This window comes from Numenius arquata, chromosome W (assembly GCF_964106895.1).
Source record: "Numenius arquata chromosome W, bNumArq3.hap1.1, whole genome shotgun sequence".
Taxonomy (NCBI): domain Eukaryota; kingdom Metazoa; phylum Chordata; class Aves; order Charadriiformes; family Scolopacidae; genus Numenius; species Numenius arquata.
The window spans coordinates 31,619,686-31,763,864 of record NC_133615.1 but is presented as its reverse complement, the minus strand read 5'-3'; the positions used below and the strand labels follow the sequence as shown (position 1 = coordinate 31,763,864).

The 144,179-nt window shown below is 43.6% G+C and overlaps 1 protein-coding gene across 1 annotated transcript; it reads left to right on the top strand.

Moving 5' to 3' along the window:
* The first annotated feature begins 27,620 nt into the window (after positions 1–27,620).
* On the top strand, positions 27,621–126,695 carry LOC141476589 (syncytin-2-like). Its single transcript, XM_074165354.1, is given in 2 exon segments — positions 27,621–27,717; positions 125,821–126,695. Coding segments are annotated over 2 exon segments (972 nt in total).
* Positions 126,696–144,179: the final 17,484 nt, after the last annotated feature.

Here is a 144,179-nt window from a genome sequence, read left to right as displayed (position 1 = left end):
TTGGCAGGATCCTGTGCTTGCCTTGGGGCTTGCTTGCCTTACTGTATATTAGAGTCTTCTTCTCATTAGTGGCTGCTTTTTGCTTTTGCTTCTTACTGTGCCTGGGCTGGCAGATGGCCAGGCTGTTGTTTTCTGTGCTGTTGTACTGGACAGGCTGGAACTCCAGTGTGAACTCAAGTCAAAACAACTCTGCAGACACTAAGTTCAGTGAAGAAAGAGGGGGAGGAGGTGCTTTAGGCGCTGGAGCAGAGATTCCCCTGCAGCCCATGATGAAGACCACGGTGAGGCAGGCTGTCCCCCTGCAGCCCATGGAGGTTAACAGTGGATGCCCGAAGGAATGGCTGCACCCTGTGGAAGGCACTCATGCTGGAGCAGTTCATGAAGAACTGCAGCCCATGGGAAGGACTCACGTTGGAGAAGTTCATGGAGAACTGTCTCCTGTGGGTGGGATCCCACACTGGAACAGGGGAAGAGTGTGAGGAGTCCTCCCCCTGAGGAGGAAGGAGCAGCAGAAACGACATGTGATGAAGTGACCACAACCCCCATTCCCCATCTCCCTGCGCCACTCGGGGTGGTGATGGGGAGGTAGAGAAATAGGGAGTAAAGTTAAAGCCAGGATTTGTGTTGCATGTTATGGGAATTATAGCAGGAACCCTTTGTTGCTAGCCAGGCTAGGAGCAAGGGGAGGAGTTCATTGCAATGTTAAACCATATAGCCTGGCCCAAAGGGACCAGGGGTGGAGATCGTAATTAATATATCTTTAAATTTTTGTAACCCATTATTTGAGTTACATGTTTTAAGAATTACTGTAGCAGGAACCACCTGAACCAATGGAGGACAAGCCTTACAAGAAGCAGTGCAAGTGCAGCAGTGACCCGACTTGAGCTGGCTTTGGTGCCAAATAACTTCATGCAACACACCACCTCTCCTGTCCTGAGTGACCACCTTAACAGATGGAGCCCAAAGTCATGGACTAAATGAACTCAACTGACATTTTGTGGACATTTGTGGACATTTATGGACATTTACAGACTATTTACAGACATTTCACAGGGGTGGTCCATGGACTAAGGGAATGATATCTGTGTATTATATCAAAGGACTGGAAGGGGGAGGGGTGGTTAATGAGGATGTATTGGATAGTGTGGGACCTGAGCATGACGTAAATGGTGTGGAATAAGGGGTGGAGAATGTGTTGGTTTTGGCTGAGATGGGGTTGACTTTCTTACTAGCAGCTGGTATAGTGCTGTGTTTTGGATTTGGGATGAGAATGGTGTTGATAGCACACTCGTCATTTTGGTTTTTGCTAGACAGTCAAGGCCTTTTCTGCTCCTCACACCGCCATGCTCATGAATAGGCGGTGAGTGCACAAAAAGTTGGGAGGAGACACAGCTGGGACAGCTGACCCCAACTGACCAAAGGGATATTCTGTGCCATATGACAACATATGACAACTATGATGACATCTTATTTTGTTCCTGGAGTGGCTTCCTTTCACAGAATCACAGAATCTTCTTGGTTGGAAGGGACCTTTGAGATCATCGAGTCCAACCAACAAAAAAAAAAAACCCCAAAAAAACCCCCCAAAAAAACCAACACCAAACACCAAAACCAAACCAAAACAAACACCCACAACCACACACCACACCCACCCACAATCTCGGGCACTAGAGCATGCCCTGAAGTGCCATGTCTACACGTTTCTTAAATACCTCCAGGGATGGCGACTCCACCACCTCCCTGGGCAGGCTGTTCCAGTGCCTGACCACTCTCTCACTAAAGTAATTCTTCCTAATATCTAATCTAAACCTCCCCTGCCACAACTTCAGACCATTTCCTCTGGTCCTGTCATTATTCCCTTGGGAGAAGAGGCCAACACCCACCTCTCTACAACCTCCTTTCAGGTAGTTGTAGAGGGCAATGAGGTCTCCCCTCAGCCTCCTCTTCTCCAAACTAAACATGCCCAGTTCCCTCAGCCTCTCCTCATATGACTTGTTCTCTAGACCCCTCACCATCTTGGTGGCTCTCCTCTGGACACGCTCCAGCAGCTCAATGTCCTTCCTGTAGTGAGGGGCCCAGAAATGAACACAGCACTCGAGGTGAGGCCTCACCAGGGCCGAGTACAGAGGCACGATCACTTCCCTGGTCCTGCTGGCCATGCTATTCCTGATACAGGCCAGGATGCCGTTGGCCTTCTTGGCCACCTGGGCACACTGCTGGCTCATGTTAAGCTGGCTGTCCACCAACACCCCCAGGTCCTTTTCTGCTGGGCAGCTTTCCAGCCACTCTTCCCCGAGCCTGTAGCGTTGCCTGGGGTTGTTGTGACCGAAATGCAGGACCCGGCACTTGGCCTTGTTGAACCTCATCCCATTGGCCTTGGCCCATTGATACAACCTGTCCAGATCCCTCTGTAGAGCCTTCTGACCCTCAAGCAGATCAACACTCCCACCTAGCTTGGTGTCATCTGAAAACTTCCTGAGGGTGCACTCAATCCCTTTATCTAGATCATCAATAAAGATATTAAACAAGACTGGCCCCAAAACTGAGCCCTGAGGGACACCACTGGTGACTGGCTGCCAACTGGATTTCACCCCATTAATCGCAACTCTCTGGGCATGGCCATCCAGCCAGTTTTTTACCCAGTGAAGAGTACACTTGTCTATGCCATGATTCGCCAGCTTCTCCAGGAGAATGCTGTGGGGGATGGTGTCAAAGGCCTTACCAAAGTCCAGGTAGACAACATCCACAGCCTTCCCCGCATCGAGAAGGCGGGTCACATGGTCATAGAAAGAGATCAAGTTGGTTAAGCAGGACCTCCCTTTCATAAACCCATGCTGGCTGGCCCTGATCCCTCGGCTGCCCTGCACTTGCCTTGAGAGCTCACTCAAGATGATCCTCTCCATGATCTTTCTCGGTACCGAGGTCAGACTGACAGGCCTATAGTTTCCCGGATCCTCCTTCCGGCCCTTCTTGTAGATGGGCGTCACGTTGGCCACCCTCCAGTCATCTGGTACCTCTCCTGTTGACCAGGATTGTTGATAGATAATGGAGAGAGGCTTGGTGAGCTCTCCCTCCAGCTCTCTGAGTACCCTTGGGTGAATCCCATCCAGCCCCATGGAGTTATGCGTGTCCAGGTGCATAAGCAGATCATTAACTACTTCCGCCTGGATTACGGGGGGGTTGTTCTGCTCTCCATCCTTATCTTCCAGCCCAGGAGGCTGAACACCCTGGGGGTAGCTGGTCCGACTATTGAAGTCAGAGGCAAAGAAGGCATTAAGTATCTCAGCCTTCTCCTCGTCCTTGGTCGCAATGTTTCCCCCCGCATCCAGTAAGGGATGGAGATTCTCCCTGACTCTCTTTTTGTTGATGTATTTATAAAAACTTTTTTTGTTGTCCCTTGTATTAATGGCCAGGTTGAGTTCCAGCTGGGCTTTTGCCTTCCTAATTCTTTCTCTGTATAACCTAACAAGATCTCTGTACTCCTCCTGAGTTGCTTGTCCCTTCTTCCAAAGGTGGTAAAACCTCCTTTTTTCCCTAAGTCCCATCAAAAGCTCTTTGTTCAACCAGGCCGGCCATTTTCCCCGCCCTTTAATTTTGCACCTCATGGGGACAGCCTGCTCCTGGGCCTTTAGGATTTCCTTCTTGAAGAGAGTCCAGCCTTCCTGGACCCCTTTGCCCTGCAGGATTATCTCCCAAGGGACCTTCCCAACCAGAGTTCTGAACAGGCTAAAGTCCGCCCTCCAGAAGTCCAAGGTGGAGGTTTTGCTAACTCCCTTCCTTACCTCACTAAGAACTGAAAACTTGACCATTTCATGATCGCTAAGACCAAGACAGCCTCCGACCTCCACATCTCCCACTAGTCCTTTGTTTGTGAAAAGTAGGTCTAGCGAGGCACCTCCCCTGGTAGGCTCTCCTACCAGTTGTGTCAGGAAGCTATCTTCCATACACTCAAGGAACCTCCTAGACTGCCTGCTCTCTGCTGTGTTATATTTCCAGCAGATATCTGGTAGGTTGAAGTCCCCAACCAGAACAAGGGCTGGTGATTGAGAGACTTCAGCTAGCCTCTTATAGAATACTTCATCTGCCAGCTCATCCTGGTTGGGTGGTCTATAGCAGACTCCCAACACAAAATCACCCTTGTTAGCCTTCCCCTTCATCCTTACCCATAAACACTCAACTTCATCGTCACTGGAATCTAGTTCTATACAGTCAAAACACTCCCGAATGTACAGAGCCACACCCCCGCCTCTCCTTCCTTGCCTATTCCTTCTGAAGAGCTTATAGCCACTCATCACAGTATTCCAGTCGTGACAGTCATCCCACCACGTTTCTGTGATGGTGACTACATCATAGCTGTCCTGCTGCACCATGGCTTCCAGCTCATCCTGTTTGTTGCCCATGCTACATGCACTTGAGCTGGGCTCCCGATTTCATCCCCATCCTTGGCCCTTTACCCCCAGGCTCATTACCGGTGGGCCTGGTTTTATCCCCTTCCCCCTCCACTTCTAGTTTAAAGCTCTGTCCATGAGCTTTGTTAACTCCTGGCCTAGTACCCTTTTCCCCTTTTGGGATAGGGTTTTCCCATTGTTCGCAAGCAGAAATTTCTAAACGTCTATCCCTTTTCTCAAATGAAATGACAGAGTGAGAGTCCTCACTAATCCAGCATCCTTCAAGCCTTGGTGTGCTTCCCTTGGGTTTAATCCTGACAGGCCCAGTTAGCTCCCATTCCCCCCCTCATATCTAGTTTAAAGCCCTACCAATGAGCCCTGCTAACTCCTGCCCCAAAATTCTTTTCCCCCTCTGGGACAGGTGCATCCCACCTGCCACCAGCAGGCCAGGTGTCTCGTATAGCTGCCTATGCTCAAAAAACCCAAAACCCTGCCGATAACACCAGTCCTGGAGCCACGAGTTGACCTGTTGCCTCTTCCTATTAATTTCCTCATTCATAGTTGCCACTGAAGGGATAGAGGAGAACACAATTTGCGTTCCTGATCCCTTAAGCAGCTGTCCCAAGGCTTTAAAATCTCTTTTAATTGATTTTGGCCTCCTTCTACCCGCTTCCTCAGGTATCTCTAAGGAAAGATGGAATTCGAGGTATACAGATCAGTTGCTTTCAGGAAATAATTGTTACCACTGACTAGATATATTAGCTGCTGTCATATTTAAAGGGATTATTCATCCCATCAGAAATAGTTGGGAACCAAAGAAACAGTTTTTATTTCTCCCAGGCCTTAGGCTATTAAGCATTTCGCAAGAATACATTTAGGAATCCACTGCTAAGGAATAAGATAGTGGATATAAATGGACTGACATTGTACTGGTAAGGTTAATTTGCAAAAGAGAAAGATGTATTCTAGTGGAGGTGTCCCTGCCCATGGCAGGGGGGGTTGGAACTCGATGATCTTTAAGGTCCCTTCCAACCCGAACCATTCTGTGATTCTATGATATGATTCTATGATTTGGGGTTAAAATAGAATACAGCAGTTGGAAAATCCCTACTGGTCTTTCTTGTGTCATTCTGAGAAAATAATTTAATTTGCTTTGTCCTAGGTCACTGTAAATTTACAGTAATGCTAATATATCTGCATGTTGTAATATGAGTGCAATTATGAATGAAATATTTGGTCCTGGCCTATTTTGAAGCTCTTCTGTCAAATACAGAACATGCACCAGGTAGCTGCAGGGATAATGCAGTCACCAGTGCTCCAATTGTACGTCTGATAACCCAGATGAGGGAGGACCCACCTGTGTGCTGCACTGGAGGTGGAAAGGGAGCCTGCCTCTAGGGAGGGGAGGAACATACTGTCCCTCAACAGCATATGATTATTTCTGTCACATCCTAACAATTCTGGTGGCACATGATGAAAGAGGGCACAAAAGGCTTCTGCCTCGTGACTGTTTCCCTCCATTATTTGCCAACTGTGGGGCAGAAGGAAAGGGGAGAAATACAGGTATCTGTGTAGGTGAGGGTACAAGCCAAATAAGTGGAGGCATGGAGTAACTTCCCTTGCTGGTCCTGAAATCAAGATAGATGGTGGCTGTGCAAGCAGCTGTGCCTCTGCTTTTGATACTTCTACCCCTAAACACATCAGTGCTAGTGCCAGTTTTTATCTGTCCCAAGCCTGCTGTTTGATCCCCACAGCTCTTTTTCCTCTTCAGGTGGGATACTTATTCCAGGATTGCACAGGAATGCAAGTATTTAGTAAGTATTTAGTAAGTATTAAGTAATTTATTTATTTAATAAGTATTAAGTAAGTTAGTATTTTTATATTTCAAGGAAACCTTGCAAAGTAGCTATTCAGTTTGTTCTTATCACTGGTTCAAGCTTCGGGGGATGTAGAATGACAGACTCTGAGTACCTACTAAGTCATCCGCAGAGGTGTAACAGTGAAGCTTCTGACATAATTCACCCATTTTATGGGTAGGTCAGCAATTAAAAAAATGCAAGAAACTTGGTCAATGAACAGACCTTACAGGTGCAATACACAGCCTGGCATGACAATTAAAATTAACATGTCAGCACGACCTAGCCACCTATATATTTCATTAAGTAGAACTTGTAAAGGGCCTTGTGGAAGCACCATCTGCTGATTTCCAATAAAACTGTAAATGCCATGGAAACTTTCTGCTGTTTGTTCTGTGTTGAAATGGGCTCAGTGCTAAATGCTAAACTCAAGGCGCTTCCAGCTTGGATCCAGATTTGAATCAGAATGAGTTGTTTATGTTGCTCTGTAGTTTATAGAGTGCTTTTCTTTCCTATGCAAGTTAGTGGAGGAAAACTACTAGAACCTGAACTTCTCTGTGCTTTCCAGACCATGTGACATATCTTCTACAGGATTGTTCCTGGTACTTTTAATAATGACTCTTCATGATATTTATAAACATCCCAGGAGATTCCACTTCCTGATTACTTACATGATAATTATACAAAAACAAACCACCTAGGTCTAGTTCAGGGCCAAGATGCAGTATGCCAGCTGGATACACTAGAGTCAAAAACAATGACTCATTTACAGACCTGTTCTCTGCAGTCATTTATAAACAAAAAAAACCCCCATTGTTAAGGAAATAGTGGTTGAATGGATTTTCATAATAATTTCTAGGTAGAATGACATGGAATACATTAAACCCAGAAAACATAAAGGGGATGTGTTATGTTACTATACTGAATCACATGAGAAGAACCAGGGCATCCTACTGCATTATCAAATTTCTTTTTATATGTGGACAACTATCCTTCACCTTACAGGATTTAGTCTGAAGAGCTCAAGAGCAGGACATACGTTGTGCTTCAGAGTTAATGAGAATACTGTAAATAATGGTGAGAGTTGCCTCATAATGCTGCAGAATAATTTTACAGAGAAGGTAAAGCATGACTGTCTTCCTTAGACTAGTTGTATAAATAAAGTTTTCTACTCACATGAGTAGAGTGAGAAATATTTGAACCATCATACATATCAAATTTCTTTACATATTATTAACAATCTATAAAGTTGGATAAAAAAATGTAACTTGTTAATGCCAAATGTCATGTGGAACAGGAAGAGAATGAACAGAGTCTTTCCTATATGGTTTGTTAAGACCTTTTTCAATAAACTTTAAGTGGCCCATGGCCATAGGTGCAGATTATAAATTAGCTTGGAGGCAGGTGTTTCTGTGGCTACAAGGGAACTAGTGCCAACATGTATTCACAGACTGTATCCACAATATTCACACTGAAAGTATGTGCCAGTGCTTGCTGGAACAAATTTCCTATCTGCTGAAACTAAAGCTGGAACCATAAATACTACAGCTGGAAGATTATTTCTCATCTCTGCCACCAGTGAGATTCCCATCTCAGATGTTTTTCTTGTAATAGTTCTGTTTCAAAATATAAAAAACATAAAATATAGCTCTTTTTTCTCTCTTTTATTTGTTCCTCTCTCACACACACACAAAGATAAAGGGTAAAAGAAAGGAAATAAATTTCAGTTCTTTATCTGCAACACAGAAATGACCATACTGAGTGGGCTGGTGCCTCAGTGCAGCAGACTATCATCTCTGACAGAGATCAACTCCTCCAGAAGAAAAGGTCCAAGAAACCCCAGGATAGACAAATATGGAATAATGTGACCACAGGGAAGATTCTTCATTGTGGTAATAAGTTAGTTGTCAGCTCTATGTCTGAAATGTGTATCTATGTTCTCACTCTTAAAAAAAGGGAATCTGTCTGCCTCATATAACTGCAGCAGTTTTGACCTGTCACAGAGTCTAAGCCTTTCGAATCCCGCTAAATTCTTTGCCTGGGTTTTTATCTTGTAGCGATGAGTTTAACACTTAAGTAAAACAGGTCTTTTCATCACTACTAAAAATAACTCCAATTTTGATGGAAATGTGAATTAGAAACATATAATTTGGGACCACAGCCATTTAGATTCTTATCTCTGATCATTTCCAGTATTGAATTCTACAGAAAGGAGTGTGGAGAAATATATGATGTATAGCACAAAATGTTTGGAGTATTAGTTGAAAACATTTGGAGCTCCATGCCTTGGTGCTGCTTTTTTGTCACAGTGAGCTGCACAGGGTGACTGTGTGCCAAGGGAGGGTGACAGCAATGGAGGGAGGGAGCAGGGGAACTTCAGCCCCTCTTTCTGCACCAGCAGTCCCTTGCAGTGTCCCAAGTGCTCCAGTGGTGAGTAAAAAAGGTCCTTTTCAAAGACAAGTGTGCTGTCCTCCTTGCCAGCTTGTGTTCATGTCAGGGCTGTATCTGAAGGTGGCAGGAGGCTGGGCTGCAGCAGGGTTGAGTGACACACCTGTGGGAGGGCAGCTTGCTCCTGGATCTGTTGCCCTCCTGGGTGAGCAGAGGATGCTTCCCAAAGGTGCATAAGCCACTGAAATGATGCACTTGCAGCTATGTTATAGGAGTGTTTCCTTTTTAATATTCAAAATGGGTTGCCTTTTAAATTTAATTGTCTCCTTGTTGTTTTATGAGGACAAAGAGTAAATAAGATTATACATGTTTGTTATGGGATTGCCTAGTGACCATCTGTGGGCCTCATCGTGGTAGCCATGGTTCAAATTTAGAGTAATAGACAATTCCTAATTCTAATATCTTAACATCTAAATAGACCAGACAGATGAAGGATAAGAAAAGTGGCAAAAAAAATGCAAGAAAAATAGGAGCATTCAATTTATATCCTTCATACTATTTTATGGTACATGCTTGCACTGTGACTGCTGGTTTTATTTATTTCCAAGCTAAATAGTCCTAACATTTTAAGACTATGGAATCCTTCTCATGGCTGTAACATGCTTATAAGCTGTCTCCAGTCACTTTCTATTTCTGTTAAATCCTTGCTTAGGTGGAGTAATCAGAACAGAACATCATATTCAATATGAGTGCATACCACTGATTTGCATAACGACATTCAGATATTTTCAGTATTATTCCTTATTACATGCTGACCAAGGCAGTTGGAACAGATGTTTCCCCTGAGCTGTACACAATGACATCTAGCTGTTTTTCTTGAGTGTATAAGAAGTGCAGAGGTGGTTCAAATTATGCTTGCCATTGTACATTGCTTCCTGAATTAATGTAGTAATATCATTTATTATCTGCTCATGCTCTGAAAAAAAAAAAAGAAAAAAGAAAAAAGAAAAAAAGGCATGCTTTTCACAGTGGGCTATGTAAATGGGGATGGTGAAAGGTGACCTTTTTGATGAATATATTATTAAAACATTAAAACTTTGCTGAATTTTTGGACATGGAGAAGTTTCCAATAGCTAGGAATGGCTGTAGCAAGCCAAGACTTGGGAGGTTGTGTAATTACTACATGCTCCTCATCTTTCATAACACAGGCTTATCTACAGGCTACAATTCTGCATGAGCCGAACGCTTAGACTTGGTAACTGACTGCTGCTTCCCTTTCTTTTTTCTGGAGCTCTACCTGAAGAATAGTCAGCCACACTTTCTGTGGTGACTGCTAAGGGCAACTTTCTTCTGACCCTTTTTAAACAGACACTTCAGGTAGTTTTAAATATAAATAATTTAATAGACTCTAGCCAGTAATCCCTAAGGCTAATGCAACCATAACATCTTGTTTGTAAAATAACAACCAAGTCAAATGTATTCAGTCCTGAGGCTTTTGCCATGACATACACATATGATTTAACAACTTCTCTCCCCAGAATGGTGCATAACAAAACAACAGCTAACATGTAGTTGTGGAATACTTGTATCTGCAGAAATCTAGAATACAGTTTCCCAAGTAGTATAGCACATATAATTTTTGTTGTCACAATATTTGTGCTTTTAATTTTTTTGAGAGTCATTTTGTGTCAAAAGGATTTATCAAGAAAATTAATATTGTTGTGTTTGTGTCTTATGCCTTATTGTCAAGCAACAGAATCACATGTATACTACTTCACCTGCACATACTCTTTATTTTATTTTTTGAGGCATGAAAAGGAACAATTCTGCAGTATCCCATGTTGAGATGTATGGAGCTGACTTCAAGGCAAAGCAGACCTGTATGAAATGTGAAAGTTTGAGGGCTTTGTGAACTTTTATAGAGGATCAGAAGAAAGCAGTTTGGCACAGGTGTTTCTGTAATTGTGATACACTGGAAAAATTCAGCAAGTTCAAGGTCACTTATGCTGTGGCTACAGCTGTTCTAACTCATACTTCTGCATGGACAATGTGGTGTTTTAGTGTTAGCACACTTGGTTGTGTAATATAAAACAAGTAGGAAAGGAAATATTAGTCAGACCAAGGTGGTGCTCTTTCTTTTTTTGTTGTTTTATGAGTTTTTAACTGTCCTGGTTCCGGTGGGGATAGGGTTAATTTTCACAAGGAGCTGGGACAGGACACAGCCTGTAGGCTGACCCAAACTAGCCAAAGGGGTATTCGATACCATGTGACGCCATGCTCAGTATATAACTGGGGGAGCTGGTTGGGGGAGGGGTGAGGCGTAGGAATTTCTGCTTGGGAGCGGGCTGGGGTCTTTCCGGGTTCCGGTTGGTGAGCGGTGGTATATTAATCGTGTTTTGTATGTTCCTTTACCAGTAGTATTGTTGTTGTTTTCCCTCTTTCTCTTGCTGCTTTGTTAAATTGTCTTTATCTCAACCTACGAGTTTTGTCTTTTTCTTCCGATTCTCCCTCCGTCCCGCCGCTGGGAGGGGAGGGAGTGAGCGAAAGACCGCGTGGTTCTTTGTTGCTGGCTGGGGTTAAACCGCGACATTATCCCTTCTCATAGAAACGCTACTGGCAAAAGCTGTGTCATTACAAAGTTACTGGGGTGGAGAATGGCCAGATATCTCCTAACACCTCCGCTTCTCCCTACTGTTCATCTTCATGTGCCGCTTGGTTTTCCTGAGCTAGGAAGTATGAAGCGCAAATGCAGTATAAGTTATTTTGCTCCTTGCCTTGCGGTTTGCTCCTATGCATTTAAAAGAAAAGGGTGCTTGAACCCCAAGGCGATTGGGTTGCACAGGACTCGTTTCAAATCTAGCAGGGTTGTACTTTGTCCATCTGATGATCTGAATTAATTTCAACACAGGCACTGGCATTATCATCGCTGCTGTTACCTACCCTTTCTATATAGGGCAACAGATTTATTTGATACAGAGAATGAGGATATCCTTGCCCACAGGAGAATCCAGTCTGTGCTAGAAAGGCATTTATGCAGTATACGCTCTGAGATTGCAGTCTGCTGTTGCTGGTATGGGTGCTGGCTCAGGAAGACCTGTCTGAGTGTATAGTCTGATCCTCTACCTAGCTGACTTCTCTGGATGATAGTGAGGCTACTCTGCAGTATATAAATGAGACTCTGCATCTGTAGCCACATAGGCATTTCCACAGCAGTTGAAGAGAAACTTAACAGTGAGTGGTAGACTTTATATCTAGTAGGTCTACAAACAGTGAAGCTACTGAAATACACTTTCTCACAAGTGTCTAATAAGATACAGACTCATGCCACAGCCTTTTCAGGGACACTGATAGGAGCTATTTTCTCATTCTGGCTATCTGTTTTCATAAAAAAAACTTGTAAACTTAGCTCTTAGAAACTTAACATGTCAGGAGTGACTCCCCTCTGTCGTACTAGTTAATTGAACTGAGTAATGGCTTCAAAAGCTCTGAAGTATGGCCAGAATCAGTGAGAGAAATACATAGATGCTTAAGCATGTGCACGCACACACACATACATATGTGTGTGTATACACAGATTGCTCACCATAATTAGGCTAATAAGCTTAATTTTGCTAGAAAAAGTGGCTCAATATAAAAAGAGGAAGTTTCACTAACTTTGTTTCTCTAACAGGGGAAATTCTGTATCACAAACAAAAATGAGTCCTTAGCTTGAGTTAGATCTGATTCCTCCAATGCTTCTGGTTCTTTTTTCATTAATCTTGATGTGTCTGTAATAATTTGTGTCATTTGTTGTCTTATTCACAGTGGTTTAAGCGAGCAGTGAATCACCCAACAGAATGTCCCTTGGTAAGGGATCCTGCTGTAACCGTCAGAGGTGAAGCGTACTGTGTGTCTCATACCATTCCTAGAAGGGTATGTTTTTGGACAGTTTTAATATAAAATCCACTGATGTTTTGGAGGCCAAGCCTTTTGCAGGAACTTCAGTGGAGTTATGCCAATTTATGCCAGACACCAAGCAAACAAAGAGCTTTAGCTTACTGATTCTAACATTCACTCATTTATAATTTTCCTTATATCTAGAGTGACACTTTGACAGACTTCATACAATGGTTGGAATTAATGTCACCTAAGTCTTATTATAAAAGTTAGATGTTTCGTGTGCGCTACTTGTGTAGCCTCCTGAGGGAGAGAAAGAGGTAGTCATTTTAGTGACAATTTTGGGATGGAAGAAATTGCCCTTTGGAGGTACCTTTGTAGGCAGTCTAGACTAGTAACTCAAATAGATTCATTTCATTAGCAAACCAAATGCAATGTATATTTTCTAGAGCCTCTGCAGACACACATGGACTATATTGAAAAGATCTTACCCAGAGATTGCCATGTGGCTTGAAGCTTCTTACTACTTAGGAAGTATTTACCTATTATCATATGCTTGGAGATTTTATTCCTTTTCAAAGATTTTCAAGTTGATGATGGAAGAATGCCTATTGTTGGCATTGGTTTCACTAGGAAAAGCTTCATGGCGCTAACATGTTCTGCTTCTCATGTATCTACATGGTAATCTGAGTGATTACCCTTCACAAGATATTCATGCTATCCAAATGTTTCTAGAGTTCTATCACGTTATGGGTATGAATGACTGCATATTATTTTTCCCAAAGAACAGTTCTGAAGTGGGGAAACTTTGAGAAACTGTTCTTTGTTACAGTATTGTCTCTCCTTTAAATAATGTTTCTCATTAGATGGCTCTATCAGTCTTCTTATAGAAGGGTGATAATATCACAACACACAGAAGGTAACATCTATCTTCCACTTCTGTCTCATGATTCATACCATTTGTATTTGTAGTTTCAGTGTAATTAGAGGTTGACAGATATACATTTGGACTTTTTAGAAAAAGATGAGTTTATTTAAATAGGACAGAATGATATTGTGTTTATTTAATAAGCATTTCTTTTATCAAACCTCCTGTATTTTCTCTTAAAGGATCATATGGGTAATCAGGTAAAATTGTAAAACCACTTACATACACATACAGTAACTTAACAAAAGTTACCAATAATAGCATATCACTTATTACCAGTCTGCTGTGTTTTTTACAGGCTTAATCTTAGTGCTGATGATAAATTGAACTTTTCCATTTTTACTACTGCACTAATAAAGGGGGAGAGTTAAAGACCAGCCATTCTGTATGGGTTGAATATTCTACCCTTTCCTGGACTGGAAATATGTTATTTTCTATTCTTATTCCTTTAGCAGACATGCATATAAAAAGGCTGCCTCTTAGTTTCTGGACATCTGTTCATTTGACTGTACTGTACTGTTGTCCTACAGCTGTCTTTGGGGCATTATGCTAAAGTAAAATCAGTCCTGCAAAAACAACTTACTCCATTTGCTTCTTTCCTCATCTCTTGTATCTATCTTCTAGACTTATTGGATTATTTAAGTTCATTCAAAGTTGAACTTCATTGTCAGATATTTTTGGGGCACCTGGTATATTTTAAATCCAGGTGAATATGGCAAATTAACTTCACTGGACTAAATAAAATGCTATGTAGCACTTTGCCTACAATGATCTTTTCCTAAAAAAATTAAGTTCAATTTCTGATTTTTTTTTTTTATTTATATGAAATATAATTTATATGAAAGTTAACTGCTTTTTAAGCAGGTTCGTGATGACTTAGAGATCTATGTTGTAGGATTCCAATCTCATGAACAGTTACAGTAATACTAAGATATTTGCCCATGGGCCTTTAAAAAGAGATGCAGATGTGGCTGACCTTCCTATCTCCTCTTGTGCAATCTGACATACCAGGAATATCCTGGAAGAATCAATGAAGTGAATAGTAGTAAAGCCAGAGAGCAGAAATCTGACCTCTGAGATAAGCATGCTATGAATGCTTTGATAGAATGACAGGGAGGCAAACAGAGCTCAGATATAAAGAGTTTCATGTAAGGAAGGCTGCAGGCAAAACTGAAAAGAGAATCCAGAGAGGGAAATTAGGAAGAAATGTTGTCAGCATTGACACTGAAGTAGGAGAGAAGGAGATGACCTATACCTGCGGGGAATGGATAGGATTCAAAGTCCCAATGCTGTGTGTAAGATGTTCAAATTAGGCTGTGAACTGTGAGTTGAGTATATGATAGAGCCTGGATATTTGGAGTCATAGCAATTACAGCAGTGGTAGATGTTGTCAGGTGTTTTGTCAATGGTGTATAAGCAAACAGGATAAAATGAAGACCGGAATGAGCTGATACTGCTATCCATAGGCTTTTATAGTGAGGAAAGAATTTATTTTGGGGGGGGCACATCATTGACAAAACATCAAGACATTCAAATAACAAGAGGAGTTGAAGATGTTATAGTTCAAAAAGCCAGATGATGGGAGGGCAAGTGACACATATTATGAATGTTTTATTGAGCCATCAAAGAGCAAAGGTGAAGAGAGATCCAGAAGGAATAAGGCACTGCTGAAGATGATGTTTCTAAAAGAATGATGAAGAGGAAAATTACTATGGTTCTTTGCCCTTATAACAGAACACACTGAAGTAAAGGCTTATGGTGTGAATTGGGGCCTGAGGAGGAACACTATCTATGCAAATTTCCTTCCATGCATGAGTTTACCTTGCTCCCAAGCTGCTATACTCAGAGGCCCAGATTCATCCTGCCTAAACATGGGTAGGAAGTTGTGACAATGCCAAACTGAGGTTTCCAAGTTGGAGATCCCATCACCTTTTGTTCTCTTTTCAGTGAAATTAAATGAGAGATTACTGTTAATGACAATGGATTAGGGTCAAGGTCTCAGTTCTGCATGGAGGGGGCATGGGCAACATTTGGGATCATGCATCTACCTGCTATACTTTATTTAAGGAAGATCTGGATGTTTAAATGTATCTCGTAGTGTAGTTCCACTATAATAGAGTTACTGATATGCTTTACTGTCTCAGATTTTGCATCTATAATTATTTGGAAATGACCAAAAGGCAGTTTGTCACTTCACAAGTTTATCAAGGCTGGAAAATAATTTAAATTAAAATCAGCAGAAAAGGGGAGGGGAAGAAAATATGGAGAAATATTTCACAAAGGGGTAAGAAACCAACTACCAGCTGTGTGTCATGAAAAAAGAAAAAAATCTGTCTATAGTGAATTACTAGGGTCCTGCATTATTGTTGAAAGCAAGGAAAAATAACTCGGTATTATACAACACATTTTTTACATGTTTAATTAGATTTTGTAGAAATGGAAAAATAACTTGTTTTTATGGAACTACTATCAGTCTGTAACTCAAAACCTCTTTCAATATTTAAAGGTTTTATTATAAACCATTCATACTGGACTAAATAAAAGAATATGTACAAAATGGAAATAATCCAGATAAAATGTTTTGTTTTACAAGACTCAAACAGCTTCCATTTTACTAACATATCTGTGTAAATGTAGGTAGGAAATGCTTGTAATGTAAATATGTATGGTCATTTTTTTACATTATTGAATGGCTTGTATGCCAGCAGTATGTGAAGCACGTTAATACCTGTCTGACTGACTGTGGTGTTGATTTCTTTGTAGAGTCATCAGAGAGTTGCAGAAAGCCATCATTTGAAAGCCATCGAGGATTCCTTTGTCATCAAGCCAGTTGGATCACATCTGGACTGCTTGTCATTAGCTCACTGTAATTGCCTATGCTTGTGACAACACAATAAACAATGTTTTCTGAGGTTTGGCTGATGGTGTAGCATTCTCTGTTAATCCAGTGGAGGATTGTGAGTGCTGAACTGATAAGCAAATAAAGATTCATGTTGAGGAGAACATCAACAGTTAAGGACACACTAGGCACAATTTTGCAAAACTTAGAAACATTTTTCTTTAGAATATCTCAAATCACAGGGAAAAATCTTTTTTTTTTTTTAATTAGACTAATTCACCCCACATTGAATGTTACCTTATACTGAAAGTAGTTCCACTGAAACAAGTGATGCTATTTGTAGGGCCAAATGCAAATGCTGTAGAGCTGATTGGTGGGAACTGTGCAAACACCTATATGGTATAAGGCCTTTGAATCAGCTCTTACTGCTCTTGTGGGTGACACAATTGTATCCAAATCCACAGCAAGAATGTGGATTCATGTTGAAACCTGTGCCTGGAGTCCTGAGTAATGTTTCAAGAAGAGGACTCCCTTCTCCTGAGCGCAAACAGTATTTTTGTATTTTAAGTCACATATCTGACTTTCTGCCAGAGGGTCGGACTTGGTGAACCTACCAAATGAATACCTAGAATAAACATTTTTTTTTTTTTTTACTTAGAAGTACAGCTATTGTATACTTCTCATTGATTCCCTGGGCACATGCAAGGCCCAACAGTGCTGTCCCAAAATATAATTTTCTTGTCAGTTTGGATTGTCTTGATTATCCTTAGATCCCTACACTGGATACTAAGATTAACTTCACAAAAAATGAAGTCTAAAGCTGAGGCATTGTTCTGAGATTGTAGGAATCTATGATTCTCCATACTGCAAAACATCACATCATATGAGGAACTCCAGATGAAAAAACCCAATGTTGTTAGGTAGGAGAGACCAAAGGAAGTGTTTGAGAAAGAAAAAAAGATGCTTAAAACATTCCACAGGAACAACCTTCTGACTGCAGCCTTGACTGACTCTGGAGTCTCAGATAGTGATCACTGGCAGAAAAGCTCTCCACCAAACGTGCCCCAGTCCAGGAGGACCGCTGTAGTCTACGCAGGTTGCATACACCAGGAATGAGAGGGTCATTCAAACCAGGTCAAGGACTGTGACAAATGTGTTTTAGTCATGCTAAATAGGTCTCAGATCTTGCTATGTCCAGATATTAGTACTGTCTTCCATTTTTCTTCTTTTTCCCCAAAACCCAAATGCATCAATTGTTAAACAATCTTCTGTGTAGTTAAAGGTGAGGAAAGGATAGATTCTTCATTTATCTAATAAATCTGATTAGAACAATGTGGGTAGAAATAACAGGCAAACTGGAAGGACATAGTTTACATTTTACTTAACAAAGTTGTTAAAATCAGTTTGGAGGCAGAACTTAAAGACCTATACAGGAAAATTTTCTACTATTTAACTTACATTTGCAACATCTTTTGATATCTTCAGGAACAAAAACTATTATGAATAAAGTGTAAAGCATTATATGTTATTACTGTATTTGAAATACACCAGTTGTTTAGGGACATTAGTTTAGGAACACCTTTTGTCTTGCAATTTCAAGTAGAAGATATGATTTTGTTGAACATTTAACTGCTTTATTTTCAGAAGTTTATATTTTCTCTTGTCTATGTTTTCAGTGAGGGAGGGCAGGAAGTCAGAAATGATTCATACCATTTTGGGATGTGCTGCTTTCTCTGGTGATGTTTACGTTTGATTACAAAGCTGGGTCCACTTGTTAGCAAGAACATCACAGAGGATGTATTCAACTCCATCCTCTTATTAATCACTTCTTAGTTCTTGTAAATAATCTACACAAGTAAATCCTTAATACATCATTGGCACTCAAAGCTGAACTGCCAGTTATTCATTAGAGAAATGCAGCCCAGAACTTTTTGTATGTATTTTCTCATCACTGTGGCTCTTTTCTTTCCATTCTATTTAATTTGTCTAAGGCAACTGTTTTGAATTTTAGAGCCTTGAATCCAAATATTTATTTTTTGCAGTTACTTAAAAATATATTTCCACCCCTAAAAGAGGGGTTTGTTCAGAGAAGGAGGCTTTTAAAAATCGGGAAACATATATAAAAAGAAATCTATGAAACAATGTTTGTCTGGGCTCCCATTGATATTTTTACTGCAATTTTTAGAAACTGTTGGTATTTTAATGAGGGCTTTTTTCCATCCCAAACCATGGCAATCTGCTTTTTCAGCTGGATTTTGCAGAGAAGATATAAATCCTACATTTAAGACATGACAGTTTGTTGCCATGGAATTAACTATGCTATAACAAACACACTGTTATGATTACATGACAACTTCAAATCAGAGGAAAAAATACATTCCAAGTGCGAAAACATGTCTTCAAGTCAATAAAATATAAATGGGATAAATCACTCTTTTTAGGTGCAGAGCACCAGCTTGATGCTACACAGACACAGGATAAGCCTTTTTTTACTTCACAGAACTCCCAAAACCTGTTGTAGACAGAGGTATGACAGAGGAGGCTTGCACTACGCCTGGTAGGAATAGACTTCAATCAGCTAAGAAACTGATAGTTATTGCAGTTGTGTTGGAGGAAGCAGTTGACAAAAAAAAGACAAAAAGAGATGGGAGAGCTACTGGAAATAGAGATACTCCATGCACTTAAGAAAGAAAAGCTAACAAACAAGAGAGGGAGTTTGTATATAAAAAGGTGGTGTGGTTCGGGCCGGACTGGCCACTGAATGAATGGCAGATGCTCTCTTAAACCTCTCTCCCGAAGGGAGAGAAAAATAAGAGACTTTTGGATTGAAAAATAAACTAAACTAATAAAATATTCATAACAAAAAAAAAGAGATAATAGTATTAATGAGAAAACAATGAAATATATATATAATTGAGATGACTGATAAATGCTCTCCTCCATCTCTGTCTCCAAAGAGAAGAGGGAGAGAGATAAAGAGATGAGGTTAGAAGGATCTAAACTACTTTAACAAAAATATTAATAAAATAATAAAAAGAAAATAATGAAAGAGATACAATATATACAAAACCGTATCAAGCTCCCAGGGTGATGATCACATCACCGGCAGGCACTGGGGAAGTCCCAGACTGGACTCAGCAACAGATGGGAACTGGATTCTGGCTCTGGGTTCTGGAATGCATGGATCGTGATCAAAGGCAGACGAACAGACAGGGTCCTCCTTGGAATCCAGCCACTGAAGAAAGGAGACTGACCACTTTGAACCCTCAGCTTTTATACTGAGCATGATACAGATGGGATGACCCTGTTGGTCAGTTTTGGGTCGCCTGTCCTGTCCGCTCCTCCCCGCAGGTGCAACCCCTCTAAGCTCTTCTACTTCTGACCCTCTAATGGGGCATATAACAAAATTGGCTGACCTTGGTTGTTATAGCAATAAGTATAAGCAAGAGCCTCTCTGCATACCATTCCTCAGCATAAACTATAAACATCAGGCCTTATCACTCTGGAAGCAGACACTGTCTGAAGAATATGCTCTTCAGAGAGTTCAGAGGCTTAGCTGAAAAAGAAAAATAATAAAAAGAAAACATATTCCTTTAGTACATCACAGGGACCTTATGTCTATTGGGATCTGGCAACACCCATCTTGCCACTTAATTCCCAAGAACTGATCCTGATACCAATATAAAATATACAAGGGTTATACTCAGCCAATTATATCAGCAGGAAGCTGTGCACTACCTGTAGTGGACAGCAAATGTCGGACACTGCGAGCACTATGGTTTCAGGAGGAAGAGAAGGCCTCAGGAGTCTGGCATTGGGGCAAGAAGTTCACAGGATCGCAGCCATCATAGAAGAGAACTTCACAGCAAACTTTCTAACATATATTGAATGTGACATTCATGGTATGAAATAATCCTGTTGGCCGGCTTGGGTCAAGTGCCCGGGTCTTGCTCTTCTGCATCCCTGCACCTGGCTAGCTCGAAAACAGTGAGACCTTGAAACTCGCATACCATAGCTGGCTATAAAGTAAATATTTTCATGAATTCAGACACTAGAGTCTTCTAAAAGTGCAGTTTTCCCAAGCATTAGAAGAAACTCTACTGAAAAATATAATTACTGAAAGAGAAATTAGTCCTGTGTCTCTCAAACCAGGACACACTTCCAACCCTCCAACATGGCACACAACAAAGTTAGCTGACCTTGGTTGTTACAGCAATAAGTCTAAGCAAGAGCCTCTCTGCATACCATTCCTTGCTATTCACTATAAACAATCAGGTCTTATCTCTGTTAGAAGTGGACAGTGTCTGACAAATATGCTATTAATTTCAGAGAGTTCAGTTAGTTAGAAGAGGCTTAGCTGAAAAGTAAAATTACTGAACAGAAAGTTGGTTCTTTTATCTCAAACCAGGACATTGCACCCCTTATTCCATACCATTTGTGTCATGCTCAGATCACTACTTCTTTTTTTTTATCTTCAAACATACATATACACACATATATATACATATCACTAATACATGATTTATCTTTATACACAAAAATTCATTAAGTCCATTTAGTTCGTAATTGCAGGATTTCATCTATTATAGCAGACTCTCAGGGCAGGATAGATGGTATGAAATTCGCTGTGGTTTGTGCCCATGGATAGCATGTCCACCTCAAAGGGTTTGCTGGATGACACCTGATGAAGCTGGCTCTGCTTTCATCACTGCTATATTAGCCTGAAAAGCACTTGTTGAACGCTGTTAGTATTATTTAACGATTAACATCATAGAGCTCAGAACTGAGTGTTTTCACCCAGGGTTAGATTTCCTTGAGGTACATATTGAATTTCTCCATTCTTCAGCATCACCCACCAAGTACATCCAGGTCCTTGAGCAAAAACAGTCCCACAAACGGGTTTGCCTTTGCCTGAAGTAGGAAAAAACAGCTTGCCCCAACATATTCCTTTAGTACATCACAGGGACCTTATCCCCTTCTACAGTATGTAAAAGGTCTGACTGAGCAGGGCCAGTTCAATTGACGGATCCCCTGGTGTTAACTAACCAGGTAGCTTGTGCTAAATGCTTGTCCCAATTTTTAAAGGTTCCACCCCTCATTGCTTTCAGGGTAGTTTTCAATAGTCCATTATATCACTCAGTCCATTATATCACGTACAGCTAGTGCATGATAAGGGATATGATATACCCACTCAATACCATGGTCTTTTGTCCATTTACTTATAAGACTGTTTTAAAAATGAGTCACACTGTCCGACTCAATTCTTTCTGGAGTGCCATGTCGCCACAAGACTTGCTTTTCAAGGCCCAGGTTGGTATTCCGGTCAGTGGCATGGGGTACGGCATAGGTTTCCAACCATCTGGTGCTTCCTTCCATCATTGTAAGCACACAGCGGCGGGTTTGAGGGAGTGTGATATAGTCAATTTGCCAGGCCTCCCTATACTTATATTTTAACCATCGTCCCCCATACCACAACGGTTTCAACTGTTTACCTTGTTTGATTTTGGCACATTTCACAATCGTGGATAACCTGTGCAATAGTGTCCATAGTTAAATACACCCCTTGGTCACAGGCCCATCTTCATGTTGCATCCCTTCCTTGATGACCTGAAGTGTCATGGGCCCAACAAGCTAAAAATAGTTCACCATTCTGTTACCAGTCCAAATCTGTCTGGAAAATCTTGGCAGCCTGCTCCACTTGCTGATTGTTTTGATGTTCATCAGTGGCACGACTCACGGGTACATGGGCATCTACATGACGTACTTTCACGACTAGTTTCTCTAGCCGGTCAGCAATATCTTGCCATATGTCAGCAGCCCAAATGGGTTTACCTCTGCGCTGCCAGTTGCTCTGCTTCCATTGCTTTAACCACCCACACAGAGCATTTGCCACCATCCATGAGTCAGTATAGAGTATTGGCCACTTTTCTCATTCAGCAATGTCCAAAACCAGCTGCATGGCTTTTACCTCTGCAAATTGACTGGATTCACCACCTCCTTCAGCAGCTTCTGTGACTCGTCGTGTAGGACTCCACACAGCAGCTTTCCACTTTCAATGCTTTCCTACTACACAAGTTCCATCAGTGAACAGAGCACACTGTTTCTCGTTATCTGAGAGTTCATTATATGGTGGGGCTTCCTCAGCACGAGTCACCACCTCCTCTGGTGGCATTGTGAAGTCTCTGCCATCGGGCCAGTTTGTGATCACTTCTACGATTCCTGGACAATTCGGGTTTCCTATTTGAGCCTGCTGCGTGATTAAGGCAACCCATTTACTCCAGGTAGCACGGTGGCATGATGAGTAGAATGAACTTTACTCTTGAAGATCCAGCCCGATACTGGTAATCAGGGTGCCAGGAGGAGTTGTGCTTCAGTACCAATTACCTCTGAAGCAGCTCTAACTCCTTCATATGCTGCCAAGATTTCTTTCTCAGTCGGAGTATAGTTGGCCTCGGAGCCTTTGTGTCCTCGACTCCATAATCCTAGTGGTCGACCTTGAGAAAGTACCTCCCCTGGTGCTTTCTGCCAGAGGCTCCAGGTAGGGCCATTTTCCCCAGCTGCGGTGTAGAGCACATTTCTAATGTCCTGTCCTGTTCGGTCTGGTCCAAGGGCTACTGCACGCACAATCTCTTGTTTAATTTGCTCAAAGGCCTGTTGTTGCTCAGGGTCCCACGTAAACTCATTTTTCTTTCGAGTCACTTCATAGAGAGGTCTCACAATCTGACTATAACCTGGAATATGCATTCTCCAGAAACTCACAACACCTAGAAAGGCTCGCGTTTCGTTTTTGTTAGTAGGTGGGGACATAGATGTTATTTTGTTAATCATGTCTATTGGGATCTGGCAACACCCATCTTGCCACTTAATTCCCAAGAACTGGATCTCTTGTGCAGGTCCCTTGACCTTACCCCTTTTTACAGCAAAACCTGCTTTCAGAAGAATCTTGATTATTTTCTTACCTTGCTTGAAAACTTCTTCTGCTGTGTTACCCCACACAATGATGTCATCAATGTATTGCAGGTGTTTTGGAGCTCCACCCTTCTCCAGTGCAGTCTGGATCAGTCCATGGCAAATAGCAGGGCTGTGTTTCCACCCCTGGGGCAGTCGATTCCAGGTGTACTGGACACCCCTCCAGGTGAAAGCAAACTATAGCCTGCACTCTGCTGCTAAAGGAATAGAGAAAAATGCATTAGCAATGTCAGTTGTAGCATAGCGTTTGGCTGCCTTTGACTCCAGTTCATACTGCAGTTCTGGCATGTCTGGCACAGCAGCACTCAGTGGGGGTGTGACTTCATTCAGGCCACGATAGTCTACTGTTAATGTCCAGTCTCCGTCAGACTTTCACACTGGCCACTTAGGACTGTTAAAGGGTGAGCGAGTCTTGCTGATCACTCCTTGGGTCTCCAGCCGACGAATCAGGTTCTGATGGGAATCAGGGAGTCTCGGTTGGTATGATACTGCTGTCGATGTACTGTGGCAGTAGCAACTGGCACCTGCTGTCCTTTAACCTTCAGCAATCCCACAACAGAAGGGTCATCTGAAAGGCCAGGTAAGGTAGACAGCTGAGTAATGTCCTCGGTCTCTACATGCCCACCGATACCCCTTCGGATCTTTGAAATACCCTCTCTTGAGATAGTCTATGCCAAGGATGCACGGAGCATCTGGGCCAGTCACAATGGGGTGCTTCTCCCATTTATTCCCAGTTAGTCTTACTTATGCCTCCAATATAGTCAGTTCTTGAAACCCACACATCACTCCAGTAATACTGATGGATTCTGTCCCTTTATGATTCGATGGCATACCAGGCTATCTAATCCACACAGTCCAATAAACTCGTTTGTCCCTCTCTCCTCCTGGCTGGAGGCAGGGACCCTCTAATTTTGAGTACAGTACCCACTATTAACAGATGGGTCACACGGCTTATGTGGCTATCAAAAAATTGATTCAGTTGACTTATGTGACTATCAACAAATGGTTTCGTATTCAGACTGTAGAACCATTCACTGTAGACTGGAGTGACCATCCTCCTGGAAAAAGTCTTTCTCCTCTTTGTTTTGTCTTGCAACTCGCATACTCGTGCCTGTAGGATCGAGCTTTAGCAGGGGAGTTGGACTAGATGATCTCTAGAGGTCCCTTCCAACTCTGACAATTCCGTGATTCCGTGAGGTAGGTTGTCCATCCCACTTTCTCATGTCCTCCCCGTATTTGCGGAGAATGGACCACAGGGCACTTTGTGGCATGTTCTGTTTCTCTTGAGCTGGTGTCGTAGGAGGACATCTTCTCCTAATGGCTGCAATGCAGGTCCATTCAGGGGAAGAGTGGGATTCTTCCTCCATCCCGGACAGTTTTTCAAACAATTTATCAGACAGTTTATAATTTTTCTTAGCCATTTTCTCAGTCATTTTTTTCATTTTGCTCAGCTATTGTCTTGGTCATTTTCTCAATCATTTTCTCGCTTTTCTCAGTCATTTTCTTGGTTTTCTCAGCCAGTTTTTCCATAGCTGCCACAGTGAGGGGGAACAAGAGAGACTGTCTTCATACTGTCATACTTTCTTAGTCACTTTATTCACAGTTGGTGTCTCACCATTAGATTCTCCCCAGAACATTTTTGAAAATGTGTGGGAATACATTGGTGGTGCACTCTGTGCAAACTTCCGCAACATAGGACATTGGCATGGCATTTCATCAGGGTCTATAGTCGCTTCCTAGTCACTATAAATCACCTCTTACACAGCCAATTCCTGCAGGTACTTAATACCTTTCTCCATGGTGGTCCATTTGCCTGGATGGTTTTCGATATCATCGTTAAAGGGATACCTGTGCCTTACGGCTGACAAAAGCCACCTCCAGAGACCGAGAGTTTGTGGCTTTCTCCCAAGTGCCTTGTCAATACCTCCGTCTCTGGCCAGGTTTCCCGACTGCCTGGCTTCTTTACTGTCTAAGTCTGTGGTATCGGCCCCATTGTCCCAGCATTGGAGCAACCAGTTAATAAGTGTCTCACCTTCACAATGGCTGAAGTCCTTTCTCATATTCCGCAAGTCCTTCATAGATGAGGACTGAACGATTACCTCTGTGTTTGATTCCTCTGCCTGCGCTGATGCTGCCCGAGAAGGACTCTCTCACTGATCTGCTTGAGAAGGATCCTTTCCTGGATCTACTTTAGAAGGACCCTTTCCTTTGTCTGCTTTAGAAAGACCCTCTCCCAGATCTTCATCAGAAGAATTTTCTCTCATGCTGTCTGGCTTGAGCCGGTCTTCGTTGTAAGGGGCAGGAGAATGATCTGACCTCCTTTTCTGTTTCCTGGCCACAGGGGCAACTTGTGCCAGTACTGATGGAGTTGGAGTAGCAGTGGTACTCAGTACTCGTTGAAGCAGCTGGAGTAGTGATGGTGCTTGTTGTCAGGCTGGAGTGGCTTGTGCTGGTACAGGCGAGGGAGGGCCTTGTGATACGTAGAATCATAGAATTGTCTAGGTTGGAAGGGACCTTTAAGATCATCTAGTCCAACCATCAACCTAACTCTGATAAAAAAAAAACATCACTAAACCATGTCACTAAGCGCTATGTCAACCCATCTTTTAAATACCTCCAGGGGTGGTGCCTCAACCACTTCCCTGGGCAGCCCATTCCAATGCTTAATAACCCTCTCAGTGTAGAAATTTTTCCTAATATCCAATCTGAACCTCCCCTGGCGCAACTTGAGGCCATTTCCTCTTGTCCTACTGCCTGTGACTTGGGAGAAGAGACCGACCCCCGCCTCGCTACAACCTCCTTTCAGGTAGTTGTAGAGAGCGATAAGGTCTCCCCTCAGCCTCCTTTTCTCTAGGCTAAACAACCCCAGCTCCCTCAGCCGCTCCTCATAAGACTTATTCTCCAGACCCCTCACCAGCTTCGTTGCCCTTCTCTGGAACCGCTCCAGCACCTCAATGTTCTTCTTGTAGTGAGGGGCCCAGAACTGGACGCAGTACTCAAGGTGGGGCCTCACCAGTGCCGAGTACAGGGGGATGATCACCTCCTGAATCCCACTCACCACGCTGTTCCTGATACAGGCCGGGATGCTGTTGGCCTCCTCGGCCACCTGGGCACACTGCTGGCTCATATTCAGCCACTTGTCAATTAGAACCCCCAGGTCTTTTTCTGCTGGGCAGCTCTCCAGACACTCTTCCCCAAGCCTGTAGCGCTGCATGGGATGGTTGTGACCCAAGTGCAGGACCCGGCACTTGGCCTTGTTGAACCTCATCCCATTGGCCTTGGCCCATCGATCCAGCCTCTCCAGAACCTTCTGCAAAGCCTTTCTACCCTCAGGCAGGTCGACACTCCCACCTACCTTGGAGTCGCCTGCAAACTTCCTGAGGGTGCACTCGATCCCCTCGTCCAGATCACTGATAAAGATGTTAAAGAGAAACGGCCCCAATACCGAGCCCTGGGGGACACCACTCGTGACCAGCTGCCAACTGGATTTAACTCCATTCACCACCACTCTCTGGGCCCAGCCCTCCAGCCAGTTTTTAACCCAGCGGAGAGTACTCCCATCCAAGCCATGGGCAGCCAGTTTCTCCAGGAGGATACTGTGGGAGACTGTATCAAAGGCCTTGCTAAAGTCCAGGTAAACAACATCCACAGCCTTTCCCTCATCCACCAAGCAGGTCACTTTGTCATAGAAAGAGATCAGGTTTGTCAAGCAGGACCTGCCTTTCATGAACCCGTGCTGGCTGGGCCTGATCGCCTGGGTGTCCTTCATGCGCCGCATAATGGCGCTCAGGTGAGGGAGGGGCTGGTGCCGGTGCAGGTGACAAAGTAACTTTTACCACAGGCTGCTAAGTGGCTGGTACTGGTATGGGCAGTGGCATGGCCCGTGCCAGTGCAGGTCAGGGGATGGCTGGTGCCGGTGACCATGGCAGAGTGGCTTTTACCGCAGGCTGCTGAGTGGCTTTGGCCGGTGCGGGTGGGGGTGTGGCCTGTGCAGTACAGGTCGGGGGGGTGGCTGGTGCCGTAACGGGCGGCAGAGCGGCTTGTGCCTGTACGGACAGGGGAGTGGCTTTTGCCGGTATAGGCTGTGGAGTGGTCTGTGGGATTTGAGTAGCAGCCGCACATGTCACACAATACCCACTCCTGCACCGATGTTTAACAAAAAAACACCCCTGCAACATATTCAGGAAAACCAACAACAAAATCATGATTTTATGAAAGTAACATTCCTTTTCAAAACAGCCAAAAAGGTTTCCATCCCCTAGCTCTGATGGTGTCACTTTGGCATAAGCATTAAAGGGCGAAGTAAACCTTCCCCATGTGAAACTGAAAGTGTAAAAGTAGCAGCGGTACTCGTTGTTGGAGTAGCTGGAGTAGTGATGGAGCTCGTTGTTGAGGCTGGAATAGTGGCAGTGGTCATTGTCAGAGTTGAAGTAGTGGCGGTGTTCATTGTCAAAGCTGGAGTGGCTCGAGCCGGTACAGGTGGCAGAGTTGCTCAGGGGATTTGAGTAGCAGCAGTGCATGTCTTACAACATCTACTCCTGCACCAATATTTAATAAGAAACCACCCCTGCAACACATGCAGGAGAATTGACAATAAAGTCACAGTTTTATAGTAACAAACATTTCCGAAATCCAAAAAGCATCCATCCCCTACCTCTGGTGGTGTCAATTTGGCATAAGCATAAAAGGGCAAAGTAAACTTTCCCAAGGTAAAACTGAAAGTGTAATTAGTAATAGAATCTATTACGTGATGCCCGAGATATGCAGGTAAAGTCATTATCCAGTTTATCATATTATAGACCTGCATCAAAACCACAGCCGAATAGCATGTTTAAACCACCGCAAACAAACACACAGAGTAAATAAGTTACACAACACATTTGGCAGGTTAAGCAGCATTGCATCAACTAACTTTAAACGAAGCCATATAAAGGCACGATATAACATTTCGCTTAAGAACATGATGTGAGCTGTCTGTTTTACTTTTCAACCCCTCAAGACTCTCGTAGAAAAAAATCCAATACTATCTCAACTGAGCAAGCTGGAATTTGAACTATTTAGACAATCTGTCAGAGCCCCGGTCCTGCCCACGTTGGGCACCAATAAATGTGTCGTGGTTTGGGCTGGAATGGCCACTGAATGAATGACAGATGCTCTCTTTAACCTCTCTCCCCTTCAGAGAAGGGAGAGAAGAATGAGAGAGAGAGAGACCTCTGGAATGAAAAAGAAACTAAACTACTTCAATGAAATATTAATAATAAAAAAGAAAAGTTAGGTGTCTTCTAACTAACTGCACTTTCTGAAATTATCGGCATATTCTTCAGAAAGTAGTCCACTTCCAGAGCGATAAGACCTAATGTTTATAGTTAATACCAAGGGATCGTACGCAGAGAGGCTCTTGCTTATACTTCTTGCTATACCGAGGTCAGCTAACTTTGTTATTTGCCCCGTTAGAGGGTCGGAAGCGGAAAAGCATAGAGGGGTCACACCTGTGGGGAGGAGCGGACAGGACAGGTGGCCCAAAACTGAGCAACGGGGTATTCCATCCCATCTGCATCACGCTCAGTATAAAAGCTGAGGGATCAAAGGGTCAGCTCTTTTTCTTCAATGGCCGGTGTCCGAGGAGGACTCTGTCTGTTTGTCTGCCTTTGATCATGATCCATGTGTTCCTGACTCCAGATCTGGAATCCAGTTCCCATCCATCGCTGAGTTCAGTCTGGGAATTTCCTAGTGCCTGCCGGTGACGTGATCATCATCCTGGGAGCTTGATACTGGTTTTGTACATATTGTATATATTTCATTATTTTCTTTTTTGATATTATATTTTCCTTTTATTATTTTATTCTTAATATTTCATTAAAGTAGTTTAGTTTTATTTTAAACTCATAAGTCTCTTTCTCTCTCATCCTTCTCTCCCTGAAGGGAGATGCTCTCCATTCTCTGAAGGGAAGAGAAGCAAAAGAGAGCATGTGTCATTCCTTTTAGTGGCCAGCCCAGCCCAAACCATGACAACCCTGGCTCGAAAACCCTAGGGGTTCACCTCAAGTTTCTCCAGGTGCTTTCTGCCAGAGGCTCCAGGTGGGGCCGTTATCCCTGGCTGAGGTGTAAAGCTCGTTTTTCGCATCTTGTCCTGTCCCGACCGGCCCAAGGCTATTGCACGAACTATCTCCCGTTTAATTTGTTCTTGCTGTTGCTCAGGGCCCCATTCAAAGTCCTTCTTCTTCCGGGTCACTTGACAGAAAGGGCTTACGATCAGACTATAACCTAGAATATGCATTCTCCAAAACCCCACGAATCCTAAGAAGGCTTGTGTTTATTTATTTTTTTTTTAATTGATGGAGACAGCTGTTATTTTATTGATCACATCCATTGGGACACTTTGGAGGTAACAGAGAAAGTCTGGGTGAAGGACGACTTCCCCTTGGTTGAGGAAGATCAAGTTAGAGAACAGTTAAGCAAACTGGATATCCGCAAGTCCATGGGTCCTGATGGGATGCACCCATGAGTGCTGAGGGAGCTGGCAGAAGTTATTGCTGGGCCACTCTCCATCATCTTTGAAAGGTCATGGAGAACAGGCGAGGTGCCCGAGGACTGGAGGAAGGCCAATGTCACTCCAGTCTTCAAAAAGGGCAGGAAGGAAGACCCAGGAAACTACAGGCCGGTCAGCCTCACTTCCATCCCTGGAAAGATGATGGAACGGCTCATTCTGGGAGTCATCTCAAAGCATATGGAGGAAAAGAAAGCTGTCAGAAGTAGTCAACTTGTATTCACCAAGGGGAAATCACGTCTGACTAACCTGATAGCCTTCTACGATGGCATGACTGGATGGATAGATGAGGGGAGGGTGGTGGATGTTGTCTACCTTGACTTCAGCAGGGCTTTTGACACAGTCTCCCACAGCATCCTCATAGGTAAGCTTAGGAAGTATGGGTTAGATGAATGGACAGTGAGGTGGACTGAAAACTGGCTGAAAGACAGAGCTCAGAGGGTCGTGATTAGGGGCACAGAATCTAGTTGGAGGTCCGTAACAAGTGGTGTTCCCCAGGGGTCAGTACTGGGTCCAGTCCTCTTCAATATATTCATCAATGACCTGGATGAAGGGATAGAGTGTACCCTCAGCAAGTTTGCTGATGACACAAAACTGGGAGGGGTGGCTGACACACCAGAAGGCTGTGCTGCCATACAGCGAGACATGACAGGCTAGAGAGTTCGGCGGAGAGGAACCTGATGAACTTCAACAAGGGCAAGCGTAGGGTCCTGCACCTAGGGAGGAATAACCCCATTCACCAGTACAGATTAGGGGCTGACCTGCTGGAAAGCAGCTCTGCAGAGAGGGACCTGGGAGTCCTGGTGGACAACAGGATGACCATGAGCCAGCAATGTGCCCTTGTGGCCAAGATGGCCAATGGTCTCCTGGGGTGCATTAAGAAGAGGGTGGCCAGCAGGTGGAGGAAGGTCATCCTCCCCCTCTCCTCTGCCCTGGTGAGGCCACATCTGTCGTACTGTGTCCATTTCTGGGCCTCCTAGTTCAAGAAGGACAGGGAACTACTGGAGAGAATCCAGCAGAGGGCTACAAAGATGATCGAGGGATTGTAGCACCTCTTTTATGAGAAAAGTCTGAGAGACCTGGTTCTTTTTAGTCTGGAGAAGAGAAGACTGAAAGGGGACCTCATCAATGCTTATAAATATCTAAAGGGTGGCTGTCAAGAGGATGGGGCCAGACTCTCTTCAGTGGTGCCTGGTGACAGAACAAGGGGCAATGGACGCAAGGTGGTATACAAGAAGTTCCATCTCAACATGAGGGGGAACTTTTTTACTTTGAGGGTGGCAGAGCACTGGAACGGGCTGCCCAGAGAGGTGGTGGAGCCTCCTTCTCTGGAGATATTCAAAACCCACCTGGATGCGTTCCTGTCCAGCCTGCTCTGGGCGAACCTGCTTTGGCAGGGGGGTGTGACTAGATGATCTCCAGAGGCCCCTTCCAACCCCTACGATTCTGTGATTGTGTGATTTTAACAAGAAAATCCCAACTGCACAACTTGATTTGGTGGGATGATTTAAAACATAATTTCTAGCTAAGTTACATCTGGAGGTGTCAGGGTCTTTGGATATTCATAGTCTGATCTATCCTTTCTTTGTACTGTTGTATGATACTCGGGTCATTTCATGGTAACTGTCTGGTTTTCATGTTAATTTAAAAAATTTTGGGGTAAAATTTTGATATTTCTTGTATTTAGCATCTAAAGCATCCCTGTTGGTCATAGAGTATTCAACATGAGTAATGGCAAAAGAATCAGCCCTGAGCATTGTAAACTGTAATATGATATAGACCTAATTAATGGAACTCTAGAGATATATGGACGCAATATTAGATGCCATTGGGGAGGAAAAAAAGCCAATTTATTTAAGAGAGAGTACGAAGTATGAAAGATTGTAAACTTTCAGTGTATCCCACTTAAGCAGCTCATGCTAAAGATCTTATCTGTAGAAAGAGAAGTAAATAAAATGTCCAAAATTCTAAAAGAATTTAAGAATAATTCACCCTAAAATTAACTAAAAACTTTACCCCAAAGTAAGTAGTGTTATTTGTGCAGTGTTTACCAAGATAGTATCTGCATCTCTGATGTGGTTGGAAATGCAATTAATTAATAGCAATATATAAATTACTTAAATGTTATTTTCATATACATAAGAAGGTAGCATTCAAAATGGAACATAGATAAACTCTGCCGATGTTACAGACAATAGAACAATCTATGAGGTTTTCCATCACTGCTGAGGTGCATAAATCTACTAAGCTTCTCCCTGACTGGCCTGCAAGTTTCCCAGGTGCCTAACTTCAGTTGTCCACATCTGATCACAGATATACTAAGGACATAAGGGCCCATGTCTTGCTCTCACTCCACTGCTCTATAGGCTCCAGTGGGGAGGCTGCCTAGGTTTTTCCGAAGTAACTGAAGTCCAATAATTTGTGATGGCCTTGGGGTTGATTACAAAAAGTATCTTCATAAGGTGTCCTCTTGCTTAGGAAGTTGTTCTCATGCTCTCCTGATCCTGACAAGATGTGAACCATTTGAATATATAGAAATTTGGGTGCAATGCTCTTTTGTCAAAATTGAAAATGAAGATATGGGGTGTCGTGGTTTGGCCTCAGATGGCAACAAAGAACCACGCGGCAGCCGCTCTCTCGGACTGCCCCCCCCCCCCCCCCCAACATCTGTGAGGGGAGAATGGGAAGAAAAAGGCAAAACTCGTGGGTTGAGACAAAGGCAGTTTAACAGAACAGCAAAGGGAACAAGAAAACAACAACAATAACACTGACAGAGGAATATACAACCACGATTACAACCGGACCGGGATGACCCAGCCTGCTCCCCCGTGGTGACTTCCTCTCCCTCCCCTTCCCCTGCCAGCTCCCAGCTACCCTCTGGGCATGGCTCACATGGGATGGAATACCTGTGTCCCTGCTAGATCCCGGGGAGAATTAACCCTATCCCCACCAGACCTAGGACATCATCCACCCCTTATTCCATACCATCTATGCCATGCTCAGATCTTACAGTTTTCAATGAAATGCTATCAGTTTTCCCTGATATATATATATATATGTACATATATATAACCATACAGATATAATGTCCTTAGTCTATGGGCCATTACTCTAAAATGTCCATTGAGTTCATTTAATCCATGACTTTGGGCTCCATCTGTTAGAACAGTCTCTCAGGGCAGGCAAGATGGTGTGTGTGGGGCTGGACTGTCGCATGCTGTATTTTCGGGGCTTGCAGCTGATGTATCCGGTGCAGCTCATGTCCACGGTCCATGGGTTGAAGATGTCGATCTCGATGAAGTTGCTGGGCGCCAGCTGCTGAGGTCAGTTCTGATCCCTTCACTGCTGCACTTTACTCGGTTTTTCATCAGAATCCATCTGTCATTAGTTTGGGTGATTCTTACTATAGTACAACCAATAGCAGTTACAGAAATGAGGATGTACAGTGGCAGGGTCATTTAGCAATTAACATCATACAGTTTCATTCACTGGCTATTCTCACCCAAAATCAGGTCTCCATGATTGAACACATTGAACTTCCCCATCCTTCTGCATCACCCACCTAGTGCAGCCAGGTCCTTGAGCAAAAGCAATCCCATGGATGGGTTTGCCTTTGCCTGAGGCAGGACTAACCCAGACTGTCTTCCCTAACATATTCTTCATGTGCACTACGGGGACTTTATCTCCCTCCACAGTACATGGAGGTCTTAATTGGGCGGGGCCAGCTCGGTTGGTAGATCCCCTGGTGTTAACTAGCCAGGTAGCCTTTGCTAAATGTGTATCCCAATTTTTTAAAGTCCCACCACCCATTGCTCTCAGTGCAGTTTTTAACAGTCCATTGTACCGTTCTATCTTCCCAGAGGCTGGTGCATGATAAGGGATGTGATAGACCCATTCAATACCATGCTCTTTGGCCCAGGTGTCAATGAGGCTGTTTCGGAAATGAGTCCCGTTGTCCGACTCAATTCTCTCTGGGGTGCCATGTCGCCACAGGACTTGCTTTTCAAGGCCCAGGATGGTGTTCCGGGCGGTGGCATGGGGCACAGGGTATGTTTCCAGCCATCCAGTGGTTGCTTCCACCATTGTGAGCACATGGCGCTTGCCTTGACGGGTTTGTGGGAGTGTAATATAATCGATCTGCCAGGCCTCCCCATATTTGTATTTCAGCCATCGTCCTCCATACCAAAGAGGCTTTAATCGCTTGGCTTGCTTGATTGCAGCACACGTCTTACATTCGTGGATGATCTGTGCAACAGTGTCCATGGTCAAATCCACCCCTCGATCACGAGCCCATCTATATGTGGTGTCTCTTCCTTGATGGCCTGAGGAGTCATGGGCCCATCGAGCTATGAATAATTCACCCTTATGTTGCCAGTCCAGATCCACCTGAGCCCCTTCAATCTCAGCAGCCCGATCCACCTGCTGGTTGTTCTGATGTTCCTCAGTGGCCCGGCTCTTGGGTACATGGGCATCTACATGACGTACTTTCACAACCAGATTCTCTACCCGGGCAGCAATATCTTGCCACAATTCAGCAGCCCAGATGGGTTTACCTCTGCGCTGCCAGTTGCTCTGCTTCCACTGTTGTAACCACCCCCACAGAGCATTTGCCACCATCCATGAATTGATACAGAGATAAAGTACTAGCCATTTTTCTTGCTCAGCAATGTCTAAAGCCAGCTGAATTGCTTTCACCTCCGCAAACTGGCTCGATTCACCTTGTCCTTCAGTGGCTTCTGCAACTTGTCTTGTAGGACTCCACACGGCAGCCTTCCGCTTTCGATGCTTTCCCACAATCTGGCAGGACCCATCAGTGAACAGGGCATATCTCTTCTCATTTTCTGGTAGTTTATTATACGCTGGGGCCTCTTCCACGCGTGTCACTCCTCCTCCGGTGACATTCCAAAATCCTTGCCTTCTGGCCGGTCCATAATCACCTCTAGAATTCCTGGGTGACTGGGGTTTCCCATTCGAGTTAGCTCTGTGATCAGTGCAATCCACTTACTCCATGTAGCATCCCTTGCATGATGTGTAGAGGGGACCCTTTCTTTGAACATCCAGCACCGGCATTCGAGGTGCTAAGAGGAGCTGTGCTTCTGTACCAACCGCTTCTGCTCAAACCCCTTCATACGCTGCCAATATCTCCTTTTCTGTCAGAGTATAGCGGGCTTCGTATCCTCTGTATCCCCGACTCCAAAACCCTAGGGGTCGGCTGCGTGTCTCCCCTGGTGCTTTCTGCCAGAGGCTCCAGGTAGGGCCATTCTCCCCGGCTGCGGTGAAGATCACCTTTTTAACATCTTGTCCCGCCCGGACTGGCCTCAGAGCTACTGCATGGACTATTTCCTGTTTAATTTGTTCATAAAGGTTGTCGTTGCTCAGGACCCCATTTAAAATCGTTCTTCTTCTGGGTTACTTGATAGAGAGGGCTCACAATCAGACTGTAATCTGGGATATGCATCCTCCAAAAACCCACAATGCCCAGGAAAGCTTGTGCTTCCTTTATACTAGTTGGTGGAGACATAGCTGCTATTTTATTGATCACGTCCATAGGGATCTGACGGTGTCCATCTTGCCATTTTATTCCTAAAAACTGGATCTCCTGTGCAGGTCCCTTGACCTTACTTCGTCTTATGGCAAAACCAGCTTTTAGAAGGATTTGAATTATTTTATTCCCTTTCTCAAAAACCTCTTCTGCTGTGTTGCCCCATACGATGATGTCGTCAATGTACTGCAGATGTTCTGGAGCTTCACCCTGTTCCAGTGTAGTCTGGATCAGTCCATGGCAAATGGTGGGGCTATGTTTCCACCCCTGGGGCAGTCGATTCCAGGTGTACTGGACACCTCTCCAAGTGAAAGCAAACTGTGACCTGCACTCTACTGCCTGAGCGATTGAGAAGAATGCATTAGCGATATCACTTGTGGCATACCACTTGGCTGCCTTGGACTCCAGTTCGTATTGAAGTTCTAACATGTCTGGCACAGCAGCACTCACCGGTGCTGTGATTTCATTCAGGCCACGATAGTCCACAGTTAGCCTCCACTCTCCATTGGATTTCCGCACTGGCCATATGGGACTGTTAAAGGGTGAGCGAGTCTTGCTGATCACTCCTTGAATCTCTAGTTGACGAATCAACTTATGGATGGGAATCAGAAAGTCTCGGTTTGTGCGATATTGCCGCCGATGAACTGTTGTGGTAGCGATCGGCACCTGTTGTTCTTCGACCCTCAACAACCCCACAACAGAAGGGTCCTCTGAGAGACCAGGCAAGGTAGACAACTGTTTATCAACTTCTTCCGCCTCCAAGGCAGCTATGCCAAAAGCCCACCGGTACCCTTTTGGGTCCTTAAAATACCTTCTCTTGAGGTAATCTATACCAAGGATGCATGGAGCCTCTGGGCCAGTCACAATGGGATGCTTTTGCCACTCATTCCCAGTTAGGCTCACTTCAGCCTCCAGTACAGTCAACTCTTGGGATCCCCCTGTCACTCCAGAAATATGAATGGGTTCTGTCCCTCTATAGCTTGATGGTATTAGGGTACACTGTGCGCCTGTGTCCACTAGAGCCTTATACTCCTGTGGGTCTGATGTGCCAGGCCATCGAATCCACACATTCCGGTTGTCCCTTTCCCCCACCTGGCTGGAGGCAGGCCCCCTCTAATAGTGGTCATAGTATCCGTTACTCACTTCTTGCAGAAATGACTTGGAAGTTCCTTCAAGGGGATCAGAAGTAAGATCAGGCCTTCTACTCTGTCTGGGGAACTGCCTGCAGGAAACTGGGGCGGCACTTTTCCCCTTTTGTGGTTGTTCTTCCTTGCAATTCCTGTACCTGTGCCTGTAGGATTGAAGTAGGTTGTCCATCCCACTTCCTCATGTCCTCTCCGTGGTCACGCAGGCAGAACCACAGGGTACCTCGTGGTGTAGTACCCTCTGTGTTCTCTGTCTCGAGTGGAGAAACGTCTGCTCCTGATAGCTGAGATACTGGCTTGTACAGGTGGAGAGTAGGTCATATTCTCTTCAAGTTGCTGGAACTTCCAGGACAGTTTCTCCACACCTGAGACAAGGGGGGAAGAGAGACTTCCTTCGTATTGCTGAAGTCAGGCAGCCACCTCATCCACCGTTGGTCCCTCTTTGCCTTTCCATTCCATCACTGCCAATGAGTTGGCATATGATGATGGTGCGCTCCGTACAAACTTCCACCACATGGGCCTTGTGCATTGGATCTCATCAGGATCTGTGGGTAACTGTGCATTGTCCAGGTCATGATAAATCATCTCCCTCACGGCTAATTCTCTCAGGTACTGGATACCTCTTTCCATGGTGGTCCACTTGCTTGGATGACCTACAACATCTTCACTGAAGGGGTACCTTTCCCTCACACCTGACAGGGGTCGCCTCCAGAGGCTGAGGGCTTGTGTCTTTTTCCCAATCGCCTTGTCAATGCCCCCTTCTCTAGACAGAGATCCCAGCTGCCTGGCTTCCCTACCCTCCAATTCCAAGCTACTGGCTCCGTTATCCCAGCATCGGAGCAGCCAGGTGACAATGTGCTCGCCTGGAAGTCGGCTGAAATCTTTTTGCATATCCCGCAGCTCACTCAGGGATAGGGATTGGGTGATTATCTCTGGTTCTGCCTCTTCCTCCTGTTCTCGTGATGACCCTGGTTCATCGTCATCCCTCACTAAGCAAACTGATTTCTTGGTGTATTTCTTCTTCTGGATAGGGGCAACTGATACGGGCATGGGTTGGTTTTCTGGTTCAGTTGCAGTGCCTGCCACTGGGGCTGGAGTAACCACATTGCCTGCCATTGGGGTTGGAATAGCTGCAGCACCTGCTACAGGGATTGGAGTAAATGCAGTGCCTACCACTGGGGTTGGAGTAGCCGCAGTGTCTGTCGCAGGGGTGGCAGTAGCCACACTGCCTGTCGGCCTGGTTTCCATCTCTTTCTCCTGAGGATGCTGCACAATATTGAGCAATGCTTGGTAGATACTGGCCAGGGCCCAGCGCAGTGCGGTGAGTTGTGCCTCTCTGGAATAGCCACAGCATTTTCCTTTCAAATATTCTATCACTTTATCAGGGTCCTGTAATTGTTCGGTGGTGAAATCCCAGACCATTGGAGGTGAAAAACTCTCTAGATACCTGCCCATGGTCTCCCACATGCCATGCCACCCATGACTCTCCAGCCTCGGGGCAGATCTCTGGGTGGTAGTCTCAAATAGTTGCTTAACCCTAAACAAAAACTGAAACACAATCAGGAGACCTAGCAATAGGACCAAGCTGGTTTGCATGTCCCAAGAGTATTCAAAATTCTCAAAAACTGGCATACCTGGCACGAAAGAGAAAAGGGAGGTGAAAGAACTGGGAAAAGTATCCCCTCCTGCTTCGCCCATAGACTGAGTGTGATTATTAATAAATTCCCCGAGATATGGGTGTGAGAAATTAGCTGAATTTTGCTTCAGCTACTTGGTATATTTCTATTTGTGTGCTCGGTTATAGCATCTAACTAATCCTTACAAGTACCCTGGAATGGCCCAGAGACTCTGGTTTACAAGAAGCCATTTAGGTAAAGAGAACCGAATTGATGGTAGACTGATAAGCGAACAAAGGACGGTGGAAGGTGATAAGTGGATAAAGGCCACCTGGGGGGGTGACTGAAGAAAAGAAGGATATGGACACTAGATCAAGAAGATGACCACCAGGATGTTTGTAACTACTAACATTAGACAGTAGATATTAGCAGAGACTGTGAAACAATGTATTGTTAATTAAAGGTTTGTGTCTTTAGGCGGTCGGGAAGAATGTGAGCTCCAACTTCTCAGCCAATGAGAAGAGAGACAGGTATTCAGGCGGCCGGGAAAGAAAGGTATAAAATATCTAAAAAACTAAAGATGTGTGTGCCTCTACTTTGAGATGCACCCGATTCAGCGCTGCTTCGTACAATAAACCTTTGCTCCAGTGACTTCGTCCTCTTTAAAATTTTAAGTGTGAGCCGGTGTTTCTCACATGGGCAGGAAAACAGTGCCAAATAAACAACCCAACATAACCATCTGAACAGTGATGCTATCATATCATAAGTTGATATCGCACAGGACAGCAAAATTATAATCCTGATCCCTCTCCCAGAAGTGATAAACATCATCACGGGGAGTACATAGAGCATGTAAGAGTTTACATAACACAGCCATGAAAACAAACGAAGCAACATTGTCCCCAGTAAATAATACAATAAATACCGATAACAAATTCCTTTTAGCACGCTCTGGTCAGATCTGTTTTTATCTCAACCCTCCGAGTTGCCCCACGTTGGGCGCCAAAAAGGACTGTCGTGGTTTAGCCTCAGATGGCAACAAAGGACCACGTGTCAGCCGCTCGCTCAGATCGGGCCCTCCCCCCGCCAGCGCGGCCGGGAGGGGAGAATCGGAGGAAAAAGGCAAAAAAACTCGTGGGTTGAGACAAAGGCAATTTAACAGAAGAGCAAGGAGAGCAAGAAACAACAACAATAATAACACCGACAGAGGAATACACAGCCACGAGTATGATACCACCGCTTGCCGATCGCACCCGGGACACCCCCCCGACCGCTCCGCTCCCCTGGGGGATGACTTCCTCCTCCCCCCCCCGACTTCCTGCCCCTCCCCTTCCCCGGCTAGCTCCTGTTACCCCCTGGGCATGGCTCACATGGGATGGAATACCTGTGTCCCTGCTAGGTCCTGGGGAGAATTAACCCTATCCCCGCCAGACCCAGGACAGTGGTTCTTCATGTATGACTTTTAGCATAGTTTTATTTCTCTTTGGTCTTGTGCTCTTTTCCTGAGATCTTTACTCTGCCCTTCCCTTTTTTTCATTTTCCTTGCTATGACACTTTTCTGTTGCTTCTCTATTTTTCCTAATTTTCCATATGCTATCTCTCTTTTGGGGGGGGGGAATATCTTATAAAGTGGAAATTCCTCACTGATTTTTTTTCAGAAAAGAGTTTTCTAGACCCTGAATGATTCATTACTGAGGAGAACTGGGAGGGGGGGAGCAGTAAGATTTACTCCCAAATGTTTTTAAGGTCCTAAGTATGTATGGCTCCAAAAGTGCACTGCAATGATCCACCTGCATTTACAGACAAAATGGTGTTAATATAAAGAACAGCCCATACTAAGCCTCACCACGTATTTTTTTGCAGTATGAGGTAAGCAGCTATTTGCTAACTTGCAGTATATCTGTGAAATACATCCAAACAAAGACACTGTATGGCAGGAAAGCAGTGCCGAATAAATGCCCCTACATAACCATCTGAACAGTGATGCTGTTCGTTTTAACACGCTCTGGTCAGATCTGTCATTATCTCAACCCTCCGAGTGCCCCACGTTGGGCGCCAAAAAGGACTGTAGTGGTTTGGCCTCAGACAGCATGAAAGAACCACGCAGCAGCCGGTCTCTCAGACCGGACCCCCCCCCCCCCACCACGGCCGTGAGGGGAAAATGGGAAGAAAAAGGCAAAACTCGTGGGTTGAGACAAAGGCAGTTTAACAGAACAGCAGAGGGAACAAGAAAACAACAACAATAATGCTGAGAGAGGAATATACAACAACGATTATGATACCACTGCTTGCAGTCTGAACCAGGGACGCCCCAGCCCTCTCCGCCCCCCATGTGGTGACTTCCTCTCCCTCCCCTCCCCTGGCAGCTCCGGCTACCCCCTGGGCATGGCTCCCATGGGATGGAATACCTGTGTCCCTGCTAGATCCTGGAGAGAATTAACCCTATCCCTGCCGGAACCAGGATGTGGGGCCAGAAGATCAGGCTAAAAGGCTCTAATTCAAACTTAAGAAGAGACCAAGGCTTTTGATATTTAGCCCTAACTGGATTCTTCTATTTTATTTTTTTACATCCCTAGTCTGGCCCCTCTGAAGGGCGAGCCATTTGTCCTTTTGGCCCTCTTAGTTTTGCATTTTTTGAAAGGTGGAGAGTGCATGCTTGAACCTGCTGGGTAAGTGACTTTCCTGAGCCATGGGATCTGTGACTCAACCCACTCAGACTGACAAGGGCCCAGGACCTTCTTGATGACCCTTCCTGTGTCTGAAAATGGCTCCCACGAGACCACATGCTTATGCTCTCTACAGAATCAGTGGAGACAGAGAGAGCTAATTCATTTGGACTGAATCTCTTACAAGATGTCTTCAAGATCCCAACTTTTCTCCATTGATTTTATGGTAATCTAGGCAATTATTTTAGGACAGGATCATCCCTCCTGAATCACTGAGTGGCTAAGATGCAGACAGTTCCTAAGCTAGGCACTTATCACTGAATCCCACCCAGTGCAAACAACATTAATAGATGTGGAAGCAAACACTACTTTTGTGGTATTTCAGTGTGACACACTGTATCATTATTACTGAGTCACAAATGGCAAATTGTTAATGGTACCTTTCAAAAATGTGCGTTCCAGTTTAGTATTGGCTTATGAAAAATTTCCAAAATAGTTATTTAATTATTTAATGCTTAATTTTCTTAATGAAGAAAACAGAAGTGGAAATCCCTCAGCTGAGTTCAGCAGTGCAATTTTATGAGCTGACAAACTTAAAAGCTATAGTGCATGTGCTTCAGATGACAGCTTTTCCAACCGCTCTGTTGGAGATAAGGATGGCGACTGAGAGACGGGCACACCACCACTGTTTGTCTGATGGTGAGAGCCCTTCCCTGTGCTGTACTGCATGCAATGTGTCTTGTTGTCATACTGTCTGCTGCCTTTCATCCCCCCTAGAACATTAAATCCCTTATGGAGAACATCCAGATGTGATCATCCAGCCTCCAGATTTGGATTTTAAAAATTCTTAATTTTCCTGTGTGTCCACCCTGTATAATGCAGCTCTCCCTGACATAGATACGTATTGCATATATTAAATGCCTGTAGCCAGTAAGGAATGAAGGCCGAGCCCCTTTTCCCTGGCTACTTTCTTTAGCAGATACATGGGATGCTGTGTCACACGAATGGACTGAATCAGCTATAACTTGACCTTGCATTGACCTTGTAGTTCTCAGTCTGAAGGACATAGTTAAAGAATAACTAAAACACAGGTAAAGTGTACCTGCTTACTGGATTATTTTGCCCAGATTTACAGTACTTAGGAGCAATCAAGTATTTTACTTCAACAGAGGAATAAAATTATAGTATTAAAATTATTAGTGAGTGATCCTTCTTTCACAATCCATATATGCTTTTTCCCTACTGTTGACTGAAATGGAGACCAGAGGAACAGTCATTGTTTGGCTGCAGTTTTTCTTTAGGTTTGTTATGCGGATTTTTGTAGTCTGTCCTGTTGGAATTAGGCACAATGCATGGAGAGACTGAGGGCATCAGGTCCCTGCTCTGTTGCCCACATTGCATTTCAGGCATGGGAGCTGAGGCACCAGGCAAGAGCATCCTGCATCATCAGGCAGCACATGGATGGGAATGGGGTCTTCAGATAACTAAACATCATATGAGGGAGATCATATGCTCTTAGCATCAATGAGTAGCAGATAACTTTTCTCCTGGAGTAAGAACTGCCCACACCTGTAAGATTATGAACTTTCCTTTAGCAAAGGTCAAATACACAGTGACCCTGAAAGACAGTGGAGCTGCCTTTCCCTGAGTAAAGCTCTACCTCATCAAAACCGATGCTGATATTTGAGTCTCTGCAGTCTTTAGCTAACTGACTGTTAAAGGGCTTATGGCTGCTGCTCTGGACACTTGATTGATTTGGAGAATGAATGGTTAAAGGTCGTTAGTGTAGATTTAGTACAGCTTGGCAAAGAACAGAGCTCGGAGCCCAGGAGCCCAGCATTCCAAGATAAGGAACTGGCCTTGTGTATAAGATAGCAGGAACAGCCTGCATGCTAAGGAGGAACCCAATTGTCTGGGTAAAGTGCCCATCTGGTCGGGACCAGTTTCGCGGTTTGGGGTCCAGCCAGCCCAGTATTCTAAGCCAAAGGTAAAAGTACACGGTGAAGAAGACTATGAGCCTTCCTCCAGAAGACCCCGGCCCACGACCACTGGGCGACAGTACGCATGCGGCAAGGGGAGGAGACTTATGATAATGAGTTCCTAGAAATAATTAGAATAGTAACGCCTTTTCTTAGAATTAATTACAATAACCCAGCCCACATTAATGAATATGTATGCTTTTTATCATAAATAGATGCTTGTTTTACGAGCCAGTGTGCAAGTTAGGAGGAGAAATCCCCCTTGCACCTGGTGCCGCAATAGACATACCTGCTTTATAACTCTATTTGAGTTGTAGGGTTTGTTTCCGCGCGTCAGATGGAAAATGCATTTTCTGTGCATTCACAAACTTATAAACTGTAGCACTGCAAATCTTTCTATACTTTCCTCATCAGTATGTGTGAGCCTTGATTTGAAGGAGCTGGCTTTAGGGGTTACTTCATTCCCTCTATGCCTGCTATGAATCTGCAGTGTGCCCCCTCCACTGAAACTGCCAACAAGATCACAACTGCCTACCCAAATCATAACTACATGACTGAAAAGCGTGTATTCTCACCCTTTCAGCAAATGTTATTGATGGCTTTGTAGTATGGTCATGTGTAAAGTGGACTGAGATCAACAATTTATTTCATAAAAAGCAGCAATGATTTATATTCATCATCCAAAAACTGCAGAAGCCTGAGTGAAAGCATTGATGAAAATGCTGCTGCCGTCAGTTCCCGCAGCTGTTTGGACCACTGTACAGGCCACTGCAAACCACTTGATAGCAGTCGGCACCCCATGGCATGTGTAAGACAGAAGTGACAGCCTTGTGTAAGACAGCCTTGGTGGGGCGTGGAAATGTACAGGGGGCCACATCTCAGGGAATGAAAGATTTCATTTTTAACACCATTTGGGCACCGAACTACTTGCCTAAGCACCTCTCTCTTGTTGGTTTCAGTAGGAATTAGGCACTTAGGCATCTGTTTGCATTTTAGCAGCTGAAATATTGAAGAAGGCAAAAGCTTCTTATCCTGCAGCGATGAGCAGGTTGCCTAGCTTCCTGGGCAAGATCCTCTGAAATCAGTAAAGCTTCATGTAGACAAAAGGACCTGCTTGCTAAATCTGTCTACAGGCTCAAGGCCTCTGAGGGGGAAAAGCTACAGGAAAGGACTGGACACAGTACAAAAAGGGAATCCTACTCCCAGCTGCCAAAACAGAAACGAACAGAACAGAATCTTCACAGTTGGAAGGGACCTTTGAGATCATCGAGTCCAACCATACACAACCCCCCCCCCAAAAAAAAACCCCAAAAAACCACCACCCACCACACACCAACACAAAACACAAAACACAAAACAAAAACACCCAACCCAACATTCTCGGGCACTAGAGCATGCCCTGAAGTGCCACCATGTCCTGGTTTGAGGTAAAACAGAACTAATTTTCTGTTCAGTAATTTTTCCTTTTTAGCTGGGCCTCTTCTAACTAACTAAACTCTGAAATTAACAGCATATTGTTCAGAAACTGTTCACTCTCACAGTGATAAGACCTGATTATGCCAAGGAATGGTGAGCAGAGAGGCCCTTGCTTATACTTATTGCTATAACAACCAAGGTCAGGTAAATTTGTTATTTGCCCCGTTGGAGGGTCGGAAGCGGAAAAGCGTAGAGGGGTCACACCTGTAGGGAGGAGCGGACAGGACAGGTGACCCAAAACTGACCAACAGGGTATTCCATCCCATCTGCATCATGCTCAGTATAAAAGCTGAGGGATCAAAGGGTCATCTCTCTTCCTTCAATGGCCGACATCTGAGGAGGACCCTGTCTGTTCGTCTGCCTTTGATCCCGATCCGAGCAATCCTGACTCCAGATCCGGAATCCAGCTCCTGTCCATCACCGAGTCCAGCCTGGGACTTTCCCCTGTGCCTGCTGGTGATGTGATCATCACCCTGGGAGCTTGATACGGTTTTGTATATACTGTATTTTTTTATTTTTTTCCTTTTTTTTAAAATTATTTATTATTTCATTATTTATTAATATTTTCATTAAAGTAGTTTAGTTTTTCCTAAACTCATAAATCTCTTTTATCTCTTCCTCTCCTCTCTTTTCCTTGGGGGGGGGAGGGGCCATCTGTTGCTCTGATTGGTTAATCTGGTCAAAACCATGACAGATATATTGGCGCCCAACGTGGGGCTCGACTGTGGTACGACTAGAGCTCTGGTAGATTGTCTAAATAGTTTGAATTCCAGCTTTCTCAGGGATTAAAACAGACAGCTCACATCATGTTTTTAGACAGGATATTGTATCATATCTTGATGGGGATTTCGTCCAGGTTACTTGATTCAGCACTGTATAATTTGCCTTATGTGTTGTATAATTTACTTGCTCTTTGTGTCTGTATGCGGTGGTTCAAACGTGGTATTCTGGTATTGTGTTTGATCCTGATCCATACCGTGATTGAATGGCTGATTTCTTTACCTAGATTCCTTGGGCATTTTGTACTGAATTCTGTTGCTAATTATACTTCGAATTTTACCTTGGGAATGTTTACTTCACCCTTTACTGCTTATGCGAATATGTCATCATCAGAGACAGAGGATGCAGCCCCTTTGGATAGCGTGAATGACAGCTGCATTCCTAAAATCATTATTTTAGTGTTGATATTGCTAAACGGGCTGCAGGGGTGGTTTCTCTTTAAATCTTGGCGCAGAAATGCGATATGCACTGACACTGACCGTACTCGGACTCCATCCGCACCGGTACAAGTTGCTCCGGTGACCAGAAGGAAAAGGAGGAGGTCAGCTCAGCCCTCTGTCCCTTGTGACAAACAGCAAGTAAGGCCAGACAGCAGGGGAGAGGACTTTTCTGACGGAGATGCAGAGGAGGGTTCTTCTAGAGCTGATAAGGGAGAGGCTCCTGTGCCAGCAAGGGAGGAGGACTCAGATACAGAGATAATCATTAAATCCTTCTCTATGAAGGATTTGCGGAATATAAGAAAGGATTTTAGCCGTAATGATGGTGAGACACTTGTCTCCTGGTTGCTCCGATGCTGGGATAATGGAGCTGGTTGCATGGAATTAGACGGTGCAGAAGCTAAGCAGTTAGGAAACCTGTCCAAAGAGGCCGGTATAGATAAAGCTCTTGGGGAAAAGTCACAGACTCTCAGTCTCTGGAGACGACTCTTATCAGCTGTAAAGGACAGATACCCCTTTAAGGATGATATTGAATGCTGCCCAAGTAAATGGACCAACGTAGAGAAAGGTATTAAGTACCTGAGAGAATTGGCTGTGAAAGAGGTGATTTATGGTGACTGGGATAAAACTGTAAATCCTGATGAGATGCCATGCAGACAACCTATGTTGCGGAAGTTTTCACGGAGTGCACCACCAATGTATTCCCACACTTTGTCGGTACTGACTTGGGCAGGAGTTGATGATGATTCATTAACTGTAAGTGAAGTGGCTAGCAGAATGTGACAGTATGATGACAGTCTCTCTCGTCCCCTAACTGTAGCAGCTGTAGAAAAATTGACTGATAAAACTGAGAAAATGATTGAGAAATATGAGAAACTGTTTGATAAACTGTTTGATAAATTGTCTAGGATGGAGAAAAGATCCTATTCTTCCCCTCCATGGACCAACGTTGCAGCTGTCAGGAGAAGACACCCTCCTATGAGACCGACTCAGAGGAGACAGAACACACTACGAAATATCCTGTGGTTTTGCCTCTGTGACTATGGAGAGGACATGAGTAAGTGGGATAAAAAACCTACCTCGGCCCTACAGGCACGAGTAAGTGAGTTGCAAGGTAAAGCAGATAGAAGACAGAATCATTCCAGGAGGACTGCTGCTCCAGTTCGTAGGGGGCGGTTCTCCGGTCCACGTAGAAACTCATCTGCCAATTATAGACGTTAGAGGTGCCCTGCCTCCAGCCAGGAGGAGGAGAGGGATAACCGAGTTTATTGGACTGTGTGGATTCGATGGCCTGGCACATTAGAGCCACAAAAGTATAGAGCCCTGGTGGACACAGGTGCACAGTGTACCTTATTGCCATCGAATCATAGAGGGACAGAATCTGTCACTATTTCTGGTGTGACTGGTGGGTCTCAAGAACTGACTGTACTGGAGGCTGAAGTGAGCCTAACTGGGAATGAATGGGAGAAGCACCCCATTATCACTGGCCCAGATGCTCCGTGCATCCTTGGCATAGACTTTCTCAAGAGAGGGTATTTCAAAGACCCAAAAGGGTATCGATGGGCTTTTGGTGTAGCAGCTGTAGAGACTGAGGACATTACACAGCTGTCTACCTTACCTGGCCTTTCAGATGACCCTTCTGTTGTGGGATTGCTGAGGGTTAAAGAACAGCAGGTGCCAACTGCTACTGCCACAGTGCATCGGCGACAGTATCGCACGAACCGAGACTCCCTGATTCCCATTCAGAACCTGATTTGTCAGCTGGAGACCCAAGGAGTGATCAGCAAGACTCGCTCACCCTTTAACAGTCCGATATGGCCAGTGCGAAAGTCTGACGGGGACTGGCGTCTAACAGTAGACTACCGTGGCCTGAATGAAGTCACACCCCCACTGAGTGCTGCTGTGCCAGACATGCCAGAACTGCAATATGAACTGGAGTCAAAGGCAGCCAAGTGGTATGCTACAATTGACATTGCTAATGCCTTTTTCTCTATTCCTTTAGCAGCAGAGTGCAGGCCACAGTTTGCTTTCACCTGGAGGGGTGTCCAGTACACCTGGAATCGACTGCCCCAGGGGTGGAAACACAGCCCTGCTATTTGCCATGGACTGATCCAGACTGCACTGGAGAAGGGTGGAGCTCCAGAACACCTGCAATACATTGATGACATCATTGTGGGGGGTAACACAGCAGAAGACGTTTTCAAGAAAGGTAAGAAAGTAATTGAGATTCTTCTGAAAGCAGGTTTCGCTGTGAAAAGAGGTAAGGTCAAGGGACCTGCACGAGAGATACAGTTCTTAGGAATTAAATGGCAAGATGGGTGTTGCCAGATCCCAATAGACATGATTACCAAAATAACATCTATGTCCCCACCTACTAACAAAAACGAAACACGAGCCTTCTTAGGCGTTGTGGGTTTCTGGAGAATGCATATTCCAGGTTATAGTCAGATTGTGAAACCTCTCTATGAAGTGACTCAAAAGAAAAATGAGTTTGTGTGGGGTCCTGAGCAACGACAAGCTTATGAGCAAATTAAACAAGAGATTGTGCATGCGGTAGCACTTGGACCAGTCCGAACAGGATAGGACATTAAAAATGTGCTCTATACTGCAGCAGGAGACAATGGCCCTACCTGGAGCCTCTGGCAGAAAGCACCAGGGGAAACTCGAGGTCGACCCCTAGGATTTTGGAGTCGGGGATACAGAGGATCTGAAGCCAACTATACTCCAACTGAGAAAGAAATATTGGCAGCATATGAAGGAGTTAGAGCTGCTTCAGAGGTAATTGGTACTGAAGTACAGCTCCTCCTGGCGCCCCGATTGCCAGTGTTGGGCTGGATGTTCAAAGGTAAAGTTCCTTCTACTCATCATGCCACCGATGCTACCTGGAGTAAGTGGGTTGCCTTAATCACACAGCGAGCTCGAATAGGAAACCCAAATCGTCCAGGAATTGTAGAAGTGATCACAAACTGGCCCGAAGGCAGAGACTTCACAATGCCACTAGACAAGGTGGTAACACGTGCTGAGGAAGCCCCACCATATAATGAACTCTCAGATAATGAGAAACAGTATGTTTTGTTCACTGATGGATCTTGTCGTATTGTAGGAAAGCATTGAAAGTGGAAAGCTGCTGTATGGAGTCCCACACGACGAGTTGCAGAAGCAACTGAAGGAGAAGGTGAATCAAGTCAATTTGCAGAGGTAAAAGCTCTCCAGCTGGCCCTAGACATTGCTGAACGAGAAAAGTGGCCAATGCTCTATCTCTATACTGACTCATGGATGGTGGCAAATGCTCTGTGGGGATGGTTAAAACAGTGGAAGCAGAGCAACTGGCAGCGCAGAGGTAAACCCATCTGGGCTGCTGAATTGTGGCAAAATATTGCTGAACGGATAGAGAAACTAGTTGTAAAGGTACGTCATGTAGATGCTCATGTACCCATGAGTCGAGCCACTGAGGAACATCGAAACAATCAGCGAGTGGACCAGGCTGCTAAGATTTTCCAGACAGATTTGGACTGGGAACATAAAGGTGAACTGTTTTTAGCTCGGTGAGCCCATGACACTTCAGGTCATCAAGGAAGGGATGCAACATACAAATGGGCCCGGGACCGAGGGGTGGATTTAACCATGGACGCTCTTGCGCAGGTTATCCACGATTGTTAAACATGCGCCGAAATCAAGCAAGCTAAAAGGTTAAAACCTTTGTGGTATGGGGGACGATGGCTGAAATATAAGTACGGAGAGGCTTGGCAAATAGACTACATCACACTCCCTCAAACACGCCAGGGTAAGCGTTACGTGCTTACAATGGTGGAAGGAAGCACCGGATGGTTGGAAACCTATGCCGTACCCCATGCCACTGCCCGGAATACCATCCTGGGCCTTGAAAAGCAAGTCTTGTGGCGACATGGTACTCCAGAGAGAATTGAGTCAGACAATGGGACTCATTTCAAAAACAATCTTATAAGTACTTGGGCAAAAGAACACGGCATCAAGTGGGTATATCATATCCCCTATCATGCACCAGCTTCTGGCAAAATTGAGAGATACAATGGATTGCTGAAAACCACCCTGAAAGCAATGGGGGGTGGAACCTTTAAAAATTGGGACAAGCATCTAGCACAAGCTACCCGGTTAGTTAACACCAGGGGATCCATCAATCGAGCTGGTCCTGCTCAATCAGACATTTTACATAATGTAGAAGGGGATAGAGTCCCTGTGGTGCATGACAGGAATATGTTGGGGAAAACTGTTTGGGTTTTCCCTCCTTCAGGCAAAGGCAAACCCATTCGTGGGACTGTTTTTGCCCAAGGACCTGGATGTACTTGGTGGGTGATGCTGGAGAATGGAGAAAGTCAATGTGTACCTCAAGGAAATTTAACCCTTGGTGAGAATATTCAATTCTGAGCTGTATGATATTAACTGTTATATAATACTAACATTATCTAATAAGTGTTTTTCAGGATAAATAGTGGTGGTGAAACCTGAGCTAGCTTCTCCGAGTGATGTCCAGCAAACTCTTCAAGAGGGACATGCTACCTGTGGATATGGACCACAATGAATTTCATATCATCTTTTCTGCCCTGAGAGTCTGCTATGACAAAAACCTGCAATTATGGACTAAAGGAACTCAATGAACTTTTGTGTATAAAGACAAATCATAAATAAGGGACTTCTGTATATATATTTGTATGTATTTGATGGATAAGATGTAATGATAATCAGAGCACAATGCAAATGGTACGGAATAAGGGGTGGAATGTCCTGGTTTGAGGTAAAACAGAACTAATTTTCTGTTCAGTAATTTTTCCTTTTTAGCTGGGCCTCTTCTAACTAACTAAACTCTGAAATTAACAGCATATTGTTCAGAAACTGCTCGCTCTCATAGTGATAAGACCTGATAATACCAAGGGATGGTGAGCAGAGAGGCCCTTGCTTATACTTATTGCTATAACAACCAAGGTCAGGTAAATTTGTTATTTGCCCCGTTGGAGGGTCGGAAGCGGAAAAGCGTAGAGGGGTCACACCTGTAGGGAGGAGCGGACAGGACAGGTGACCCAAAACTGACCAACAGGGTATTCCATCCCATCTGCATCATGCTCAGTATAAAAGCTGAGGGATCAAAGGGTCATCTCTCTTCCTTCAATGGCCGACATCTGAGGAGGACCCTGTCTGTTCGTCTGCCTTTGATCCCGATCCGAGCAATCCTGACTCCAGATCTGGAATCCAGCTCCTGTCCATCACCGAGTCCAGCCTGGGACTTTCCCCTGTGCCTGCTGGTGATGTGATCATCACCCTGGGAGCTTGATACGATTTTGTATATACTGTATGTTTTATATATGTATATAAATATATATATATACACTATATACTTTTATATATATATACACTATATATATTTTTTTATTTTTTTATATATCTATGCTATATATACTATATATTTTTTCCTTCTTTTTATTATTTATTATTTCATTATTTATTAATATTTTCATTAAAGTAGTTTAGTTTTTTCTAAACTCATAAATCTCTTTTATCTCTTCCTCTCCTCTCTTTTCCTTGGGGGGGGGAGGGGCCATCTGTCGCTCTGATTGGTTAATCTGGTCAAAACCACGACACACCACTACACGTTTCTTAAACACCTCCAGGGATGGTGACTCCACCACCTCCCTGGGCAGGCTGTTCCAGTGCCTGACCAGTCTCTCACTAAAGTAATTCTTCCTAATATCTAATCTAAACCTCCCCTGCCACAACTTCATACCATTTCCTCTGGTCCTGTTATTCCCTTGGGAGAAGAGGCCAACACCCACCTCTCTACAGCCCCTTTCAGGTAGTTGTAGAGGGCAATGAGGTCTCCCCTCAGCCTCCTCTTCTCCAAACTAAACATGCCCAGTTCCCTCAGCCTCTCCTCATATGACTTGTCCTCTAGACCCCTCACCATCTTGGTGGCTCTCCTCTGGACACGCTCCAGCAGCTCAATGTCCTTCCTGTAGTGAGGGGCCCAGAAATGAACACAGCACTCGAGGTGAGGCCTCACCAGGGCCGAGTACAGAGGCACGATCACTTCCCTGGTCCTGCTGGCCATGCTATTCCTGATACAGGCCAGGATGCCGTTGGCCTTCTTGGCCACCTGGGCACACTGCTGGCTCATGTTAAGCCGGCTGTCCACCAACACCCCCAGGTCCTTTTCTGCTGGGCAGCTTTCCAGCCACTCTTCCCCAAGCCTGTAGCGTTGCCTGGGGTTGTTGTGACCGAAATGCAGGACCCGGCACTTGGCCTTGTTGAACCTCATCCCATTGGCCTTGGCCCATTGATACAACCTGTCCAGATCCCTCTGTAGAGCCTTCTGACCCTCAAGCAGATCAACACTCCCACCTAGTTTGGTGTCATCTGCAAACTTCCTGAGGGTGCACTCAATCCCCTTATCTAGATCATCAATAAAGATATTAAACAAGACTGGCCCCAAAACTGAGCCCTGAGGGACACCACTGGTGACTGGCTGCCAACTGGATTTCACCCCATTAATCGCAACTCTCTGGGCATGGCCATCCAGCCAGTTTTTTACCCAGTGAAGAGTACACTTGTCTATGCCATGATTCGCCAGCTTCTCCAGGAGAACGCTGTGGGGGATGGTGTCAAAGGCCTTACCAAAGTCCAGGTAGACAACGTCCACAGCCTTCCCCTCATCGAGAAGGCGGGTCACATGGTCATAGAAAGAGATCAAGTTGGTTAAGCAGGACCTCCCTTTCATAAACCCATGCTGGCTGGCCTTGAACCCTTGGCTGCTCTGCACTTGCCGTGAGAGCTCACTCAAGATGAGTGCAAATCTATAAGCCTTATCCTTGAATCAGAATTACTCATTATCCAGATGTTCTTCACGTGCTGCATATACTCCTAGGGTGAAGGTTTTAAAATAGGGACAGGGAAACCTGAGCATTTCCTGGGGTTCATTGGAAAGAAAAGGTTGTTACAATTTTTATTTATTACTCTTGAATAATAGCTAAAATTTATCCCTGAAAAGTGCATTAAATACAAACCAAAGATAAAAAGAAAAAAAAAGGAGATGGAACAGCTGAAAAAAATGTAGGTCATTGCAGCTGCGTTGGAATCAGAATGGTTCTTTGATGGACTAATGAAAGTTATGTGAATAATTCATTTAATTTTTTTTTCCATACTTTAAGGTCATGTAAAACATCTATTATCATAACACTTGAGCATAATCTCTATTGTATCTTCACATTTCCCTTGTCAGATTCTATTATTTCAAATGTACAGCTGAGCAATAAAATCAGCCAGCAACCCAGGGCAGATTTACCCTGCTTTTATACCATTTATAGCACTTAAGTCAGAAACTCAGTCCTTGTGAGGATGGCCTCCGGAGGGGAAGTCAGGTATTGCACTTTCTGGTGCTTGAGATGTACCTGGGGTTTAGTGCACCCTCCTAAGTTTCATACCATTAACCTAGCTGCTTCTGCTAGCTGTTTTCTGAGAGAAATACGTCCTTTCATAAAGCTCAACACAACCTATATGTATTATCAACTTGCCCAGATGCCTTTGAATTGGCACTGATACAGAGACAGGAGAACACAATAAGCTATTCTCCAGCTACCAGACTATATGCTGTTGCCAATATATGTTATTCAGTACAATTCAGCATCTCAGTATGACTGAAAGCCTGTTACTGGCTTGCACACAGTGTGTGTCTTTTTAAAGGCAAATAAACTGTCAGCTGCTCAGATTTTATAAACATGTTTTCTTCTTCCCAGCTGAATAAAATCTGGCCAAAATTCAGGCTCACAGAGATATCAATTTAAGTCCCAAATATTTTTTAAGTTATGTTATTTCAGATTTATATGCATGTAACCAGGAACAGAATTTAGATTATTATGTTTAACCTATCTTGATTCTTTCTAATTCTTTCCTGGTGGGACAATAATAAAGCTTTCAAGAGTCAGTCTTTGTTCCAGTTTTTTGGTGTATTTGGCAGATTTATAATTTTTATGTTTCATCCAGTTGTAGGATTTCCCCCCCTCATTACACAAACCTTCACTATGTAGTCTGATGAGCAAATATCTGATCTTGTATCAGGTGAGTAAAACTTAATCAGTTAAAGTATAAGTCCCAACCTGCTTAGATTGATTCAAAACCCCCTTTCCCCGTTCTCTTCTGGAATTCATGTACTCTGGCTTTGCCACTGCTTGTGACTTCCCAAAATTCCTCATGGGTCTTGCAAGGCTGGTCTTCTTCTCTTTACTGCTTGTGCTGATGGCTTTTGACAGATTTGATTTTTAAAAATAAAAATGTTTTGCAGGAATAGGTCCCTTCCAACTCTAACCATTCTACGATTCTATGATTCTATGAACATAGCTCTTAAATTTTTAATGTTCTTAGCTTAGGGTTTAAGTGACTTGTCCAAGGCAACAGAAGGAGTTAGAGACAAAACTGGATTAGACACAAAGTGTTTCTGGCTCATTGACTTGGGCTCACACTTCTGGACAAAGCTCTCCTTTCCAGAACAGTAACATTGCTCTTTCAGTATTAGAAAACATCGAGTATGTAAACTGCCAAAACCTGTGAGCTGAGCTCATTGGGATTTGACTTAGAATTTCCCAGGTGGTGATGTATAATAACATCATTTTTCCACGCCCAGCATTTAGTTCTTATTTAATTTGTGCCTTTTCCTGTTATCTTCCTTGCTTTATATGATGTGGAAAGACATGGTGATATTATTCAATTAATTTTGCTAAACTGTTGCCATTTTAATTAACTTTACTGTTAAGAGTGCATTACTTCTGTTCTGAATTTCTTCTGACTTCTAATACAACCTTTTACACGGGTGCCTATTAAACCAAAGACCTAATATTTGGTGGCATGCTATGGATTTACAGAATATGATCAAATTTACTCTTATTTTTCTTTTGGTTAAGCAGAACAGTGTGGGCTCCTACACTTCCTCGATATAAAGCAAATTTCCCAATTACCTATTCTTTTTCATGGTTATTTCTGCAATATTCTGTGAAATATCCACCTTTTTTTTCAGAACTGCATACACTGGAAAAGACACAGTGGGTGGGAGCAAACAACAAATGTGGACTACTCACTCAAGAGTCCCTATATGTCACTGAAGAGACACAGTCCCTTTCAGGATGGAATTAATCTGATAGATTTCAGAAGTCTGCCCTAAATGAATCATACCATAAAAGTGCCTATTTCTTACTCATTACTGAAAAGAAACCCAAGGTGAATAATTCTATGTGGATGACCTAAGTTAGGTGAGATGAGTCATACTTAATATTCAAAAAAACAGGCACACTTATTTCAGAAGAAATAATATAGCTTTCTTACTCCTGCTGGAGATTCCTTTAGTAAGGCATGTAGGGGTTAAATTACTACTTTTGGTATTGAAGGAGAGCTCAGCCCATGGTTTGTGGGGTGTTTACAGCCTTGGGGGATAATTTCAGTTTGTGGCCCTCCCAGTGGAAATCTTTCTCTGGAGCAACTTCAGAGCTAATTGCAGGCTGGGTAAGTTGCAATGGCAGGAGGGCAGCATGTTCCCCAATGCCACCTCTCTAGGTGGCCCTGAAGCCACACAGCCATTTGGTACAGGGCACATGACCAGAGCTTAGCCAGGGAGCCACACAAGGAGCAGCGGCTTAATGCTGCTGGGTGCAAGTGCCTCCCAGCTCTGTTGCATGCACAGCTGTTCAGCACTCCCCTGAATCTACAAGAATCGTGTCTGCGTGTCTCAGCCTACTTGTTGTGCTCTATCCCAACAACTGATTTTCTTCCAAGATCATGTAATATCTTTTTAAAATAGTTGCTTACCAAACTGGAGCCCCCGTCTCCTTTAAATGTGGCCTATATTCTCTTCTCATATGTGCATGATTTTTATATTTGGCTGTATACATACCATTTGCTAGCTCATGCAGCACCAAATAATTTAGAATTTATTTGCATCAATGATTTCTATCTTTTTTTTCATTTATCACTGCTCCAATATTTGCATGGGCTATAAATTTTAATGGTAGGAATGTTATGTTTCATTTCAGGTTAATGATAGAAGATGTCTAATGAGAGAGGAACAAGGAACAGACTGTAGAGTGACTTCAGAATGAACAGTGATTCTCTGATTGCAGTTGTAGTTTAATGCTTATCAGTCAAACAATTTTAATCTGTGAGCCACACTGATTTGTTTTCTCAATCACAACTTTATGTAGCATCATATTAAATGTCTTCCAGAACTATACATAGAGCTTCTCAGTTTTAAACAACTGCTTATGCAAGGAAAGCACGCAGACACACAAAATATTCACCTTTTCCTACAATTACTTTGATTTGGAGGGAAAAAATATTCAGTGACTTTTAATAGACAAATTACCTTTTTTTTTTTTTTTACAACCAGTTTCATAACATCCAGTTATGAAAAAAAAAAAAACCAAACACCAAGAACAAAACTCTCTGTGGTGTAGACAAAATCCAGATAATCATAGAATCATAGAATGGTTAGAGTTGGAAGGGACCTTAAAGATCATCGAGTTCCACCCCCCCTGCCATGGGCAGGGACACCTCCCACTAGACCAAGTTGCTCAAAATCCCATCCAGCCTGGTCTTGAACACATCCAGGGATGGGGCCTCCACAACTTCTCTGGGCAACCTGTTCCAGTGCCTCACCACACTCACAGTAAAGAATTTCTTTCTAGTATCTAATCTAAATCTCCCCTCTTTCAATTTAAAACCATTACCCCTCATCTTATCACTCCACTCCCTGATAAAGAGTCCCTCCCATCTCTCCTGTAGGCCCCCTTCAGGTATTGGAAGGCTGTTATAAGGTCTCCCCGGAGCCTTCTCTTCTCCAGGCTGAACAGCCCCAACTCTCTCAGCCTGTCTTCATAGGAGAGGTGCTCCAGCCCTCTGATCATTTTCGTGACATTACACAAATGCTTTCAGCAGGAATCTGAAGTCTTCAAACAAATTGTAGTTCAGATTTGTTCTTACTAAAATGCAAGTGTCCCATGCCTCTAATTTCCATTTGCTACACTGTGAGTAAATCAAAATCCTCATAGCCTTTCAGCTAGTGCTAAAAATTTCTGGAATTGTGTCCTGTAAGTGTGTCTCCCATCTGGGCTGGAAACTGAGCAGCTGAGTTGAGGACTCACAGACATCTTTATTTTTCTAGAGGTTAAAATCTTTATAAACATTTTTCCCTGTTCTCTTGCCTTCCCTATTGATGTTGTAGATGGTCATTTTATAGAAGTCTATGCACCTGGAAAAGTTATATATTCTACATGTAAAAGCACAGCCCTACCATTCCTAATGATATTGGAACTATTCCGAGCTATTTCCCAAAAATCTCTGAGCATGATTAAACAGAGCACACTGCAGAATTTTTCACACAAATTGAGAAACGGTTCAAAGCACTGTCAAAGTAAAGCTACTGCTTCAAAAAGAACAGATGGGAGGTGTATATTTGATTTCCACGCGGAATGGAATGAGGAACTGAGCCATCCCTGGACCAGCCCTAAGCTGGAGACAGGATCAATAGCACTGCAATTCCAGGTATGTCTGTCTGATCCATTTGTGCTTCCCCTAAGGAGTCTGGTATTATTTACAGTATGTTTGCTACACCTGTCATAGATTCAATGGAGATTTAATTCTTATACAAGCCAGCACAGGTAGAATGTAAAGAGGAGCGAAACATTAAAACTGCTTCTTGTTGATAGACAGCCTCAAGTGAATTTGAATAGCTAACTCTAGCCTGATCCATTTGGCGCAGCAGCTCTGTAGGGATACACTGTAACAAACCGTTTAAGGAAGAAAGAAAAAGAGAGAAACAAAATCTGTCTTTTTGTTTCACTGTGCTCATTACACCAATGAGCATTACTGGGCAATTGTTAACTCAAAAATTGCTACATGCAAACTGGTAGCACTTATTTAAGGTTGATGCATGGTTTCTCTGTGCAAAGGCTTTGCAGAATCAAAAGCTCTCAGTGCAGGAGATGGATATAAAGATGATTTAGACTTTTGGTCATTTGGGCAGTGACAACTCCCTCTCTCTTATTCCTCCCTTATCCCTCCCTGTCCTTCCCTGGAGGTTGCACAAGTATATCCATCGCAGTGCTAATTTTGCATCTTTTGGCAGGATCTTGTATGATGCAGTCTGCATTCCAGAAAAAGAAAAACACTGGTATTTATAATTGCAATTTTGATGAGCTGTGTGGCAGCTAAAATCATTATGGCTGAAATCTGATCTCAGCCTCCAGATCACAGAAATAACATGTCTACATTTAAGTAGGGAGGGGAACACTGATTCATATAAAATATGGCTTGGATCATATAAGAATGAATGCTTCTGGAAGGCTTACAAAGTTAGGTCAATTATTCACTTTTAGTTTGCATTTTGATTTCCCACGGAGCTAAGAAAATGCAGAAATACTGTCCCAACCACAATAATACTTGTCTTCACCATGTTTCTAGCCCACAGAAATGCAAGAGATATCCTTGAGAATCCTTATCCCACCAGACTTACAGCCTTGTTTCCAGAGAGTAGAGGGCAGGTAGGTCCGGATAACTTTCAAAGTTTGTATGCATATCGAAGCCAGCTGCAAAATCTGTTGTCGTGGTTTCGGCCGAATTTACCAAAACCGGACCGACAGATGGCCCTTCCCCTCCCCTCTCCCCCCCCAAAAAAAAGAGAGAGAGAGGAGAGAAAGAGATAAGGAGATTCAGAAGTTTAGAATGAACTAAACTACTTCAATGAAGAATTAATATTAAAATAAAAATAAAGAAGAAAATAATGAAATAGATACAATATATACAAAACCGTATCAAGCTCCCAGGATGACAGTCACGTCACCGGCAGGCACTGGGGAAGTCCCAGACTGGACTCAGTGACGAATGGGAACTGGATTCCAGCTCTGGAGTCAGGAACACACAGATTGGGATCAAAGGCAGATGAACAGAGTCCTCTCTGGACGTCGGCCATCGCAGGAAGGGGGCTGACCCTTTGATCCCTCAGCTTTTATACTGAACATGGGGCAGATGGGATGGAATACCCCAGTTGGTCAGGTTTGGGTCACCTGTCCTGTCCACTCCTCCCCACCGATGTGACCTCTCTACGTTTTTTCCATTTCCGACCCTCTAAGGGGGCAAATAACAAAATTGGCTGTCCTTGGTTGTTATAGCAATAAGTATAAGCAAGGGCCTCCCTGCATACCATTCCTTGGCACGGAGCACAAACATTGGGCTTATCATTCTGAGAACGAGCATTTTTCTCCACAATATGCCGTTAATTTCAGACAGTTAGAAGAGGCCTAGCTAAGATGTAAAGTTACAGAACACAAAATTGGTTCAGTTTTACTTCAAACCGGGACATCTGTAGATGATGTAAATCAGCATAGTCCCACTGATTTAAACAGAGCTGAATCAACATTCACCAGCTGAGCATCTGGCTCCTCATCCCAACTCTTATCCCAAACATGTGTGCACTAAATATTTCACTGTATCTTTCTGACATTAATAAAAGTTTTTCCTCTTACCCTGTCTCTCACTATACTTTCTAAATCAACTCTCTTACATGTTTGTACTTTGCAACTATCATTTCCGTTATCTGTATTTTATCTATCATGCTGTTTTTAAGAGTACATAAGAGTGATTTAGCTGGGGGGAGGAGCCATACCAGATTGTGTTATTGCTTTTGACACTGATCTACAGCTCTAAGTTATAATGTTGCTATGCTTTCATTTAAAAAAAAAAAAAGTAGACAATATTTTTCATCCATAATATAAAAAAATATATCATTACATCTTAATACAATTATATTTACCAGCTGTCCAGACTTTGACATAACAATAAGCAATAATCAAAGATTTGGATGGAGTTCAGGAACAGATCTCCCGTTCTTAGGATCTGTATCCCAGAGCAGTGTTCTCACATTAATGTGAAGTATGTGGCTTGAATGACTCTGAAAACTTCAAACATCATCTTTTCTCTTTTTTTTTTTTTCTGGCTCAACTCCTACTGTTAATGAGAAAATATCTTTTTTTTTAAAAGTATCCTTTCAGAAAATGAAGAATAATGTGAAATCTAGATTAATGGAATTCCTCTGATAGCATTCAGATTCCGTTCTTCCCAGATTTCATTATACACCCTTAAGAATTTAGTCTGTACCCAACTCCACACTACAGTTGCATTGTTAACAGTACATAAGATTACTTGGTTAAAGCTAGTTGGACTGACAAGCTTTAATATCCCACTTTGACTGCAATGTAGGCACACGCACAATGTGGGAGAGGAAACAGAACTAAAGCAATATGCCCAAGATTACAGAGGGAGCCTGCAGCTGAGCCAGCAAGGAACTATAGACTTGTGCCTTCAGGACTTGTGCCTTTTTTTCCCTTCCAGGAATCTGTAGGATGTATTCTACCTCCCAAATTTCAGGCATAATTGGTTTTATAATTTTGGAATTTATTATATATTGCGTTCTGATTCTTCTCATATTCTGTCCTTTATTTTTTAATTGCGTGAAGTGTTTATGGATATCATCTGCCTAGCTTCTCTTATTGTGAACTGGGGATATTGGATGCCCACAGAATTTTTTTTGAACTTTTTTTTATTATATACAGAGTCAAGACTGAAATATTTTCTTGTTGATATATACTTACTAGGCCTAAGGCATCACTGCACTACTGTAGTTTTAGGTAGTAAATAATAATTTCCTCCATTTTCCACCATGATTAGTGAACTAGGCCCAGTGTTTATGTGCAATTAAAAAAGTGATAAAACAATCTGTAGTGGTTCTTAGGGAAGAAGTCCCACTCTACTCGGCACTGGTGAGGCCGCACATTGAATACTGTGTTCAGTTTTGGGCCCCTCACTACAAGAAAGACATTGAGGTTCTGGAGCATGTCCAGAGAAGGACAATAAAACTGGTGAGGGGTCTGGAGAACAAGTCTTATAAGGAGCGGCTGAGGGAACTGGGGTTGTTTAGCCTAGAGAAAAGGAAGTTGTAGTGAGGCAGGGGTCAGTCTCTTCCCCCAAGTAACAAGTGATAGGACAAGAGGAAATGGCCTCAAGTTGCGCCAGGGGAGGTTTAGGATGGATATTAGGGAAAAAAATCTTCACAGAAAGGGTTATCAAGCATTGGAACAGTCTGCCCAGGGAAGTGGTTGAATCACCATCCCTGGAAGTATTTAAAAGACAGGTAGATGTGGTACTTAGGGACATGGCTTAGTGGTGGTTTTGGCAGTTTTAGGTTAATGGTTGGACTCGATGATCTTAAAGGTCCCTTCCAACCTAGACGATTCTATGATTCTAAGTAGTAAGGAAACATCCTCAGAGATTGTTTTAGCGTGATGTAATTTTGCTGGTACTCACACACCATGGGAAGGAAAACCTTGGAAATACTTAAATATAAAGCTCCAGTTGATTTTAAGAGAGATTGCTTGTTAAGGTGGAATTTGGCCTTTCTAATTCACAGTGGTCTTATGATCAGACTCAGGCTTATTTCAGCTCCAGCTACACACTCTCCCTCTCCAGAGATTTGTTGCAGTGATTCTTTCCAGGACTGCACAGGAGGGGCATTTATAATACAAAGTAAGGCACTGTGACATGGTTTATTCCCAGAGTTGCCATTGTCTACCTGAATGACCTCAAACAAATCACTTTACCTCCTGAGTTTTTCCATCTGTACAGCACTTTGATATCTACACATGAAAAGTGCTATATAAAAGTGAGGAATTATTATGGACATGGATTAAGTTATTTGTGTGCAATCAGTTGCTTGTATCACACAGTATGTTTACATTGCCTCTTTATGCTTCACAGCAATGTTTTCACTCTCATCAGTACTAAGAACAGTAAGAACGTGACTAGAAAGATGACTCATACGATTCTCTAGGATATAGAAATTATATCAATTATGCCTGCTAATCCTCATTATATCTGTCTAAGCCTTCTGGGAAAGAAAATTCTTGGTTTAGTCGGTCTTTTCTTAAGCAGTGGGAATTTCCCAAGTAATGTTATTTAAATACCATCTCTAAATATCCATGCTAGTTCCCAAGGCTGCCATTTGTTCCGAGAGTGCAAACAGCACAGCACATGCATTTCTCTGGATCAAAGCAACAAAATGCCTAAAGGTTTAGTTTACTGGCATTATCTAGGTGTTTCTGACTGTCCAGTTTCCTTGGGGGGGGTTGTACTTGCAGTAGGCAGACTGCTTAGGAGAGCACAGGATGTGGATATACATAGTGCAAAGTAATGCTATTGCCATGCAAAAGCAGTCCTCGTTACTTTTATTTAGGGATGCTGGGCAGGCTCAGATTTAGGGGGCAGAGCGTTCAGCCGTATACCTCCTTCCTAATTAACTCACGGTGTGACCAGCAATAGCAGAGCACTGAAAGAGACTCCACTAGCCAACAGATCTAATTGAGAAAAAGAAAGAGTGTGTGGCTTAGAAAAAAATAAGGACTTAATAAAATTATTTTATTTGGATCTTTGCCTACAAAATTTCAAAAATAGTTGATATTCCCAACTGCCCCTTTGGTCACTAAGATAATATCCAATCTCATTTAAAGTTCTTCTCACTAGGAGAATGTTTTTTCTCTCATCCCACAGGGGACCATTTCACAGTCTGATACACCTCATTCTCACATTCATCCTTTTTTCCTTTTCTTAACATTTTGGTTGTCCTAAACATAATTCCTTTCCTATTAGACAACTTCTAAATATTTATCCATCTGGACTTTTTTTTTTTTTTTTTACTTAACCAAATTCGACAGATTTAGTACTTAATCTTACCTATTAAAATAAATTCTCTGCACCCCTAGTCTTTTTTATTGTTCTTTCACTGCTCTCCAATACACAAATATTTTTTTCAGGACATAATTTCCTAAACCATAGTGGAGTGTTGTGGATGGAATAATATCTGCAATGCTCAGAAAAGGACTTTTTCCATCCTTCCTACTGAGGATGGTACCTTTGCTTGTGCAATTCACAGCTGCATTACCCTTTTGGATGCTATATCTTTTTCCCAATGCATGTCTAACTTTCTGTCCACTCTCACATCTTGACTTCTTTAAAATTACTGTTTCCCAAATTCCTTCCTTCCTCTGAATGCGTTTTTCCCTTATATCCATAGGCCTTTTTAAAGGCTGACCCTTTCTTTCTTTTCTCCTGTTCATTTTTAAAATGTCCTTGGATCCATTAATGTTATTTTATATCTTCAGTATTTGCAACACTTACTTTAATATTACTTGGGCTCATATAGAGGTTCTGTTAGACAGAAATGTCTATGATTGACAAAGAACAAAATAATTTCAAGTTATAAAAAACATCACAATAAAAATCCTGATTATGTTATCTTTGATGAAAGTTGAAAGTTTGCAAAGCTCAGACTACAAAAATCAGCAGCATCTTTCTTCTCACTACAGACAAGAACACTGATATTCAAGAAGCAAATCCTCTGTGAAAGTGGTTTGAAGCAGAGGTATTTTCCTGATGAATGCTTTCTGATTAGGGAATGGTTTTGTGAACATGCATCTCTTGTTAATCTTCTTGGGACACTTCTCAAGCTAAAAGCAGTATGGGCAGACAGTTGATATGTCAATTACATTCATATTAAGAGATTTTTAGCTTCTGGATATTTCCAACATATCCGAAGTTAAGGAACAGTTCAGAAGTCTTTGTTACAAAGGTTTGGGGAAAAGATCACATTGCATGCAGCAGCTGTTTGCATGGCTTTCCCAGTCTAGCCATTCTGTCGAGGCTAAAAAAAAATACTGTCTGAACTGCAGGGAGAAAACAAGTCACTGAAATATCAGTTAAAGTAAGAACATGTTACAAGCGGCGTGGCTGGACTTCCTCAGGGGTTCAAGATCCAGCTTGGACAAGTGGGACAATTCTAAACAAAGATTTTGCTTGGTTTTCCGGTTATAGGTATTTTTGGAGTGAACAAGCTGAAATGATTATTTCATTGCTGTGTAGGTCCTTCAGATGTGTGTTGCTTTTCACTACATGTTTATGATCAAATAGAACAAATCTATATCCAAGGCTGAGAGGTTCATTTTATACAATGGTTGGACTTGGTTTGGCTTTGCTGGGCTCTCTGTGATCTTCCAGCACATTTCCTTCCTTTCTTCCTTCCTTCCTTTGCTCCTCCTCAAAGGAAAAAAAACCAGCAAAAGCTTCAGTTTAAACCAGTCTTTGCAAGTTTTATTCTTCTTCAACCCCCTCCTGAAACTCCAAGAAACCCTTAATTCCCCTTGCATGGGGAGGTGGTTTCATTTCTTGCTGAGAAGACACAAACACAACACCCTATTGAATCACTCAGTTCTACTTCTAAACTGGCTAGAGGAAAGGAAAAACCCAAGAGGTGCTCCTTCCGTCAGAACATCACTGCATGATATATTGAAATGACAAATGAGGCTGATTTCCCTCTACGGCTGTCATGCTGTGCAGCTATTAGTCCTGAACCCACAAAGGGGAACAGTCATATCAGGTCTATCAAGCTGGTAACATTTTAGTTGGAGGAAGGAGTAGGCACAGATCCACTTGTCTTTTGCAAAGTTTAGTAAAGAATGATCCATGGGTCTTGTCTACCAGCCACTTTCTGAACTTGAATTGTCTGTAGAGCCCTAAAAATCTTAACAAACTGGATGCAGCCCCAGGACAAGGAGGAAGGGCGCTGCCTTGTGCCTTGTGCAGGAGCAGGAGCTAAGGGCTCCAGTCTTCTTTCCCTCCATATGAGGAAAAGCAATTTATACTGCCTTTCTCACATGGGCACAGTTAATATATGCAAGGATTTGTCCAGTTTAGAACAGTCTTTAAGCTTTCCCAGTTTGCAGACTGCTGGAGATTTCCCAGTGGACATTCAAACCCTTTGGAAAAAAAATCTATTAGGCAATATCCAATATTAGGCAAAATCCACAGGCAACAGTATGAGCATGACTGGACGCAGAAAAATAAGTTAATTCCCCCCCGATTTTAGATGATTTTAGGTACTAGCACAATGTTGCTAGTTAAAACCAACACATTCTTTTCCTTCTTCTCTAAGCCTCAGCATCATTCTCAGGAAATTTCATATGCCTAGAAAAAAAAAAGGTCTTCTTGAACCACTGATGAGTTGTATGTACAAAATAAGTTCTTTTCTTAGAGGTGCATTTTGATCAACTCCCTTTCTGAGGTTTTCAGGGCATAGATTATCAATGTCTCACTAGAACTGTCAGGACATGGATAGATTTCTGCCTTATTGTTCATTACAAAAAAACAATTGGAAATCAGGCTAGTGACTCACCTCCTCCTGAGGGGCTGCAATTATGAGAGTTAATTATACACCTTTCAGTCATGGAAAAATTCAATGCAGCTGCTGGTATTGGTCTGGCTTTTCTTCACCCAACCACACCTACTGAACATCAAGGAACTTGCTTTTTTTTTTTTTTTTTTTTTTAAACTGACCAGGCAAGATCCTCATCTGTATGTGACTCAATAACTCGACTATGAACTCAGGTTTCATGAATGTGGAGAAATCTCACTGAACTTACCTCCCTGAACTTATGCTCCCTCTCTCTGTTTTAAAAGAAATCAAACCAAACAAAACATATTTTGTACTGGACATGGCTAACATTCCCTGATCTAATCTGGTCTGCAGTTCACATTTTGAGTATGAGGCATATGCAATATTAAGCTCCACTCAACAGGACATATCTCTAGGTCTGTACATGCTCCCCTTCTCCCTCTCCCCCACTTCTTCACTAGCTGGCCACCTAACAACTCACCAAGTCATTGGTAGGAAAAAAACCCAAACAAATCTATGTTTTAATTTAATTTGCATTACACAGCCAACTCTCCCTACCCAGTCCCTGTTCAAAGATACAAAGCCCTTCCATTCTGTTTCAGGTTTCCAATAGCACCACACCAGTCCCAACACAGGTAATAACCCCCCCTTACACATACACCCACATGCATACACACTCCCCACATTGTTTTGTTCTTCCTATTTCTGTCCTTGTCAGCTGTGTCTGCTTTCACTCAGCACGTAACTCTTTCCCCATCAACACCAAACCTAACGATTGTTTAATGGCAAGTACAGAAACAATCCTAGGAGCAGAGGTCAAAATTTGTGACTTCCTCCCAGGCACTGGGCTGCAGAAACATGCCTTGTCTTGTGCTCTGCCTCTTTCACTGACTTGGTCTTAGACCCCTTCCAAGTCTGCTTAGCAACAATAGCTTCGCAAAGACAACCATTTCCTAAGTGATCTGCAGTTTAGATCTAGCTGCTAAGGTATTGTGCAAATATGGTTGCCATCACCAGCACCTTCAGAGAATCGATGAAAGCACCTGTCTGAGAGAAAGAGTTTTGAGAAAGAGTGTTGCCTAGTCACAGGGAAAAGTATTTACTGTCTCCTGCTGGCAGACCCAACCTCAGCAGAGTATCTTCTGTAAACTCCATTTATGGTAGTTCAGCTTTCTCTTGATCTGTATGGGCTGTCTGATGTATGCTCCTGGATGTGGTGCAGGGGGACAGGCACCTACACACTTGGTGTCTCCCACCTGGGCCGTGTCTAGCCCCTGTGTCTTTGCTGTGCCTGTCACCTGGAACACAACCTGTCTGGGTTGTATTCACACACAGGACATAAAGCGAGCACAAAGAAGGAAGCTTAAAGTGATTGTTAGAGTAGGACAATATTGTACTTAGCTTTAAAAAGAGCAGGAAGCAAGATGAAGATTGACTATAGCAGAGTATTAGATACTTCCCTGGGAGTCATATTTAAGCCCTGTCTCCCAGATCAAGAAGAAAGAATTTAAAAATAGTCTTCCGTATTCATATTGCAGCCCACTGGTAAATTAATTACATTAAGGTGCACAAACATACCAGCCAGGCAGAAAGTCTTGCTTCTGGCTGCCTTTTGTGTAAGGACTAGTCCCATCTGCATGCTCTGAACATACCTGTCAGCTGGGTCTTGCATAAAGAGAAGAAGGGAGAACATTTTTAATGCTGGGCTGAAGTAGGGTTTGGGCAACTCGGAGATATCAGAAGTTTTATACTTGTGCATAGCCCCACTAGCATGTGATTAGGCACCTGCCCTGGGATTTGGAAGCTTCCTGTAATACCTGTATATTATACTTGAGTACCTAACTTGGTGGGAAGGTATCAAATTCTTTTTTTTTTTTTTTAAATGATTCCTTAAAGTCAGATTTCCAAAGGTATTTTGGTGACTGAGGAAACAAATACACCTTTGTATTGGGTCTGACTGAGATGGAGTTAATTTTCCCCATAGCAGCCCTCATAGGGCCGTGCTTTGTATTGGTAGCTAGAAAGATGTGGATAACACACCAGTGTTTTGGCTACTGCTGAGCAGTGCTCACACACCATCAAGGCTGTCTCTCCAACATTCTCCCCTGTCACCAGTAGGCTGGGGGTGGGCAAGAGGTTGGGAGGGGACATAGCCAGGACAGCTGACCCAAACTGACCAAAGGGATATTCCATACCATATGACATCTGCTCAGCAATAAAAGCTAAGAGAAAGGAGGAGGAGAGGTGGCATTCATTATTACTGTGTTTGTCTTCCGGAGCAACTGCTACATGTACTGAAGCCCTGCTTCCCAGAAAGTGGCTGGACATTGCCTGCTGATGCAAAGTAGAGAATAAATCTTTTGTTTTTCCTTTGCTTCTGTGCACGGCCTTTGCTTTTGCTTTATTAAACTGCCTTTATCTTGACCCATGAGTTCTTTTCCATCTTATTTTCTCCCCTCCTGTCCTGCGGAAGGCGGTAGAGATAGAGCAGCTTGGTGGGCACCTGGCATCCAGCCAAAGTCAACCAACCACAACCTTTCAAAAATGTCAGTTGGAATTCAATTATTTGAAAACTCTAGCATAGGAATCACCTAAAGTGGCTGGTGATCACAGAATATTTTTGTAGTGGTAGAATATTTGTTAAATGCTGTTTCTGAATGCTGTTAATTCTGCAGAAGTGCATATAATATTCTGTTTACACAGGGCCTAACACATGACTTTTCATCATTCTGTTTTTTTTTTTTCAGAGCACCAGCTCTGGAATAATATTATTGCCAACAAAACATATTTGCTTGAAAGAAGAAACGAATTAATCAGAGCCATGCATAGATTAGCAAAGAACCTGCCATTTGCGGAAAATAAGCATTTATTCAACTTCAGCATATCTGGAACCAGAAGTGGTCAACTCAAGAGTTACTCATGTCCCAAACAAACAGTAGAAGAAAAGTAGAAAACGTTTATGAAGCTCTTAAAACTTGCTTTTCATCAGAACATTTCTTAGTAGCTCCGTGCTACCATACAGTAGTATGGTATGTTCCAGGGCTGGTACCATAGTACCACTGTAGTCTGAAATGGTCAGTAAGACCTGAACACAGATGGACAAAGGTAGATCCATGTTGTCAATCTGAGCAGCTGCAAGGCCGAGCATGCATTATGATAGGTCTGATAGAAAAATTTGGGAGGCTGTTTCAAAGCACAAGTGGGAAGTTTCATGTATCTCTACTCTGAATATTATCAAACATAAAGACTGGGCTAAATCTTAATTATGATGGTTTTTCTCCTTCACATATATGTTACTTTATTTCTTTGAAAGATTTTTTGAGGCCAATGGGGAAAAACTTGTTTAGATTATAGATAGACCGGTTAGATTAGAGATATCACAAGGTCATCCTCAGTTATGGGAGACGGCAAGCAGACAAAAAACAATCTTTCTTGACTTATAGGTAGGACTATATTACAGTCAGGATGTAGAGGCTGTAAACATACATATGGAACCAACCCTAAATTGATCTGATAAGTCATGAAGATGCGCTGACACAGACTTTAGCTTAGGCTATGCAAACCTGTCTGGGACCTTTTATGCTTACTTGAGCGGGTAACACATCCTGAAGTTATTGATGCAATGATTTAACTGCTATTGGTTCAAGTAACATGCAGTCTGTCAGCCAGGGCATGACAGGTTATGGCTGGGGAACACTGCACCCCAGTGATCCGCAACTAGCATAAAAAGTTGGTGGGAAAACAGCAGTGCTCAGAGCCCCAAATTTATACCGCATAATAACCCTGTCCTGACAGTGCCAGAGACCATGGGAGGACAAGTGTCTTAGACTTATTATTACTGCTGTCCCTCTCTTCTCAGCTGGTTCATGCAAAGTCCAAAGTTCAAGCAAGTTTACCAGAGTCCAAGGCCACTGTGAAGATGTCAAATCAACTCAGAATTAAAGGCTCCAGTATATTATGTAAAATACAGTCACTGAAGCCTCATGCAAGTTTCTCAAAACTTGTATAGATGCATCATTTTTCTTCTGCCTTTTCTTCTTCAACATTGTAATACTGCAGAGTGCAGTGTTGGGAAGCAAAAAGTTATTGATAACAGCAATAGCTGGTTAGTTTAGAAGGTTTTGGAATTGTACATACACACAACACATTTCAGCCTCGCTCATCCTGTCCTCTCTGCCCCAACCTCTTCTCTTTCTTTCTTACACTTTCACAAGTTGTTTCTCTGCCTACATCAATTTCCTTGTTTTTAACAACAATGTATATTTGCTGAAGCCTGGACAGTCCCCAGTACCCTTGAACATGGTAAACACAGCATTTCACAATGCTCTCTGTGCTTGGATATAGAAAACATATTTCCTAAAAAGTTGGTTTCACTAAACTAAACCATGTAGAGTACTAAAAAAAAAAATAGATGCAAGGGCCCACAGAAATGTAGGTCATGCTAAAAGCTTTCTCTTCTACTTGTTATTGGTGGAAATTGCCCTCCTTTTAAAAAACTGATTTTGTCCTTCTGCTGGGTAAAAAGACATAAACCAGAAGTATAATAGCCAACATGTTACTGTTCTGTAGGGAATTTGGCTTTTATACACATCTACAAGGCAACTGTGAATCATGCATATATTAGGTTGTAAAAGATATATTATGTTTTTAACTGATGTGTTCTCAGCAATTATTTCACAGAGACAGTCGTTCAAGATTGCTATGTTTTGGTTTGCTGGGGTTTGACATAAATATTTTATTTCTAGTCTCCTGAGTTTCATTTTGGTTTTTTGTGTTTGTTCAAAGTCATGTCAGCCAAAACCTGCTGGATTTGTCTGATGTGAAACTGAACTGGTGAGAAACCTCTGAGCTTTGCAGAGTTACAAGCTGGAAGAAAAGCTGGGCTAAGTGCTGCTTGTAGTTCAGTGCTCTTGTGGTGAGCTGGCTGGGTGCCAGCACAGTCAGCCACTATGCACCTTCATTGCACCGTATGAGTCCTGCTTCATTCAGACACCAAGAGCTTTTTTTCCTTGAGCAGCACACAGAGCACAATGATATTTAAAACCTTTTGTTATAGATAATCTTCATTGCATGGTGTGCACTTTTGTTTCTTTTCCTACTGTTCTGCAGATATGTAACAATGCTGCTTTTCAAAGCCAAGGCTATTGCTAAGAGTTGATTTTTTTACCCCCTAAAATGAACCTTGATACTTGAAAAGATTCCCCCCTCCTTCCCCCTCCTACGAATAGTCATGCAGATGAATATTTGCTTAATTAGTAGGGTACAATGATAAATACAGAATCAATGCAGGTTGTTGCATCTAGTCACACTAGCATAAGCATAAGCAGTCAATATTTTAGAGATTTAAGCTCTAGAGATGTAACAGCATGCAAAAAGTGAAGAGAAACTGAAATATGTTCCAGGACATTTATGTGGCTTAATTTTTTTAGAAAAGTGAGAACTTACTGTATTTCTTTTCAAAATTAATTGGCCCCAGAGACTGTTCCGAAACAAATGCTAAGTTTTTAAATCAGCAGTTTAAATGCATAAGAATGGGAAAATAAATCAGAATGGGTCAATATGAAATATGAGGCATGTGTCCACATAAGGCACAGTCCATATTGAACACAGCTGCTGAAGAAGGGAGACACTTGGATGCAAGGTGCTTAACTGAAGCTAGAGGTTTCCTGGACTGCCGGGAAAGCCTGTGCATCCCTCCTCATTCCTCCTTTGTCCCTGTCCTTCTCCAGGCTGTTGTGCTCTCTCAGTGTACCCCTGTGGGTATTGCTTTCTGCCTCTGAGGGGGGTGGACCCAGTGCAGGAGATAAAGACCTAGATCTAAGAGGATCCCTCACATGACTGTATGCTTCTTATTATTCTTGCAATGTAACAGCACGCATTTATTCCTAACTCACTGTATATCATGAAGCTTTAATAATTGTTTACAAGTTACATGTTTTTGTGACTGCTGGACGTGAATTCGGCCTTCATAAGATCTTCAGATGAGAAGGACCCTTTCTGGCTGCTGAATCCACAGTCACCCTACTACTGAAGGCAACCAAGTCCTATAATCCCTGGTATATATTCCTTAAATTGAAGCAAGATCAAGCCTTAGGCACAGGATACACATCCTAAGACTGTCAATATAATTTCAGATCGCAAACCCATCCCTTTCCAAATTGCTTACAAGGCCTTTCATGCATCTGTATCTTAACTAGAAGGCAGTAATTATTCAAGAGTACAGCAGCAATACAGTACCAAATAGTTTAAAACACCAAATAAAATTAAAATAATGCATATCCATGCAAAATTTCTGGGAATATTCAACTGTCAGGACATCTGCTCCCAGACTTTCCTGGAGGATGCAAATGAAGATCATAGTTAAACTGATGAAAATACCAGCAATAATGCTCAAGACAGTTCTGCGAAACTGTGTAAAAAAAATAATGCATCACTTCAAGGTGAAATAGCATGACAGTTTTTGAAAATTCCCAAACTCTAGTTTGTTTTGGAGCAGAAGCTTTCTATATATCTCAAACAGCACAGTCAAAGCAGAGCCGTTCTGGTCCCACAGATGCCAGGTTGAGGGCTCAGACTCAGAGAAGGTAAGGCTAGGGGATCTATTCCTATTCCTCCTGAATTTCCAGCCAAATACAGAATGGCCTGATCACTCCCAGACTACAAAGCTGATCACAAACAATAAACATGACTATAACAGTTGTATTCTGGTAGCATTTGGTGTGTGCTTGGGCCTTTCTAAACATATAACCACACATAGACCTGTCCCCAAGGCATTCATAATCAATACAATATGTAATGAGACAGACTAAGGGAAAATTAAGCATCATTAAGGAAAGGGCAGGGGGGCAGCTTCTTGAATATGTCAGTATTTATTGGGAATTTCTTATCAGAACACAGGGACACATGGGGTACAGAAAGAGATCAGAAGGACAGTGGTAGCTTTGCATTTTAACACCCTTATTTTCCTTCCTGCTTAAAATAGCTTATCCTGGTACACAGGAGTGATGCGTCCGTTTCTGCTTTCTTTCTAAGAAGGTAGGCCGTTTTTATTTTGGCAGTTTATGAGTTTTTAAAAAAATAATCTACATCAAAGACTATGTGACTAACTTCACAATGAAAGCAGATTGGGACTTAGATTTGAAAAGTGAAAAAATGTGGAAAAGAGAGAGAAAAGAAATATTTCTGCTGCCTTGTTGCCAATGTGCTCCTGGGGGACACACTTAATGAAGGTAAACATGGATTTCCAACATTGTACATCGTGCAGCTTTTGAGTCCATTGGGTTGAAAGTGTTTTGGCAGTGAGAACTGACTGTGGAATGAGTTTTAATCTTTACTTGAAAGAAAGTACAGATAAGAACAGTACCAATGTGTGCTTTGAAGGCAGAAGAGTTCCTACCCTTTTGTGGCATATCTGTTCCTGGAGGTCTGCCTAGAGATGGAATCTCTTCTGAACTATCAATAAAGATATCTAGTGCATAACCTGCAGTTATTCCCAAGAACCAATTTGTGCTTCCCAAGATGTTGAGTCCAGTTCTGTTTATTTGGAAATCTAAGAAATTCTTAAGAATCTTCTCTATTTATCATTCTGATCTTCATTACAGTTTCCTTGCCAAACAAAATACAGACTCACAGAGCAATAGAATTAGCATTGGATGATAAATCTTTGTTGAGAATCGTTTAGCACATTGCTTTGCAGCTTTGGCCCCAGTCAGTTTAAACAGCATATGCCTAATCAAGATTTTGGGAGACATAATAAGAAAACCTCTGGTCATAAAGATGAGATTATTTTAGCCAGGTTCTTTGGAAGCAAAATGTAGCTGGGAGATAGCAGGTAAGCAAGAGGCTCTAAAAAACAGTTGTGGGGTTTTTTTTTGGTGGTTTGTTTTTTTTTTAAGATCACCAAAAAGGAAAATGGATCCTTTCAATTTGGAAAAAGAGAGGTCTTCCAAAGCTCACATGGGAAGGCTTTTATGATGTGTTTTAACTAATGTTTTTATGACAATGACTTAAAGAATGATAAGTGAAATTCATATTCCTCACTCTGAAAAGAAATTATTTGGAGAATTATTACTTTTGTTTCCAGAATGAATTGGTAGAAAATACGAAAACTGAAGTGACATGCTTTAAAATCTTATAGCTAAATTTCCTCATGCAGACATATATATATTTCCCTGTAAATTCTTGAAAGACTAGTGGATTTAGCTATGAGTATAAGAAATGTTTGGTAAGTAGATGTCAGGGGCTTGGCCAGATTGGCCAATCAGAATGACAGATGCCCCGCCCCACCCCCCCTCCCTTTCCAAAGAGAGGAGAGGAAGAGATAAAGCGATTTATGAGTTTAGAAAAAAACCTAAACTACTTTAATGAAAATATTAATAAATAATGAATAAATTAATAGTAATAATAATTAAAAAAATTATACAATATATCAAGCTCCCAGGATGACGATTGTGTCATCAGCAGGCACACAGAAAAGTCCCAGACTGGACTCAGTGACGGACAGGAGCTGGATTCTGGATCTGGAGTCAGGAATGCTCAGATCGGGATCAAAGGCAAACGAACAGACAGGATCCTCCTTGGACATCGGCCATTGAAGAAAGAGAGTCGACCCTTTGATCCTGCCCTGCTTTTATACTGAGTGTGATGCAGATGGGATGGAATACCCCTGTTGGTCAGTTTTGGGTCACCTGTCCTGTCCTGTCCTGTCCTCCCTACAGGTGGGACCCCTCTACGCTTTTCTGCTTCCAACCCTCCAACAGGACAAATAACGAAGTTAGCTGACCTTGGTTGTTACAGCAATAAGTATAAGCAAGAGCCTCTCTCCATACCATTCCTTGGCATAATCAGGTTTTATCACTCTGAGAGTGAGCAGTTTCTGAACAATATGCTGTTAATTTCAGAGTTTAGTTAGTTAGAAGAGGCCCAGCTAAAAAGCAAAATTACTGAACAGAAAGTTGGTTCTGTTTTACCTCAAACCAGGACAGTAGAGTATCTCAGTACACATGCCAGGTGAAGGAAGGAAACCCAGATGACAGAAAAGAAAGAAAAATACCAAATTTCAGGCCTCGAGCAGGGAGTCAGAAGATTAGATTTCAAGCACTGCCTAACCTAATGGGCCTTGATCACAGATGGGAGCTTTAGTCGCTTTTGTAAAGCAATTAAAAAGTGACATAGGAAAACAGAAGATGACAGTAGTCTCTTCACACTAAAAGATTAGAGCAATCTGTTTCCATTGCTTGGGAGCACTGCACCAACAGTATGTAGGTTGTGATGTAAGATTAGACGACATACCAACCTACCTACACACAATAGGACTATGAAGACACTTGACAAAATGTTCTTCTGGTGGCCAGAATATTCTAATGAGGCAATCACAACTTCCTGGAAATGGTGAAAATATGTCAAAGCCAACTTTATGGGATACTATGTGTTGGCAAAGATCTTATATTGATTTTGCTGGGGTAAAACTAGCAATATGCCTAGCTGCAGTTAGTGCTTACTCCAGACAACTAAAGTGGCACATATGACAATGATTTTGGAGGCTAAGATAATAGGAAGTATACACATTGCTTATGATTTTGAATAAGGAAATCATATGCGTCCGTGAGAAACATTTGGGACTGATTTTTTTTTCCTGGGGAATATAAGATTTTCCCCAAAGGTCCCTGTCAGTTTAGTTTATCACTTAGCACCACGCATTAGCAATACTCATATAAAGCCATGAGCAGATAAATACAGGTAGAGCCCTTAAAATACTGCAAAATTTCTTTAAAGTTCAGTATCACATATCACAAGACAGAAAACATCATTAGAGTAATTTTTAAATGACAGTACTGCTTTAGTTTTATATGGTAAGGCCAGGTGCATCTGAAAAAAATCCCAACAAACAAATAAAAACCTCAGAGAGTAAGAAATTCACAAAATAAGCTTCTCAGGGGTAAGTAAAACATTCATACTTTATTGATCTGCTATTACTAGGCAATGGCTCTCTCTTCTTATTTGCATTAGTCAAAGGCAATTTATGGTCCAATTCAGGGCTTAATAAGACTGCCGAGCAGAAATTCCGACAACAGCAGCATCACTCAGGAGTAAATGCTATGGTCAATGCAAAAATTGTTTAAGAAACATATGAATATTCATGTCACAACAAAACATGTAGCCATGGACTAGTCTGCAAAGCTCCTAATAAATCAGTCTTGCAGTCTCAGAATCTTCAGCATCTATCACAAACCAATTAAACAGTCACATCCTTCATGGAGGCTGCAGCACAAAGCACCAATTTGGAACAGTGGTCTCTGAGGGTGAAGAATTCCCATTTCAGGAACTTGTTACTGAACTCCTTACTGGAAGACATCAATATGAACCCAAAACTGACAGTGTTTACACCAAACCATAACCTGTACCAGTGTGGGTAAGTAATGGAAGATCGGCGAGGAGGATTATAAACACACTCAAGTGAGAGCAGTGACAAGTGGTGTCCCTCAAGGGTCCGTGCTGGGACCGGTACTGTTTAACATTTTTATCAACGACATAGAGGGATTGAGAGCACCATCAGCAAGTTTGCAGATGACACCAAGCTGTGTGGCGTTGTCGATACACCACAGGGATGGGATGTCATTCAGAGGGACCTGGACAGGCTGGAGAGGTGGGCCCAGATGAACCTCATGAGGTTCAACAAAAGCAAGTGCAGGGTCCTGCACCTGGGCCGAAACAATCCTCAGTATAAATACAGACTGGGGGATGAGGTATTAGAAAGCAGCCCTGAGGAAAGGGACTTGGGGGTGCTGATGGACGAAAAGCTGGACATGAGCAGGCAATGTGCACTTGCAGCCCAGAAGGCCAATCACATCCTGGGCTGCATCAAAAGAAGTGTTGCCAGCAGATCCAGAGAGGCGATTCTGCCACTTTGCTCTGGTGAGACCTCACCTGGAGTACTGTGTGCAGGTCTGGAGCCCTCAATATAGAAAGGACATGGACCTGATGGAGCAGGACCAGAGGAGGGCCACAAAAATGATCAGGGGGTTGGAGCACCTCTGCTATGAGGACAGGCTGAGGGAGCTGGGGTTGTTCAGCCTGGAGAAGAGGAGGCTCCGGGGAGACCTCATAGCAGCCTTCCAGTACCTGAGGGGGGCCTACAGGAAGGCTGGGGAGGGTCTGTTTACAAAGGCCTGCAGTGACAGGACGAGGGGCAATGGTTTTAAGTTGGAGAAGGGGAGATTTAGATTGGATATTAGGAAAAAGTTCTTTACCATGAGGGTGGTGGAACACTGGAACAGGTTGCCCAGGGAGGTGGTTGAGGCCCCTTCCCTTGAGATATTCAAGGTGAAGCTCGACGAGGCCCTGGGCAACCTCATCTAGTTGGGGGTGTCCCTGCTGACTGCGGGGAGGTCGGACTAGATGACCTTTGGAGGTCCCTTCCGGCCTGGACCAATCTATGAATCACACCTAGGGTGCTAGATAACACATATAACATACTAATTGTTGTTCAGTCTTATGTGCTCTCAAGTAGAACATCTGCACTTAGATAACGTAAGTCTGTGATGGACTCAGGGGCACCTTATCGAACATGCCCGAGATTCTTGCCCTGCTGTTGAAGAGATCAAAGCACAGTGGAAAACTCCCCGATCCATGAGGCACTGAAATTAAATTTGTTCTTTTCCTTTCATCTGTGGTTTTGTTCCTGCATCCTGGCTGTGTCAGCTTGCACATTTGGCACAGTCAGCAGCTCCAGGAACACTCATGCCATGGCTGATAAAGTTGGGGACTGGGGAGGCCATGCTGGTGACTCCCCCTATTCCAGGATGGCCCAGTACTGAGCACTGGACGCCCGTAGCCACTTTCCTAGCTAAATTGGCTCCACTGGAGGCATGGCCTGAAATAAATGATGGGGTGGTGATTACCCCCCAAGACAAATGAAACACCTATGCTTGGGTTTCCATGGAAAATGGCATCGGATTCTTCTTGCAAATTAGCGGGGAAATTGGAATGGCTGTTAGCTACTGAACTTAGAGCATTTCACTGTGAAGTTGTTGCATTGCGTAGAAAAGTGAGAGAATTGGAAAAGGAAAACAGGAGTTTACAAGATGCAAAGGTGATCGCGCAAGAAGTAATTACCGTTCAAGTAGAGCAGTGCTTTGAGCTACAAGATAATGTAGAGCGGTTGGTAGCATGTATCATTAATAAACAAAGGGACAAAATGGGAAAAGTAAGCTTTCAATTTCCCAAGTTCATGCTCTCACCACAAAATGGTCATGGGATCCCAAGGAATAGGATAAAAATATTTGGAGTGAATCCTCGGACTCCGACACTGAGTTTGAATTTGATCCAGGCTTAAAAAGCAGTGAGGTGGTGGAAGCACGACCCTTCATACAAATGAGGGGGGAGCAGGAACGAGCAGACAGAGGAGTGCAGATCACACTCCAAAAGAGTTAAGGGCATTTTTAGAGATCTATCAGCAAAAGAGTGGTGAAAACATACTGGCATGGATTTTGCGAGCATGGGACAGTGGAGTTGCATCTATCCATTTATCAGTGAGTGAAAAAGGATTTTTAAGCCCTATGATGATCAGATACAAGAAGGATATGCTTGGTTGCAAAATGTCAGAGGTCCTGACGGTCAAGACATTATTGCACCTACACTATATCAACGGTTGCATGCAGCAGTTTTAACAACATATACAGAACCTGTAGAATTAGCGTTGCCCCTCAGAAACTGGTGTACAATGGAAGAAGGTATTAATTTGGTGCAGCAGATGGGGATGGCTCATGTGTTGGTTACAGGATCCATTCCGAACAGTGTAGCGGTGACAAGAAGTATCAAAAAGCAGTTTTTGAGAGGAGCGCCTGCCTCACTAACCCCCTTGATTATACCAGCAGTGACAAATGCTATGGATAATGTAGGTGCCCTAGGAAATACCTTGAGGGAAATTTGGGCTGTAATTTCAGGACCATCTGTGCAGGTGGTGAATAAAGGAAAGCCAGCAAAACAGAAAGGAGTTACAGCATGGGTGACAAGGAAACAAATGTGGAATGATCTTGTACAAGCTGGTATCCCACGATCAGAAATAGATGGGATCACAATATCAGAAATGTTTCACCGATGGCAAAAGTTAGTGCTTACGCAAAAAAGCCGACCACCCCCAGCCCCATCACCAACTCCACGCTCCCCTTCCGCACTGCCAGACACCTCAATGCAAGAGGTTACCCGGCAACAAAAGCAATATACTTTACAAGTATTGCCTCGGGGATACAAACAGTCCCTTCATTTGCCACCTAATGATAGCAGCTGATTTAGCACTATGGTCCGGTTCCGTTACTGTTTACCATTATATTGATGATCTATTGATTATGGCAGTCACAACAAGAAAGTGAAGCAGCTGCCAAAATGCTGAAAAAGCATTTACAGGACCGAGGTCACCTGTCCTGTCCATTCCTCCACACAGGTGCGACCCCTCTGTGCTCTTCCGCTTCTGACCCTCTAACGGGGCAAATAACGAAGTTAGCTGACCTTGGTTGTTACAGCAATAAGTATAAGCAAGAGCCTCTCTGCATACCACTCCTTGGCATAAATTAGAAACAATCAGGTCTTATTACTCTGAGAGTGAACAGTTTCTGCACAATATGCTGTTAATTTCAGAGAGTTCAGTTAGTTAGAAACAGCTTAGCTGCAAAATAAAATTACTGAACAGAAAATTGGTTCTGTTTTACCTCAAACCAGGACACTCCCCTATCACAGGTTGGCTCGTTGTGCTTTGTAGTCTTGTACTACAAGCACATGCCTTGGATACATCTCTGAAAAATCAACATGTAAATACTTTGATTTGGTTAGCCTCTCCTGTAACTAGCTCATCTGCCTTTTATATTAAGGGAAGATTAACAGCTGCAAACCTTTAGACAACTTGTTTCAGTGGTGCATCAACCCCAGCAGCTGTATTATAGAATTATACTGTGCTAAGTGACTTTGATATTAATGTCTTTCATTGCTATCTTTTCTGAGTAGGTAACGGCTATATGCCAATGAATATTGCAAAATCAACTGACAATGGACTATTTCCTCCCTCGACACCAGAAATGCTGCTTCGACTTTAAAAGCATGTGTTGCTTCAACATAATTGATGAATCAGCCAGCATAGAGCACAACATTCAACATTCTCCAGTACTGAATGCATCAAATGAAACAACTTACTGGTGGTGTCTGGCTGGATGAGTGGTTTAATTTCCTGTCAGGAGGAATGGGACACCTGATTCAAAGCATTATTGTAGAGGTATGTTTATTCCTTTTTCTATATATGTTTATTGCATGCTTCTCTAAATTACTCTACTACACCCCACAAGCCTAAATGAACATCTCCAGCTTTATCAGCCCCAGTGGAAGTGGTCTCTTCAGTGAGGGGGTGAAATGTGGGAAAGTAATGAAGATTGGCGAGGTCTGTGATGGACTCAGGGGCACCTTATCTAACATGCTTGAGATTCCTGCCCTGCTGTTGAAGAAGATCAAAGCGCAATGGAAAACTATGCCTGCTTGAACCCTTGAAATACAGGCGAGAACAGCAAGTCTGAGCTCTCACTCTCTCACTCTCTTGCTAAGAAGGACTCTCTTGCTAAGAAGGACTCGCTCGCTCTGCGGTGCCTGTGTCCCCTACTTGGGTGCCTCTGCCCGGGTACTACTTCAGAGTTCCCCCAGTCCATGAGGTATCGAGATTAAATTTATTCTTTTCCTTTCATCCATGGTTTTGTTCCTGCGTCTTGCCTGTGTTGGCTCACACATCCAGGAACATGTTCCATCCTAGGAAGGATGTATGTAAATCAATTCCATCTGCAGTATGTAATTGTTAATACATGACTGTACATATTGCTTAAAAATTAAGGCTATTGGTAGCTAATGAATGACTGAAAGCAGTTCAAACTGCAATAAATTATTTCCAAGTATTCTTTGATTTAAATGACCACATAAACATGTTTTTAATTGTAATTAAATGTAATTAATACTGTAATTGCTATTTCTCATACTGTATTAGCTGAATCAGTCCACAAACCTTACAAAGATACTTCATATTCTTCCCATTAATTTTCTTCTTAAAAAACAACCAAAACTCATTTATCATTGGACCAGTCCTGGATTACACACTAAACCATGACTGAAAGCTGTCTGGTGATATGCTAAGAAAACATACCTCAGGCTCAGTAGCCATCAGGCAGGTTTGCAGATCTCCTTCCTTGTAGCTTGGACTTCCTGAACTCACACTTTGTTTCTACTGGTTTAGATTATACTGTGACTGCTTTTAAGTCAGTGCAGAATGAAGCTGCATTAGAAAGAGATGCTCTTTTGATTCAGTATTTCTCCAGCAAGTGGCTGTGGTGGGTTGACCCCGGCTGGACGCCAGGTACTCACCAAAGCCACTCTATCACTCCCCCTCCTCAGCTGGACAGGGGAGAGAAAATATAATGAAAAGATTGTGGGTCGAGATAAGGACAGGGAGAGATCACACAGCAATTACTGTCATGGGTAAAACAGACTCAACTTGGGCAAAATGAATTTAATTTATTGCCAATCAAATCAGAAGAGGATAATGAGAAATAAAAATCAAATCTTAAAACACCTGCCCCCCACCCCTCCCTTCTTCCTGGGCTCAACTTTACCACTGATTTTCTCTACCTCCTCCCCCCGAGCAGCACAGAGGGATGGGGAATGGGGGTTGTGGTCAGTTCATCAAAAATTTCTTCACCTAAAGGATTATCAAATATTGGAACAGTCTGCTCAGGGAAGTGGTTGAATCACCATCCCTGGAGGTATTTAAAAGACAGGTAGACGTGGTGCTTAGGGAAATGGTTTAGCGGTGGTTTTGGCAGCGTTAAGTTGATGGTTGGATTTGATGATCTTAAAGGTCCCTTCCAACTTAGATGATTCTATGATTCATCACACATTTGTTCCACTTCTTCCTCCTCAGGGGGAGGACTCCTCACACTCTTTCCCTGCTCCAGTGTGGGGTCCCTCACATGGGAGACAGTCCTCTGCAAACATCTTCAATGTGAGCTGCAGTTCTTCGCAAACTGCTCCAGTGTGGGTCCTTTCTATGGAGTGCAGTCCTTCAGGAACAGACTGCTCCAGTGTGGGTCTCCCCACTGTGGGTCTCCACCTCCAGGAGCGCCTCTTCCCCCTCCTTCTTCACTGACCTTGCAAAGTCTGCAGAGTTGTTTCTTTCACATCTCGCTCCTCTGTCTGCTGCTGTTTTCGCAGCAGTTTTTTCCTCATTCTTAAATATGTTATCACATAGGCACTACCACCATTGCTGAGGGACTCAGCCTTGGCCAGCGGTGGGTCTGTCTTGGAGCCGGCTGGCATTGGCTCTATCGGACATGGGGGAAGCTTGTAGCAGCTTCTCACAAAAGCCACCCCTGAAGCCCCCCTGCTACCAAAACCTTGCCACGCAAACCCAATACAGTGGCTAAACGCAGACATTTAAATGTGCAACAGATGAATTAATGTCTTGGAATAAATATCTTATGAACTGAAAATTATCATCCTGTCCTTTCCAAACAGCATTTCTATCTCCTTATGTGGTGAACTCCTGTGATTTGTTGCCAGCTGATTTGGTAGGAGTTCTGAAAAGCTCACGGATAAAGTTAGCATTAGTCATTATTGCCTCACAGCCTTTATACAGATGTTCATTCTTACATATTTCATGGATATATGACCAATGGGCATGCAGTATTTAAGACCAAATGTCTATATAAAGATTGGGTAATGAAGACTACATTTTGAAAACAAATGACACCTAACAAATGTTAAATGAAAAATGTCTTAGACTTGCAAAGATCAATGGGAGTGTAAAGTCAATAGCAGGCAGATGCTTTCATTTTTTTTACTTAATTTTTAATAATGTTACTGGTTTGTGGATTTTTTAATTTTTTTTTCAAATTAACTAGTTGAAGTTGCAGGTCTCCATATGCTTTGATATGCTATTTATTCTCTTTATACTTGTCCAGACCCTGTTACAAATTTGCTGATGTGTATGGACAAATTGCTTAAAATAGAATTTTCAAAGGCTTTTCATAGAATCATAGAATTGTCCAGGTTGGAAGAGACCCTTGGGATCATCGAGTCCAACCATCTACCCTACACTACAAAGTTCTCCCCTATATCATATCCCCCAACACCACATCTAAACGTCTCTTAAACACATCCAGGGATGGTGACTCAACCACCTCCCTGGGCAGCCTATTCCAATGCCCGACCACTCTTTCTGTGAAAAATTCTTTCCTAATGTTCCTAATGTTTCCTTTTAGATACTTACAGTGCAAAGCAGCATCTAATTAGGTTTTCAAAAGCTCCAAAGCCAGTTTAGGGTCTAACTCCTGTTAGATACTGAACCCTGTTAGGCTCCACATGCATTTTTAGGTATTTGCCATTCCCTTGACTATCTGATGCAGTCTGCCTGAGTTTGTGGGGACACCAGGGTTAGTCAGCATGTGGAGACATTAACAACACAGGGCTGGGAGTCACATAAATGCTCAATCCAGTTCTCTACCCTGGCAGCCAGGTTCATCATGTACTTCCGTACATTGTGAGATTCAGTTCATTATTGCCAGTAAAATATTTTAGGTGCCCAAAAGGAAAGAGGAGAGAGTAGCAAAGAAAATACAATGTGTAATAATTGTATTTACTTAACACTAAGCATAGACTCTTGTTAATCAGAAGTGCATTATTAAGAGACTATAGTAACAATCTCAAATTATAGAATGATATTATAATGATTCCAGTTTCCAAAATAAATGAGGAAACTCATTAGCTAGCTTAACCTTTGGCGTACAAAATATATTTTGAGTTGTTTTGCATGTTCTTTAATGAATAAAATTTGGGATCTTATCTCTTTGTTGGAATGATTCATACTTAATGCTTTGAATCAATTCTGAGAAATTAATACTTCTCTAGTACTGTGTTATGAGACAAGGTATAAACCACTGTTACGTCAGATTAATGATTCATCAGTCAGACTTTCACTGCTGAAGCTAACCTCATGACATTTGTATGGAAAACTTCTGTTCTTTGTTGGTACAGTAGCTCAAAAAGTTCAGTACATTACAGTTTCATTTTAATATAACATTAGTGACTCATTTGCTTTTTCTGTTTTAAGTCTGTTTCTCAGGAATTCATGAACGATATTCTTTTTGCCCAGTGATCTGGTTTCTCTAAATTGCATTCTGTCTTCCCAGACAGTGGTTGTTATATTCCAACATGAATTTCCAATGTTATGTTGGAAGGAAACCCACTGTTTACTGACTCGTTTGAAATTGGGCCAGATGAGAGGGCTCAGCAGCAATAAGGAAGTAGTTTTTTATTTAGATGCCTGTAAAGGGGTTCATGGGAGTAGCATTTTGACTACAGGTCCACAAATTTATTAAAACATAGAAGCTGTAATGGCAACAAAGGCAGGCTTGGGAGTCACAAAGAAGAGAAAAGGAAGATGCGAGTTTCTAAACTTCAGAGGTCTTTTTTTTGGTTCAGTCTTTTTCATTTTGAGAGCACGAAGATGCTTTTCTTTCTGTCTATGCAGAATAAAGGAAGGGAGAGACACATCAAGACAAATGCAGTGAAAGAGGGGAAGTATCTCATAGACTTAAAAGGCTCAAAAGGAGTCAGGGAACACTCTGTAAGGTTGATGAGTAATTGTAGTTTTTGGGATAAGTGTATCAAAAGTACTAAACGCGGTCAATAGCAGCTCATGGCAATCCATACAGAAGCCTTTGCTTTATAATTTGGATTTTACTAATCAGAAGTTATAGGTGTTAACAACTGCAATGTGCCAGCTAAAGCAAAGGATTTCACTCCAATCCCTCCAAATACCAGAAAGGAGAAAGGTCTAACACAGCATGTCAGTCACCCTTGTATTGTATAAGAGGGTGGAGGATATTGGCTTTGCTTTGGTTAGCTCTTGCTCTGACTTGACTTTTTCAATGGGAGTGTTAGAAAGTGTGATACCAGTATTTATACTGTCATTCAGGGTGGACTATTTATTTTGTTCTGACTGAAAATAATTATTGACACAAAGGTTCAATAATTCAAATGTTATTGTGAAAAATTGAAACAGAAAAGACTCAGAACAATTTGAGAGAAACTGAAAATATGCAGATTTGTCCTCCAAAGTTTTCCAGACATGGAACCCATAAACCTAGAAACTTAAAATGTACTTTCTGTGCATTTTTTTTGTTTTTCCCTGGCATTATATAAAACATAACACCAAATGTATTTTGTGTAAAGTATGTCATAAAATAAAATGGACTTAGACATACTCAATTACACTATAAAACCAGAATGCTATATAGCTATTAATTCAAGGTAATTCATAAATTTAAGCAAAACCACTGAAAATAAAGTAAATTAAACATGATATTTTTGATTTGGCATTTAAAATATAGTAAAAATAAAATATAAAACTCTAGGGGTACTGTCATGGTCTGTTTGGATGTCTCAAATTTACAGGACAAGGTATTCCGTGATTTAAACTTTATTTCATAAGCTCATAAAAAAATACAACAAACGAACAGAACAAACACGGGCTCAATCCCCTTTTGCCCAGACTAGTCTATCATGTGAATTCACTTATTCACCATTCAAGTCATAAGGTTTCATAATTTCTAACCCCTATGTCTTAATTCATGCACTTATGAGAAAAAAATAGTTACCTAGCCAACGGTGAGAGTGCTCATTCTTCCTCCTCTGTCACGGTGTGGGCATCCTCTTTATCACGCTGGGAAGCACAAAAGCCTCAGCAGTACAGCTGCAGTTGGATCTGCTTCAAAAGCTTTTTTGGTAAACTGATGATACCTTACAGCTTGGAGGTTTGGTCTACACCATTTCCATAAATTAGCAAGTTCTGACAAAACTGCTAGACAAAAGACAATAGCTGCAGGAGACAGCAATTTGCAGGTGATCATGGCTGCATAATGGCCCTTTCTGGCCACCTGTCCTGCCTACAGGATGCTCTCACTTTGTTCTAATGGCACTGCTCCCAGCATACATCAGGCCTTAGCATGAGCTGGGTTAGGCAAAATCTGAGCAGGAGTTGAGTGAACAGTCACAGTTACATTTTGAAAACTCATTCTTTTGACTTGATTCTGTAATTTACAGAATGCAATTCTGTAAATTACAGAATCAAGTCTCTGTAGTAAAAGCAAAATTGTACTAAAATAAGTTATGTCACAAACGTTTCCTTTGAATGTATAAGTACTACACTGCGCTGGTATATCAAATACTTAGATTAGTAAATAGCATGCATTGCAGGGGCTTTCTCTTTTAATGATTTCTGTCAGTAATAAATGTCTGTCGTGGTTTCGGCCAAATTTACCAAAACCAGACTGACAGGTGGCCCTTCCCCCCCAAAAAAAGAGAGGAAAGGAAGAGATAAGGAGATTTAGAAGTTTAGAATGAACTAAACTACTTTAATGAAGAATTAATATTAAAATCAAAAAGAAGAAAATAATGAAATAGATACAATATATACAAAACCATATCAAGCTCCCAGGATGACATCACTGGCAGTGTCGTGGTTTTGACCAGATTGACCAATCATAATGACAGATGGCCCCTCCCTCCCCCCTCTAAGGAAAAGAGAGGAGAGGAAGAGATAAAAGAGATTTATGAGTTTAGAAAAAACAAAACTACTTTAATGAAAATATTAATAAATAATGAAATAATAAATAATAATAAGAAAAGGAAAAAAAAAAAAGGTATACGGTATATACAAAACTGTATCAAGCTCCCAGGGTGATGATCATGTCACCAGCAGGCACGGGAAAAAGTCCCAGGCTGGACTCGGTGACAGGAGCCGGATTCCGGATCTGGAGTCAGGAATGCTCGGATCAGGATCAAAGGCAGACAAACAGACAGGGTCCTCCTTGGATGTCGGCCATTGAAGAAAGAGAGTCGACCCTTTGATCCTGCCCTGCTTTTATACTGAGCACGATGCAGATGGGATGGAATACCCTGTTGGTCAGTTTTGGGTCACCTGTCCTGTCTGTTCCTCCCTACAGGTGGGACCCCTCTACGCTTTTCCACTTCTGACCCTCCAATGGGGCAAATAGATTTACCTGACCTTGGTTGTTACAGCAATAAGTATAAGCAAGGGCCTCTCTGCTCACCATTCCTTGGTATAATCAGGTCTTATCACTGTGAGAGTGAACAATTTCTGAACAATATGCTGTTAATTTCAGAGTTTAGTTAGTTAGAAGAGGCCCAGCTAAAAAGGTAAAATTACTGAACAGAAAATTAATTCTGTTTTACCTCAAACCAGGACAGGCAAGCACTGGGGAAGTCCCAGACTGGACTCGGTGATGGATGGGAACTGGATTCCAGCTCTGGAGTCAGGAACACACGGATCGGGATCAAAGGCAGATGAACAGAGTTCATAGAGATGAACAGAGAACGTCCTCTTCGGATGTTGGCCATTGACGAAAGAGTTGACCCTTTGATCCCTCAGCTTTCATACTGAGCATGGGGCAGATGGGAATGGAATATCCTGTTGGTCAGTTTTGGGTCACCTGTCCTGTCTGTTCCTCCCCACAGGTGTGACCCCTCTATGCTTTTTCCATTTCCGACCCTCTAACGGGGCAAATAACGAAATTGGCTGACCTTGGTTGTTATAGCAATAAGTACAAGCAAGAGCCTCTCTGCATACCATTCCTTGGCATGAAGCACAAACATTGATCTTATCACTCTGAGAATGAGCAGTTTTCTCCACAATATGCTGTTAATTTCAGAGAGTTAGAAGAGGCCTAGCTAAGATGTAAAATTACAGAACAGAAAGTTGGTTCTATTTTACCTCAAACCAGGACAATGTCCCTTTGTGACATTCGTCTGCCTGAGTGCACCTGCAAATCAGAGACATCTGAAATCTGGTGGCTGTGCCTAGTCTGGTAAATCTGTGCATGCTTCAAAATATTCCCAGACACCAGGACATGGTCATCTAGGTGAGTCAACTCCCACAGCAGTCCTGGACTTGAACCTGGCCCATCCACCTCGTGCTCCCCTGAGCAATTCCTTGGCACAGTTTGGGAGTTTGATGATCCAGGATCTGTTTCCAATAAGGCAGTCTGCATGCAGCCAATCTCTTTTGGAGGTGAAGGCATATTACTGTCATAGACTCAAACCACTTGGTGCCAGTTGGCTTTAGTGCCTGGAAGGCTCCTAGGCACTAGTGCAGATGTATCTACTTTGAGTCAAGAAGTGACTCTTGCACAGTGTACAATAAGGCAGCCCTGGCCCAAATGTTTCTGAGTACTTTGTGTCTTAGGGTCATATGATCAGCTTCTCAGCAATCCTGGCTAATGAGTAAAACTTGTCATGGAAATACATGTGAAAAAGATGCAATAAAAAAGTACATTAAGAAACTGAAGAACATAACATTGAAATGTTGTGTAACCCACTTGAATAATGAGGGATATTGTATATATCTATATGAAGAATGTGGAATATGAGCATATAATCATCATACATCTGTTCAAAAATGGGAGAGGTCTGACTGTATATTGCTGAATCATCTACATTTGCACAGTGAGAAACTTGTGATAGCAGCAAGCTGAACTTCCAGTGATCAAGCCCACTTGTTGCAAAAAGCATGCAACAATAGCTCAGCACTAGCAAGCAAAAACTCTGTTCTGTGTATATATGAACCACATAGGGTGAGACATAAGTATAATTCATTAGGATCTCTTATTTTCATCTCTAGTGCCTTTGTGTGTGTGAATTAATCTTATGATCACTGTAAGCAAGCAGCAACATGAGCAGATTAACACAGTTTTGAATAGTAGTCAGAGACCTTTGTGAGAGACCACTGCTCACCTTCACTGGAGGTTGCACACTGTAACCCAGGGGGAGGAAGCTGCTTTTCTGCAGTTGTGGTGGATGGGGGTAACCCCATGGGCTGACACCGTCAGACCCCACTGGGCTCTGCATGAGTGACCTTTTCCTTTAATCCCTTTCGCCTCCTGCGCTGCTTACAGGACCAGCACTGAGACTCCGTTGACCGTGGCTCGCAGGTTCAGCCCTCTGTAGGGTCCCTGTTCGGGCGCCATTTGTCGCGACGGAGGGAAGACAGGGCCACTCAATATGAGTGATCAGCAAGCTTCGTTTATTGATTCACACAGTGGCCTTTTATGTTCTAACATAATTAGCTCATACATATTACAAAAGTTAAGCTCATGATTGGTTAGTTCTTAGAAAGATCAACTCCGCCCTTGGTTCCTTCTTTACAGTTACTTTCATCCTCTTTTCCCATGCCTGAGCAGCTGCAACCTCTCTGTTATCATACAACAATTATAGTCAAGGACAAGGTGTCCTTACCAGCCCAGCAGTTACGGGGGCTGAATCCGATGTTTCTCAAGCTTTTGCTCGGCCAGCTGGATCATGTCTACGTGACCCTTCTCAGTTAGCCATTCTCCCACAATTCCCCCGTTTTTATTTTGAATGACACAGGCTTGGTTAAACATCCGTAACACAAGGGTTTTCATACAAGACAACACACAACTCACACAAAGCAATGCTATTAGTACAATGATTAAGACTAGCAATCCTGTCTGTAAAAGGTTTCTCAGCCATCCGGACAGACCCAACCAGTCTCCAAGAGCACCCCTATAAGGCACGTAGTAAATGGGGAGCGGGGTGTTGCTAGGCTTGCACAAAAGCTGGTCGTGTTGAGTGACCGAGCTAAAGTTATCCACACATTTTCTCGTGGGTCAAACATCTCGCTATATGGGATGGCTCTTATGCTTACAACTAAGGCAACTACTATAAAGCTTTCTATACCTAAATTAACCATTTTCTCTGTTTCAACTTCTAAGCAAATAGCATGCACATAATACCTAGGGGTTACAGACCCCACAGACTGTACAATTAATTTCTGTCTTTGCGACCTCGTGGTTCACACTCAGGCGCAGCGGTCTCAGTCCGTTGGTTTACGGTGATTAGTCGGGTCACCTTCAGTGGCGACTTCAGGGTGGTCGATGGCGGGCCTTACCCAACGGCTGGGAACCCAGATGGTACCTGTATCGGTAGAAACACAGATATAGCCGCGTCCCACATAAACCACTTTTGCGGGACCTGTCCATTCAAAGCGTTGGTCCGGCCCCTCCCGATTAATCGCGGGAAGGGTAAAAGCAAATCTTTGTCTATCATCTTCATGCAAAGCAATAGTGAAAAAACAGTCTTTTAGATCCACAATAAGCAGGTGCCAGCCTTCCGGTATCATAGCTGGGTTGGGCAAACCAGGCTGTAATGCTCCCATGTCATACATTTGTTTATTTACAGCTCTCAAATCATGGAGCAGTCGATATTTCCCTGATTTCTTCTTAATAACAAAAATGGGAGTATTCCAAGGGCTTGTCGATAGCCTTAGGTGCCCTTGTTCGAATTGTTCTCGGACGAGTGTGTGCGCCTGTTCTAGACTTTCCCGTTTTAGTGGCCATTGCTCTACCCACACTGGTTCTGTTGTTCTCCAGCGAAGCGGGATCGGGAAAGTCCAAGCAATGGCCGCTCCTAAAAAGGGGGGTCTGAAGTAAGGACCATTCCCATTTGTGCAAGGATGTCACGCCCTATCAACGCATGTACCCCCTCAGGCAATGGGACAATAGAAACAGTACAGTTCACTACCTTGTCCCCTATGGTCCATCGTAGAAGGGGTGATTTGCGAGCAAGGGTCAATCCTCCTACTCCCGCGACCGTGGCGCTGCTCGCGTAGGTCGGCCATTGAGCCGGCCACTTATGCGTGCTGATTATGGAAATGTCAGCGCCAGTGTCTAGAAGAGCAACAAGTGATATAGTTAGGTTGGCGTATTGCACAGCAACCGGGCGTTGTGGCCTTTGGCGCAAGCCGACAGTTAGTAGGGCCATTTGTCCTGTAGATCCAAAGGCTCCTTGCCCTCGTGGCTGCTCTTGCAGCGGTGGAAGGGCTCCCGCAAGATGTGGTAGGGGAATTAATTGCGCCACCTTGGTGCCTTTAGCGATGAAGAGCGGTGGAAATAACGTGTGGGCCATGATCTGGATCTCACCGTGGTAATCTTTATCAATCAGTCCCACCAACACATTAAGTCCCAGCATGGTGGCCGATGAACGGCCTATAAGTAGTGCTCCGACAGCTTGTCCATTGATACAGATTGGTCCTTGAGTGCTAGTAGCAATCCGGACAGGCTTTGAGTCCAACAGGGTACAATCTACTGCTGTTGCCAGGTCCAAGCCGAGGCTTCCGCTTGTGGCTGGTCTGAGCTGAAGGGATTGAGTGCTGCCGGATATGCAGCCGCTTTTTGTGTCGGCGCAGGGCGGCTTTTCCCGCTGAATCGTCCGTTTCCCGGTTTGGAAGCGCGACATGCAGTCTCATTGTGGTTGTCTGACCGGCAGTTTCTGCACCATACTGAGCCGGCGTTGCAGTTCCGTCTGATGTGTCCAGCAGCGCCGCAACAGTAGCATCGTGGGCGAGATGATTCACTAGCATTTAATCGTTGAACGGAGGCTTGCAAAGGAGCAAGGGCTGCAAGAACTTGACTCTGCGTAGCCTGCGCGTATTCCTTTAAACTATTCCCTAGTTCCTTTACTGCCTCAACTAACATTGCCTGTGGCCCTACCGGTACCTGAGCCATCCTTTCTAGTCCTTCCTCGATAGTCCATGTCCCTGGCAATGTAGCCAAGATGTTGCGTGTGGCCGGATTCCTATTTTGTATAGCACACTGCTTTAGTATAGTGCCTCTGAGATAATCGGGCACCCCGGCCGCCTGTATGGCGTTTGCTACTCGATCTATAAATAGGCCAAATGGTTCCTCTCTTCCTTGCTTAATACCCATATATGAAGGGATTCCTTTTTTTTTTTTTTTTTTTGAGTGAACGGCTTTTTTTTTTTTTTTCCTTTTTTATTTTATTTTTTTTTTTTTTCAGCTCGGTGTTGCAACGAGGCGTTAGCGACTGCCGGCCACGGCTTTATCAACTTTTTGGCTGATTTATTATCACATATAACTTCGTCAAACAATTTATCCCCATATTTACGCCATTCCTCGTGTTCAAAAACCGTATCTGGATTATCAAAGCAACCTCTCGCTACTCCATACGCTGATAACCCAGGCAACTCCCTTTTACAATCTATACCCTGAACGCTCCGCTTTTCTAAAAAGCATTTGAGCAAATCATACGCCGCTTGTCTATTCATACCTTCGTCAGCGCGCTGTTGCAGCCTTCCAGACTTCGGCGGCGCGTAGCCGGCAGGACACTCTCTATAGGTGCTCCAGGGCGCGGGGACCTTTTCCTTTAATCCCTTTCGCTCTTGGGCGCGGGGACCTTTTCCTTTAATCCCTTTCGCCTCCTGCGCTGCTTACAGGACCAGCACTGAGACTCCGTTGGCCGTGGCTCGCAGGTTCAGCCCTCTGTAGGGTCCCTGTTCGGGCGCCATTTGTCGCGACGGAGGGAAGACAGGGCCACTCAATATGAGTGATCAGCAAGCTTCGTTTATTGATTCACACAGTGGCCTTTTATGTTCTAACATAATTAGCTCATACATATTACAAAAGTTAAGCTCATGATTGGTTAGTTCTTAGAAAGATCAACTCCACCCTTGGTTCCTTCTTTACAGTTACTTTCATCCTCTTTTCCCATGCCTGAGCAGCTGCAACCTCTCTGTTATCATACAACAATTATAGTCAAGGACAAGGTGTCCTTACCAGCCCAGCAGTTACGGGGGCTGAATCCGATGTTTCTCAAGCTTTTGCTCGGCCAGCTGGATCATGTCTACGTGACCCTTCTCAGCTAGCCATTCTCCCACACATGAGTAAGAGCAGAGCTGCCATGCGGGGGGGGGTGTGTGTGTGTGTCTACAAGTATTTTTGGAGATAATGGGTCTGATATCACAAATGCTGGAACTTAATCACTTAAATGGGGTTTAGAGAGCTCAGTGTTTCAACGTGAAAAGATAAGGACTGGGTAGACTTGGCCAAAATACAGGTTGCTCACATGCAGAGTCAGATTTACCAAGTTAGATGTTGAAGGTAAATATTTTATGATTCCCCTATTTAGATAGGACAGCTAACTTTTTTGACAAATTCATTAGATTATTAGGATATGGGCCTAAAATAAAAATGTATTTCTTGGTGAGTGATTGGACATGGGTAGAGAAACACCTGACTGACATAGAATCATAGAATCATAGAATGGTTAGAGTTGGAAGGGACCTTAAAAATCATCGAGTTCCAACCCCCCTGCCATGGGCAGGGACATCTCCACTAGACCAGATTGCTCAAAGCCCCATCCAGCCTGGCCTTGAACACCTCCAGGGATGGGGCATCCACAACTTCTCTGGGCAACCTGTTCCAGTGCCTCACCACCCTCACAGTAAAGAATTTCTTTCTGGTATCCAATCTAAATCTCCCCTCTTCCAATTTAAAACCATTACCCCTTGTCTTGTCACTACACTTCCTGACAAAGAGTCCCTCTCCGGCTCTCCTGTAGGCTCCCTTCAGATATTGGAAGGCTGCTATGAGGTCTCCCTGGAGCCTTCTCTTCTCCAGGCTGAACAACCCCAGCTCTCTCAGCCTGTCTTCATAGGGGAGGTGCTCCATCCCTCTGATCATCTTCGTGGCCCTCCGCTGGACCCGTTCCAACAGGTCCATGTCCTTCCTGGGTTGAGGACTCCAAAGCTGGACACAGTACTCCAGGTGGGGTCTCATGAACGCAGAGCAGAGGGATAGAATCGCCTCCTGCGACATGCTGGCCACACTTCTCTTGATGCAGCCCAGGATGTGGTTGGCTTTCTGGGCTGCCAGCTCACATTGCCGGCTCATGTTGAGCTTCTTATCCACGAGCACCCCCAAGTCCTTCTCCTCAGGGCTGCTCTCCAGCCATTCTCCACTCAACCTGTATTTGTGCCTGGGATTACCACGTCCCAGGTGCAGGACCCTGCACTTGGCCTGGTTGAACTTCATGCAGTTTGCATGGGCCCACCTCTCAAGCCTGTCCAGGTCCCTCTGGATGGCATCCCTTCCCTCCAGCATGTCGACTGTGCCACCAAGCTTGGTGTCGTCGGCAAACTTGCTGAGGGTGCACTCTATCCCACTGTCCATGTCTGCGACAAAAATGTTAAACAGCACTGGTCCCAGTACCGACCCCTGAGGAACACCACTCATCACTGGCCGCCAATTGGACATTGAACCATTGACCACAACCCTTTGAGTGCGGCCATCCAGCCAGTTCCTTATCCACCGAGTGGTCCATCCATCGAACCCATGACTTTCCAATTTTGAGACCAGGATGTCAGGCGGGACAGTGTCAAACGCTTTGCATAAGTCCAGGTAGATGACGTCTATTGCTCTGCCCTTGTCCACCAAGTCTGTGGCAGTATTGTAAAAGGCCACCAAATTTATCAGGCACGATTTGCCCTTGGTGAAGCCATGCTGGCTGTCTCCAGTCACCTGTTTATTTTCCATGTGCCTTAGCAGAGATTCCAGGAGGATCTGCTCCATGATCTTGCCAGGCACAGAGGTGAGGCTGACTGGCCTATAGTTCCCTGGGTCTTCTTTTTTCCTTTTTTGAATATCGGGGTTATGTTCCCCTTTTTCCAGTCAGCGGGAACTTTGCCAGATTGCCACAATTTCTCAAATATGATAGAAAGCGGCTTAGCAACTTTGTCCGCCAGCTCCCTCAGGACCCGTGGGTGGATTTCGTCAGGTCCCATGGACTTAGGCACCTTCAGGTTCCTTAATAGGTCTCGAACCTGATCTTCTCCTACTGTGGGCAGTTCTTCATTCACAGAGCCCCTGTTTTTGCCTTCCGTGACTTGGGCAGTGTGGTTGGAGCCCTTGCCGGTGAAGACTGAGGCAAAAAAGTCGTTCAGTAGCTCAGCCTTATCCATATCCTGGGAGGCCAGGTCTCCCATTTCCTTCCGGAGAGGGCCCACAACTTCCCTAGTCTTGCCTTTATCCCTGACATATCTATAGAAGTTTTTCTTATTGTTTTTGATGTCCCTGGCTAGGTTTATTTCTGTCTGGGCTTTAGCTTGCCTGATCTGGTTCCTGGCCACTCGGACAGTTTCTTTATATTCTGTCCATTCTACCCGTCCTTGCTTCCACCCTCTATAGGCCTCCTTTTTGGTCCTGAGCTTGTCCAGCAGTTCCTTGTTCATCCACGCAGGCCTGCTGGCTATTTTGCCTGACTTCTTTTTTGGGATGCACCTCTCCTGAGCTTGGAGGAGGCGGTCCTTGAATGCCAACCAGCTTTCTTGGGCCCCCTCTCCCCTCCAGTTCTTTCTCCCACACTACCCTGCCAATCAGATCTCTCAGGAGACCAAAGTCTGCTCTTCTGAAGTTCAGGGTAGCGAGCTTACTGCACACCCTCCTCGCTGCCCTATGCTATACATCTGCTATATTTATTTTGCAGAGTGGTTGTACTGCGCGAGAAGACTCCCCCATCCAAGTATGTAGAGTTCCAAGCATGCCTTATCTTGTTACAGTAACCCAGGATAGTTCACTTTCCCCCCCATCTGCACACACCCTTGCATGGGCACCAATGTGATGGCTCGCTGTGGATCTTGGATTTTGGACAACGGGATCTGCATTACATCAGTGAGTTTGCTAATGAGCAAAACAAGACATTGCATATCACAGAATCTTCTTGGTTGGAAGGGACCTTTGAGATCGAGTCCAACCACAAAAAAAAAACAGCACAAAAAACCCCCCAAACCCCACACCAAACACCAAAAACAAAACAAAAACAAAAAACACACAAAACAAACACCCACAACCACACACCACACCCACCCACAAACAGACACAAACCAACAATCTCAGGCACTAGAGCATGCCCTGAAGTGCCATGTCTACACGTTTCTTAAATACCTCCAGGGATGGCGACTCCACCACCTCCCTGGGCAGGCTGTTCCAGTGCCTGACCACTCTCTCACTAAAGTAATTCTTCCTAATATCTAATCTAAACCTCCCCTGCCGCAACTTCAGACCATTTCCTCTGGTTCTGTCATTATTCCCTTGGGAGAAGAGGCCAACACCCACCTCTCTACAACCTCCTTTCAGGTAGTTGTAGAGGGCAATGAGGTCCCCCCTCAGCCTCCTCTTCTCCAAACTAAACATGCCCAGTTCCCTCAGCCTCTCCTCATATGACTTGTCCTCTAGACCCCTCACCAGCTTGGTGGCTCTCCTCTGGACACGCTCCAGCAGCTCAATGTCCTTCCTGTAGTGAGGGGCCCAGAAATGAACACAGCACTCGAGGTGAGGCCTCACCAGCGCTGAGTACAGAGGCACGATCACTTCCCTGGTCCTGCTGGCCATGCTATTCCTGATACAGGCCAGGATGCCGTTGGCCTTCTTGGCCACCTGGGCACACTGCTGGCTCATGTTAAGCCGGCTGTCCACCAACACCCCCAGGTCCTTTTCTGCTGGGCAGCTTTCCAGCCACTCTTCCCCGAGCCTGTAGCGTTGCCTGGGGTTGTTGTGACCGAAATGCAGGACCCGGCACTTGGCCTTGTTGAACCTCATCCCATTGGCCTTGGCCCATTGATACAACCTGTCCAGATCCCTCTGTAGAGCCTTCTGACCCTCAAGCAGATCAACACTCCCACCTAGTTTGGTGTCATCTGCAAACTTCCTGAGGGTGCACTCAATCCCCATATGTATGATATGTTAATCAGCACAAGCTTTATTATTCACCCCTTCAATGCTTTCCTTTGAGCTTCAGCCCTGAGCAGGTCCCCATTTTGACTGGCATTGGTGTCCCAGGGCTCCCACCATGGTAATGCTACACCTTTAATAAAGCCAAAGCTTTCACTCGCTGAGTGTCGTGTCTCATCCCTGAGGGATTTGCATCTGCTTTTCACACATAACAGTGATTCAAGTGCACCCTGCCAGATACTGATGCTGGCTGGCACTCAGAGGTAGAAGTGCTAAAATGAATTGAGCAAATTTTTTTTTCTTTTTTTTTTTTTTAATTTTGGTGGTAATTGGAGAAAGACAACACAATAATTTGCCTCAAATTCTAACGATCAGTCCCATCTATTGCTTTGTTCAGCAATGATACTCTGAATATTCTGACCAGGTAATATGATGAGAGGAACTAATAGTGCTGTTGGGAATAAAAAATTGTGGCTGTCTGCACTGAAAGAAGTGGTATAAATATGTTTCCAGTAATTCCATGTGTATATCAATTGTAATGAATTGTGATGTAATTATAGAGTTCTTTAAATTGTCACAGCTCTATGAACTATCATCTGTGGCTTCATTTAAAACAATTGCCTCCCTCTAGTAAGGGCAAAATCTTCTGAAATAACCATCGAGCACATCTGTATCTTCAAAAGAAGGGCAAAAGGAGATGATGCATCGCTGGCATCTTAATGTCAGTGATCTCAACTACTCTGTGGATACCAAATATCAGAGACAACTACAGTGCTTTGGAGATACCATAATATCTAGCATTCCCATCTTTTCACAGAGCTTTTGTCTTTCCACAAGCAGCATCTACATATTAATTACTTGAAGCCTACATCTGGTGCTGTTATTTTGTGAGCAATATATGGGAGGGACAGCAATTTAAGCTAAGCTAGGATCAAGGCTTCAGGGTGATCCTGCATGATTTTAATGTGGTCTATTGCTTTATGCTGGTAAAAATCTGACTTTGCTAGGCTATGTTGTGCTGGTGTTATTGCCTCCCTGCCTTACACACACATGTAGCACCAGCGATATGGAGCACCTCTTCATAGTTGCTCTTCTTACAGCTGCTCTTCAGCATAGCTTCTTATTTAGAAGAAGCAGGTGACCTCATGCTAACTCTTTGTGCCATGGAGAACGTGAAGTTTCTCCATCTCTGAAGTAACTATGAGTGCTGAGGGCTTTGTCAAGATAATAAAATTAGAAGTGAGAGTTGTTCAGAAAGAGAAAAGCTGAATCTCATCTCAGGAAAGAGCCTTTGGTGGCCTGCAGGATCCTGTCTCCAATATAGCAATGATGTTATCTGCTTCTGTCAGAAAAGGTAAAATAAGGTAATACCTCCCTGATACTCTTGCTTTCCTCTCTTACCTCCCTTATCCACTAACAGAGGAGCTTTTTCCAGCCTTGAGACATATTTGGTAAAATGGAAATTATCATATGGAAAGCAGATAATCGAATTTGACCTATTATTCCCTTAAATGCTAAAATCAGACCCTGAGTAATTTGTTTAGATTTTTACATTTTGTTTGCTTTATATTGATTATGCAGTGTGGCTTCAGGGTTTTTACACATGTAGATTTCAATAACTAGTCCCCACTGAGGGAAACACTCAGCGTTTTTGTGGTGGCTCTGACAGATACATACACAAGCTGCTGCAACCATCAACAAGGACAGAAGATCCAGTCAGGTCATCAATCTTTGGCTTGTCCGTGGGGAATATCTTTTAATGATTCCAGGAGAGGAAGATTTAATTGTGCTGTCCCTTCTAAGATAATAAAGTAAGGGGCATGCATTGCAAGGAGGAAATAATGCAACAGGAAATGTAAAGCAGAAGCAAGCATGATGCAACACAAGTCATCCATCCTCTCTCCATGTCTTGCAGTGGGCAGCAAGTCCATTGGTTCAGTAACCCAAACACTGTCACAGAGCCCTAAAAAATGCTGCAATATGGATTTCACTGGATTACCAGCTCAATATCAATCCACTAATTACCAAAGGTTTGTTTTCAAATACATAAAGCACAAGGGTGTCTACTGCCTATGCTGCCCTACATATCTCAAAGCCACAAAGACTAATATTCGATGAATATGCCAGGAAAGAGGTCTGAAGAAAGGAGGTCATTGTAAGATCACCTTGAAACACACTGTGATCCAAAGCTTATGGCAAATGCATATGTTTGTCATGAGTAGAGGTTAAAAACCTGGTCATAGGACCAGAATGTGTGAGAAACAAACTCAAATAAAAATAATGGACTGAGAAACTAGTACCAGCTCTGGGTTTGGTCTAAGAGCCAATGTTTCTTTTCTACAGAATAACAGCTGTGGAGAGAAACTTACAGGCAGCAAGAAGACTTCTGTAGGATGTGGGGTTACATGAGATTGAGGAAGGGGCTTGTCACACCAGCTAGATGGAAATGCCTGGCTGGAGCTATATACAAGTTGTGATTTACTCAGACTCAAGTTATTGGTCTTAATAAAAGGGTAACTGAGGGAAATTTAATGCCCTGTGACATAGAGAAGATGAATCCAGATGATCTAACAGTTCCCTTTGGCCACCAAGCACTATTAAAGAAAAAAGTGGAAAATTTTACATTTCTGTATAAAATTTTTATCTGGAAGTATATCCAATTTTTTATTAATCATAGTAACCATCATATTTAACACTTATGGCATCCTGTGTGATTTTAAAGAAGCATTTAAATGTGAACTCTAAAAGTGCGTATGTGTGTGTGTGCCTCTGGAAGTACCAGAGTTATGAGTTAACCAAGGCATTAGGCTTAATGCCCAACATTTGACTCTTTCTCAAAGGCTGGTCTTTTATGACTTCAAATGACTTCAAAGTAAATCAAAGCTCTGTGTTGTATCTTGTCCAGATGCACCAGATATGGTGCCTCCAACATGCAATTGTATGAGTGCTACAAGACATCAGTTCATCACCGAATCACTGACATCTCAAATGAAAGATGAACAGATATGTATGATACAGATTTCTTGTATTTCCTTGCAGTTCGCATAGGCTGGAGGTGGGAATTATTACATTGTCCTGGGTCTGGCGGGGATAGCGTTAATTCTCCCCAGGATCTAGCAGGGACAGGAATTTATTAATAATCACACTCAGTCTATGGGGGAAGCAGGAGGGGATACTTTCCCCAGTTCTTTCACCTCCTTTTTCTCTTTCATGCCAGGTATGCCAGTTTTTGAGAATTTTGAATACTCTTGGGACATGCAAACCAGCTTGGTCCTATTGCTAGGTCTCCTGAATGTGTTTCAGTTTTTGTTTAGGGTTAAGCAACTATTTGAGACTACCACCCAGAGATCTGCCCCGAGGCTGGAGAGTCATGGGTGGCATGGCATGTGGGAGAACATGGGCAGGTATCTAGAGAGTTTTTCACCTCCAATGGTCTGGGATTTCACCACCGAACAATTACAGGACCCTGATAAAGTGATAGAATATTTGAAAGGAAAATGCTGTGGCTATTCCAGAGAGGCACAACTCACTGCATTGTGCTGGGCCCTGGCCAGTATCTACCAAGCATTGCTCAATATTGTGCAGCATCCTCAGGAGAAAGAGATGGAAACCAGGATGACAGGCAGTGTGGCTACTGCCACCCCTGCAACAGACACTGCAGCTACTCCAACCCCAGTGGCAGGCACTGCAACTGAACCAGAAAACCAACCCATGCCCGTATCAGTTGCCCCTATCCAGAAGAAGAAATACACCAAGAAATCAGTTTGCTTAGTGAGGGATGACGATGAACCAGGGTCATCACGAGAACAGGAGGAAGAGGCAGAACCAGAGATAATCACCCAATCCCTATCCCTGAGTGAGCTGCGGGATATGCAAAAAGATTTCAGCCGACTTCCAGGCGAGCACATTGTCACCTGGCTGCTCCGATGCTGGGATAACGGAGCCAGTAGCTTGGAATTGGAGGGTAGGGAAGCCAGGCAGCTGGGATCTCTGTCTAGAGAAGGGGGCATTGACAAGGCGATTGGGAAAAAGACACAAGCCCTCAGCCTCTGGAGGCGACCCCTGTCAGGTGTGAGGGAAAGGTACCCCTTCAGTGAAGATGTTGTAGGTCATCCAAGCAAGTGGACCACCATGGAAAGAGGTATCCAGTACCTGAGAGAATTAGCCGTGAGGGAGATGATTTATCATGACCTGGACAATGCACAGTTACCCACAGATCCTGATGAGATCCAATGCACAAGGCCCATGTGGTGGAAGTTTGTACGGAGCGCACCATCATCATATGCCAACTCATTGGCAGTGATGGAATGGAAAGGCAAAGAGGGACCAACGGTGGATGAGGTGGCTGCCCGACTTCGGCAATATGAAGAAAGTCTCTCTTCCCCCCTTGTCTCAGGTGTGGAGAAACTGTCCTGGAAGTTCCAGCAACTTGAAGAGAGTATGACCTACTCCCCACCGGTATGGGCCAGTATCTCAGCTATTAGGAGTAGGTGTTTCTCCACTCAAGATAGAGAATACAAGGGGTACACACCACGAGGTACCCTGTGGTTCTGCCTGCGTGACCACGGAGAGGACATGAGGAAGTGGGAATGGACAACCTACTTCGATCCTACAGGCACAGGTACAGGAATTGCAAGGAAGAACAACCACAAAAGCGGATCTCTCCAGGAAAAGTGCTGCCCCAGTTTCCAGTGCACAATTCCCCAGACAGAGTAGAAGGCCTGATCTTACTTCTGATCCCCTTGAAGGAACTTCCAAGTCATTTCTGCAAGAAGTGAGTAACGGATACTATGACCACTATTAGAGGGGGCCTGCCTCCAGCCAGGTGGGGGAAAGGGCCAACCGGGTTTATTGGATGGGGAAGTTCGATGTGTACCTCATGGGGACCTGATTTTCGGTGAGAATAGCCAATGAATGAAACTGTATGATGTTAATTGCTAAATGACCCTGCCACTGTACATCCTCATTTCTATAACTGCTATTGGTTGTACTATAGTAAGAATCACCCAAACTAATGACAGATGGACTCTGATGAAAAACCGAGTAAAGTGCAGCAGTGAAGGGATCAGAACTGACCTCAGCAGCTGGCGCCCAGCAACTTCATCGAGATCGACATCTTCAACCCATGGACCGTGGACATGAGCTGCACCGGATACATCAGCTGCAAGCCCCGAAAATACAGCATGCGACAGTCCAGCCCCACACACACCATCTTGCCTGCCCTGAGAGACTGTTCTAACAGATGGAGCCCAAAGTCATGGATTAAATGAACTCAACGGACATTTTAGAGTAATGGCCCATAGACTAAGGACATTATATCTGTATGGTTATATATATGTACATATATATATATATATCAGGGAAAACTGATAGCATTTCATTGAAAACTGTAAGATCTGAGCATGGCATGTAATGATATGGAATAAGGGGTGGATGATGTCCTGAGTCTGACGGGGATAGGGTTAATTCTCCCCAGGATCTAGCAGGGACACAGGTATTCCATCCCATGTGAGCCATGCCCAGGGGGTAGCCGGGAGCTGCTGGGGGAGGGGAGAGGAAGTAACCACTGGAGCGGGCTGGGGCGTCAGTGGTCAGTCGGCAAGTGGTAGTATTCTAATTGTGGTTGTATATTCCTCTGTCAGTGTTATTGTTGTTGTTTTCTTGTTCCCTTTGCTGTTCTGTTAAACTGCCTTTGTCTCAACCCACGAGTTTTGCCTTTTTCTTCCCATTCTCCCCTCATGGCCTTGGTGGTGGTGGTGGGGTCTGGTCCGAGAGCGAGGCTGCCACGTGGTTCTTTGTTGCTGTCTGAGGCCAAACCACAACATACATACACATATTTTTCTGCCCTCTGCAATAAGAATGCAAACTGCACCCTGAGGTGATAATTAGAGAAATGAACATATGTGCAAAACAGAGATCTAGAAAGGACTGGAAGGCAAACTGATGACTTTTTTTAAAAAATTTTTTTAATTTAATTTTTTTAATTTTTAAGAAGCATAAGGCAAGAAATTTATCAGAGAAAACTTAAAGACCAAATTATGTTGCCTGGGATTTCTCTTGTGTGTGCAGACAACGTAAACCTTCACATTATGCTTGATACTGAATCCTCAGTATTAACAAAATAGGTGTTGAAGAACATTTGTAATTGGACCAATCCACTAAGAGCAGTTTCAATGAAAGAATGCAAAACACCTGCCTTTTCCTCATGAGATCAACAATACCCTACAGGCAGTGAGCTGAAATATATATGTCAACCTGCACCTCTGTAATTGTGACATAAGATACCCAGTCACTTGAAATATAAGAAAAATCTCTGCATTCCTGAATGCAAAGGTTAAAAGTTCTGAGTCTAGGAAGAAAGTCCAGGGCCATTTTATGTATTACGCAGAAGCATGAAGGAAAGAACTCTTAATGGATTGAGAGCAGCCCTGAGGAGAAGGACTTGGGGGTGTTGGTGGATGAGAAGCTCAACATGAGCTGGCAATGTGCGCTGGCAGCCCAGAAAGCCAACTGCATCCTGGGCTGCATCAAAAGAAGCATGGCCAGCAGGTTGAGGGAGGTGATTCTCCCCCTCTGCTCTGCTCTGCTCTCGTGAGACCCCACCTGGAGCGCTGCATCCAGCTCTGGGGCCCCCAACATAAGAAGGACATGGACCTCTTGGAGCAAGTCCAGAGGAGGGCCACAGAAATGATCACAGGGCTGGAGCACCTCTCCTGTGAAGACAGGTTGAGAGAGTTGGGGCTGTTCAGCCTGGAGAAGAGAAGGCTCCGGGGAGACCTTATAGCAGCCTTCCAGTATCTGAAGGGGGCCTACAGGAGAGATGAGGAGGGACTCTTTAACAGGGAGTGGAGCGATAGGACGAGGGGTAATGGTTTTAAATTGGAAGAGAGTAGATTTAGATTAGATACTAGAAAGAAATTCTTTACTGTGATGGTGGTGAGGCACTGGAACAGGTTGCCCAGAGAAGTTGTGGATGCCCCATCCCTGGAAGAGTTCAAGACCAAGCTGGATGGGGCTTTGAGCAACCTGGTCTAGTGGGAGGTGTCCCTGCCCATGGCAGGCGGGTTGGAACTAGATGATCCAACTACAGGATACTGCTACAGTAAAGTATCCCTATATATAGCTCTTTTTACACACTTTAAGTATCAGGAGAAAAGAAGCTAATCCAATCTAATACCATATTGTGCTGCACATTTGTAGAAACCTTATAAAGAGAGCTGGGCAAACGACTGCAATAACATGTTAATTAATGAATGTGAAAATTGGTATTTTAACTACATAGTCACTTAACAGGTCATTTTTCTTGTGCTGGAAAACAAAACTCTGTGATAGAAAAATCAGTTATATGTCCCTGAGAGCCAACAATCAGAAGTGAATGTTGAATTATCTGCTTATTGGATTATATGTTTGCTTGCTCTGTTATACTGAAGCATACTGAACAAGTTTGGAATCTTCTCTCAGGACTATAATGAGTCTTTTCCATTCCTAATTTGTTATTTTCAATTAAAGAAATTGGGAAGCATCTCTCTCTATCCAATCTGTCTGGCTAAAATGGTCCAGTGCTCTTGTAAAAGTAAGGATGATAAACATTGAGTAATCCCTTCAAGGTGATTCCTGACAGGATTTAGACCATTCACACTGAGATCAGAGGCAATGAATACAAGCACCTAGGTACTTGAGGAAGGCTGCAGTGGGGGGCTAGTCTAGCACCCCCAGCCCACCAAGAAGTTACTACAGCTTTTCAGGACCTTCAGACTTAAGACACTTGGGATGCAATCCTGTATCTGTGCTGTTAGCTGGACACAAATTACATAAAGAATTAATTAGGCTGTTGGAAGGAAGTAAGTCAGTCACTAGTTTCCCAGCAAAACATGAAGAAAAAAAGGGGCTTATGGTGGAGGAGAAAAATATACAGCATTGTCAAGAACAAAAGTCAACTTTGGGAACACAAATTACAATTCAAAGTTTAACTAAAAATAGCAATAAACCATTTTGTTGTTAACTAACAAAGGAACATAGTCAGGAGTGTTGGGAGCTAGTGGGAATACTCTGATGCACACAGGTAAAAGGTCAAAATTTAATTAAACAAATCCATGGCCTAACTAGAACTCTATGAGATAGAAAACACAATAATGTTCATCATTCTGGGCCTTCTTCATTTCAGAGTTGTCTGTATTGCAAATAGAATTTTCATATAAGTTTCTGGAACAAAATCTAATGTAGCAAATTCTGAGGGCCACTAGCGTTTTCTTAGATTGTAGCACAGTGATTAACAGTATTTTAGATTTAGTGTCTCTGATAGGAAAAAAGTATGGATTTCAACTTTTTCAAATAATTTGATTCTTAGCTTTTTAAAAAAAACACCAATTTCTAATCAATGACCTGGACGAAGGGACAGAGTGTATCATCAGCAAGTTTGCTGATGATACCAAACTGGGAGGGCTGGCCGACACTCCAGAGGGCTGTGCCGCCATCCAGCATGACCTGGACAGGCTGGAGAGCTGGGCAGAGAAGAACCTAATGAGGTTCAACAAGGGCAAGTGTAGGGTCCTGCACCTGGGGAGGAAGAACCCCAGGCACCAATATAGGTTAGGGATGGATCTTCTGAAAGCACTACTGAGGAGAAGGATCTGGGGGTCCTGGTGGATAGCAAACTTTCCATGAGCCAGCAATGTGCCCTTGTTGCCAAGAGGGCCAATGGAATCCTGGGCTGCATAGGGAAGAGTGTGACCAGTAGGTTGAGGGAGGTCATTCTCCCCCTCTACTCTGCACTGGTGAGGCCACAACTGGAATGCTGCGTCCAGTTCTGGGCTCCCTAGTTCAAGAGACAGGGAACTACTGGAAGGAGTCCAACATAGGGCAACAAAGATGATTCAAGGATTGGAGCATCTCCCTTATGAAGAAAGGCTGAGAGAGCTGGGGCTCTTTAGCCTGGAGAAGAGAAGGCTGAGGGGAGACCTTATCTATGTTTACAAGTATCTAAAGGGTGGGTTGAAGGATGATGGAGCCAGACTCTTTTCAGTGGTTTCCAGCGATAGGACAAGGGGCAATGGGCACAAGCTGGAACATAGGAAGTTCCATTCAAATATGAGGAAGAACTTTACGGTGAGGGTGACAGAGCGCTGGAACAGGCTGCCCAGGGAGGTCGTGGAGTCCCCTTCTCTGGAGATTTTCAAGACCCGCCTGGATGCAGTCCTGAGTAATGTGCTCTAGTCAATCCTGCTTTGGCAGGGGAGTTGGACTAGGTGATCTCTAGAGGTCCCTTCCAACTCTGACAATTCCGTGATTCCGTAATGATTCAAAGATACTCAGACTTTAGTTCAGCATCTGCTTTTAGTGTGAGTGGTCCCCCATACTATTTCTCTAGGTGTATTATGTTGCCCAATGTTTGCATCGATAGCATCTTTCCAATTTGTCTCAACAGATGTTCCTTACATTCCTACCATTAGGAAGACATGTTTCTTTACTATGCTGTAATTCAGGTCCTTGTGACTTTCTGACTTAAATAAACTATCAAATCCCATCTTTATTGTTCTTCTGAAGTACCCACTTCAGGGCCTGATCCAGCTCTTCACTGAAATAGTATAATGATTTCTATAGACTTCAATAGGCTATAGATCATACCTACAGGATGCAACCGAAGATGATTCTCTTCCACAGCATACAGAAGGTTAAAGTAGCATTTGCTTTCAGCCGGTGTAACCATATTTTCTTAATATTCCGAGAAAAAAAGCAAAGCTATCAGATGCTGCATGATGCACAATTTGCAGATGATATTTTAGGATTTTCATCTTCTATAAATATAAGCATAACATTATTTTTCTCGTCACTTCATAATTATTATTCACTTTGTTTAATGTTTCGCACATAATTCTATTAAGGAAAAGCAGTTTGCTGATTTTTTATTTTATTTACATGTAGTAGGAATGAGAGGATGTATTATCTGTGAGATAAAAATAGTGTTGCAATATTTGTTTCCAACAAATTGCTTTTAGACAAGAGGTGTTGCTGTCTGGATGTTGGTGCATATTCTTCATCTGCTGTGTTGCTGTGGCTGAAAAGGAGTGGCCCTAGAAAAACTCGGTTATAAAATGCCTTATACATTCATGCAGGGGATCAGGATTACCCACATCCTGTCTGTATGCAGGACAACAGCTGCTGCAGGGCTGCTATTCTCTATCTGAACAGATACTCTTAAAATGGTTATATCTGAGCTTTTTCCCCAATAACCACTGGGGCTTCAGAAGTAAAAGATTTTCAAGTTTTCCTTTAAAATCTAAGTTGATGTTTTGTCAATAACCCCAGAAGTAGTACCCAGAGTACATGCTGGAGGAAGAAAAGAGAAGGAAAAAGCTATTAAGTGGACAGCTTTGGTCAAACCCCAGATGCGTACACATCTGGCATCAAATAATTTAGTGTGAACTATAGAAGAAAGTTTTAAATATTTTTTAATTCCTGTCATTTCTGTCTCAGAAAGCCTTGAGGTCTATCCACTCTAAATTGAGATAAATATTTTCTGGGCCTTTCCCAAGCAAAAAAAAAAAAAAAAAGCTATTTGTGATTGCAATACAAAATAACTGTAATAGCAATATAGCAATTGGGGCACATCCATTGTACTGGTGCTTACAGACCAAATTCAGTGTTGTTGAGATCAAGTGCAATTCATTTCAAACAGTTGTGTCTCCTTAGCTGCAGTGAAAGCTTTAAAAAAAAATATTTGCTGTTGCATAGTTTTCATTCCCAGTCTGAAATGAAATAACAGAATACTTCTTTTGACTCTTCTAAAGTACATTAGGAGTGTATAAAGTCATATTGTATGTTACATGAACTTCTTCATGTCATGAATTCATTTACAGTTCTTAACTTTAAATGGGAATAAGATGTTAATGAATATAGGTTGCTCCAATAGCAGTTACATATGACAGATTTGGTGTTTTACTGTATGAAGCTTTTCAGTGTTTTTAAAAGTATTTGTATAGTTGACTTTTTTTCTGGTACTCATATTTTTAAAAAAATTTATTTCAAAGTTAATAACAAGTACTGGCATTTCTATTTTTTCTTGACTCAACATGCTGATAATTCAGTAATAGATATATCTGAGAAGTTCTAACATCCCTAATTTGTTTGCTTAGCTGTTATGTCTCAATATCAACAATTTCAAGAGAAGAAAATATCCAAGTAAGATAACACATAACTTTATTTACATTATTTAAAAGAATTCTTTGGAAAGGTTCACCCCAGACATTCTTCATTTAAAGAGGGAGCTAGGAAAAAAAGGGAAAGAAAAAAAGAAAGGTGACTACACAGGCCTCTCCTGTTCTTAATTTTGGTTGAAAATGTGCATACCCCTTTGAAGTATTTGCTTTAGTAATATACACATTATCCCTCTCTGTGCCAGCCATATGAACCTATTTACATTGTAAGATTCAGCCAGAGGCCAGGAAAGAGAAATGTACAGTAATTCCAAACAGAGTTTATGAGAAAATGCCTCAAAGCTTTTCATAAAAGTCAGTGACACCTGTCAAATGGCATTAGAAACATGTAAGCAGGCATGGCAATGATTACCTCAAACTGACATAGAATCACAGAATCACAGAATCTTCATGGCTGGAAGGGACCTTTGAGATTATCGAGTGCAACCAACAAAAAAAAAAAACCCACAAAAACAAAAACACCACACACCACACCCACCCACAAACAGACACAAACCAACAATCTCGGGCACTAGAGCATGCCCTGAAGTGCCATGTCTACACGTTTCTTAAATACCTCCAGGGATGGCGACTCCACCACCTCCCTGGGCAGGCTGTTCCAGTGCCTGACCACTCTCTCACTAAAGTAATTCTTCCTAATATCTAATCTAAACCTCCCCTGCCGCAACTTCAGACCATTTCCTCTGGTTCTGTCATTATTCCCTTGGGAGAAGAGGCCAACACCCACCTCTCTACAACCTCCTTTCAGGTAGTTGTAGAGGGCAATGAGGTCCCCCCTCAGCCTCCTCTTCTCCAAACTAAACATGCCCAGTTCCCTCAGCCTCTCCTCATATGACTTGTCCTCTAGACCCCTCACCAGCTTGGTGGCTCTCCTCTGGACACGCTCCAGCAGCTCAATGTCCTTCCTGTAGTGAGGGGCCCAGAAATGAACACAGCACTCGAGGTGAGGCCTCACCAGGGCCGAGTACAGAGGCACGATCACTTCCCTACTCCTGCTGGCCATGCTATTCCTGATACAGGCCAGGATGCCGTTGGCCTTCTTGGCCACCTGGGCACACTGCTGGCTCATGTTAAGCCGGCTGTCCACCAACACCCCCAGGTCCTTTTCTGCTGGGCAGCTTTCCAGCCACTCTTCCCCGAGCCTGTAGCGTTGCCTGGGGTTGTTGTGACCGAAATGCAGGACCCGGCACTTGGCCTTGTTGAACCTCATCCCATTGGCCTTGGCCCATTGATACAACCTGTCCAGATCCCTCTGTAGAGCCTTCTGACCCTCAAGCAGATCAACACTCCCACCTAGTTTGGTGTCATCTGCAAACTTCCTGAGGGTGCACTCAATCCCCTTATCCAGATCATCAATAAAGATATTAAACAAGACTGGCCCCAAAACTGAGCCCTGAGGGACACCACTGGTGACTGGCTGCCAACTGGATTTCACCCCATTAATCGCAACTCTCTGGGCATGGCCATCCAGCCAGTTTTTTACCCAGTGAAGAGTACACTTGTCTATGCCATGATTCGCCAGCTTCTCCAGGAGAATGCTGTGGGGGACGGTGTCAAAGGCCTTACCAAAGTCCAGGTAGACAACATCCACAGCCTTCCCCGCATCGAGAAGGCGGGTCACATGGTCATAGAAAGAGATCAAGTTGGTTAAGCAGGACCTCCCTTTCATAAACACATGCTGGCTGGCCCTGATCCCTCGGCTGCCCTGCACTTGCCGTGAGAGCTCACTCAAGATGATCCTCTCCATGATCTTTCCCGGTACCGAGGTCAGGCTTACAGGCCTATAGTTTCCTGGATCCTCCTTCCGGCCCTTCTTGTAGATGGGCGTCACATTGGCCACCCTCCAGTCATCACAGTATGATAGTACCTGTCCCAAAGAAATTGTACTTTATTGAATTGTCTTTAAACATTTATATAAAGTAAAAAAGTCAGCAAAGTAGTTTAAACTTCCACCAAAACAGATGTCAAAGAGTGACTATGCTTTGAAATATAAATGAAGTCAAGGGTCTTCTGTTGCTTTTGAGTAAGACAAGCTGACTGAAAAGCAAAACAATTTAAATGAAAAACATTGTTTTTCTGTTATGGTACTTTTAGCCATAGCTATCTATCTGTCTGTTTGTCTGCCTATCTAATAAAAGTAACGTGTGCTCCTAAAGGTAAAGAAACAAAACTGAAAATACACTCTGAAGCCAGCCTTTAGTACTTTGGAATAACAGGAGATGTTATTTTCCATCCCTGGATCCCTCTTCTTTACTGGGTACTGCATATCCTTATAAGGAATTACATTTCAGCAAAACTTACTGAGTACCATCAATGCACGTTCTAGGTATGATGCTAAATATTCAGCTATCTAGTTACAAAGAATGACAGTCTGGCGTATGTCATAGATCTACAGGAAATCATAAATCTTATGTAAATTGTCATAATAGAAGGGGAACTGAGATAAAGCCGTACACATTCAATGGTAACAGTTTTGGATCACCACAGAACATATGCATGTGCTTGACTTTAAGTACTGAAACCATCTACATTCTTCAAGGGAAATATATGTTTGGGGGACTTTTTGCTAATATCACCATACTTTTGGAAAAACTGTTTTACTGAAATTTCCAGTAGTTTGTGGTTTTTTTCCCCACATTATACAATATTGACAGCATTTGTCACTCTGTCACTGTCAACAACTGATTTGGCATAGATCCCTGGATACTCACACTGAAGTGCTTCTCTATCACAATCTCAGTCTGTGTACAAGTATGTGTTGACACATTAAAATGAATCATCAAAAGGCCCCAGGTGCATGGAGTGAACAGAGCCATGTAAAAAAGCAAGAAAGTTGTAAGTTCTACCATGCCCTGTTTTCCATGAAATAAACAAGGGAATACCACACCATTACATATTATGGTTAAGGGTTCATTTAGCTCCCACAGTAATCCAGACATCCATATGCCAAAGAGTAGTACTAAGCAGTACTAAGATGGGGGAGATGATGGAACTAACTTAGAAAGTATTAAATATCCATTGAATAGTTTTGCTGTGGGCTATGTCCATATGCATTTTGTAACCCATTCTCAAGCTCTGGAATTATTTAATAGTATTTCTGCTTATACTACAATGTCTCCATTTAGCATAACATTTTTGTTCTGGAGCTTGACCCCTGGTGTTCTGGGATATTTGGCTTTCCCCAGGTTCTGGCCATTACCCAAATTCTGGCATTCCTTAACGTCCATATGGACATAAAAGTTGCCAGGCCTCAAATTCCAAACAGGAGCATCTCCAGCTCTTGCTCTGCACATGTCGCTGGATCACAGAGATGTACAAGGTTCTTGGGTCCTTCTGTGGGTCTCCATCCCTGTCCATTCAGCCTCAGCTTTGAATTCAATCTGGGCAGTGGTTGCAGTGGGCAGCTGCTCTGTGGATTCTCTGCAGCTCTGGACAGATCGCTGTCCTTTCACAGATACCCTCCCTTAGGTATGTCACCTGTTCTAATGCTGATGTCATGTATTGAGGCCAACAAATTCAGAAGCCAAGCTCATGGGAAAAAACTGTTCCACCAGGCTCTATGCTAACTTTGCCCCACATGACAGGGACACAAGTTCCACACTTCATGCCAGAAACTCTGGAAGTGGTTTTCCAGTGCTTTCTTAATAATTTTCTGTTTGCTACCTCTAGCATTACTAAGATGCCTCAAATGCCTAATCAAAGTAAAAATTAGAAATGCAAGATTAATTACTTTCTGAACCTTTTCTCCAAGTGTAAATAATAAAGTATCTGACAGTGAACAGCAGTTTGACATTTCATTTGCATTACACTGATATGAAAATCTGCTAAAAGTAGCCAAAGAAAATGTGCACTTGTTACTATAAAAAATGTTATATATCCTGTTCACTTTGCTGGAGGAATATTGAACTTTTCTATATCTGCATATTAAACAGTGATTCTGAGAATTCTGTTGAAAAAATATTATTACCATCAATTATTCCTGTTACAACTGAAATGTCATTATAGTTCATTTTTTTTCTAAACAATAAAAGTGAACCAAGTTGTGCTCTCAGAAAGTGATAACACAAAAGCAGCAGCTCATGTGAAGATACCTGGAAGCACAGAAGTTAGAAATCTTGCCTTTCTGTTGGCAGGCAGCTGCTAAGATCCCAGCCCTGAGGTGGGAAGGGCAGAGAGCAATGCCCCACTGCTGTGATAGCACAGCCAGCTGCTTGCCAGCTAGCCAAGCTCCATGCACCTCATGCAACTGAAGGATTTGGCAGTCCTGCCTTGTCTATCTGCACTTCCAGTGCAACACTGAGAGAAGGTAACCAATAACTTTAGGGATGAGGCACTGAGCTGAAAATATCACTCCAAAGGGCTGACAATTATCCTGTGTGCATCACAAACCATATTTTTGACGCTTCAATTTTTCATATCCCTGCTGGCAGGCAGTTATTCTGACCCTTCCCCTTCACCCCACCCAGTGCTGGGACTAGGTCCAAGTGCGCCAGATCCAGACCTTGGCCCTGTTGCTTCTCAGAAGAAATTAGCCAAATCCAGAGCTCTGTTCACTCCATGCACATCAACAGGCAGGGTCTGCACTGAGATATCCGGATACGGATGTGACTATTTCACAAACAGCCCTGCAAACTAGCAGGGTATGTTGGGTCCAGCACCTGAAAGTGGGAGGATGCCAAGGAAAAAAGCTTTCTCCTGATGTTGTCTGTAAGGTGGTATTCTGTGTTGTGTGTCTTCAGATCTGGGGTTTGAGGGGATAATATTTGTAATCTGGTGATGAAAGATAAATAATAATAATAAATTGTAATGGACCATTGTTGCATGGCAGCCTTTCCCCAGGTCTAAATATTTTTTTTTAAAGCCTGAGTCTGCAATAATGAAAATTAGATCATTTAAAAACGGCTTAAAAATCAGACAGGGAGCTGCACAAACCTGTGGCCACTAGACCCTTTCTCTGCATGACCCTACCACTTAGCAGGCAGGGCTGAAGCAAGCTTGTTACAGCCCAATATTAAATGAACAAAGAGACAGACTCTGGTTGCACTAGGATGCACTTTGAAAAGGGAGAATGTGAAAAAGGTATTCTTTGGCAGATCTCATTTAAATGGGCTTCAATGGAAATTTAAAGAATTCATTGCATGTCAGTAGCAGAAATATGAGTGCTGTATTTGGTTGTACACGTCATTATATTTCTATTTCTAACACTTCATTGCTTCTCAGACAAAGCATTAGCATTTCTTTCATTTCTGTAATAATAAAACATGATATTTATTACTAAGAGATAGAGACTAGAGACAGAAAGTGGGGAGCTTTCATCCAGGGGGACAAGACAAGCGCTCTGTAAGAGCATTACTTAATGTGGAGCCATGACTCGCATGCAATGCTATTTTAAGTTTTATGTGTTTAATTTCCTTTTCTTTAACCAGTAGCTTAACACAGCAGTGCTCAGACTGCGGTCTATGAACCAACAGTGGTTTGTGGGGCTCTCCCAGGTGGTCTGGGGAATTAAACATTTTTGGAGCTATGCCATACCTGACAGATCTTGGGGAAGGGAACTGAATGCTCAAGAAGGCAATTTTTTTCTTTTCGCATGAATGGTCTCCAGAGCAAAAAAATTGGGAAGCCATTCGGTTGGGGAGCCCTTTTACTTTAAATTTTGTGGGAAAGAAATGCTAACGTTTGAGTTTTGGACACTGGTTTACATTCTCAGTGTCTATAGCAGTCAGAAAGCTTTAAGTCTTTAAACTAAATTTGAAGGGGGAAGGGGATGAAACCAGGCTCACTAGATATAAGCCTGGGGGTGGTGTGCCAATGTTTGTGGGACAGTATGCTAGTGAGGTCCTTCGGTCTGCTGTCTCAGTGAAGGTAGGGCATGGAGATCCATGTGGAAGCAAAGATGCAAGGGTTATTGATGGGTTAGAAACTACGGCAGAGCCTGGGAATGGACAGGTAGGAATTAAGGCTTCTTCAGCAAAAAGGTGGCAGGACCATTAGCCCAACTGAAGTGCATCTACACTAATACATGCAGCATGGGCAACAAACAAAAGGAGCTGGAAGCCATTGTGCAGCAGGAAAACTGTGATGTAGTTGCCATCATGGAAACGTGGTGGGATGACTCGCACGACTGGAGTGCTGCAATGGATGGCTATAAACTCTTCAGAAGGGATAGGCAAGGAAGGAGAGGCAGTGGAGTGGCCCTGTATGTTAGGGAGTGTTATGAATGTCTAGAACTTAATGAGTAACAAGAGGGTTTAGTGTTTATGGGTAAGAATCTAGGGGAGGGCCAATAAGGCAGATATCATGGTGGGAGTCTGTTATAGACTGCCAAACCAAGATGAAGAGAAAGATAACAAGTTTCATGATCGGTAGCCCTTGTCCTCATGGGGAACTTCAACTTACCAGATGTCTGCTGGAAATACAATACAGCAGAGAGGAAACAGTCTAGGAGGTTCCTGGAATGTGTTGAGGGTAACGTCCTGACACAGTTGGTGAGGGAGCTGACTAGGGAAGGCGCCCTGCTAGACCTGTTGTTCACGAACAGAGAAGGACTTGCGGGGGATGTGACAGTTGGAGGCTGTCTTGGGCATAGCGATCATGAAATGAGCGAGTTTTTGAATCTTGGAGAAGTAAGCAGGGGGGTTATTAGAGCTGCCACCTTGGACTTCAGAAGAGCAGACTTTGACCTGTTTAGGAGTCTGGTTGACAGAGTCCCTTGGGAGGCAGTCCTGAAGGGCAAAGGAGTCCAGGAAGGATGGGAATTCTTCAAGAAGGAAGTCTTAAAGGCAAAGGAGCAGGCTGTCCCCATGTGATGAAAAATGAACCGTCAGGGAACAAGACTGACCTGGCTGAACGGAGAGCTAGCTTTGGCTGGAACTCAGGAAGAAAAGGAGAGTTTATGGCCTATGGAAGAAATGGCAGGCCATTCAGGAAAACTACAGAGATGTTGTGAGGCATTGCAGGGAGAAAATTAGAAGGGTCAAAGACCAACTAGAACTTAATCTGGCTTCTGCTGTTAAGGACAATAAAAAATGTTTCTATAAATACATTAATAACAAAAGGAGGACTAAGGAGAATCTCCCTCCTTTATTAGACGGAGGGGAGGGAAACATAGTGACCAAGGATGAGGAAAAGGCTGAGGTACTTAATGCCTTCTTTGCCTCAGTCTCTAGTAGTATGACCAGTTGTTCTCTGGGTACCCAGACCCCTGAGCTAGAAGACGAGGACAGAGCAGAATGAAAGACCCATAATCCAAGGGGAAATGGTGAGTGACCTGCTACAGAATTTAGATGCACACAAGTCTATGGGGCCAGATGGGATCCACCCAAGGGTACTGAGGGAGCTGGCAGAAGTGCTCACCAAGCCGCTTTCCATCATTTATCAGCAGTCCTGGCTAACCAGGGAGGTCCGAGTTGACTGGAGGTTAGCAAATGTGATGCCCATCTACAAGGGCCGCAAGGAGAATCTGGGTAATTATAGGCCTGTCAGTCTGACCTTGGCGCTGGGGAAGGTTATGGAGCAGATCATCTTGAGTGCCATCACATGGCACATGCAGGAGAACCAAGTAATCAGGCCCAGTCGGCATAGGTTCATGAAAGGCAGGTCCTCCTTGACTAACCTGTTCTCCTTCTATGACAAGGTGACCCACTTAGTGGATGAGGGAAAGGCTGTGGATGTTGTTTACATGGACTTTACTAAAGCCTTTGACACTGTTTCCCACAGAGTTCTCCTGGAGTAACTGGCTGCTCATGGCTTGGATGGGCGTAAGCTTCGCTGGGTAAATAACTGGCTGGACGTCCAGGCCCAGAGAGTGGTGGTGAATGGAGTTAAATCCAGTTGGCAGACACTCATGAGTGGTGTTCCCCTGGGCTCAGTATTGGGGCCTGTTCTCTTTAATATCTTTATCAATGATCTGGACGAGGGGATCAAGTGCACCCTCAGGAAGTTTGCAGACGACACCAAGTTGGGCAGGAGTGTTGATCTGCTTGAGGGTCGGAAGGCTATACAGAGGGATCTGGACAGGATGGATCAATGGGCCGAGGCCAATGGGATGAGGTTCAACAAGGCCAAGTGCCGGGTCCTGCACTTGGGTCACAATAACTTCATGCAGAGCTACAGGCTCGGGGAAGAGTGGCTGGAAAGCTGCCCAGCAGAAAAGGACCTGGGGATGTTGGTCGACAGTTGGCTGAATATGAGCCAGCAGTGTGCCCAGATGGCCAAGAAGACCAACAGCATCCTGGCTTGTATTAGAAACAGTGTGGCCAGCAGGACTAGGGAAGTGATTGTACCTCCATACTCAGTTCTGATAAGGAAGCATCTTGAGTACTGTGTTCAGTTTTGGGCCCCTCACTACATGAGGGACATGGAGGTACTGGAGTGTGTTTAGAGAAGGGCAACAAAGCTGGTGAGGGGTCTAGAGAACAAGTCTTATGAGGAGCAGCGGAGGGAACTGGGATTGTTTAGTCTGGAGAAAAGGAGGCTGAGGGGAGACCTTCTTGCTGTCTACAACTACCTAGAAAGGAGGGGACTGAGTGCACCCTCAGTAAGTTTGCAGACGACACCAAGTTGGGCATGAGTGTCGATCTGTCTGAGGGTAGGATGGCTCTACAGAGGGATCTGGACAAGCTAGATTGGTCTCTTCTCCCAAGTAACAAGCGATAGGACGAGGAAATGGCCTCAAGTTGCGCCACAGGAGGTTTAGATTTGATATCAGGAAAAAATTCTTCACAGAAAAGGTTATCAAGCATTGGAACAGGCTGCCCAGGGAAGTGGTTGAATCACCATCCCTGGAAGTATTTAAAAGACAGGTAGACGTGGTGCTTAGGAACATGGCTTAGTGGTGGTTTTGGCAGTTTTAGGTTAATGGTTGGACTTGATGATCTTAAAGGTCCCTTCCAACCTAGACGATTTTATGATTCTGTGATTCTATGATTCTAAGCCTTTTCAAGGGAAGACAAAACACAGCCGCAGATGATGCAGAGCAACACAACCAAAGAGTTGCAGACGGGGCTGGAAGCTACACAACTTTTATCTGCCTGACACTTTGGGAAGATTTTTGGCCAGTCATATCTCATTATTTAGTCCAGATTTAATCTTGGCTTCCCTCTTTCCAGCTCCTGTGAGATCCTGATGTCCCCGAGGGAGATCTTCCCTGGGTTTCTTCTTCCCTTCTCCTCAAGAGGTTTTCTTTGGCAGGCAGGGGTAGCAGGCAGTGGAGCGTGTGGGCCTCATCATCTCCAAGCCCACTTGGTGCACCTCGCACAGAGTGACTGCATGGTGACACATCTCACTGATGGACACACTGCCAGCGGTGCCCACATGGGGCTTGGCAGAGATGGTGCTGACCCTGGAAAAGAGAGAAGACACTCACCACTCTGCTTGCGACGCTATTGGACCTGTGGCACTGGGAATGCAGCTTGAACTTGGTTCGCACCAGGCAGTGGCATTTCAAGGTGAACTCCATAGGAAAGGGTGCCACCTACTGAACTGCCACCCACAGTTCCTGCAGCATCTGGCTTCTCAGAGATCCTCTCTGGTACATGCTGACCTAGTCTAACTCTGCTACAGTTTATGAGATCCAGTGAGCTCATTGCCTAGGGGGCATGGCTGCAGGCCAGATCAGAGAAATGTAATACTTAAATAATGTGTGTGCTTCAGTGTTCAAAAATGCAACAGTTTGGAGAGGGTAAAGAAGATGGGGAAAATTGGAAAACTGTTTGTATGTCCAAAATTAGAGCTTGCACCAGAAGCAAGAAAGAGGACAATATAACTAGTTTACAGGGAAAGAACACTTCCAGTAAAGTTCATTTAGCCTATTTCTATCATCGAGGTCTGTCCTGCGAAATGTCCATTACATTTTGATGGGCTTCACTAGAATTGTTGTAATCATATAAGTGCATTTGGCAGAGCAGTGGGAAAGGACAATGCTACCATTGCAGGGTTAGCTGCATGCCTGTCTTTTGCTCATCCTGTTCAATGGTACCTGCTCCGACGTCAGGCTTTACTTCTCCTCAAGTGCAATTCCACCAGTTTCCCAGGCTTGGACTCAATTTTAGGATGCTCAGTTCTATGCGTTAGCCCTGAATACCCAAGTCCGAGTAGATCTCAGGCATGCAGGTCTTGTACAGGCTCAATTGAAAAAAAATTTAAAATAAGGAAACGTGTTCTGGTCAAAGTATTAGTTTATGAAAGCCTATTCTGTACAGTCTAAACCATTTTTCTGTCCCTAAAAACTGGATTGACTTCCATGGCATCAGTTTGGACACTAAAGACTTCAGTGAGATTAAATTTAAGCCTCATGTAGTGATATCAGGTCTTGTAGTAGTCCTGGGAGCCTCGTAACTGGCCAGAATTGCTAGATTAGAGTCAGTGTGACCCTCACTTGCATCCTCACTCTTGGTTTGTCTCTTGCCTCAGTAACATTTGGGGAATGCCTGAATTCAGAGGGAAGATGAAATGGGAGCTGCAGGAGGCTGCCACAAAGAGGCTTAGTGTTTTTGAGAGGAAATCTTCCTACAACTGTTATTTAATGCTATTTTGGCCTTTTATGTTATGTGGGGTTTGACAGGAAGACTAAGGCTTCCTTCTCTTATTTAGGGTTTAACTCTGTAAATGTCTTTAGTAGCCACAGGCCATATTTATATTGCTGGTATATCTTGCCTAGAAACATCACAAAACAGATTTTTAGTAACATTGTATCAATTCTTCAGAACATTTTTTCCCTTCAAAGTAACTAAAAAATTGCTTTATGTGAGAAATAAAAGAAACCCAAGAGAAAGAACTAAGGGCCAACATCAAAACAAAAATTTCAAATATATCAAAATAATCAGGTCTAAAAAAAACCTCCCCAGAAGTCAAATGGTAATTTTTATATTTCTCCTGATTTGGCACCAAGAAGTTCCAAAAGTCCCTGTTTCGATCCCGCAATGGAGAAGAATTAATTTTCATGTGTAGTCTTTCAGTCAGGGTTGAGGATGCTGATCATCTTACAAGATCATGTTCTGGATCAACTCCACTGCAAGTCAATGATATTAGAGCAAAACTGGGCTAAAAAGAGAATCAGACATGTAATATACCCTGGGGACTCAGGTGCAGTTTCCTTTCCATAGTCTTACATTACTTGCACTAGTACCATTGCCATGAATGCCTTCAGTTGTTAACAGTAAGCCAGAGATCACTTTAAAAAGGGTATAAAAACAGGTGAAAGCAAATGCAGTCTGCTCTACAATCAGGAGATTAGAAGATAACTAGCCAAGAAAATGTAGGAATATTTCGCATTTGGCTTCTGGGCTGAGAATTTGCCAGATTTCAAACAATTTTATTGTAGCTACTAAAACAATACACCAATAAACCACTAAAATGATATTCTTGGAGTGAAATGAACTTTCAGTAAAATTTGATACTTCCAAAGTAGTGTTTGTAATCACTTGAGAGAGAGGGGATTTTTTTTACTTTTTTTTTTTGTCTTGTGAAGTGAGAGGAATGTGCAAGCCAGTATGGGCTAGTAAAGCATATGACACAAAGTTTGGCTCTACTGAAGTCATAATTGGATGAGACTATGATCCACCCATAGAAATAACGCAAATCCTTTAACAAGAAACTGAAGAATAGTTAAAGCTAACATAGCAACAAACTTCCCCTGAAAACACACCTTATCTCAGGAAGTGAAAACTACTTACTGCCTAAATTTCAATTAACTTTGACATGCTTTTCAGAACCCCAGCAGTTGCAAGCTTGATTCATGTTATGATGACAGATAATTGCTTTTACAGGTCTTGTGGAACTGTGGAAAAAGGCTTGCCAGACTATATTACATGAGTGAAAAACATTAAATAGACAGCTAACACATCTCATCTCTTCCTCTACCTCTTCTCTTTTTTTTTCTGTCTTTTGCAACCTCCGATAGAGGTTTATGTGTGTGCATCTGTGTGTGTCTTCGTATCTGTGTCAGTAAAAGCTCAAACATTAGATCACAAGTTCTTGTTTATATAAGCTTCAATTTATCCTTCAGGCAGAAACTTCGAGATTTCCAAACACACAGATGCTTGCCACTATCCAAATGTATATTAAGGACTATAATGTATTCACACAGAGCAAAACCTAAGGAAGAGAAACAAAACCCCGGGAAAAAAAGCAAGGTTTACTTAGGGAATTTCCAAAGAATGCTCCCCTCAAGGGAAGATTTGGAAGTCTGTGGAAGAGAGAGGGAGAAGCGCAATATTATGCAAGGAGGTTCTGCAGCATGCCCTCCTGCTTCTCCCTTGAAACGGAAAATAGAAGGATTTGAAACAGAAAATAGAAGGATTAATCATGCCAGGGATGTATATCTCAACCTTGGAAGGGAGGAAAGAAACAAAGGAATTGCTCAATTAGCGGACGTGGGCCCCAGCCTTAAAAGAACACTCCGTAGGCAAACAGGAACATCCTGATCGATTACAGGAAGATAGCAAGAAGCTTTACGGCCCCTATCAGCAAAGCAATCGGTGGGAACCAATTCAGTGACTGTGAGACTTCCCGACTTCCTCCCTGAAACCCCCCCCAAAGAAAAACACCAGGAGAAAATATGCATGTGCCTGGAGGAGGAGACTTATTATAATGAGGCCCCGGAAATAATTAACATAGTCACACCTATTCTTAGAACAAATTGTATTAGTCCATCCCATAGTTTGCATATGTATGATTTACCTTATAAATAACTACGGGTTCAGCATAAGGGTGTGCAAGTTAGGAGGAGAAATCCCCCTTGCACCCGGCGCCGCAATAAACATACCTGCTTTATAACTCTATTCGAGTTGTAAGGTTTGCTTCCACATGTCAATTTGGCGACCCAGATGGGACCCTCTCTGTCTGGCTGCGGGACCTGCTGAGGACGGGACTCCTCTGGGTACCCCCGAGATTTCTCGGGAGGACTCCCTCACTCATCCAGATCACTGCGGGGACAGACAAGGACCATCTACTGCGGACCAGGTATGTTTGGGTTTTTTTCTGAAGGGGAACCTGTAAATCGTGAGGAGATGTCCTACGCGAGGTAGAGAGTCGGTGTACTCGCCCCAGGGTATGCTCAAGCTTGGGCTAATGGTGAGAAACTAATTTGGGTCATGTTTGTATGGGATCCCTCGATTTTGGTTTTTGTGTTAGTGTGTGGAATTGTAATACTAGTTGTTATTTGTTGTATTTGTCATAAGGTACCACTACTGTGTTATTGTCTAATATAAGGTGGAGATTATTGTATGAGTGAAATGAGTGATTGAGATGTGGCACTGCTGCGGAGCGAGTGTGGAGTTCCGATCCGCGGTTCTGTGTTCTCCACGAGGAGAGCGGCCGGAGATGAACGAAGTGTATGACAGACTGTAAAGAAACATCGTGTGAACCAAATATTGAGTGGCAGTGTCCTGAACATTTGGATAACGAGATATCTTGTGACCCTATTTTTATCTTAAAGTGTTTTGCTTGTAATACGGAGGTTTGGGTAGATCAGGGGGACAATTTTTGGTGTCCACAGTGTGAGAACTGGACTGAGTGGGAAAAGATCGAGCGGGCGGGAGAGTTGAAACAAGTAATCTGTGGAGAATTAGCCTACCCCTGGAGACAAGGTAGCAACAGAGATATAGTTGCACCATTTCCCGGGAGGGAAACAGGTATAACACTTAAGAGACATACTGAGATCAGGGTCACCTCTTAATCAAGGTGGTGAGGAGAACATGAAAATGGGCAACAATCAGGGAGGCGGGATACTGAAAAAGAGTCCCCTAGGATGTATTTTAGCACACTGGAAGGAGATCGGAGGCCCACCAGGTGGCAGTGTAGACAAGAAAACCTTAATTAAATATTGTAATCAATGGTGGCCTCTTTACAAGTTAGATGATCAGGAGAAATGGCCCTTCAATGGGACCCTTAATTATAATACCATACTACAATTAATGCTATTCCTTAGAAGAGAAGGAAAGTGAGACAAAGTCACATATGCAGACATGTTTTTCACCCTTCGGAACCACCCAGAATACCAACGGGACTGCAGGCTGTTACCTCCACAAGACCCGATGGTATTAGCCTTAGAGAAAGAAAAAAGGAAAGAAATGAAGGGAAATATAAAAAGATGCTGTTCGGCCTGTAGCATAGGGCAGAGATGCACAAAGCCTGGGAAGATTTGGGATTTTAAAGAAGGGGATTTACTCAAAACTTACTTACCGCCGGTTAAGGTAATGGGAGACGAAAATGGGGATTCTGTTTCCCAGGAGGATAGAGAAGCTGATTCCGGAACCCCACCTGATAGTCTGGTATCTTCCCGTACCCGAAAAGGAATAGGGCGGGCATTGATTCAGGCACCCTTAAGGGAAGCCATGGGTCCAGAAGGACCACTATTGATAAGAGTCCCTTTTTCCTCATTTGATTTAGAAACCTGGAAAAACGTGGCGAAAAATTATCGGAATGATCCCATAGGGGTCACTAAACATTTTCAGTTTCTGGTAAAGCAGCACAATCCTGACTGGGGTGACATCCAGTTATTATTAGATCACCTGACAGAAACTGAAAAACAACAGATTTTGAAAACTGCTCAAGATATAGCCACGGACCACCTGAGAGATTCAGGAAAAGACATTAAAGAATATTTCCCCTTGCAGGACCCTCACTGGGACCCGAATAGGAACATTCACTTGGAAGCATTACACAGTTATAGAGATTGGGTTATAAAAGGGATGGAAAGAGCTATCCCGAAAACCATTAATTGGTCAGTGCTATATGCTGTAAGACAAGGGCCAAAGGAGACTCCCTCGGAATTCCTGGACAAATTACGAGATGCAATAAGACGCTACACCCCCCTGGACCCAGGATCAGAAATAGGAATTCAGCAGTTAGTGTCTCTCTGTATAGGACAGTCCGCTAGTGACATCCGGAGGAAACTGCAAAAACTAAGAACAACTGAAAGCAGAAATCTAGAGACTCTGTTAGATGAGGCATGGAGAGTATTTAGTAACTGAGAAAAAGAGGATAGGAGAAAGGACAAACGGGCATTGGTAGCAGCATTACAAGAGGGAGGAGGAATAAGAAATGGGAACTTTAGGAAACCATTAGAAAGGGATCAATGTGCATGGTGTAAGGAGAAGGGACATTGGAAGAACGAGTGTCCAAAGAAACGAAAAGACAAAGAATTCAGGCCCATTTTAAAAGAGATTGACAGGGACCTGGGGAATCCACCCTAGTGGATCCACTGGTTACTCTAAGGCTAGGGAAAAAGCAACAAGAAATAGAATTTTTGGTAGATACAGGAGCAACGTTCTCGGTCTTGAATCAAGCCCTGACCCCTATTGATACTGATTTTGTAACAGTAAAGGGAGCCACTGGCCAGAGTGAAAAGGCATATTTTCTCAAACCTCTTAGGTTCAAACTGGGAAAACAATTAGGGATACACAAATTCTTATATATGCCAAGCTCCCCGAAACCCCTGCTAGGACAAGATTTATTAGAACAATTGGGAGCAGAAATTAAATTCAAAAAAGGAAAAATCGAACTTCGGATAAGAGAAGATCAACTAATTGAAGTATTAAGTTTGGCCCTGATAGGAACTCCCATTACTCCAGGAGTGCCTGAGGAGATTAAAGACTGAATTTATCCGGGGGTATGGGCCTCGGGAGTGCCGGGGAGAGCAAAAAGTGCTTCCCCTATAGTGATAAAACCCAAACAAGGAACACGACTGGTGAGAGTCAAACAGTATCCCCTCAGGATAGAGGATAGGAAGGGGATCCGACAAACTATAGACCAGTTCATCGAGTATGGGCTGCTGAAAGAATGTGAATCAGAGCATAACACTCCAATATTACCTGTCAAAAAGCCGGATGGTAGCTATCGCATAGTACAGAATCTCAGGGCTATCAACAAAATTGTTGAGGATTTACATCCGGTAGTAGCAAATCCATACACTCTCCTAACTAAATTGGTACCTGAATTGGCATGGTTTACCGTCTTGGACCTAAAGGATGCCTTTTTCTGCTTACCTCTGAGCCCAGGGAGCCAACTCTTATTTGCATTCGAATGGGAAAACCCAGAATCTGGAAGGAAAACACAGCTTACATGGACTGTGCTACCACAGGGCTTTAAAAATAGCCCAACACTTTTTGGAAATCAGCTAGCCAAAGACCTAGAACAGTGGGAATGCCCGCCTGGGACAGGAGTAGTATTGCAGTACGTGGACGATATATTACTAGCCACTGACACAAAGGAGATATGTATAGAATGGACTGTAAGCCTACTAAATTTTCTTGGACTCAATGGCTATAAAGTTTCTCCACAGAAGGCACAGATAGCCCGACAGCAAGTGACTTATCTGGGATATGAAATAACTGCAGGCCAACGGACACTAGGGAAAGAGAGAAAAGAGGCCATTTGCCAGACACCTCGACCACAGACGTCTAAGGAACTTCAAACTTTTCTAGGAATGACAGGATGGTGTCATCTCTGGATATATAACTACGGACTCTTGGTAAAGCCGCTATATGAGTTATTAAAACCTAACTCAAAGAATATTGTGTGGAATAAGGAGGCGGACAGAGACTTCCATCAGTTAAAAAAAAGGTTAATGGAAGCACCTGCCCTGGGATTACCAGATACTACTAAACCTTTCTGGTTGTTTTCCTATGAAAAGCAAGGAATGGCCTTAGGAGTCCTAGCTCAGAATCTGGGACCCTATCGAAGGGCGGTGGCATACTTCTCTAAACAGCTCGACGGAGTAAGTGAAGGGTGGCCTAGCTGTCTCAGAGCAGTGGCAGCAGTGGTAATAAACATCCAAGAGGCCCGTAAGTTCACCCTAGGCCAGAAAATCACAGTTATGGTTTCACACACCGTCTCAGCAGTACTGGAAGTAAAAGGGGGGCATTGGCTTTCACCTCAGAGGTTTCTCAAGTACCAGGCTATCCTGATAGAGCAAGATGATGTAGAAATAACAGTAACTAATATTGTCAACCCAGCCTCTTTCCTCAGCGGAACGGCAGGAGAATCAGTGACCCATGACTGCTTGGAAACAATCGAGGCTGTGTACTCCAGTCGACCAGACCTGAAAGAAGAACCATTGGAAGATGCAGAGGATTCCTGGTTCACCGACAGGAGCAGCTTCATTCAACAGGGGATACGCAAAGCTGGCTATGTGGTAACCACCACAGAAAAGGTAACAGAGTCCAAAGCCCTGGCCCCAAATACATCAGCCCAAAAGGCTGAGATAATAGCACTAACCCGAGCACTGGAATTAGCCAAAGGAAAATGGATAAATATCTGGACAGACTCTAAATATGCTTTTGGGGTGGTACATGCTCACGGGGCAGTATGGAAAGAAAGAGGACTCTTGTCTACACAAGGGAAACACATAAAACATGCTGAAGAAATTCTCAAACTCTTAGATGCAGTATTACTGCCTACCAAAGTGGCTATCATGCACTGCACAGCTCACCAAAAAGGGAATACCGCTCCGGAACTGGGCAACGCACTGGCGGATCGAGAAGCCAAAAGAGAGGCAGAGATGGGTAATGCAGAGGTACAATCCTTGGTCCCAGATGGTAAGATACAAATTGACGACGAACCTAGATATTCTAGGGGCGATCACAAATTGATCAAAGACTTAAATGGGAAAATTGAAGGGAAATGGGCCAAAACCCCACAGGGAAAAATAATAGTGCCTTTCTCGTTACTATGGGCTGTGGTCATGGCAGAACATAGGAAATCCCATTGGGGAACAGAGGCACTTTACAGATACCTGAATAGGCTAATATGTGCTCGGAACCTATATGCCACTGTCAAACAAGTCACTCAGCAGTGTGAGGTATGTTTACAGAACAACCCTAAGACAAGTCCCAGAGTCCAGTTTGGCCAAATAGGAAAGGGAAACTATCCAGGACAACAATGGCAAATTGATTTTTCAGAACTTCCAAGAAAAGGGGGGTTTCGATACCTATTGGTATTAACAGATACCTTTTCAGGATGGCCAGAGGCATTTCCCTGCCGAACCAATAAAACAAGACAAGTGACTAAAGTGTTGATGCAAGAGATTATACCAAGATTTGGGGTTCCTGCAGTGATTTCCTCGGACCGAGGATCTCATTTCATTGCGAAGGTTGTTTCAAAAGTAAGCAGATTATTGGGTATAGATTGGCAACTTCACACCCCATACAACCCACGATCGAGTGGTCAGGTAGAAAAGATGAATCACTTAATCAAAATGCAGATTGTGAATCTAGGCCAGGAAGCTAACTTGGCCTGGCCTCAGTCATTACCATTAGCCCTTCTCAGGATAAGAACAAAACCCAGAACCAAAGAAGGTTTGAGCCCCTTTGAAATATTATATGGAAGGCCATATAGTGTACAAGACGGGACATCCACAGAGTTGGGGAATGAAATACTGACAGATTATGTAATAAACTTACAGAAACAGCTCCGAGGGGTAGAAAAGCTGGTTCTGGGAACAAGAGCTCGTGGGCTGGATGGACCAGTACACGAGATCAAACCTGGGGATTATGTATATGTCAAGTCTTTTGCAGATTCACCACTAAAGCCAAAGTGGGAAGGTCCCTTCCAGGTACTGCTGACCACTCACACAGCCATAAAGATTAAGGAACAAGCCGCTTGGATCCATTGGACTCGAGTCAAGAGAGCTCCAAAACCCCAATGGACATCAACGCAGGCCGGACCCTTGAAACTTCGCCTCCAACGAAAAGATGGACATTAATGACATTAATAATTGTTAACATGCCGGGACTTTGTATCTCAGGGGGAGGGACATGGGATGTGAATACATATTCACAAAATCTAGAAACATTGGTAAGGGCTACTAATCTGTCAGATTGTTGGGTATGTACCACCCTACCCAAAGGAGAAATGAAGTTACCTCTATATGGGGTGGCAGCAAGTAATTGGAACTATGACAATGGAACCTGGCCCAAATTTTGGGCAAAAAGGGAAAATGAGGCAAACGGGTATTGTGAGTACGATGACAATATCTACCCCTTAGGACCCAGATTTGATTTACAAGTGCTGAAAGAAGAACAATTTGTTTTATTAGTTAGCTATAACAATTGTACCTGGGAACATGGGGAATATAGGGTCAAAGGGCCGGTAAATAAGTCGACATCATGGGGATGGAGCAAGTTCTGGATCAATAAGACAACTGTTAATGTAGGAAATTGGGATTTAACAGGGATAAATGTCACATACATTGACTTCTGCAATAAGACCCAATTAGCTACATATAAAATTGGCGGTATTTCCCAAGGAAAAGAACACTCTTGGGAGTATGGATGGTATTGGGCAGGACAGTTCCTAGGTGCGAATCTGACAGCAACTAATGGACCCTGTAAATTGCCTAAAGGGTACTGGTGGCTGTGTGGAGATGGGTATAGCAGAAAACAGCTCCCCGCAGGGTGGAAGGGAACTTGCACGATAGGATATCTAACTAGTCAAGATAAAGTGTTTAATCAGTCTGACATTCCCTCAGGTATGTTGAGAACACCTTGGAGGAGAATTCGAGAGGTAGAAAACCCTCTAGTGACAAGGGGAACAAGATACCATAGCTTTATAAGGTGGCTTATACCATCCCTGGGCATTAGTGAACTGGAGAGAGCAATTGTAAACATATCAGCTACCATAGAAGCGCTTGAGAAATCTACAATCGATGCTATACAGGCACTTCAACAAGAAGTCCAGTCATTAGCAAGCATGGTTGCTCAAAATAGGATGGCATTAGATTTATTAACTTGGAAAGAGGGAGGCTTATGTGCAGTGATTAATTAGAGCTGTTGCTCGTATGTAAACCAAAACGGAAGGATAGAGAAAGACTTACAAAATCTCATAGCTAAAACTCAGATTTTGCATCAGACTGCACAAGATGATACCACATTTGGGTTCTCAGACTTTTGGGAAAAGTTAACCTCATGGTTACCTAATCTGGCATGGCTTAGACAACTGTTTATCCTTTTAGTAGCAATACTCATGTTAGGAATTTTAATATGTGTATTAGCTAGATGTTTTGTGTGTTGTACCAAGGGGGCTAAAGATGAATACATTCAATGGAAGAAGCATCAGCTCCGTGAAAGAGTGGAGTCAGGGAAGTACTTTAGAAACCAGATGGGGAGGGAAAGTATACTCTAGACAATTGTAAAAGAATTTACAAATGGACAAAGAAAAGGGGGGATTGAAACAGAAAATAGAAGGATTTGAAATGGAAAATAGAAGGATTAATCATGCCAGGGACGTATATCTCAACCTTGGAAGGGAGGAAAGAAACAAAGGAATTGCTCAATTAGCGGACGTGGGCCCCAGCCTTAAAAGAACACTCCGTAGGCAAACAGGAACATCCTGATCGATTACAGGAAAGATAACAAGAAGCTTTACGGCCCCTGTCAGACCACTCAGAAGACAAACGAGAACATCCTGATCGATTACAGGAAGATAGCAAGAAGCTTTACGGCCCCTATCAGCAAAGCAATCGGTGGGAACCGATTCAGTGACTGTGAGACTTCCCGACTTCCTCCCTGAAACCCCCCCAAAGAAAAACACCAGGAGAAAATATGCATGTGCCTGGAGGAGGAGACTTATTATAATGAGGCCCCGGAAATAATTAACATAGTCACACCTATTCTTAGAACAAATTGTATTAGTCCATCCCATAGTTTGCATATGTATGATTTACCTTATAAATAACTACGGGTTCAGCATAAGGGTGTGCAAGTTAGGAGGAGAAATCCCCCTTGCACCCGGCGCCGCAATAAACATACCTGCTTTATAACTCTATTCGAGTTGTAAGGTTTGTTTCCGCGCGTCACCCTGATCCTCCCATGCTTCCCAGAAAAGGGATGTGACTCCCCAGTCTGCACTTTCCATCCTATGGAATGAACATGCACAAACTCTTAATAGCAATTAGCTGACCAAATTTTATTGTTAATTTTTCTCTAATGAGCTAGCTGCTGCAGAGTAAATTTGTGGCAAAGCATTTACTCTGTCACAGTGGACCGTGATACAGTATTATTCTGCAGTATCCTCTACCAGAGATGATGTTTACATCTCAGTGAAAGATTGACAGGATGCCCTGGTAGTATCTGCAGTAGGTAATAATGCATGCATGGGATGCTACTGCAAACAGCTGAAATGCTGCAAGTTCACTTCCTAATTTACCCAACAGTAACTTACTCGTCTACTTATGTTTGTTTGATGTATATTGAAAATATGTTGTTCTATGCCCACAGGATATCCATATATTGTCCCTTTCTGGCACAACATAAATCTATTGCAGGAATTGTTGCATAGCTTGAAAAATGTAAGCACAGTGTGTTCTCCAAGATTCATAGCAGCATATGTCTGTGTATCTTGTTCAGAGTTGTGCCTGAAACATTAATGTGCATGTACAAGTAATGGCACGTAAAGGGAGTTTTGGTTTAGGCACATTTTACCACAGGATTTATATGGGTATGAGGTAACACTTTTTTTTTTTCTTCAAAGAGGGAATCCACGTGCTTAATTGAAGCAAGTCCTTTTTCTGCTCACTATAAATATGTACCAGGTGTATCTCTTATAAATGTTTCATTTTGTAGCATGGTAGGATTTGCTAGTACCTGCGAGTTATGTCAACTTTGATCCAAAGGGAAATAAAAATTAAGAGCATTGCATTGTAGGATATGGCGTGTCTTAGACATGGTCACAGGCAAGTCTGTAAGTACAGTAAATGGCTACATTATCATCCTATTGATTTACTTTGTTTCACGATGGCTTGATTGCTGTAAACAGGAATAAACAAACAAACAAATAAACCCAAACAAAATCGATTGTACTGAAGCACACACATTGTAATTTCCACTGGCTTTTAGGCTTGTTGTGGTATACGCTCACAGACCATGGGGTTATGATTAGCTGTTATTCAAGAGAATAAAGATGTGAAAATGTTATGAGTACACTGCACTGCATTCTTAAGAATTAACTTTAAGTATTGGGTTGCTCGCAGTTTGAAGGCATTTTAAAAGGACTAATTGTGTGACAGTGCCTTGGCTTTAGCTAAATAAACACTCTGAGACTTCCTTCAGAACCCTTCTGATAAAATAAGTCAACCCTTTTAAAATACAGATATATCACAGGAAAAGTTTCTACTACTTTAGGTTCTCTTAAAATCTTATTTCTCTGAAAAATGCTATCATAGGATTTCAGATATGGAACCTTTTCTCACCAGATCCAGATGACCCAATAAAAAAGCCTTATGCCCGTGTTCATCAGCAGAAAATCCTGTGTGTAGTCCAAGAGATACAAAACAAATTGGAGAAAAAACAATACAGCTTCAAAGCTTTCTGAGATGTTTATCCTCTCATTTGTGCATCTGCTATAAAGTCTCTGTTTTCACTTAATATGTTAAAAAAATACAGCAAAAAATAGAAAAACAATTTGTGAACCAATTACTAACAAGTAAAAGTATAACAGATGCAAAGAGATGCAGTATTTTTCACCATATGATTCAAATCAATCTTATTCAATCCTTCATCAGTTGGAAACAAAGTATAATGTGGTTCTAACAGTAAGTAACCTTGATCTATCAAACCATAGAAAAACTAAAAGTACTTTGACAAGCCATTTGTTCTATTTATCATAAACGGTCAATAGGATTAAATAATTCACCATTCATTTAGAATTATATTATCTAATTATTCCCATTTCAGCTCCTTTTCTAATTGCCCTCTGGTATTCAAATTCCTATATTGCTCATTTACTAGTTTATGCCCTATTCAGTTGGCATTTTGTTTAACCTCCAGTCTTCAATTTCATGTACACAGGTCTGGAGGCAAACAGGGTGGTGATGGGGAGGAGGACCCAGGGAAAGGGCTGTGCAGGACTGCAGCTGATTCCCCCTCACATGCCACAGATGGTGCAGAGCACCAGGGAGCATGAACGATGTGGCTACAGTCCCTGAAGTCCTCCTGAGAAATCTACCCATACATACAGGCACCTGCACAACATGACGTTTTTACTGTCTTTAAAACAAGTAATTCATCTTGAGGCTAATAGCAAAAAATCTCCACATACTTGGATCTCTACAAGATTACCTGGGAACCTTGACGTACATTATAAAACTAGCGACTCTTTCCTGACCTCACTCTTCCTCTCTCTCTTTTATTTTGTCATTTAGGCATTTATTTGGCTTTCACACCACAGAACCCAAATGGTACTCCACATCTTTGAGTCTGTCAGCATGCAAGGGGCCTGAGAAGATATTAAGAGTGAGGCACTGGAAAGACCCCCACAATTTCAAGCTTCAGGTGGGAGGTGTGATTGAATGATCTCTAGGAAGCCCTTCCAACTGCTGTTTCTGTCATTGTCCCTTGCAGCTTCCTTGTAAATGCACAGACATGTTAGTAAGACCTGCAGGTGCATTTTTGTCACCTGTCTGCACTGTGTGCCTTAATGGCTAATACCATGCAAAGGTGCTTTTGAAGTGGATGTTAGGGTCTCCTTTACCACCTGCAAGCAATCAGCCACAGTGCCAGGATATTACATACTGTGTTCACAAACATCTTGCAGGTTTGTTGAAGTGCAGCTCCCTGTGCACACAGCGGTTTAGGCAGTGCTAGCAGAGGGATCTTGAATGTCACAGCATTTACGGGCACACTGTTACCAGTTTGCTTTCCTCCCAGCTGTCTGCACAGAGCTCTGCTCAGGCTGGCGTTTGGGATGGTAAATATAATCTCTCTTTCTTTGAGGATGTATGAACTGTAGAAATCTAGCGCTGTAGGCCTGCCAGATTCCCAGCTCTCTGAACCACCTTAGCTTGCATTTGCCAAACTTTCATGATCATCGGCTTATGTTCATTAACTCAGTGAACTTTGCACCCAAAACTAAGGTGAGAAAGCAGTGACTTTTAATGTAAATACTGTGTTCAGATCTAACCATGACTTTGGGCCAGCTCCAAAAGAGCACTTTATTTGGGAATTAGGTGGAATTCAGGAGCTTAAGTCCAAAACATGGAACTGAAAATACCTGCCTAACCCTGAAGACACCTTGAGTTAATAGGCAGTTGACTTTTTTCAATTTAAATTTTCCTCCAAAGTTCCTCAGTTTGTGTGTCTATATTGACCCATCTTGACATGGATTCAGTTATACCTCCTCCCTTAGAGGGAAATGTCCTGACACCAGACTATAAACTGTTCTAGACAGAACATGGTCCACCACTATGCCACTGCACTGACAAGACTTCGAGGTTTATGGGGCCAAACATGATTCAGTAGTGTAGTGGTTAAGTGGCTCAGTTCAGTATGAAAAGATCCGAGTTCTGCTTTTTGCTCCCAAGACAGTGTCATCATTTCAGATGAAATAGATAAAATACAGGAACAATAATGGAAACAGGCACCAGAACTGTGCTCCCTAACTGTAAGCCTAACCACTAGACTATACAATCATACTCTGCCTCTCTCAGTCAGTCTTTAGTATTTTCTGCACAGCAACCCAATTTTTCCAAGGGGGTGAGATGAATCCTTTTCTACATCCTGCATCAGCCTATTAGGATTAGATAAACTCCTGGTAATCTCCATCTTCTGGAAAGTGGGAAAAGAGGGATTAAAGTATATTGAGATGAGGAAAGAACTAAGTCTGTTTCCCCTGAGCACTCTCGCTACTTTTGAAGGGCCCAGCACAAGTTCTGGCTGTATTTAAAAAGAAACAAATGAGCCCTGCCTAGTTCTTTAGAGACATAAACCTTCCAGTCAGGGTCCAGACTGTGCATATCAAGTGCATTAAAGCAATTTCTTTCAGCCCTAAGTAAAGGGCAAGATCTAAGACACACAATATCCTCGGGGTTTCTTTTTTGGCTGGCTCCTAGCAGCTGTATGCTGACTGACATAAGGTAGTTCTTGGCTTAGCTTGGTCTTAGGTTTTAGCTGTCATTCTAAGATGCCTAAATTTGCATGGACAATTTATACACAACTAATTTGGAGTTCTGGTTTTCATGCTGGGGTACCAGATGTCTGAAAGGTTTTGAAAACCCAGGCTAGGTATTTAAAATGGATCAAGCCTACAGTATGGGAGTACTAAAATTTTTCTCCTTTCTTGGTCTCTCCAGCTTTTCCTGCCCCTGTCCCACCAGGTGCCAGTGAGAGAGAGAATGTAGGCAAGACCATGGCTCCAGAATGAGTTCCTTGGTCTCTGCCCCGTTGTTTTTTCCTTCATTTTCATAGAATCATAGAATAGTTAGAGTTGGAAGGGACCTTAAAGATCATCGAGTTCCAACCACCCTGCCATGGGCAGGGACACCTCCCACTAGACCAGATTGCTCAAAGCCCCATCCAGCCTGGCCTTGAACACCTCCAGGGATGGGGCCTCCACAACTTCTCTGGGCAACCTGTTCCAGTGCCTCACCACCCTCAGTAAAGAATTTCTTCCTAATATCTAATCTAAAACTCCCCTCTTTCAATTTAACACCATTACCCCTCGTCCTATCATATTCATCTCTCCCCTCCTTTCCTCCCAGGGAGGGCAGCTGAGATTGTCTCCTCTCCTCACTTGCATTTACCCTTCCCCCTCCCCCCCCCCTTCCCATTGGGTAAAACACAATGTTTCCACTATGATATCAGCCAGATGAGGCATGTCCAGGCCTTATGGGTTGCTTGCAGAGCCAGAGCGTTTGTTATATTAAAAATTCACAAAGATGAATTTGCTGTGTCCGCCCTTGCTCTGGAGCTGGGAAAGCAGCAGCAATGCTCCCAGTAGGTCCAAGAGTCACTGCAGAAAAGTCCTTCACTCCTGGCTGGTTGAGCGGGTAAAGGGGTAGATAGGCAGATGGACTCAGTGTCCTGTACAGAAATGTAACTGGTTAAAACATACACATCGAGATCAGATTACAACCCCCTTTTCTATTTGGTGTCAAGCCAGTATTAGCCAAGAAAAGGTCCAGTAAGAGTGCCATGACTAACTAATTACTGATTATAAAATAGGGGCCTGTCGTGGTTTAGCCTCAGATGGCAACAAAGAACCACACAGCTGCTGTCTCGCCCTCCACCCCCCCCCCGCCTCCTGCCCCCTCCCCGCCTCCCCAAGTCGTGGGGAAGAATCTGAAGGAAAAGGCAAAACTTGTGGGTTGAGACAAAGGCAGTTTAACAGAACAGCAAAGGGAACAGGAAAACAACCATAATAACACTGACAGAGGAATGTACAAACACGATTATGGTACCACAACTCTCGGACCTAGCCTGCTCCCAAGCGGCAACTTCCTGCCTTCTCCCCCTGGCCAGCTCCTGTCTATAGACTGGGCATGGCATCACAGGGCATGGAATACCTGTGTCCCTGCCAGAGCCTGGGGAAAATTAACCCTATTCCTGCTGGAACCTGAACATTATCCACCCCTTATTCTATACCATCTGCGTCATGCCCAGATCTTACAGTTTCCAATTAAATGCCATCACTTTCCCCTGTCATATGTGTATATATATATGTACATATATATTCAAAAAGATATAATGCCCTTAGCCTATGGGCCATCCCTCCAAAATGTCTGTTGAGTTCATTTAATTCTTGACTTTGGTCTCCATCTGTTAGAACAGTCTCTCAGGGCAGGCAAGATGGTGTGTGATGCTGAACTGTAGCATGCTGTATTCTCAGAGCTTGCAGCTGATGTATCTGGCGCGGCTCATGCCCACAGTCTATGGGTTGAAGATGTTGATCTCAATGAAGTCACTGGGCACCAGCTGAAGTCAATTCTGATCCCATCACCGTTGCACTTCACTCAGTTTTTCATCAGAGTCCATCTGTCATTAGTTTGGGTGATTCTTACTATAGTACAACCAATAGCAATTATAATAATGAGGACATATGGTGGCAGGGTTATTTAGCAATTAACATCATACAGTTTCATTCATTGGCTATTCTCGCCCAAAATCAGGTCCCCATGAGGTACACATTGAACTTCCTCATCCTTCCGCATCACCCACCAAGTGCACCCAGGTCCTTGAGTGAAAGCATGGATGGGTTTGCTTTTGCCTGAGGCAGGACTAACCCAGACTGTCTTCCCTAACACATTCTTCATGTGCACTATGGAGACTTTATTCCCTACTACAGTACATAGAAGTTTTAATTGTGCAGGTCCAGCTCGATTGGTAGACCCCCTGGTGTTAACTAGCCAGGTAGCCTTTGCTAAATGTGTATCCCAATTTTTTAAAGTCCCACCACCCATTGCTCTCAGTGCAGTTTTTAACAGTCCATTGTATCGTTCTATCTTCCCAGAGGCTGGTGCATGATAAGGGATGTGATAGACCCATTCAATACCATGCTCTTTGGCCCAGGTGTCAATGAGGCTGTTTCGGAAATGAGTCCCGTTGTCCGACTCAATTCTCTCTGGGGTGCCATGTCGCCACAGGATTTGCTTTTCAAGGCCCAGGATGGTGTTCCGGGCGGTGGCATGGGGCACAGGATATGTTTCCAGCCATCCAGTGGTTGCTTCCACCATTGTGAGCACATGGCGCTTGCCTTGACGGGTTTGTGGGAGTGTGATATAATCGATCTGCCAGGCCTCCCCATATTTGTATTTCAGCCATCGTCCTCCATACCAAAGAGGCTTTAATCGCTTGGCTTGCTTGATTGCAGCACACGTCTTACATTCATGGATGATCTGTGCAACAGTGTCCATGGTCAAATCCACCCCTCGATCACGAGCCCATCTATATGTGGTGTCTCTTCCTTGATGGCCTGAGGAGTCATGGGCCCATCGAGCTATGAATAATTCACCCTTATGTTGCCAGTCCAGATCCACCTGAGCCCCTTCAATCTCAGCAGCCCGATCCACCTGCTGGTTGTTCTGATGTTCCTCAGTGGCCCGGCTCTTGGGTACATGGGCATCTACATGACGTACTTTCACAACCAGATTCTCTACCCGGGCAGCAATATCTTGCCACAATTCAGCAGCCCAGATGGGTTTACCTCTGCGCTGCCAGTTGCTCTGCTTCCACTGTTGTAACCACCCCCACAGAGCATTTGCCACCATCCATGAATTGATACAGAGATAAAGTACCAGCCATTTTTCTTGCTCAGCAATGTCTAAAGCCAGCTGAATTGCTTTCACCTCCGCAAACTGGCTCGATTCACCTTGTCCTTCAGTGGCTTCTGCAACTTGTCTTGTAGGACTCCACACGGCAGCCTTCCGCTTTCTATGCTTTCCCACAATCTGGCAGGACTCATCAGTGAACAGGGCATCTCTCTTCTCATTTTCCGGTAGTTTATTATACGCTGGGGCCTCTTCCACGCGTGTCACCTCCTCCTCCGGTGACATTCCAAAATCCTTGCCTTCTGGCCAGTCCATAATCACCTCTAGAATTCCTGGGTGACTGGGGTTTCCCATTCGAGTTAGCTGTGTGATCAATGCAATCCACTTACTCCATGTAGCATCCCTTGCATGATGTGTAGAGGGGACCCTTTCTTTGAACATCCAGCACCGGCAGTCGAGGTGCTAAGAGGAGCTGTGCTTCTGTACCAACCACTTCTGAAGCAGCTCAAACCCCTTCATATGCTGCCAATATCTCCTTTTCTGTCAAAGTATAGCGGGCTTCGTATCCTCTGTATCCCCGACTCCAAAACCCTAGGGGTCGGCTGCGTGTCTCCCCTGGTGCTTTCTGCCAGAGGCTCCAGGTAGGGCCATTCTCCCCGGCTGCGGTGAAGATCACCTTTTTAACATCTTGTCCCGCCCGGACTGGCCTCAGAGCTACTGCATGGACTATTTCCTGTTTAATTTGTTCATAAAGGTTGTTGTTGCTCAGGACCCCATTTAAAATCGTTCTTCTTCTGGGTTACTTGATAGAGAGGGCTCACAATCAGACTGTAATCTGGGATATGCATCCTCCAAAAATCCACAATGCCCAGGAAAGCTTGTGCTTCCTTTTTACTAGTTGGTGGAGACATAGCTACGATTTTATTGATCACATCCATTGGGATCTGACGGCGTCCATCTTGCCATTTTACTCCTAAAAACTGGATCTCCTGTGCAGGTCCCTTGACCTTACTTTGTCTTATGGCAAAACCGGCTTTCAGAAGGATTTGAATTATTTTATTCCCCTTCTCAAAAACTTCTTCTGCTGTGTTGCCCCATACGATGACGTCGTCAATGTACTGCAGATGTTCCGGAGCTTCACCCTGTTCCAGTGCAGTCTGGATCAGTCCATGGCAAATGGTGGGGCTATGTTTCCACCCCTGGGGCAGTCGGTTCCAGGTGTACTGGACACCTCTCCAAGTGAAAGCGAACTGTGATCTGCACTCTGCTGCCAGAGGGATTGAGAAAAATGCATTAGCGATATCAATTGTGGCATACCATTTGGCCGCCTTGGACTCCAGTTCGTATTGAAGTTCTAACATGTCCGGCACGGCAGCACTCAGCGGTGGAGTGACTTCATTAAGGCCACGATAGTCCACAGTTAGCCTCCACTCTCCATTGGATTTCCGCACCGGCCATATGGGACTGTTAAAGGGCGAGCGAGTCTTGCTGATCACTCCTTGAATCTCTAGTTGACGAATCAGTTTATGGATCGGAATCAGAAAGTCTCGGTTTGTGCGATATTGCCGCCGATGAACTGTTGTGGTAGCGATCGGCACCTGTTGTTCTTCGACCCTCAACAACCCCACAACAGAAGGGTCTTCCGAGAGACCAGGCAAGGTAGACAACTGTTTAACAACTTCTTCCGCCTCCAAGGCAGCTATGCCAAAAGCCCACCGGTACCCTTTTGGGTCCTTAAAATACCTTCTCTTGAGGTAATCTATACCAAGGATGCATGGAGCCTCTGGGCCAGTCACAGGGCTGTACAGAGCACTTTGTGGCTCTTCTCTGTGGTATCATCCCTGAATTGAGGCCCAATATCCTACTCTACAGAAAAACAAACCAGTAGCAGAAGAGAAGACCCTAGTGCCTCAGTTTCTTTTCCATGCAGAAATAAAGGGGGTGGCATTACATTACTCCCACTCGTGAATGTATGTAACTGCTTGCTTAGGCTGAAAATGGTGCACATGGTGGTCTTTTTCCCTTCTAATGTATGCAAGAACAGTGGGTCCCTCTCCAAGGAGAGACAACAGGAGCTTAACCCCACGCCTTCATGTGTATGCTGTTCTTGTGCTATGGAGTTATTACTTTAAGCTCTTTTCTGATTCATCAATATGTAACAGGTCGTCAATACTTAGAATAAGTTTTCTTCACATCTTTGGTTTTCCTGAAATAAAAACCCCAAATGTAACACCATGACTATAGGTATGAGCTCTTTATACTTCCTGCTCTTATACCAGTTTCGGCAGACACCTTTATGGACTGCTCACAGGACAGTGCTGCTATCTGTGGACGTCTGATTTGCCTTGATTCTGTCGTTGATCGTTAATTGCAGTCACTGATGTTGTCTTTAGGAACTAAGAAGAGACAGAGCACTCCATAGTCAAAAGACAACCAGTATCAGGTCCAAAAGGTTCATTTTTTTTCCACATAGAATGATCTTATGCACGTAGAGGCTGCCCATCATCACAGCACTTGAGTTTCCCTCTGATTTGGTGTTCCTGCCTAAAGCACAACTCCTGTGGTACCAGGTACTCAGAGGAAAAGTATCCCAGCTAAGTGATCTGAAACCCTGGCCTTTTCTGTGGAAGCTTCTTGCCCTGGCCCTGACCGGCTAAATCCTGCACAAGGACAAAGTTCAGGGTGGTGGCTGCAGGTGAATTTTTACAAAGCTGAACTTGTCATTTTCAAAGATGGTTTTGGAGTCAAATTATTCTTATTTATCACCTTACTTTAACACAATAAAAGCTGTGCTTTATCTTTTACAGTTGAAAATAATGCAGGAGGATGACTATAACTAATTTGTGGATTTTTGGACATAAAGTGCATTGGAGTAACAAAACAATGCAGTGTCCCAGAGTGATGGATTTTGCATTTGGATCTCTTTGGATGCTGTATAAAATTACATGCAGGCAAGCAATTTCCTACTGAATCAGAAGATACTCATTTGTACTGCCCATTCCTTGTGGGATACATTGTGCTCATTAAATATACTGCTGATACTGTACTGATAGGAAGCAATAACTGATGAAGAGGGTAAAAACCACAGATGTTTCATCAGAAAATGTCTTTCATCTCAGCAATGTAGTCACATATCAAAGCAATGGGATGGGGATGGTTTAAAGCAGAAATAGCAGTAGCCAACGTATGGTTTCACTGCAGGGACAGTGGTAGTCACCTGACTGAACCTAGTAACCTGAAGGATAGGGGGCAACGGTGACAAGTTCCTGCCCAGCGCAGCAGGTGTGTCACCTCAGCAACAACCCCACCTTCCCAGGTGCCTTTGCATAACAGATGGAACCTAACAGTAAAGAGGACAACGGTTCGTCTAGCTTGGAAGTGTCTGTGAGGTTACTTCAGCCTACGCCCTGCATCAAAGCTACTCCCACAAAGAAAAAAAGGAGAGTCATTGTCATAGGTGACTCCCTCCTGAAAGGAACAGAAGGCCCAATATGCAGACCAGACCCACTTCTTGGGGAAGTTTGCTGCTTCCCTGGGGACAGGGTTAAAGATGTGGTGAGAAAACTTCCCACCCTGTTATGTCCCTCAGATTATTATCCATTACTGATTTTTCAGGTAGGCAGAGATGAATCACAGAATGATAGGGGTTGGAAGGGACCTCTGGAGATCATCTAGTCCAACCCCCCTGCCAGAGCAGGTTCACCTAGAGCAGGTTGCACAGGAACATGTCCAGGCAGATTTTGAATGTCTCCAGAGAAGGAGACTCCACCAACTCTCTGGACAGCCTGTTCCAGTGCTCTGCCACCCTCAAAGTAAAGAAATTCCTCCTCATGTTGAGATGGAACTTCCTATGTTCAAGTTTGTGCCCATTTCCTCTTGTCCTATCCCTGGGCACCACTGAAAAAAGACTGGCCCCTTCCTCTTGACAGCCACCCTTTAAGTATTTATAGGCATTGATAAGATGCCCTCTCAGTCTTCTCTTCTCCAGACTAAAAAGACCTAAGTCCCTCAGCCATTCCTCATAAGAGAGATGTTCTAGGCCCCTAATCGTCTTCGTAGCCCTTTGCTGCACCCTTTCCAGCAGTTCCCCGTCCTTCTTGAATTGGGGAGCCCAGAACTGGACACAGTACGCCAGATGCGGCCTCACCAGGGCAGAGGAGAGGGGGAGGATGACCTCCCTCGACCTGCTTGCCACCCTCTTCTTAATGCACCCCAGGATGCCATTGGCCTTCTTGGCCACAAGGGCACATTGCTGGCTCATGGTCATCCTGTTGTCCACCAGGACTCCCAGGTCCTTCTCCACAGAGCTGCTCTCCAGCAGGTCAGCCCCCAACCTGTACTGGTGCATGGGGATATTCCTCCCCAGGTGCAGGACCCCACACTTGCCCTTGTTGAAGTTCATTAGGTTCCTTGCTGTCCAACTTTCTAGCCTGTCATGTCTCGCTAAATGGCAGCACAGCCTTCTGGTGTGTCAGCCACCCCTCCCAGTTTTGTGTCATCAGCAAACTTGCTGAGGGTACACTCTGTCCCCTCATCCAGGTCATTGATGAATATATTGAACAATACCAGACCCAGTAATGACCCCTGGGGAACACCGCTAGATACAGGCCTCCAACTAGACTCTGCACCACTGATCACAACCCTCTGAGCACTGCCATTCAGCCAGTTCTCAATACACCTCACTGTCCACTCATCTAACCCACACTTCCTAAGCTTACATATGATGTGTAGATATAGTGCTGAGGGACACGGTTACGGTGGTAACTTCACAGTGTTAGGTTAACAGTTGGACTTGATAATCTTAAAGGTCTCTTCGAACGAAAACAATTATATGATTCTATGAATCATAGAATAAGCAGGTCTAGGGAAGTGATTCTGCCCCTCTGCTCTCATGAGACTCCACCTGGAGTACTGTGTCCAGCTCTGGAGTCCTCAGCACAGGAAGGACATTGACCTGATGGAACGGGTCCAGCGGAGGGCCACGAAAATGATCAGAGGGCTGGAACACCTATGAAGATAGGCTGAGAGAGTTGGGGCTGTTCAGCCTGGAGAAGAGAAGACTCCGGGGAGACCTTATAACGGCCTTCCAGTACCTGAAGGGGGCCTACAGGAGAGATGGGGAGGGACTCTTTATCAGGGAGTAAAGTGATAGGATGAGGGGTAATGGTTTTAAATTGAAAGAGGGGAGTTTTAGATTAGATATTAGGAAGAAATTCTTTCCTGTGAGGGTGGTGAGACACTGGAACAGGTTGCCCAGAGAAGTTGTGGATGCCCCATCCCTGGAAGAGTTCAAGACCAAGCTGGATGGGGCTTTGAGCAATCTGGTCTAGTGGGAGATGTCCCTGCCCATGGCAGGGTGGTTGGAACTCGATGATCTTTAAGGTCCCTTCCAACTCTAACCATTCTATGATTCTATGAATCTTATAACCATGAGCAAGAGCAAAGGACAAGTAATGTGCGCCCAGATGGCCCCACTGCAGGTGAGAAGACATGGATTTCCTGAGAACATAACTATTTTTGTGCACCAGGATTCCTCCAAGGTAAAAGTTTGTAGTTTTTCTATCCCTTGTCCAAGAATTATGTTACTTATCAAATAGTAGGCACATGCTGGAATTACTGTTCTCATGGACAGGGTCACTGATTTGAAAAATCAGGTGTTTGTCCCTGCCTTTTTTTAAAAAAAAAAACACCACTATGATCATTTCCACTATTTCAGCAGTATGAAAAGGACAAAAAACTGTAGGGAAAGTCTGGTTTATACCACCACAAAGGTGGAAAACAGATATAGTGTGCTTCTTTATTTGGAAAAATTATTTGTTCTTAACCAAAACATTTTGACTACCACAATACAAAATCTTAGTGAATACAAGGAACCTTATAGTTTTCACACATTTTGGTAGGTTGTGCAGATAGCAGGATAATCTAAAGTATAGATGTGTGGTGGGTTGACTCTGGCTAGATGCCAGGTGTCCACCAAAGCTGCTTGATCACTCCCCCTCCTCATCTGGACAGGAGAGAGAAAATATAATGAAAAGCTTGTGTGTTAAGATAAGGACAGGGAGAGATCACTCAGCAATTACCGTCATGGGCAAAACAAATGAGGGAAAATGAGTTTAATTTATTACCAATAAAATCAGAGGAGGATAATAAGAAATAAAAACTACATCTTAAAACACCTTCACCCCACCCCTCCCTTCTTCCCAGATTTAGCTTGACTACTGATTTTCTCTACCTCCTCCCCCCAAGTGGTGCAGAGGAATGGGAAATGGGGGTTGCAGTCAGTTCATCATGTGTTTTCTCTGCTGCTCCTTCCTCCTCAGTGGGAGGACTCCTCACATACTTCCCCTGCTCCAGTGTGAGGTCCTGCCCATGGGAGACAGTTCTCCATGAACTTCTCCAACGTGTGTCCTTCCCACAGCCTACAGTTCTTCATGAACTGTTCCAGTGTGGGTTCTTTCCATGGGGTGCATTCCTTCAGGAACAGGTCCTTCAGGTTCACTGCTCCACCGTGGAGCTCCACATGGGCTGCAGGGGAACCTCTGCTCCAGTGCCTGGACCACCTCCTCCTCCTCCTTTTTCACTGATCTTGGTGTCTGCAGAGTTATTTCTCTCACATATTCTCACTCCTCTCTCTGGCTGCAATTGCTGTTGTGCAGTTGTTTTTTTTCCCCTTCTAAATGCGTTATGACAGAGGTACCACCACTGACGCTGATTGGCTCAGCCTTGTCTAGCGATGGGTCCATCTTGGAGCCGTCTGGCATTGGCTCTATTGTATGTGGGGGAAAGTTCTAGCAATTTCTAACAGAAGCCACCCCTGTAGCCCCACCTATACCAAAACCTTGACAGGCAAATCCAATATAGGAAGCCACCTGTGGGAAAGTAATGGAAGATTGGTGAGGAGGACTGTAAATACGCTCAAGTGACTCGCATGTGGGGTGCTGGAAAACACATATATCACACTAATTGTTGCTTAGTTTTGTGTGCTCAACAAGTAGAACATCTGCACTTAGATAACACAGGCCTGGGATGGACTCAGGGGCACCTTATCGAACACGCCTGAGATTCCTGCCCTGCTGTTGAAGAGATCAAAGCACAGCGGAAAACTCTGCCTCCCAGAATCCTTGAAATACAGGCCCAAACAGCAAGTGAGAGCTCTCTCGCTCTCTCACTCCCTTGCTAACAAGGACTCTCTTGCTAATAAGGACTCTCTCTCACTCCGCGGTGCCTGCATCCCCTGCTTGCCTGCCTCTGCCCAGGTGCTGCTTCAGAGGTTCCCCGATCCATGAGGTATTGAGATTAAATTTGTTCTTTGCTTTTAATCCATGGTTTTGTGGTTGTTCCTGCATCCTGCCTGCATCGGCTCACACATTTGGCGTAGTCGGCAGCTCCAGGAACACCCATGCCATGGCTGATAAAAAAGTTGGGGACTGGGGAGGCCACTACGGTGACTCCCCCTATTCCGGGATGGCCCAGTACTGAGCACTGGACCCCCGTGGCCACTTTCTTGGCTAAATTGGCTCCACCGGAGGCATGGCCTGAAATAGATGACGGGGTGGTGATTACCCCCCAGAGCATTGAAACGGCTATGCATGGCTTGCCGTGGAAAGCGGCATCAGATTCTTCTCGCAAATTAGTGGGTAGATTGGGATGGCTGTTAGCTACTGGGCTAAGAGCTCTTGACCGTGAAGTTATTGCATTGTGTGGTAAAGTGAGAAAATTGGAAAAGGAAAACAGGAGTTTACAAGACGCAAAGGTGATTGCACAAGAAGTAATTACGGCTCAAGCAGAGCGGTGCTATGAGATGCAAGATAATGTAGACCGGTTGGTAGCATGTATTGTTAATAAGCAAAGGGACAAATATGGGAAAAGTAAGCTTTTGATTTCCCAAGTTCGTGCTCTCACTACAAAAGGGTAATGGGATCCCGAGGAATTGGTTAAAAATATTTGGAGTGAATCCTCAGACTCTGAGACTGAGTTTGAATTTGATTTGGGCTTAAAAAGCACTGAGGTGGTGGAAGCACAACCCCTCATACAAATGAGGGGGGAGCAGGAAGGAGCAGAGAGAGGAGTGCAGATCACTAGTACTTGCACTCTGAAAGAGTTAAGGGAATTTTTAGAGATCTATCAGCAAAAGAGTGGGGGAGGCATACTGGCATGGAGTTTGCAAGCATGGGATAGTGGAGCTGCTTCTATCCATTTATCAGTGAGTGAAAAAGATTTTCTAAGCCCTAGAGCCATTGATGATCAGACAGAACAAGGATATGCTCAGATGCATGATGTCAGAGGTCCTGACAGGCGAGACATTATTGCCCCGATGTCGTATCAGTGGTTGTGCGCAGCAGTTTTAGCAGCATATACAGAACCTGTTGAATTAGTGTCATCCCTCGGAAACTGGTGTATAATGGAGGAAGGTATTAATTTGGTGCAGCAGATGAGGACGGCTCTTGTGTTGGTTACAGGATCCAATCCGGACAGTGTAGCAGTGACAAAAAGTATCAAAATGCAGTTTTTGAGAGGAGCGCCTGCCTCACTAAACCCCATGATTATAGCAGCAGTGACAAATGCTGTGGGTAATGTAGGCGCCCTAGCAAATACCTTGAGGGAAACTGGGGCTGTGATTTCAGGACCCTCGGTGTGGGTGGTGAGTAAAGGAGAGGCAGCAAAATGGAAAGGAGTTAGAGCACGGGTGACAAGGAAACAAATGTGGAATGATTTTGTATAAGCTGGTATCCCAAAACCAGGGATAGATGGGATCACAACATCAGAAATGTTTCCCCGGTGGCAAAAGTTAGCATTTACGCAAAAAAGCCAACCACCCCCAGCCCCACCACCAACTCCTCGCCCCCCCTCCACCCCGCCTGACACCTCAGTGCAGGATGTTGCCCGGCAACAAAAGCAATATGCTTTACAAATATTGCCTCAGGGATACAAACTCAGTCCCTCCATTTGCCACCTAAGGATAGCAGCTGATTTAGCAGTGTGGTCGGATACAGTTACTGTTTATCATTATATTGATGATCTATTGATTATGGCAGAGTCACAACAAGAAAGTGAAGCAGCTGCTGAATTGCTAAAAGTTCATTTGCAGGACCGAGGTTGGGCAAATAATCCAAAGAAAATACAGGGCCCTAGTGCTACTCTACAATTTTTGGGAATAGTTTGGCATGGACAGATCAGAAAAATACCAAATCAGGTACAGCAAACGAGGCAGCCATTTCTTGTACCAATCACAGTAAAACAGTCACAGACCTTTGGAGGACTTTTAGGGTATTGGAGAACTTTTATGCCACATTTGGTCATATTAATATGCCTGTGGCAGAAATTAACTAGGAAGAAAGTTGTCTGGCAGGGGACCAAGCAACAAGAAGAAGCCTTTGATGCCTGCAAAGATGCTTTGATTGAGCATGCCCAATTATACACTCCTAAGCAAGGATATTCATTTGAATTAGTAACAATTCCAGATGATACAGTCTCAGGATTGTGGCAGATGACTGGGATGAAAAATCAGAAAGAACCTGTAGGGTTTTGGTCCAAGGCATTACAAGGTTCTGCTATACATCATAACCCAACTTCTCCTCTTATTTTACGTCCTTTGTTAATATCAGATTCTCGAGTTTTTGTATTTCAGG